Source organism: Enoplosus armatus, chromosome 1, assembly GCF_043641665.1.
Source record: "Enoplosus armatus isolate fEnoArm2 chromosome 1, fEnoArm2.hap1, whole genome shotgun sequence".
Classification (NCBI taxonomy): Eukaryota; Metazoa; Chordata; class Actinopteri; order Centrarchiformes; family Enoplosidae; genus Enoplosus; species Enoplosus armatus.
This window is the reverse complement of record NC_092180.1, coordinates 31,041,869-31,185,128: the sequence shown is the minus strand read 5'-3', so window position 1 is coordinate 31,185,128 and position 143,260 is coordinate 31,041,869. Positions and strand designations below refer to the sequence as shown.

The window sequence follows — 143,260 nt, the reverse complement described above, 5'->3', positions numbered from 1 at the left end:
AACACTCCAACGCTGCCATCAGGAAGATGGTAAGAGTTTTACACAGTGAATACCCAGAGCTGTCAGCCATACTCACCATGGTCATCATTGTCTGCCAAAGTTCAAACCACATCAAACTCGGTCAGTTTGTCTTTAACCATCACATCATTTTTAAGATGATAGTAATAATAGGTTAGGGTTTGGGTCCCCTCATCTTCAGGGACAGTCCTACAGTGTTTAGGTTTCAAGAAACCCAGAACGCTGCCAGCTAAGGCTGGATGGACAGTAGGTAACACTGAGAATAAGCTAATAGACAGCCACTCATCTTCAAAATCTGAAGCACAGAGCTTCTCCGTCCAAACTCCATGCTTAGATCTCCCTCCTTTTTTGGTGTTTTTGGGAGAGTGGAGGTATTTACATAAATATGTGTCACATCTGGTCTATTTCCATACACCAACATTTTCACCTCAGCCAAACATGAAAATCTTTTAGGCAGTATTTTAATTTATGTCTGGTGGTAATTACAAGCTAATTGAAAATACTTGTAAAAAGTGGCAGACAGAAACATGTAGTGATGAAGTCAGCTCATGTTTTCAGGAGGGAATGAAACAGTAGCTGATGAGCTTCTCCTGTCTCTCTGTGTCTCCTTGTCTCTCTGTCAGGAACGAATGAGGAAGTTGGTGAAGGTGTACGAGTTGTTGGGAGGAGAATAAGACATTGTTAACCTGACAAACAAGCTCATTAAAGAAGTACACACCCGCAATGTGTCCAACAAAAACGGGACCACGCAGGACAGATACCTCACACTGGTACTGCACTCTTCTACTCTGCTGTCTCACGGCAGTAAGGAGTGACATCTGTCTCTCTCTGCAGTTTAATGACAGGTTGTTGTACTGTGTACCAGTGATTACTGACTGGAGGTCCTCCATCCAATCCTGTCTCTGTCTGTCCAGCTAAAGGAGACCAGCAGTGTTGCAGTTCGCAGGACATTCCTGGTTTCTGGGTAACAGATCCCTGGAGCTGCAGGCCAGGTGCAGACAGAGACACACAGAGACAAAACTACGTCTGTTATATCTCATGCAGTGGCGAGCCGTGCATTTCACACCTAGGCCTTCAGTGATGTCCTACACTGAATGAATCCACCTCTTAATACCATCATTATGACGCCATGGCTCTCGAAACCATACATTTATACAGAAACAAACATAGTCGAGTACAACTACTTTATTTCCGGAGCATTTAAAATCAATACACCCGTATTAACAATTAAGAGTAGTAAAGTAAAAGTTATATGTTCGCTTGGATACTGTCACAACTTAAAAATAAAAGGCAATCAGTCTACAAAGTTTTAAGTCCACTAAACAGCACATTGTCGCACCTGCAAAGCAGTTTTCTTCTCCTCCTTCAGCCATTGTGGGTTGAAAAAAAACAGCGAAATTAACGCAAATTAAGTAGTTTTAGCTCGTTCGAGTCGCTAACGGGACACCAGCTTCCATTTGGTTAACTGCACTCTAATAGCGCTGCCTCTCACTAGTGCGTATCCAGTCAGAGAACGTGAACGTGTCACGTTCAACGTGATACCTGCTAGCTGGCCCTGATGTCGCCAACTCGAAATCTGATTGGTTATCACAATCTGTCTGTTTCAGTTCATTTAAGTGTCCAGGCGCCCCCACTGTTAATTCTGAAGGCCTTGGGAAGATTTCTTGGAGCCTGGCAACACATGACAGCTGAAATATGATTGGATGAAAGCTCTAACATAAATATACAATGCTGGAAGCAGCGCAACCAAGAGGAAAGCTATGAAATGAAGAGAAAAGACTATGAGGAATAATTTAATACATATTTATGAAAAAAAATATTAAAATGAAATTTATGTTCTGATGATGTTTAGGCCAGCAGAGAAGGCCTTGCTGGCCCTGACGGCTCACCACTGATCTCATGTATACAACAACGAATGAACGTCTCTAAATTGTTTCTGACTGACTGTCTGTGTGATTGTGTCTCTGTAGGACGGAGGACGAGAAGAGAGACTGGATGCTGGTAAATCCAGATAACACACAGTCTCTTCCTATCAAAGTGTAGCTGAACCCTTCCCAGAAAATCTCCTTGTCCACTCTCACCTTGCTGCAGTGATGTCACAGTGTACTCCAGGACCCTGTGACATCACTGTGGTTTCATATGTTTCGGACCCTCATCAGTGATTCTGGCTAGTTTCGCTTCAAGCTGATATCTATTCAGAAAGTTTCAACGATATGTCAAATACAGCAGTAACACAAAGTGTGTAATCTCTTCTCTTTCCAGGCAGGTTTTTAATGTGAAACATCTGCAGGAAGTCTCGAGTTTCTTTGACGTTAAAAAGAGGTTTAACCAGTTAGTTTTCAGTTTTATGGCTGTGTGTGTTTGTCACGACTGGGCCAGGCAATAAATGAACCCACACGCACGACTCAAAGTACAAAATAAAGAGTATTTATTTATCACAAAATATGATGCTTGACAAGGCAAGATATATCTACAAAGTAACAAATCAAAATAACTCCTAAGGAACGGAGGGAAAACACTACTATGAAAATGCCAGAAAACAAAGGAACTAAACTAACAAAGTTAACAACAGAAAATCACTCCTGAAAAGTGGGGGAACAAAACTGGGAAAACCAAGACAGCAAAGTGAACAAAATAACAATAACACTGAAACAACTCACACAGGGACTAACAGGAAATCTTGACATGGAATTATCGCTGGTTATCATGACACTTAGGACAAGACAAACTGGCACAAGACAAAGGGAGACACAGACTATTTAAACATGAGGTGAGTGAACACAGGTAGAAACAATCAGGGCGAGGCTGACAATCACAAAGGCGGGAAACACGAGGGCAGGAAGTCAAGTGGTCTGAAACGAGAGGGACCACAGTTACTACAAAATAAAATAGGAAATGACAAGACAACATGACTAAATGAGACAAAAACGGTAACTTAACGTAAATGACGAGACATGACAGTGTTTGCGTCAGGCCATCCAGGCCACCGTCCAGAGACACGAGCAGATGGTGGAGAGCTTCAGACAGCTGAACTATTCCTTGCGAGACGACAAGTCCACACCACCTCACTCCCCGGTAACATGCACACTGTGATTCATGAAACTCACAGGAACCATCTGTGAGGTTTAATGTGAGTTTCAGGGTCTGCCTGCAGCAGATCAGTCAGAATTTATTAATTTGAATTTATTAAACTGGCTTTCACCCCAGAACATGAATTTCAAAGCTGTACAGACAGTCAAATGTATGAAGTTATTTTCAAGTGCATCGGCACCACAGACAGCTTGAAGAAGATTTGCAAAGCGAGAACCCTCTTCACTTCTGAGATCTGTCGTTATCAGTGTAGCAGACTCAGACCTGCAGTTAGTTTGTCCTAGTGGCTAACTGCGCTACTGCAACACAAAATCTCCTGCAGCCCTAAAACATGCCTCCTAATGAACACCAAAATAAAAGATAGTTCAGTGAAACTGTAGACGGGAAACTAAAAAGGTCACTTATAACTCCTTATCTTCATTTTTTGTCTCTCTGGCAGAGCTGTGTGGAGCTGGGAAAGAGAGCTCCAAATCCAATCAGAGAGAAGGAAGTCACTCTTTGTATAAAGTGTCAGGAGCCGTTCAACTCCATCACCAAGAGACGGCATCACGGTAAAGCCTGCAGACACGTATGTTCATCAGCATCTACCTCATTTGCTTCATGAACAGTGTTGAATGAAAAACTCCTGGTGACATGACAGCGATGATGAATCACATCCCATTGGAAATCAGTACACACACACACACAATTCAATTCAATTCAATTTTATTTATATAGCTCTAAATCACAACAAAAGTCATCTCATGACACTTTACAAAATAGAGCAGGTCTAGACCGACTCTTTATAATGTTATTACAGAGACCCAACAGTTCCCACCATGAGCAAGCACTTTGGCGACAGTGGCAACGAAAAACTTCCTTTTAAGAGGCAGAAACCTCGAGCAGAACCAGACTCTAGGTGGGGGGTCATCTGCTTTGACCGGTTGGGTTTGAAAGAGAGATAGAGGGAGAGAGAGAGAAAGAGAGAGGGGGAGAGAGAGACAGACAGACAGACAGACAGAAAGAGACAGAAAGAGAGAGATAGACATAGAGACACAGATAGATAGACAGACAGACAGACAGGCAGAGATGTATGGCAGCACTAGCAGTAGAAATAGCAGCTATAATTATAATAATACTGGAAATATGACTGATAATAGTAGTTACAGCTGTAATAGTAGCTGAGATTAATAATAGCAGCTTTAATAAAAACAGAACTACGACTAAACATAATAACTGTAGTGATGAGAGTCAGGCAGGCCCATGGCAGCAGCACCCAGGCGTACCAGGACCACGATCCACAGCAACCTGCGAGACACACACACACACACACACAATGAACTCTGTTTCCTGTAATGTAATCAAGCAGGAAGCACAACTGCTCAATAGCTGCAGCTATAAACGGTCTCACTGCAAGTTCCTCAGAAAGTAGTGTGGACTGATGTATTTTTGTGATTAACTCACTTTGTAGCACTAATTTCTGGGAGTTAATGTGAGCTTGTTGTGTTAAATACTTTTTGAACTGTATGAGCGCACGGAGCAGTCAACACCAAGAAGGTTCAGTAATACAGAAGCTAGTGGAACCCAAACAAAAACAAAGACCTGCCGCAGCAGAACGGGACCTGGTCACAGTTAAGACTTTCAATTCAGTTTCTTCTCAGTGTTGCCTTTACAGTAGTATCCTTCCTGGTGGTTGCCATTGTTATCTACCTGTTGTACAAGTTGTTCGACTGAAAGTTCATTAAAGTTAAGTCTGTGTTTATTTCAGGAATTCCAGTATTGTCAATACTCTGCTCTTTCAATGTATTATGTGTTGTCAAATTTTAAGGTAAGGTAAGCTGTCCTTGGTCTGATGCTGTTGTCCTCCCTGACCCTCACTGCAGAGCAGACCACAGTGGTACTGAGTGAGGTGATCCAGGAATCCTCTGTACCAGAAATCAAAGACATGGATAACACACTCAGTGCCAGAACCTCCCATCAGCCTCCTCCAGCTCCCCCTATGTTGATATTAGAGGTCATTATTTCTAGGGCAGTTTTCATCTCAAACCCAGACATTACTTTACATTTTATATCTTCCGAGTAAGGCAACCAGCTTCACCTTTTATCAGTGTGAGATCTGCATCCACTTCATCCAACTGTGGGTGCCTGTCCAGCTCTTCTTTTGGGTGTGGCTGTAGGGTGAAGAAGACCTACAACATCAAGGGACACACAGGACACATACAGATCAAAATAAATAAATAATGACATAAATCCAGGACAAAACACAAGGAAAGTTGATTTAGAAATAAATACTTGAAATGTAACTATTTACAAAGTATATATAGAACTATACAATGCAAAAATAAATATATAAAACGGAACTATTTACAAAGCCTTGTGATGAACAAAACATTTAGGACACAAGGTGAATGATATATAGAAATCACAAACATTAATTACAGGTAGAGTGGAAACACTGGTGCAAGACAGACTACAGTCTACATCTGTCATGAACTTGTTGGTGCAGCTGAGGGACCACCAGCCACATCTTCTTTTCAACTGCTGTGGCCCTTAGGACAGCGCCCACAGGAGGCTCCTTGCTTCAAATCACTTCCACCAAGCCTGTCTTGTCCAGCCGCCACAGTCGGGGACAGTGGGCGATGGGGTCCATCTCTAGTGGACATCTCTGAGGATCAGTCAGCTCAAACAGTTTCTCATCAAACCACCCAGTCAAAGCGTGATCATTCAGCATCACCAAATTGGTCATTGGTCTGTCAGTCCTTGTTTCCTGTACAGACAAGTTTATTAAATTTAGACTTGTAAGAAGTCATTGTACAACAACACACTGCACACACACACACTCATTTTGTTCACATGTGGACCTTCAGCTTGTTGTGAATAAAGCTCTGTAAAAGCACAACATGTACTGACGTCCAAACTATGCTTTTTAACTCTGAGACACTGAGGACCAAGATCTTGGCGTACAAACAAACATGCTAAGTTAAACAGGCTAATCTGTAAAATGAACAGTTAAACAACATCATCATTGGCCACACTTTCAGCCACGGACTGTACAGATGAACTTGTGTCACGGACAGCTGGAATAAATTGATCCTTGAGCTTCATTTTCAAAATCCTTTCTGTGTTGTGTTTATGCTCTATGTAATGACATCGGTCACACAGACCAGTCAGCTTGATTGTCGTCACTCACACTGTCATTTATTCCTTATAATTAAAACTTGATGCATGTTTTTAACTAAACTACAAATAAAAGCAAACAACCTACTATTTTAATGATGTATCAATAAAGGGCAAACACATGATAAATTAAACCACATTTTGAAGTGGTGTGTATTGCATCTGCTTTTTGCATTTAAATGTGTAAAAATACAGAGGCAAGGGTTAAGCATGCTGCATGCAAGAGCCCTCTAGTGACTAAAAGCTGGTATTGCCAACATGAACGGTCATATGGAAAGCGCCACGAGTAAAATAATGCAATACATGACATTCCTAACATTCAAATAAACTATTCACAGCACGGGAAAAGGCAATTTTTAAGGACTATGCCAAATAAAATACTGTGCTTCCATTTGTTAAGGCAGCTGTACATTTTACTATACAAATGGCTACTCACCTTCATTGATGAACTCCAAATCGGTGAAACTTGGCTATAATTTAATGTACTTCTTGGTACTACTTGGTACCTGGTATTTCACCTTTAGTGACATGATGACATCTTACAGAAACTGCGCACACAGTGGAGAAAACTCGTTATTTAACTTTCACAAGTAAAAAAAGTTAGAAACTAAATGTAAATATCCATACGAATAAAGACACAATATTCATAACTTCGGTCATATCTATAACTGAAACATTAACGGAATGATACTAGTTAGACTTCTACTTTGGAGAAAGGCGTTTTAAACCGCTTTACAACAACACTGAGGATTCATTCAAATTCGATCCCGACCGAACCTGTCGGCGTGTCTGGACATTTAAATACCCGAATCCCAACAGAGCAGCAGGAGGGGGGGTGAAGTCAGGTGATGTTGTGGGCAACGCTGACAGTCACTCTACGTCCGCCACGGACCTGCAGCGTGCTCCGGCTCTTCTCAACATCGCTACAGGTAAAAGAGTTTAATGAAATGAATATATTCTCCTGTTTCACCCACCTGCGACCCGTCTTCAGAATGTATTTCTCATGACCCGACTAGCGGCGTTGAACTGCTTTGTTGGCGTTATGCAACTTCCACCGTGGAATATGCTAAGGAGCTCCATTAGTGAACCACAGTAACGCCGCTTGATTGTTCTGGACTTGTTTGAGTACGAACATAATTCAATTAAACTTTGCTCTTTCTGCTCCATACAGAATGTCGCTCACAAACCGCTTTACAGCTACGATACCAAATGTGGGTTATACTTCTCTGTATTCCAAAGTGATGACGCAAGTTCCTATATTATTCCAGATAGCGTTGATAGTTTCCAAATTAGTCCCAAACAAATGATCTCTCCCTCATATGTTAACGCAGCAGTTCTTTTTTGTATTTTAGGTTGGATGGACACCACAGATACACACTCACCAGTGACTTCACATGACGTAATGCGCGTACACATACTCACACACACTCTGCTTTGACAATACCTCTGTTTAATGTGACAGCATTTTTCTCCTTTTCAGAATCACAGAAAGGCTAAGGCATCACCTGCAATAATAATAATAATAATAATGCAAATTTGTATTGTGCCTTTCAAGGGACCCAATAATGCTTTACAAAAATGGAGACACATAAAAAAAAAATACAAAGCAGAAAATGAGACGAGGAATGTTGCTGTGGATTTTAGTTAGACATTAGACCACAGGCCTTGGTGAATGTTTTCACTTGTCTTAAAAATGTCCAGAGATGTGGCATTGCAATTCTGTTGAGGGTTGATGTGACAAATTTCATCAACAATGACATTGCTAACATTACAACTTGTTGCTGTACTCTTTCCCCACACGCCCCAGAAGACAACTGTCTCCCTACTGTGCCATGTGCCATAACCGCACCGTCCAGGAGAAGAACCACAAAGTCACTGCAGGAAGACAAAGCAAAGGCAAGATGCCTGGAGGAGTCCTCAGAGGAGGAGGCATGGATACAGACACAACAGGCAGACACTGACAAACAGCGACAACAGATGGATGCGAGCAGAGGAAAGAGAGCAGCAGTGCAGAAGTACAGTAACAGGAGAAGCAGATGATGAACAACGACAACAGAAGGACAAGAGCAGAGGAGAGAGGACAGTAAACGGTCAGGGCAGTAAACGTAGAAGGAGCAAGGGCAAAAAGAAGGAAATAAAGAGGAGGAGGCAGCAAGAGGGCTCAAGTTCAGAAAGCGAAGAGGAAATACCTAGAAAAAGAACCCCCAAATCACCACAGGAACACAGCGCAAAAGCAGGAAGAAAACGTGCCAAGGTCAGAAAGACAAAAACTGTAACAAAACACAAGGAAGGTGACAAAAACATAACGGCGACAAGAAACAAGCCATACAACAATGATGACACAGATGAGATGGACAGCATGTCAGCAGCCCCGTGCCCACTGGCCCCGGACGCTGCCCCGCAGATACAGCCAAATCCCTTTTTGGTCTGCACCCCAGTGACGACGCAGAATAAAATCTGGTTCCATCAAAGAGTCCCTTGGCTAGAAAGCAGTGCAGTGAAAAGAGCAGTACTAAGCCCAGGATGGCTCGGAAATTATTTAGCCCTAGAAAGCTGAGAGTCAGAAAGGGGGAGGTGCAGGCGAAAGGCTTTGGCAGCACTTGAGATGGAGAGGGAAAGGCTTAACAGGAAACACAGGTTGCAGGATGTGGGACTGTTCCAATGAGTAAATTTTTTTTCTTTTAGAATGTATGCCACAAATTTTAAGTGAAATTGTTAATTTTATTTGGAAGGTTTCTGTCAGTTATATTCATTTGCTTTACATTTTTGAAAAAACTTTAATTTTGCCAATAGTATCTAAAGGAGGGGGGGGGGGGGCACACTTTTTTTGAAAAAAAATTACATAACAAGAAACTGGCCTTGTGGCTGTAAAAAAGAAGTCATAAAAATTTGTACAAATGTATATCTCTATAATGTATGTAAAACCAAACATTTTTATTAAAGTGTTTTACTTGGGATTTTATTTGTCAGAGTATTTTTTTTTACAGAATACAATATGTCTACAATATGTATGTGTACGAAAAAGAGTGCAGAATTGAATTTGTGTTAAGTCATATATATTATATAATATTTTTCTCCTCTATTATTGTAAGTAATGTAAGACTTCATTTTACAGATGTACTTTGTATTCCAAAAAAGGTATCTTTAATACTCTCATATTTCCTTAAACACAATATGACAAGCTCACTTGTGATTGGTTGCCAATCAGCCAATGACCGAAGACCTTGGCTGGGCTATATATAAAGCTGCCCTGAGGTTTCCTCAGTATTAATGGCAAGCTGGTGGAGAGCACATATAAGTTTGAATTCCAATGACGATGCTTTGCACTGTGAGTGATTAATCCTTCCAGTCTTTGCATTGTAGTTACAAATATTAAATATAAATCACTAATGCTTCCAAGTTTAGCATCCAAAGAACTTAATATTCCAAATATTGAATACAAACTGATATAGATTCCAAGAAACGTATCTATTGCCTGTGTGTGGCCTTTTCCATATTTCAAGGTGGTGTCTTTTGGATGGATTACATGGATTTCCCAGGAGCATCACAATCCACAAAGAAGGTTGTATCAACAACTGAGGAGAGTGTAAGTAGAAATATTTTTGTGGTTTCTCACTGTGAAATGAATTTTATGGTCAAGTGTGTGCAATATGAAGTGCTTGCTTAGTGTGTTGTTGATGCTTGCTTAGTCTTACAGTCTTAGTCTAGCATGTTTCAATTTGTGTATAGTTGCACATGTATACAATAGCACAAATGTATGTCAAGGTTTCTTCAGAGACAGAAGTGAAACAAGCCGAGTGTAACAAGGCCAAATCTGAGAAAATTGTTCCCAAAATGTAATTGTTCTTAATGATCCAGACATTGAATCTTATATTCCACACAAGTCTATCCAGCTCTCTAATCGCTGTCACCTAGGGAATAAATGTTGTGGGTAAGACACTTTGGAACATGTTGTGGGACTAGGAAGAGAATATTATATCCCACCTTTTTTCTGGGTCTAATGCCACATAAACGGCTGGCAGAGGATGCATATTTTGCATCTATTTCATCAATTGTCAGATATATAACATTGGATGTTGAAACACAAAACATTTAGAAGTTGGAAACACTGACACACCAGATTTGGAAAGCTCTTGTTTTCTTTTTCTCTTTGCCTTTATGCAGACACTAACTAAACTGTAAAAAGCCACCAATGCCGAGATCCGCACAGCCAGACAACATCTCCTGGCTGTTCCTCATGTAAGACCAATTTTAATTTGATAATTTTTTTGTTTAAGTGTGCTGTATTTATTAGACTCATTGTGTAACTTGAAAACTAAAACTAATTTCTTTCCTTCTCAAGCCCCTTGATGATATGGCCCCACCTCCTCAAGCAGTTGAAGAAGGAAGAGCAACCAGAAGCAGCTGTTGTTATACTGTTCAACAATATAGTCTGTCATTATGAGTGGCCATAATAACTGATTTGTTTTTTAGTGCTGTGGAAGATTTCGGAAGAATTTGGACCTTCTTCTCAGCGTTGCTTTTACAGTATTGTCCATCCTGATGTATGCCGTTGTCGTCTATGGAGTTGATGAAAAGTTGCTGAAATGAATAAACGAAAGCCTCTATTGTTATATATGAGTATGAGTATATAAGTTCATTAAAGTTATTGTTCAAGCATTCTTTGTGTGTGTGCAGGCACTTGACTAAAAATGTGTCATAACTGTCATGTAAGAAATATGCCACATTCCAAACGAATGATCTTTTACACTATCCCAAATTCCAAACAAAAAATGCAATCTGCAATTGAGTATTGTTAATTGCAATAATTCATGAAAAATTCCAAATGAGCGATCTTTTCCACTTTTTGAAATTCCAAGAAAACAATCTGCCAATGAATATTAATTGTTAAAAACAATTCATGACACATTCCAAAGGAGTGATCTTTTACATGATCCCAAATTCCAGGAATACAATCTGCAATAGGGTTAGGGTGAGTTACAATGATTCGTGAAAAATTCCAAGTGTGTAATCTTTTACACTATTCCAAATTTCAGGATTACAATCTGAAGACGACTTAATTTTTAATGACAACGATTCATGCAACATTCCAAAGCAGTGATCTTTTCCACTTTTCAAAATTCCAGAAATACAATCTGCAATTGAGAATTTATAATTTCGTGCTGCTAAAGCCTGAAGAATTTATATCTTCTCAGCAATGCTTTTACACTAGTGTCCTGGAATCCAATCTGCAATTGACTACTGTTTATTGCAATAATTAATAAAAAATTACAAAGGAGTGATATTTTTCACATGCAATTGAGAATTTATTATTTCATCCTGCTAAAGACTTAAGAATTCAGACCTTCTCAGCAATGCTTTTACACTATCCATCCATCTTCAACCGCTTATCCTATGTAGGGGCGCGGGGGGCTGGAGCCTATCCCAGCTGCCATAGGGCAAGAGGCAGGGTGCACCCTGGACAAGTCGCCAGTTCATTGCAGGGCTAGATGGATGGACCCCCTTTTGCCTTCAGACCTGCCTTAATTCTTCGTGGCATAGATTCAACAAAGTGCTGGAAACATTCCTCAGAGATTTTGGTCCATATTGACATGATAGCATCACGCAATTGCTGCAGATTCGTCGGCTGCACACCCATGAAGCGAATCTCCCGTTTCACCACATCCCAAAGGTGCTCTATTGGATTGAGATCTGGTGACTGTGGAGGCCATTTAAGTCCAGTGAACTCATTGTCATGTTCAAGAAACCAGTTTGAGATGATTTGAGCTTTGTGACATGGTGCATTATCCTGCTGGAAGTAGCCATCAGAAGATGGGTACAGTGTGGTCCTAAAGGGATGGACATGGTCAGCAACAATACTCAGGCAGGCTGTGGCGTTTAAACGATGCTTATCATAGATTGGGGTCAGAATAAGTAGATTTTGACAAAATGTGAGGTAATACAAGATTAAGATTAGGATCATATCCTTGGAATTTGGGATTCAGTAAGTGGAATACATTAGGGTAGGCATTGTATTCTTGGAATTTGGGATTCAGTATTTGGTATCAGACTATGATTAGATTGGGGTCAGTATAAGTAGATTTTGACAAAGTGTGAGGTGGTAGAAGGATAAAATTAGGATCATGTTCTTGGAATTTGAATCCAGTATTTGGAATAAATTAGGGTTAGGATCATGTTCTTGGAATTTGGATCCAGTATTTGGAATTAATTAGGTTTTGGATCATGTTCTTGGAATTTGGGATTCAGTATGTGGAATGGGTTAGGGATAGGGTCCAGTTATACGAAAGCCGGAATATAGTCAATATTTATTCCAGAATTACCTCAATCACTTCATATGAACTTAAATGGTAACTTAAGAATATAGGTTTACGACCCATATTAAGTCAACCAAGATGCGTAGGCAGTGTCATTGACTTCAATGTATACGAAAAGTGGGTTCTTGAAATCGTAAATTGGCACGGGTTAGGGTCCAGTTTGTACATATTTTCCACTAGGGGCAGCAGAGAGTTTTGAATTATTCTGCATCCCAGTGTCTTGTGGGAGTCAGACAATCAGTGAATACACATTTACCTACGCATGTATTTGAATGAAGCAGCCCCTGCAGCAAGTTTAAGCGTAATGTATGAAATGGAAATTTGGTAGGTACATGTAACATGTCAAGATGAACAAACACGTCTCTTGGACAGGAAGTCAGCCATTTTGACTTTATTGTGAAATGTTTCAGTATTTTCGCTCATTTCCAGGTGTCATACATTAACAAACTTGTTCTAGGGGATTCATCCGATCCATCTCAAACTCGGTCAGTCTGTAGAGGAGAAGTTGGTGATTAAAATTTGTTAAAAACTTCCTCAAAAGTCTTACGGTTTGGCCGTGGTGGTGTGGCGAATTTTGATGTTTTTTCAATTCTTCGCCATTAAACAAAATGGAGCCATAACTTCACTGTACAATGTCCAATCTGCCTGAAACTTCACATGTGTGATAAGGGTCATGCCCCCTGACACATCTACATGTCATCATGCTGTTAGAAACACACCGCCACCTACTGGCAACAGGAAGTGAGCCTCGTGTGACAGTCTGCTTTCGATTCACTTGAATTTTTCAGTGGAGTCTGCTACCAGGACACGACGCGAGAGTGCAGTTGCTCAATAGCACCGCATAGTGGACATGGGAAGCAACACACATTCAAAGTGGCGTCGGTGCTTGTGGTCTGGCCGGGGGGCCGCAGCCCGAGCACTGACCCTATTGGATTTGCTCAAGTTCTTATTTTTCACAATCGCAATTATGACGGCCTGAATGTGCCCGAAAAGTCATGAAAATTTGCACAAATTTCAGCCTTAGGATAATTCAGGTATTTAACGGTCTCGCTCATGGGGGCCTGGGAATGGCTGGGCCCCGGGTCCCCGAATCAGTCAAGGCTCCACGTATGTCCCATATGTACAAAATTCGGTACACATGTCTATCACATCCAGACGAACAAAAAAGCTCCTTGGGACCATCCCCAAAAACCAACAGGAACCCAGGCCATTTTGAATTTTGTGAAATTTTGGGCGATTTGCACATGTTGTAGCAGACTCCTTCCACAGATTTCACCAAAACAACTTCAAATTTGGTCTGTGTCATGTGAACACCTTGATGATGAAACGTGGTTAAAAGCTTGATGTTTTTTTAAAGGGCGTGGCCAATGCGGCGCAGTGAATCTTAACCATAAATCTGAACAGGAAGTAGTTTAGGGTAAACGTGTGCCGAGTTTCGTGAGATTAGGTCCTAAATGTGTCATGTGATGTGGTCGTGTGTGGGTGTGGTATGGGGGCTTAATGGTGCCCCCTACAAAAAGTGTCATTTTTGGACATTTTTGGACAGTGTACATTAACAAACTCCTCCTAGAGATTTAAAGCCATCAACTTCACATATGAACTGTGCAATCTAAAGACATGGACAACAAGAAGTTGTTAAAATCCTGAGTCTTTGACACACGGCCTGGCCATGGCGGCGCAGTGAATTTAGATATTTTTCCGACCCTTCGCCATGAGACAAAAAATTGTCATAACTTCACTGTACGTGATCTGATCTGCCCCAAACTTGACATGTTTAATAAGAGTCCCGCCCTGAACACATCTATATGCAAATATTCAATTCTAGTGACAGCGCCCCCTTGTGGCAACAAGAAATGACATGTTTCTATATTTAGCTTTATAGCTCCTAATAGGTTGGTCAGATCCACCTCAAATTCACTCAGGAGAACCTTAAGATCTTGGTAAAGCTGTATTATTAAGATTGGGCATTTTCACTGTTACCGTGGTGACACTGTATTCACCACAAAACATGAAGTAGTTTTACACAGGCAAGGGATGCTCGAAAATTCACGAAACTTGGCACACACATCAAGATTGGTCCACCCTGATATCTGGTCCAGTCATCAGCATCGACGTCCCAAAATGGCTCTATAGCACCATTAATTTCAATGAAGCAGCCCCAGCAGCATGTTTAAGCTATATGTATGAATGACATGAGGTACATGTAACATGCAAAGATGAACAAAAATGTCTCTTGGATCCATGACCTAAAGTCAACAGGAAGTCAGCCATTTTTAATCTATTGTCAAAAATGTCAGTATTTTCGCTCATTTCCAGGCGTCATATTTTAACGAACTCGTTCTAGGGGATTCATCCGATCCATCTCAAACTAGGTCAGTCTGTAGAGGAGAAGTTGGTGATTAAAAGTTGTTAAAAGCTTCTGCAAAAGTCTTACAGTTTGGCTGTGGCGGTGTGGCGAATTTTGATGTTTTTCGATTCTTCGCCATTAAACAAAATGGAGCCATAACTTCACTGTAAAATGTCCAATCTGCCCCAAACTCCAACAGACTAAACAAACTGATCCGCAAGGCCAGTGACGTTGTGGGGGTGGAGCTGGACTCTCTGACGGTGGTGTCAGAGAGAAGGATGCTGTCTAAGCTGCGGGGCATCTTAGACAATGTTTCACATCCTCTCCATGACGTACTGGTCGGACACAAGAGCATCTTCAGAGGGAGACTCATTCCTCCCAAATGTACAATAGAGTGCCACAGGAAGTCATTCCTGCCTGTGGCCATCAGACTGTTCAACTCCTCCCTCTGAGCGTCAGACACTCAGGAAGAGACTGGAAATCTGGATCTACTTCACCTGCCATATACTACCTCACTATTTATTCTTTAAAATGTTTCAGTGCAATACATATATAGCCATACACAACAGTGCAATACATACATACATACATACATATATATATATATATATATATATATATATATATATATATATATATACACACACATACATGTACATTGTTATTGTATATATTTTTTTTAACTTATTTTTCACTTAAAGACTGTAAATGTGTACATCTTTTATTTTCTATTTCTTATTTTTATGTTTTGTACATACTTTTAGCTCTAAATTATGCTACTTTCTACTCTTGAATGGGAGCACCTTTACTGCATACTTTCCCCCCGGAGATCAATAAAGTATTTCTGAAGAAAACAATGTTTTTGTTTACAGTTTTGTGATAAATGCTCACACCCACTATCTCAAGTTTTTCAGACATTTTAAACATGTGGACTTATATTTTCAAATATTGTATGACCTCAAGAACACTCTGTTCATCCTCAACGATGTGGCAGTCAGACTTCCTCGACCTGCTTGGTGACACAGTCTTTGCTCTTTGAAAATAAAACTCCACATATTTAAAATGTCTCAAGTTTATGCAGGCATTTCACACAGAACTGTAAAGAAAAACATTGTTTTTTCCATCAAATACAGTATGACCATGTAAGGCAGTTACCTATTTGAGTCACAAGGTGGCACTGTTGCGCTGTCTAAGCCACAGCATTTTCGGCAATTCACGCTGTTTGTCCCTTGCGGGATACTGTAGCTTTGAAATTTACTCTGTGTAGGACCCTGTTACCCCACTAGAGAACTGCGCTCCCAGAATGCAGGGTTGCTTGTGGTTCCTAGAGTCTCCAAAAGCCGAACAGGAGCCAGAGCCTTTAGCTATCAAGCTCCTCTCCTGTGGAATCAGCTCCCAGTTTGGGTCCAGGAGGCAGACACACACTCTACTTTTAAGAGTAGGCTTAAAACTTTGCTTTTTGATAATGCTTATAGTTAGGGCTGGCTCAGGCCTGCCTGGACCAGCCCCTAGTTATGCTGCTATAGGCCTAGAGTGCTGGGGGACTTCCCATGATGCACTGAGCTTTCCTCCTCTCCTTCTCCATCTTTACACATTCATGTCCCTCCAATGCATGTTACTAACTTTATATCTTCCCCAGAGTTTCTTTGTACTTTGTCGTCTCACAGGTTCCCGTGGATCGTGGTCCTGGTACGCCTGGGTGCTGCTGCCATGGGCCCGCCTGACTCTCATCACTACAGTTATTATGTTTAGTTGTAGTTCTGTTACTATTAAAGCTGTTTAATTGCTATTATTAATCTCGGCTATTATTACAGCTGTAACTACTATTATCAGTGATATTTCCATTATTATTATAATTATAGCTGCTATGGCTACTGCTAGTGCTGCCATACATCTCTGCCTGTCTGCTTGTCCACCTGTCTGTCTGTGTGTCTCTACATCTATCTCTCTCTCTGTCTCTTTCTGTCTGTCTATCTGTCTCTCCCCCTTTCTCCTTATCCCTCCCTCTCTATGTCTCTCTCTCTCTCTCCCTCTCTCTCTCTCTCAAACCCAACTGGTCAAAGCAGATGACCCCCCCACCTAGAGTCTGGTTCTGCTGGAGGTTTCTGCCTCTTAAAAGGAAGTTTTTCCTTGCCACTGTCGCCAAAGTGCTTGCTCATGGTGGGAACTGTTGAGTCTCTGTAATAACATTACAAAGAGTCGGTCGAGACCTGCTCTATTTGTAAAGTGTCATGAGATGACTTTTGATGTGTTTTGTTACCATTGGACGATCTTGTGAGGTGTGGTTATGAGTGTGGCTAGCATGCTGCAAACGAGTAGACAGTGTATGTACCGGGCGGGACAGAGCATTAGCTTTTCTGTTAACTGCTAACTATTTTAGAATGTATGTTTTATGTTGGTAATTTATTCCTTTCAGAGGTGCTGTATTTAATTTAACTTGATAGTAATATTCGTTTTCATTATATGTTATTTTCTTAATGTTAATTATTGTTTGAGTAAGAGATTTGGGCATTTCACACAGAACTGTAAACAAAAACATTGTTTTCTCCATCAAATATAGTCTGGCCTCAAGAACACTGTTCGTCCTCAACGATGTGGCAGTTAGATGTCCTTGTCCTCCTTTGTGACTCAGTCTTTACTCTTTGAAAATAAAAGTCCACATATTTAAAATGTCTCAAGTTTATGTGGGCATTTCACACAGAACTGTAAACAAAAACATTGTTTTCTCCATCAAATATGGTCTGGCCTCAAGAACACTGTTCGTCCTCAACGATGTGGCAGTTAGATGTCCTTGTCCTCCTTTGTGACTCAGTCTTTAATCTTTTTTGGCTGTAACACAAAAGTGAAACACTAAAAAAATATGTAGGGCATTTGACCATTCTCATATATAACACAAACATGCTCACATGTAAATCAACGGGTCCTAAAAGTGTCTCTGAAAGTAGGGAGGATCTGCTAAACATAGTTCAGTGAACTTTATCAAGATCCACAAATCTCCTGTATGATTTTAGCTTTCATGACCTAATTTGGTGTGAGTTAAACCATAAATAATAAATGTACATGACATTATAGCAACGTTTCTCCTACTTACCTTTGGTGGACCCCAGGCTTTCACACCATGTTCTGTGGATCCAATCTCTGACTTTTCTTTCTTAGGAAGAACCAGAAGTCTGAAGAGTTTACAGTTGTTTACAGTTGTGTTTCCTTAACAGCATCAGATAAATCATGAGACAGAGACATGCACTCAGTGTATTTTACATACATATTTGACAGTTACTCACTTAGTACTTCTCCTCAGCGACCTCATACTCAGTCTCTTTGTCCTTACTCTTGAGCCCTCCCTTCATGTCCTCATCCAGAGGTGTCTTTTGGAGTAATACATAGCATGATTATATCATTGTAACTTCTTAAACATACCATGTGAAGTGCAATGAGATGACTTAAATTGTGAATTGATGCAAAATAAAAAAATGAATTTAATCGTGAGGTATTGAATTTGTGGCACAAATTACCAACGTACTCTTACATGTAAAATTTTCTTTTGTTAAACTTTTCCTCACACGTGCAATGCCCTGGGCCCTTTCAAAAGGCCGAGACACTATTGTTGAAGGCTTTCTATAAGGAGGGAGTTCATCCTCCAATTCATTGCTATATTCCTCTTCCTTCTTTTTTCTGCAGCAGTAGCAAATGACTGCAATGATAGCAATGATGACCACAACCACAGTGACAACAGCTGCTGCTGTAGCTTTCTGTCCATAGCGCATGGTCTGTGGTGACGTGAAATTGAGTGTAACCACACAGTCCTCCATACCCACAAGGCTTTCGACTGTACAGAGGTAGGTTCCACAGTCATTCTTTGTGGTCTTATGTAAATACAAGTCACCTTGTGTCGTGTCAACAAAGGCGTTATGAGGTAACATCTGGTTTCCACTTGTCTTTGACCATCTGTACTCCAGAGGGGAAGTACCTTGTGAGGATCTGCATTTCAGGACGACACCTTTATCCTCCACAGCTTCACCTTCCATGTAACATACTGGCTTACTTGGCCTCTCCATTACATTCAGGATAATGTTCATGATGTCAAGTTCATTTAATTTTCTCACCTTGCATTGGTAAGTTCCTGTGTCTGTGATCTTCAGGTCAGTGATAGTTAATGAAGCATCGCCATTTTGGGGATCGGGAGATGTGAAGTGGACCCTACCCTTTAAAGGATGATATAAATTGCTATATATCATGGCTCCATTCAACCAGATAATGATGTGGTCATCTTCTTCTCTATTGTGAGCCAAAAGGCTCCACTCGACGTCCATATGTTGCAAGTTCTCAGTAACATGGTCAAACTTACAATCAAGGGTCACACCTGAGTCTCTAGCAGTATAAAAGTGCTTCACATCTGAGACTATCTTTAGAGCACAGGCTGGTCCTGTGGTGAAGGGGCAAATTATTCCCACGATGAGAAAAAGCCCAAACTTTGTGGTGAAATATCTCGTTGGCGGGAGATGGCAGTGTGGTTGCACAAACATAATGACATACTTGAATTGTTGGGAATGGGCTGCAGCTTCTGGCTCACTGTCTGGGTTGCACTGTAAAATAAAAGGGTTAGGAGGATCTTTTGTCAGAGTTATACTGAGATATTGTCCTCGAACATTGTCTTATGTTTAAAAAATGAACTGTTTAACCACTATACATTAAGTTGGGTACATATTTGTCATGGCACCATTATACCACAGTTGTGTTATACAAAATAGCACAATAAATTCCATTTGAGTTTTTACAGTAGATGATCTTTTACAGTAAAACTAGATGTCCACTTATCATTATTCATAAAAACAGCTTCACCTACACAACTTTCAACTCCACCTCCACTGACACACAAAAATGTCATACTAAATAACACTTTAGCAAAAAAAAGAAAAGAGTGGGCAGCAATTTCACACTAGAACAGCACTTTAGCTAAAAAAACGAAAAGAGTGGGTAACAATTTCACACTAGAACAGCACTTTAGCAGAAAAGAAACAGGAAAAAAAGAGGGATACAACCCTGAATTTAACTCTTACCTGGAAATAAGCTGCCAGTCCTGAGAACTTTGACGAAAGGAGAAGAAGGAAGCAGGAAAATCCCTGTAACGTACTTGCACAGGAACCACATGACACAAAAACGGCGAAATGAGCCCCTGACTGACCAATAAACAGCAGCCAATCAGAACAGACTCATGATAGACAGGAGAGGGGGGAGGGGAGTGGAGGAGAGTTTAGTGTGACGATGGAAGAAGAAAGTGAAGGCACCAGCTCTCAAGACACCTAACCCTTTTATGATTACATGAATTAATATCTGTGCAGACGCACGCACCCTAACCCTGTCGTAATTAACACATTAACGCCTATTAACAGTTAATTAGTGCGTTGTAATACCCCCGCTTGTTGATGGGGGGAATTGTTGAGTCTCTGTAAATAATATTAATAAGAGTATGGTCTAGACCTGCTCTAAGTGTCTTGATTTAACTTGACTTGAAACAGTCTGATCATCTTATTGTTTCCCATGTGCATTAGAACATTCTTCACACATTGGAACCTTTGAATTAGTATCAAAGGTAGCCTATTAGAACAGAAATAATTACTTTTGCAGATTTTACTTCCAGGTGTGCAAATAATTCATTTTTAAAGTGTTTTTTAATGCTTTTTTTTGGTCATAGAAAGACAAAAAAATAACAAGTGTCTAATTTTGATTCAATATTTCAAAATATGTCTACTGTTGTGCTTCTGTTTACATGTACAGGTGGTGTTTGAGACTAGTGAGGAGCCACAGAGAGCAGAAACTGCTGTCTCCAAGTCTCGAAGGCAGCACAATGACAAAAGTGTCCTATTTGTGGCGAAATATATGCTGATGTAGCACAGCACCTGAGAGTCACTGAACAGAACCGAGTTGGCTATTTTGAGCAAATTTGCTCATCGACAGTAAGTGTCTTGTTTAACTCTTAAGGACGCATAATTTATATTTATATTTACCGACCCTACACATTTTTCAAATGACTGTATTTCATTTAATTGCTACACATCTTATACTCCAAAATTAAATTTCTTCTAGCTAATCAACATTTTTTGACTGTTTTTACTTCTACAGCTTTACCACAAATCTAGACTGCCCAGTCCGCCTCTGCCAGTCTAAATATATTAATCGACTTGACAAGCACCTGCAAAAGATCCACCAACTTCAGGTATGGATTTGAAGTTGTGTGGTCCCTGTGTGATTTTTGTGTGTTGATGACGCAGCTCTAGATCTAAAGCACAACACCATTACAGATTCATACATACAGCTCTGGAATAAGATTTGGCCCTGCAAATCTTTACATTAAAAGGGACTTACATGTAGAATCTGGGATCGGATAGTAATGTGAGTGAATTCAGAGCTAAAGCACACCACCACTGCATGTTCATACATACACCTCTGGGTTAAGGTAGAGCCCTGCATATTTTTACAGTAAAGGGAATTACATGTAGAAACTGGTATTTTAGTTTTGTTGGTCGAATGACTTGGGTGTCTTCCAATTTCTATTGAAGAATACTGTTGTGCTTTGTGGTTCTCTCCTGGTCTATGATGCATGTGAGGTCCTTATTTGGTCCTTGTGTAGTCATTGTGTGTGTATCAGAAATGCTGTATTTATTTAGTGCTGCTCATCCTCCAGACAGTAATTGAAGAGGGCATCAGGAGGGCGAAGGAGGTGAGGTCACAAGCTGCCACTGTGTCACAACTTTCAACTTCCGTGTGTAGTCCTCCCACTGCCAGCGAGGCTTCCTGTGATCACGCCACCACAAATATGCAGCCTCCTTCTCCCACTGACCGCAAGGTTCCCTGTGACACAACAGTGGCGTCCCCTGATGTGCCAAATCCAGTCAGAACACTTTACCACTCGCCCACGAAAAGGGCGCCCTTTCCTGAGGAAACCTGCACCTTGGTGCAAGAACTGCCAGGTTCTGTTTGCTGAACTAAAGGTGGTGAAGCAGCTGCTCGCGTGTGAAATTGAAAGGAATAATGAGCTAAAGCAGCTAAATTCCTCAACAAAGCGTACAAATGTAAGTATTGTGTTATTCCATTGATTGAGTACGTCGCAAAATTATGTCAGTTACTTTTGATAAACAAATCTGCTTCATAGACTTTTTTTTTCAGGCAGTTAAATATAGCCGACGTAAACCTTTTTCACCCAGCAAAGTCCCTCATTATGGTAAATATAACATTCCTATCAAAGTTACTTGTATTGAATGTCTTAAATGGAGAGAATCTTGTGTTATGCATCCCTGTCCATCCTGGGAGAGGGATCCCTACTCTGTTGCTTTCCATGAGGAATTTTTGCTCATCCAATGTGAGGGTCTAAGGATAGGGGATGTTGTGTCAATGTGCAGATTGTAAAGCCCTGTGAGGCAAAGGATTTAAGAATGTAGGCTATGCAAACATATTTGATTTGATTTGTGTTCTTGTCTTTTCAGTAAAACTGGTCGAAGAGTTTAGGGGCCATACAGAAGGCGTGAACCCAGGCAGGAAAACACGTGAGCCACTCATGTTATCCAGTTTCTGGAATTCATGACCTTCTTTTCCTGATGAACCATGGCAGAGTCTGTGAGTAGGTACTACATTTTAAGGATTATCAATGTCTATAAATGTAGAAGACATGATCTAATTTGTATTTTTGATTGTTGTTGGTTTAAACCCTTTGGTTTGGAGGTGCACTACAAAACTTGTCAGAGAAGTAATTTGATGGACGCTGTGGCTTTCATGAAGTATGTTTCGAACATGTCGCCACCACCTGTCAGACTTGGAAATACAAGGATCAAGGACCTTTTGGTTGAACTGAGGGCACGTTTCAGAGATATTGGCCGGGACGTAGTTGTACACCAGCTTGGCGTGCGCCAGTCTAAGTGTGGTAATTTTAAGATGTAAACCTCCACCTCCATTTATTAACATTATTAAAGGTTGGAAAAGTGTATAATAAATTGTATTTAAAATTGTTTTCAGATAGACTAGTCAAAGCAGAAAAACATGCTTTGTTTATCGAAAAGTCTCCTCAGAAGATTGCTGCCGCGCTGGGTATGGATCACTGCTCACTGCAATTATTTGATCTGTAAATAAAATTTATATTTTTATTTAGGGATTATACAGATTCGAGCTCTGGATTAAGAAACAGCCCTGCAGATTTTTCCATTACAGGGATTTACAGAAGAAGAATACTGTGGTGCTTGGTGAAGTAAAGTCGGTGAATCCAACCATTGCAGGTTTACATGGACAGCTCTGGGGTTAAGATGGAGCCATACAGATTTTTCCATTACAGGGACTTACATGTAGAAACTGGGTTTTTACGTATGTGTTGGTCTAATGAATAAGATGTCTTCCAATTTCTGGAGAATACTGTGGTTTTTTGTGGCTCTTGTGTGGTCCTTGTGTGGTCTGTCATGGTGCATGTGTGGTCCTTAGCTAAAGAACATGACCATTGCATGGTTAATGCATACAGTGTTTTTCTTTTACAGGTGACATTGAGAAACGACCAGAGAACCGAGCAAAACTAACATTGTTCTTTGGACTGCTGGGTGGATATATTATTGCAATAACTGGCCACCGAAAGGGTGTCGTCATCAACATGACTACTGAAGAGATTCATACGGCCGAAAAAACTAAGAAAGGTGCCCGCATCATCCGTGTAAGTATAAACATGATAATAAAAATCAAAGCGACACAAAAGACATATGCATTGTTTAATCAGTTGGTCGGACAGAAAAGCCATGTCTCTTGATTTAATAGGTTGAACAGCACAAGACTCTAAGGTACTTTGGGTCAGCAGCTGTACCCCTCTATGAGGAAAAGTATGCCTGGTTGCAGGGTTACAACCGACTTTGCAAAAAGATGGAAGGAGGCTCAGAGGCATCTACCTTTTTCCACAATACCGACAGAGGTGTCTTGATAAACTGGCTGAATTTTTCAAGAAGGCCTGGGAAGGGATGAATTTGGGGATTGCTCCCACATTCAACATGCTGCGTTCTTCCTGTTCCACTTCTGTGAGACAACTCTTTATGTCTTTTTTTATACAATGAAGGACACTGAAAAGTTGCATGCATTTTAGTCTTGTGTTGGTGTTGGTGGCAATTTCGACATGCGCAGCAAAGAAAAGGAAAAAGACAGAGAAGGTCTCCTCTGCGGAGGGTGAAAGTGAGGACAGAGAACCCATGCAGGATGAAGACAATCAAGGATTTGAAGAGGAGGAGCAGGAGTCATCGGGACCAGAGGAGCGTGTGAGAAAAAGGCTTTACCAGCAGTGCAGGAACAAAGTATCTGTGCCCTCAGACCCCAGGGCCCCTGATAGGTAGGGCTGAGCTACCATGTTACTACAAATAGTGACTAAATGTCTTATCTACAGCTGATGTAACAGCCACCTCACTCATAGTTACAATTATAAACCGGCACAAAAATGATGATTGTATCATGACGGAGAAGAGGACAAAGTTTTAAAAGGGGACCATAAAAGTTTGTTTACCTGTTAAGATTATTTTGTTCTATGGAGCATGGTGGAATACAAAAATGGACACCACTAAACTACAGCAGGCTGAGCAGGGACAACAAACGGGGAGTGAAACATTCATAATTAGTATATTTATTCACTTAAATTTGGGTTATGAAAAAGTCAGTCAGAATCTTTAACTGATTAATCAGTTGTTTAACTCTGTGTTTACCGCATCTCGGGCACTGTGTCGCTCCCTGTGGTGTTGTAGACATACTTAAATAAGTATTTAAATGGGCCTCGCATTGTTGTAGATCGCCGTGTATATTTTATGTTTATGTTATTGTGTGTAAGAAAGACCTGGTACTGAGACAGGTCATCTGGCCTGGTGATGTCAATCAGCTGTCACTGTCTGCCTGTCAGCACTAGGCGCTGTCCGCAGTGCTGAAACATTTAAATGCGTCTGCCATCCTGTTTTCTTCTTGTCTTGTCTGGCTTGGAGTATGATTTTATACATAGGCTTGCTTGATCAATAAGTGGCCATTTTTCTTTTGTTTTCTATATTTTCCAGTTCAGTTTAACCCACACTAAATTCCTCTATCAGCCTACATGAGCATGTTTTACCACTAAGACTCACGTTTTAATGTCTTTCTTCGTTATCTGTGATGTGAAAGCATTCGATTTTCACACAGTCAAAGAAAGTCAAAGTGTGCGTTCCTCGTATAGTTTGGTTGTAAAATCAGTGGATGTGCAGAGTTTATCTCCCCAGGCTGCTGCACCTGCGCTGTACACTGCACACTCCTTTACGATGTGAATTAAGGATTTATTTCAACCATACCAGAGTTAGTGATTGTTGGAACAGTGAAAAGACGAACTGAAACGTTTTGGTGAGTTTTATGTTGTTTCTGTCGAGTTTTAATGAAGCTGATGATGATGCAGAAGGAGTTTGGTGAGTTTGGCGAGAGCAATTAAACAGCTGTTTCTGGGTTACAAAACCCAGTATCTTACTCTCTAAAAAAGTCGGTCTCACACTGACTCTTTCTGATTCTTTCCATAATGTTGTCAGACACTTAGAATAGCGATCTGAGCCTGTCAGTGACACTTCATCACTCTCTCCCTCACCCTATCACTCTTCACTGCTTCCATCACAGTTAGTTGTTGTTGTTAGTTTGAGGGGATTTAGAGACTCAATTGTTAAGTTTACAGTCTGTCATGCTGTTACATTGCTCTGTGTAAAATGACACTGCTAAAAACAAAAGCCGAAACTTATTTACCAACCACTTGTTTCACCTTGTTTTCTCTGTGCATTTTTGTAGCTTCTTTCTGTTTTATCCTGTTACTATAATGCACACTGACTGGCAAAGGAAAAAAAAAGACTGCTAAACTCTGTTGACTGGTCTCCGACTGTTGATTCGAACATTTGACTTTCAGGGGGCAGCCCTTTAGGTTATATCAGCTGTTATATATCAGTTTTGAATTTGAAAATTACTCTTATCGGAAGGGCCCCTTGAGAATGCTCTGCCCACTCTGAGAGGGGAAGCTGAGAGTCTAGCTCCGCCCCCACCACAGGTAAGTCTTGTGATTCAATCGAAAATGGACAAAATTTGCCTAATTTTTTTCTTTAAACAGATGGTGAGCTCACCTGAAGAGGAGGGCGTAGGTGATACAGAAGAGGATTCAGAAGAGGAGGATGAGCATGTGGCACAAAGGACTTACCAGCTGCGCAAGAAAAAGGAATTTCTACCCTTGAATCGACAGACACCAGTGAGAGTTGTTTGGATCATTTTCTGGGCTTTCAATTGTGACAAATCTTTTAATCTTTCACTTATTTAAAAACAGATGGAGAGCTCATCTGAAGAGGACGGTACACACAATCGGGGGGTTGAGTCCTGCAAAGACGGATGAGAGTTGTCATCTTCCACACATACCAGAATCTTTCATCCAAAATTAGCAAAATATAACTTTATCTTTTCTAGAAACAGATGGAGAGCTCATCTGAAGAGGATGGGACATACAATTGGAAGCCCACAGAGGATGAATCAGAAGACGATTCAGAAGAGGAGGAGGAACAAGTGAGACAAAGGGTTCCAAAAGTGGCCAAGAACAAGAGAGTTGAGTGCCCCATCCTGCAAAGATGGGTGAGAGTTGTCGTCAGTTTCAGTGCTTCCACACATACCAGAATCCCAGTCCTCAGCACTGGAAATGTTCTAAAATTGCTAATAAATCACCACAGCCAATAATAAATTAAAAAACACTTATAATTTTTAACACCTTAGTAAAAGAAAACATGCAAATTGGGGGTTGAAGTCCATTCCTGTTAGTTCTATGTATTTGTAAACAATAAATGTCAATACAAAGCTGGTTCATATATAATTTTTTTATTCTTACATTTATGTTTTTACATTTACAGGATAAGCAAGCATTGACGAGCCCATCCCAAGTCCTATAACTGAGTAAAGCTATTGTTACACTGGATCTTGTGACTCTCAAGACACCTGTAGTAAGTATAATTGACGACATATGTATACAAATAAGTAAAACTGTAATTCATATGTGGTTAAACAATTTCTTTTACAGTAAAGGGACTTATGTTTAAAAATCTGAATCAGAAACTGTTTATTGGCAAGTACAAGGAATTTGCCGTGGTCTGATGGCGCTGACAACAAACATGTAAGAATGTAAAAATATAAAGGTCAAAGATAAGATAAATAACAAACAGTGCAGTGACCAAATAAAGTGTCCAGTAGGGGGTGGGTGTGTTAATGTAACGCAGGGGGGACAGGGGCGGTGTACGTTAATATAAAGTATAACTTGTGTTTGTGTTGGGGTCAGTGCAAGTCTTTGGCCATGTTCCTCAGGTTGACTGCAGAGGGGAAGAAATTGTTTTTGTGGCGGGAGGTTTTGGTCCTGATGGACCGCAGCCTCCTGCCAGAGGGGAGGGGGTCAAACAGATAGTGTCCGGGTTGGGAGGAGCCGGCAGCGATCTTCCCTGCTCTCCTCAGGGTCCTGGAGGAGTACAGGCCCTGAAGGGATGGGAGGTTGCAGCCAATCACCCTGTCTGCAGAGCGGATGATACGCTGCAGTCTGCATCTGTCCTTGGTGGAGGCAGCAGCGTACCAGACGGTGATGGAGGAGGTGAGGATGGACTCTATGATGGCGGTGTAGAAGTGAACCAGCATTGTTTGTGGCAGGTTAAACTTCCTCAGCTGCCTCAGGAAATACATCCTCTGTTGGGCTTTCTTGATGAGGGAGCTGATGTCCAGCTCCCACCGGAGGTCCTGGCTGATGATGGAGCCCAGGAAACGGAAGGACTCCACAGTGTCCACTGGGGAGTCACACAGGGTGATGGGGGCGGGTGGGGCTACGCTCTTCCTAAAGTCTACAACCATCTCCACTGTCTTTGAAGCGTTAAGCTCCAGGTTGTTGCTGTTACACCAGGTCACCAGATGGTCAATCTCCCACCTGTAGGCAGACTCATCCTCTCCAGAGATGAGTCCGACGAGGGTGGTGTCGTCCGCGAACTTCAGGAGCTTGACGGACTGGTGACTGGAGGTGCAACTGTTGGTGTACAGGGAGAAGAGTAGGGGAGAAAGAACGCAGCCTTGAGGGGAGCCGGTGCTGATCGTCCGTGAATCTGAGACGTGTTTCCCCAGCTTCACGTGCTGCTTCCTGTCAGACAGGAAATCTGTGATACACCTGCAGGTGGGGTCAGGCACGTTCAGCTGGGAGAGCTTGTGTTGAAGGCAGAGCTAAAGTCCACCAACAGGATCCTGGCGTAGGATCCTGTGGAGTCCAGGTGCTGGAGGATGAAGTGTAGGGCCAAGTTGCTGACGTCGTCTACAGACCTGTTGGCTCTGTAGGTGAACTGCAGGGGGTCCAGCAGAGGGTCAGTGATGGATTTGAGGTGGGAAATCAGGCGTTCAAATGATTTCATGACCACAGAGGTCATCGCGACGGGTCTGTAGTCATTTAATCCTGTGGGCCCTGGTTTTTTGGGGACAGGGATGATGGTGGAGGCCTTGAAGCAGGCTGGCATGTGGCATGTCTCCAGTGAGGTGTTGAAGATGTCTGTGAACACCGGAGACAGCTGATCGGCGCAGCGCTTCAGGCAGGATGGGGAGATGGAGTCTGGTCCACCAGCTTTCCGGGGGTTTTGTCTCTTGAAGAGCCTGTTCACATGTCTTTCAAGGACAGACAGAGGTGTCGATGTTGGAGGAGGGGGGGCACTGTGAGGGGCAGCTGTGGTGGTAGTTGGGGCTGTTAGGCTGGAGCTGGTGGGTGATGGTGTCAGGACTGTCCCATTCTCTTTCAAAGCGACAGTGGAAGTTGTTGAGGTTGTAGGCGAGGCGTCAGTCGTTAGCAGAGTTGGGGGCTCTTGGCTTGTAGTTGGTGATCTGCCTGAGCCCCCTCCACACAGAAGCAGAGTCATTGGAGGAGAACTGGTTTTGAAGTCTCTCTGAGTACACCGCCTTGCTAAACCTGTACTTGGCTTGCTTAAACTCAGCTCTGTTGCCACTCTTAAACGCCTCTTCCTTTTCCAACCTCAACTGTCGCAGTCTTGCTGTGAACCAGGGTTTGTCATTGTTATAATTTCTGCCTGTATGACGTACTAGTCAGACACAAGAGCACCTTCAGTGGGAGACTCATTCCTCCCAAATGTACAATGGAGCACCACAGGAAATCATTCCTGCCTGTGGCCATCAAACTGTTCAACTCCTCCCTCTGAGTGTCAGACACTCAGAAGAAATAGACTCTAAATATTAACCCCCCCCCCCCCGGGGATCAATAAAGTATTCCTGATTTGGATTCTGATGATTGACAAAATCATCATATGGTGAAGAAGCATATTTTTCATCAGTCAAGTCTCTTTGAAGTCAACATACCAATATCTGGTAATTAGAAACAAACAGTTATGACAAAATAAAGTAATAAAGACTTGCCAATATTTTATTTTTAAATATATGATTTTAGGTTATAACAACCATAAACAGGTTGGATCCCTGTCTGCACAGATGATCGTACAATGATGATTGTACAATTTCCCCCTGGGGATCAATAAAGTATTTCTGATTCTGATTCTGATTCTGATCACCTCAGGTAAATATTATTCACAATATTAATACTGAGCAATTTGTCACTTGTAACCAATCATTATTTTCTTAAAATAAAGGACCCATGGGGGAAGCAGTGTGCCAGGAGTGGCTGTCAGACAAGGGGTGTTTGGAGAAGACGAGGAGTGAAGGTGAAGAAGGACAATCGAGAGAAGCAAAGATACAGGAGGAGCCCTCAAAGAAAAGGAAAGGCAAACAAAGAGAAATGGGAGAAGCAAAGATCCAGGAAGGGCCTTCAAAGAAAAGGAGAAGTGGAAGAAAGGAGAAGGCAGTAGAGGTCCTTGGAGAATAAGAAGTACGGACTGAGAAAGACTGCGCACAGAATGCAATAGTTAATTGAAATGTTTATTTGGTAGGTACCAGAAAGAATTAATTCTGGGTCTGGGGTTTGAGGAGGAAGAGGAAGTTTGGCTCACCAGAACCCCTAGAGTTACTGGTGAGTTTTTTCTTTTGGCCAACGGGGACAAGTGGAGAGCAAGTGCCCTTTATTACCTCAGTAAACACACTCTTCAGCTTGCATGCTCCGGAGTCGCTCTGAAGCCGAGAGGCGGGCCTGGCCCAGCCGCATGGGCTCTTCCTCTGGGAAAGAGAGAGTTTGTGGGGCTGAATTGACACAGGGAGCAGGGAAAGGGGTGGAGCTAGGACTAGCGGGAGACTGAGAGGAGGGAGGAGGGGAGTGGAGCAGGTGTGAAAAACTGACGACTGGCTCTCTCCCCACGTTTTTCACGAAGGCGATAGTCCAATTGAATGGCTAGGGAAATTACAGCATCGAGGTTAGCTGGGTAATCTTTAGCTGCTAGATCATCCTTGATCTGTTCACTTAGCCCCTTTAAAAATACCACCTGCAGTGCCTCTTTATATAGCCTGACTCAGCTGTCACAGTTCTAAACTCAGCTGAAAACTCAGCTAATGCTACGGAGACCCTGTCGGAGTGAGAGGAGACATTTAACTGCATCCTTTCCCTGAACAGAATGGTCAAAAGCTTTCTCCATATCTGAAATAAATTAACTGCATGATTCATACAATCACCACTGAAGCTCAGTTTAAAGCACTCCCTTTAAGCAACTCCACAATAAACACTATCTTAGCTCTATCAGAACTGTAAGTGTGAGGCTGCTGTTCAAACACTAAAGAACACTGGAGAAGGAAGGCCTTACAGCTATTCACCTGAATAGCTCCCTGGTGAGGGAATGCAGGGTTCACTGAGCTGTCTTATTAATTTATTTAACCTTTGTTTATACAGGTAATCTGAGTGACACACAGGGTCTCATTCTCAAGAGAGACCTGGTCAAGACAACTGCAGCAATACCAGACAAAGTTACAGACAGACAGGACATTCAATACAGAGACAAAGACACAAATCATAAAAATGATGAAGTTATTCCAATCAGGAGAGACTTCGTTGAAGTGAACAATATTTTTATTGTGTACAATAGATTGGTATAATAGACTTGGAGGTGACTTGGGTAGAGGAGGGTCGTCTATTTTCGTACTGCAATGACAGCTGACAGTAGCAGAGAGGAGAGCGGTTTTGAATTTGGCAGCAGCGAGATGATTGGTTCAGGGAGATTGTGTCAGAATTTGCTTGGTTAAAGAGGATGCCATTTCCTGGCATCAAAGGAAAAACTGGATTTGTTCCTAAGAAAAGAAAAAAGAGGCGGCTGAGAGGGAGGGGGAGCAGTGGCCAGGGGGTTTGGCAGCATCGTGGGCTGTGGAGTGGAGGTGAGCTCCACCTGGGCTCTGATCCGCTGACCACTGGTTGAAAGGGTTAGTGTCCAAAACTCCCGGAGAATCCGATCATGCTGCCCCTCGAGGATACCGCGGCTGGTGAGCGTGTGGCAGAGCTCATGGTAAGCAGAGCTGAAAACCAGGAGATTGAGGGAGGAAGACCGTACCGACGCCAGCACAGACAACACAGAACACAAGAAAGAGACAAACAGGATTATGTAAAAAACATGGAGGGGGAAAACACTAGGAAGCACTAGGGAAAAATACAAGAGTACGGAATGGCCGAAAAAAGGTCTCAAAATATCAGAATTTCAAATGTACGTATTCAGGAACTCATATGACTTCTCGTATCAATTTGTCATATTATTAATTTTTGTAAAGCATGATGACTTCACATGAACATTTTTGAGAATTTGTATATTAACTAAACAACAGCACTTATTCTGCTACTGATGTGCTGCTTTCATGACATAAACTGTACTGAAAAGACATGATCTCAAAATATCAGAATTTCACATATATGCAGTTAGGACTTTTAGTACGAGTTTGAAACATTCTAAATCTTATCCAACATAATGTCATGACTTCATATGAACATATTCAGGAATTTACAACAGCACTTATTCTGCTACTTATGTGCTGCGTTCATGGCACAGCCAGCACTGAAAAGACTTGATCTCAAAATATCAGAATTTCATGTGTACATAATCAGGAACTTGGTGTGTTGTGTGCCTCTACCGGCACCGACTTTGGACCCCGTTACTCCAACATTGACCCACTGGGCAGTAACCTACATGGACTATACTGGTGAGTGATAAGAGACTTTTCTTCATCTTCCGTTTTTTGCTTTGCTGAAACTTGGCGATGTGGATCAATACCGAACTCTGCGCTGCAATTGGCAGGCTTCCAGCTACAGAAACTGAACCTTTCTACTCCCCCATGAGTCTGCATCACTCATTACGATGTGTTCACATTTCACCACAGGCCAACATGCAGAAGGCACAGCGCACGCTCACTGACTAAATACTGGGTGTGCAGCAGAAAAACTCCGACTTCTTTGTCATTGTTCTCTGCGACTTTAAAAAAGGAAATCACAACCAAATAAAGACAACTTATTAAATGCCCAACCAGAGAGTAGAACACTTAGGATCACTGTTACATCACAGTAAACAGTGCTTATCACACTTATGGTGCTGCACTGGGACACTGATCACATCATGGTCTACCTGATTCCTGCACACTGGCAGAAATTAAAGCTCATTAAACCTGTTGTGAGGATTTAAAAAAGTGGTCCAGTGAAGCTGTGGAGGATCTTCGTGCATATTTGGACCTAACTGACTGGGATGTTTTCAGAACTTCTACCAACAGTCTGGATGAATACACAGAGGCTGTGATATCATACATCTGCTTCTGTGAGGACTGCTGTGTACCATCACACACCAGGGTGAGTTATAACAATGACAAACCCGGGTCCACAGTCAAGCTCAAGGTTGGAAAAGGTGGAAGTGTTCAGAAGTGGGGAAAAGGACCAGTTTACAGAATGTAAATACAGGTTTAGCAAGGCATTGAGAGATGCTTAACAACTGTATTCTGAGAATCTCCAACAGCAGATCTCATCGAGCAACTCTGCCTCTGTTCAACTGTCAAAGAGACAGTCATGACACTATCCCCCGTGACTCCATCCTCCAGATCCTCCTCCCCCAACTCAGCAGGAGCCTGGGTCTTTCCACAACTGCCTACCTGAGAGGACCCCTCCTCCCCTAGCACACCGACAATTCTCCATCCTGGAGTGGGACAGAACCCTGCAAAGCAGCCGGACCTGACGCTGTCTTTCCATCCACCCTGAAGCACTGTGCTGTTGTCAACTGTTCAGACATCTTCAACACCTCAATGAAGACATGCTGTCGTCGGAATTTTAGGAAAAACAGAAGACTGGCAACAAGGGAGTAGTTCTTGTGGTTTTAGTCACGTCTGCACACGGACGGCCCCGACAGCAACTCAATTGCTCCTGCCCGGCTGACCATACTGCATCTTAGAGTGGTCTGCTTTATACCGCATGTACAGCAAAGAATGTGAATACTAGTAAGACATTTGTCACTCTTTGACAGTCATCACCTTGTAGGGAACAAGGCCACGATTAAAAAAAAAGAAAAAAGAAAGTGATTATAGACAGCAGAAAATACACAACTGAGAACATGTGGATAAGGCTATGGTCCTTTGCCTTTGCTAGGGTCCAAGGGCACCGCAGCAAATACCTGTGACCTAAAATAAACTCTTCCGGGTGAGGAAGGGATGGGTTGTATTTTCCCACTACACATGCCACATACCTGTAACAGGTCGGTATGGGACCCAATTGCAGCGCAGATACAGGCAGGTATGGTTGGTAATGACTTTTATTTTTAGTATGTGCAGGAAATAGTGCAGACAGGTAAAACTGGTAAAACAATGCAGGTCTTGCTTCTGGTTGTTAGCCCACAGAGGCTCCTCATCACGCCATGAGCTTGGCTCAGTGGAGCTGAACCGGGGTGGAGGTGAGTACAGGGCAGGTAGACAGTTCTGGTACTCAAAGTTCTGAGGGGAGCGGAGGAGCCAACAGGCAAGTATGCGCACACGGTGGCGTGTGTGGCGATACTGTGAGAGTCTCTGATCCACTGAAAGCCATCAGGGAGAAGATGACTGAACTCACGCTGTGCAGAGGATCACCAAACAGCCCAGGGGAGAGGCAGACAGAAACCAGGAACGGAGAGGCGAAGCTCGTGGTCGGGGACGGAAGGCTTAAATGATGTCCGGGGCAGCGACAAGGCAGGATGGTCAGAGGCACGCAGGGTCGAAACCGGGAGATCAGTCCGAGAAACGCTGGAAAGTGTTGCATGAGGAACAAAGAACAATCGGGCAACAGGTGAGGGGAGAGGGGCAGTCTAAATACCTGGCTGGTTGCCTGATGACAAGCAGCTGCAGGAGCAGGTAGCTGAGAGGTGGGTGTGGCTGGCAATCAGGTGAAGCAGAGGAGAGGTGAGTGGAAAATGATTGAGGTGACAGAGGTGAGGAGGCAGAATGTGACAGTACCGCCCTGCTTCAAGACCTCTAACATCATCCCTATCCCCCAAAAAGTCAAGGACCATAGGACTTAATGACCACAGACCCTCACTGACCCACTTCTGGACCACCTGCAGCTCGCCGACAGAGCCAACAGGTCTTTAGAAGATGCAGTAAACATGGTTCATTTTGTTATAATTTACCATTGCTATTAGACGGTTGCATCACTTTCTATCCCAGGTTTGTTTGTGTTTGTGTATTATTTTCACATCAAAGCATATGAGTAGGTTAAAGCAAACACACAGTTAGACAGAGTTAGTTGTAATTACATTTATTATGTTGCAGGTTGAACATTGTTTAATTGTTTGTTTCTTTGTTCAAACCCACCATGCAGGACTATGGCCAAGCCATTTTTGGTTTGGCCATCACTGGGCCAAACCAAGTGGAGGGTTTTCTTCTTCGTAGAAATATTTCTTTTGTTGATTTGATGCATTCTAAAGTAATGTGCTAGAATTACTTACCGTTTATAGAGTCATTTTGTGATGTAGATGAGCTTGTAAAGGAGTCCAACAGTTGTCATTGTTCTTTGATTTCCTTGTATTAAGGTTAGTGTGTAGGTCAACCTTGTGGTACTGGCTGAGGCAGTCTAGGTGGGAATTGAACACTGTATACAGTCAGTTGAATTCTTGCTCCTAAGAAGGAGAGGTGAGGCTGTGCTGCCATAAACACATGCCTTTTGTTTTAGTTACTATGGGTTAATTTTCTGAATTATTCTCCTTGTCTGTTTTGTTTTTTTTTGCCTAAGTTACACATGTAATGGAGAGCGCTGTCAATAAACATTCACCTCTGGTAACTCAGGGTGTCTGTTGAGTTTGCCTACCTACCACCTTCCTTGACACTGGAGCCAGGCTACTCTACACTGGGTCCTTTCCTCTCTGCTCTTCTCCCTGTACACACACAGATGCAACTCCAATCTGCCATCCCTCCATGACCTCGAGGACCTGTAAGCTTCCAGGACCCCCTGTATTTTATATTATGTTGCAGTAACTGCTTTCTATTATTTTATTTTCTCTTACTGTGTTTATTGGTATGCTCAAAACACCTAGACAAATATGTGAAAGCCTGTTTCTAATTTCTGATAATCATGTGAAATTAGAGGTTGAATGCACACAATTACGATTCATACATCTTTTCATTATATGTATCTTTTTGCATTTTTGCCTTTATTTGAAAGTGACAGGGTACAGGTAAGTTAACAGTCACTTGCCTGACATTGTGTAGTTGTGACAATTGGAACGATGACAGCGAAGATTCCAATATTATGTTGCATCTGTCATCGTCGTGGTAACAGCTCTAAACTCCATGGCGACAGCAGCTAGTCTACTACTACTCCTGTTTGTCTCCACCATAACTCTCCTGCTGATGAGACAGACGCGTCAAAATTATGTCACAGACACACATACAAGGAGGGAGGAAGTGGGAGAGTTTTTATTGGTAAGGGAGATTAGGCTTACGGACCTAAAGTGCTTTGTAAACTATACAAGCCTGCTGTCCTGCATCCCTTCCAACATCCGCAGTAAACAAACACACAGATGTTCAGCATCTAAACATCCTTTTAGTAAGTAAAGAAGTTTCACCTGCCTTACAAATCACAATGCCATTAATCATGATTTCATATTTCTAAGACCAGAGGATTGTGAAAGTGCATACTAAAGGAGAACACAGCATGTATTCAGGAATGTGACTACTATTATTTTCATTTTAAATAGTATGACTACCATATTTCTAATCAAAATATTGTATCATGTTTGCATTGAAAATTCCTATATGGAATAACATGATTTCAGCTCCATAATCAGGATTTCATATACTTGTGTCCACGTTTGCATATGCTTGCACTAATGAAGTTGTAAACAATAATGTAGGTTTTGTACATTTGGTGGATGTCACAAACTGTGTGACTGTGTGTCATCTTTTGATATTGTTATAAAGACAAAAAAGACAACAGAATATCTTGAACTTTGACTTTAATTTTGGTCAGACTCATACAACAGTATAGCATGTTGAACAGAATAACTGAAAAGGTTTTAAAACAGGCTGTGAACAGTTGAGAGCAGCACAAACATCAACATTCATGTCTCTCATCTTCTTCTGGAACTGTAACAAGCATGACCCATCAGTCCTTCTATTGCTCCATCTTCTTTTCCTGATCTCCTACATCTGTCGCCACTGTCTGGCCTTCCCCAACTGTCTTCTTGTCATCTGGAACATGCTACCAGAAGAAAAAAAGGCAATATAGTGTCACAGTAACACACCAAGAAATATATTAAAGCAATATATGCTAAATACTAAACACCTTTGCAGTTTGCTTTGAAGAATCTTTCCCACCAGTTCCTCCTGTAAGCCCTCCGTCTTCTGACATCTATGCAGGAACAGCATTATTTTAAGATAATATATTTCTTAAATTGTTTGTCATTGTAAAAAGTGAAATTGTTGTTTTTCTTACCATTATATTTGGACATGAGCCAATTCTTTTCTGGTAAATAATCAAAAAACAATATGCATGAACATTCTCTTTGAAGCCAACACAATGTGAATTAGAGATGTAATTAATTGTAACTGTATATGAGTTTGAGCTACCGCGTTTGCAGACATTTCAAGGGTTGTGTCCTGTAAATTAAAGGCTAATCATTAGTAAAACCACTCACTTCATTAAGCAATCCAAATTTGAATTCAATATGAATTCAGGTATAAACCACCAGAACACAAAATCCAGATTTCATATTAAATAAATTCAGGAATTCATAACTTGAGTGCAACTCACCAGTCCAGATTGATGTGCACTAGCTGAGCATCATTCCCTACTAAAATATGTTGTATGCATTCAGGAATTTGCATGCCTTTAAAATGATGATGGAATTATAATTTTATATTCCTGTAACCACTGGATTTGGTAGAAAAACAATGAAGAGATGGCATTTAGCAACAAGACCTATTGTTCATATAGTAATTCAGCTACATAACTCAGGCTGCAAATACATGTGCCCATGTTTTTATATATTCTGAAAATGTAAGCATTCATTTTGTGGGCTTTTACACAGTACGTATTTGAGATTTTCAACAGTTTTCCTCGTAATAAATAATGTTCTATCTTATTTTGTGTAAACCAAAACATGACTTATCGATTTTTAAACTACATTGGGACTTATTTTGTGTTTCACTCATACTGAAATATGATCTTAATATCATTAACGATTTTCTTACGTCTGATTTCTTCTACAGGATGTTGCAATCTAAACAGTCATTGGACACCTACAGGAATTTGAACAATTTTAAACCTTGTCAACAGGTAAGTATTCTTGATTTACATTTGTATCAGCACAGTATTTGACATGCTTCCATTTTTTAGGTAATAAATATATCATAATGTATATTAATGTGAAAATTCAGGAATGTGTTTACCATGTGTTATTTCTGGTGTTGACTACTACTATATGATTTTATATTACTCACGCTGGTGTTGTTTCATGTGCTATTACTTGTTTGAAATTGTATACAATCTAATACATGTTGTTTGTTTATCTTTCTCAAAGAATTTAATAAGCACATAAAGCAAGAACTCAACATCACGACACCGCAGATGATCTACAGTTCAAACTTTATTTATTCGGAGGAACAGTTATAGTTACAGTTAACAGGGCTGGGAAACAATCACTTTTCAACATATCTAAAGATATGGATGGACATATAGACAACCAGTATAACCAATGGAAGTGTAGATGGTCGACCCACTGCATGCATTGAAGACCAGTTTCTGCGCCAAAGGTCTCCCATGCCTCGCACACTGCACACCTACACACACCCTGTGAAAAGTAATTGCATGCAGATATCAATATCTAGGAAACCTGAGGAAACCCATTTAAATATAAATAAGTGGAGGCCTCGATTACATCCTTACATCCTGTTGACTAAACTCAACTCCTGTAGGACCACTGAAGCTCTTCTTAGCTACAAGTGTGGGAGAAATGTATGAAAATCACTGTATTTTTAATAGTCCACCTGATTTAATTTCTAAAAAAGATTAATTTGAGGAAAGTAATCACACATTTAAAAAACTGAATGTTCTTGCATTGAATAATGTCACACTTACGGCTTGTGAATGTTCAGACTGGGTTGGAGGTGCTCTTCCTGCTTATTTAACTGAAATGCATCAACATTTACACAATATGAATTAGAGATGTAATTAATTGTAACTGTATAAGTTTCAGCTACCTCGTTTGCGGACATTTTCAGGGTAGTGTTCCGTAAATTAAAGGATAATCATCAGTAAAAACACTCACTTCACTCAGCAATCCGAATTTAAATTCAATATGAATTCAGGAATAAACCACCAGAATACAAAATCTGCTGGTAATTTACCTGAAGTTTAAAGACAAAAATAACGAAATGTACATGGTTTTATGGCACAGAGAGGACAAGACAAAGTGATACTTACTTGAAACCTCTTGTTTCTCATCTCTAATACATACAAACACGCACTTGGTTTTATTAGTTTAGAGATTCATCATTAAAAAGGGATAGACTCAGGCTGACTAAAAATATTGAAGAGAATGAGAAGTATTGAGCACAGCATATAAGAGTGTGTTCATAGTAACACCTACCTCAGGAGTTTTTTTTGTTCAGAGACCTAGACAAAAGTTAAAATAATCATTAATAATAATAATCATATAAAACTGTAATATTTTTTTTAACTTTACATGGTACGTGGTTATATAACTGTATCTTTACAAAGTCTGAACACATACCTTTGAATTCTTTCCACCAGACTTTTAAAATTATAAATTGTCATTTGCTGTTGTTTGCATCGAAGAAGCAATCCTTGGTTGTCTTCCAGGACCTTATTCATCTACAACAAGGAAATATGACCTTGTAACTTTAAACACAAAGTTTCAGTCTTGTTGATAGAGTACTTTAGGCAAATACTTACCAGTGCCACTGATATGGTTTCCTTCCAATAACCTCCAAAAGCATCAGTTATTTCCTGCTTGAGGTCGTCAGTGTAAACCATTATTCTTCGCTTCTGAAAATGATATAGTACGTCGAACTGTTACTATCATATATATGCCACTTTTAATACCCACCAGTCTACATAGTATATTTTCTATCTATATTTTATTTTGTATACATTATATTCAATTTCTGTATTTTATTCTCTGCACTATTTCAGTCTCAGATTCTCCTTTTTACGTTTCATATATTTTGTATGAACATTGTTGGAGGAGCCTGAGAACAAGAATTGCATTGCCAACAACTGCTTCTATAATTGTTGTGCATGACAAATGAAGAACTTGAACTTCATTCTTATATGTTATTAACATAATGTTTCAATTGTTGACAGAAAATATTACTTCTGTTGCCATGAACACACCTTTGAACAAACACCATGTTTTCTGGGAACAGTCCGAGGAAGGGGACTTGGAGCCTCCTGTAAAGAGAAACCTGAATTATACTTGACTCAATTAATGACAATAAACAATACACCAATTTTGAAATAAACAATGTGATGTACTGTAACCACTTCCAGTCCTTCCAGTGCATCATCATCTACATGTTGTTCTTCTGTTGTTTTTCCTCCTCACTCAGCATTGTCGCCTTCTACAACCTTTCTCCTTCCTTTAGTACTCATACTTTAGTGCTTTATACCTTAACAAGTTACCCAGTAGACTATTTGTCATGTACTTACGCTTTCTCCAGCAGAATTAACAGCCGGTGCATGGGTCGGAAGTGGGCTTATAAGCTGTAATGAAAAGTTAAAGACAACAAGAATTCTAAATGTTTGACTAACATGAAATGTATGACTTTAACTTTGATTATCTAGTGATTTGTAAAAAGCTCAATAAACTCTGCCCTACCACCATAAGCTTTTCCATTATATTATTTGGGCTGTCATCTTCGCTGATATCCCTCTCACTGTCCTCGATGTATTCAGTATGTTCTGCAGGCCTGGCCTTTTCCATATTACTTGTTGTGTCTAAATCTTTTCTCAGCTCTTCAGATAACTCTTTTCTCTCCTGTCTGTCTCCTTCTCCAACTTCTTTTACAGCTGTTTCACCTTCCATCCCCCTCTCCTCTGAGTCTTGTCTCAGCTCTTCAGATAACTCTTTTCTCTCCTGTCTGTCTCTATCTCTACCTCCCTCTCCAGCTGTTTCACTTTTCATCCCCCTCTCTTTTGAGTGTCTTTGTGGCTCTTCATTCCTTCTCTTCTTTCCACTGTTCCCTTTTGCCTTTCGCCCCTGCCTGTCTCCATTTGGAACTCTCTCTCCACCTATTTCACTTTTCTGAGTCTCTTCTTGGCTGTGATAATAGTTCATTTCCCTTTCTTCTGCCTCCAGGTCTTCTCTCTCTTTCTTGGTCACACTGTGTTGCATTCTTGCCAAACTTTCTTTTAAGCCCTTGAGAAGATCTCCATCTCCAAACTCTTCCTCTGCTGTTTCACTTTCAACACCACTCTTTTTAGTGAGCAGTCTTGGCTGTTCAGATTTCTTCTTTCCTTTTAAAAATAGATAAAAATAGCATGATTTACACACCAAAAATATTATTTACATTTCAAATAGTTTGGGTCCCAAAAGAAGGATAGCCTAATTAAGTGAATAAAACAAAATACTGTTGTAACCTTTGATTTTGAATTGTTCTTCCAGTTCAGCATAAGTGACCCGAGATCATTGTTGAACGGTAACAGTGATATTGGGTTCTAAATTCTTTGGGAACCCATTTTTCTTTGGGCCTTCTACAGTCTATTCAGTGGTTCGATTGAACAGGTTGTGATTTGTCAGTTTTTGTCATTTTCTCCTATTCTTATTTAATTGTTGCTCAGAGGGATCTTTGTCTCTTTCTGCTCTTTCAGTTTTCAATTTTGATGTTAAAGTCTCTACAATGTCTCAGAGGAAATTGATCAATGGTAGGGATAATTTCATCGAAAAAAATCAATCCTGTGGGTTATCGTCTTCATCTGACTCAATCACATATCTCCTCTTCCTCTGTGTTTGACTGTCTTCAGAATGACTCCTGAATTTTCTTTTTAGACTCATTTGGGACGTCACGTCTTCGACCCTGTTCTGTAGGAATCCTACAGTTTCTTGAAGAGTCTGGAGATCTGTCTTTTCCTCTTTCTACTTCTTTTTTTCTTCATGAATTATCTTCAAATCCCTTCTTATCACGTTTAATTTGGCAGTATCAATCAGGTTGGCATATTCTTCAGGCTAAAAAAACAAACAACACATTTTAGTACTCTGGATGACAACAAACGTAAGGAACACTTTTTTGTTGTTTCAAGGATGTGTTAGGAAACACCTGTCCTGGATGAAGATTTTGTAAATGTTTGTCCAGCCTGGTCAATCCCCTGGCACTGCAGAAAGCAACCGGGCAGTCCAGTTTTCCACTATATCTGAATAAAAAACAATTACAAAAACAATTTAGACAGGCTATTTTATCCAAAGTTTCTTACAATAAGTGCATTCAACCAAGTGGCTACAACCCAAAAATAGCAAGAATCAAGCAAGTGCATCAGTGTCATCAAAATGAAGTTTAACTAGATGTAAAAGGTTTCCATCTTTAAGAAGAGAAAATGTACCTACCTATGGGACTCTAAACCATTCAACAGCTTACGCTCCTTCTGGTTTGTGATTCCATGGACCCCTGTCAAATGGACGCTCACGTTCCAATATTTTGGCCTGCAAAGTGGGCATCTCTGGTAGACATTTGGCTGTAGGAGATCACAAAAGTATTCATGAACATTTCCAAAGTGCAGTCAAGATTGAAGGCAATATTTGTATTAGACATATTAAATTACTTACCATGGTGATTGATTTTTCTGCGGTTAAGCATATATATCTATAAAAAAAAGCACATAACTGGTGGAATTACTTTCTTGCAAGATTAATATGAGGTTACTACAGATTTCGTACGTTAGAAATTTACTTATATATACTCATATAACATCTGTTTAAATGAACAAGGAACAAGACAATATATCTTCCCTTTCTGTAGTCAATTTATAATACATGTACTATTGTGACAGTTCTTTTCACTTACTCTAACTGTTTAGGTCTTGAATATGAATTCAAGATTTCGTACGCTATAAATTACATTCATGTAACATCAGTTTAAATTAACATGAATCAAGACAATATATCTTCCCTTTTCATAATTAATTAATAACGATTGTACTGCTGTGAGAGATCTTTTGTCTCAGTCTATGTTTAAGTCTAAAATATGGATTCCATATTTCATACATTAGAAAACTGGCGGAGCACAAATCCCATGTGGCTTTCAGACATGTACATACCTGAGTCAGGTTCTCAGTGCAGACTGATGAGTTTGGTAATTGGTTTCTAATTTGGCTGACCTCACATAGATGTCATGAATACATTTTGGTCCCTAAATATGAATTCCAGATTTCATACATTAGAAAATACCTTCATATAACATCTGCTTAAATGAACATGAATCAAGACAATATATCTTTCCTTTTCATAATTAATTAATAACACTTGTACTGCTGTGAGAGTTCTTTTCTCTTAGTCTATGTTTAAGTCTAAAATATGAATTCCATATTTCATACATTAGAAAACTGGCAGAGCACAAATCCCATATGGCTTTCAGACATGTACATACCTGAGTCAGGTTCTCAATGCAGACTGATGAGTGTAGTAATTGCTTTCTAATTTAGCTGACCTCACATTAGATGATGTCATGAATACATTTTGGCCACTAAATATGAATTCCAGATTTCGTACATAATAAATTATCTTCATACAACATCTGTTTAAATTAACATGAATCAAGGCAATATATCTTCCCTTTCCGTAGTCAATTAATAATACATGTACTACTGTGACAGTTCTTTTCACTTACTCTAACTGTGTTGAACATGAATTCCATATTTCATACATTGTGTAGTGGGCATGCGCCGACCGTGCATGCAGCCTGTTACAGTCGCTCCTGTTTGTTTTCTTCTTTTTCTTACTTTTTCTCCTTTATTTCTTTATTTAACTCAGAACTTTTTTAAGTACTGACTTTGAAGTTGTGCCCTCTTCAAACATGCTGGTGGAGAGAGTTCTGGTTCTTTTTTTCCAGAGATCAGCTGATCGCTCTGAAGCCGGCCGGCTTGGAGAACAGATCATCGGAGATCCCCGCTGAAATCTGGAGAAAAACACGCAGAGGATGCAGAGGGGGAACGAAGCGACGAGGGAAGAGAGTTAGGTCGAGACAGCAGAGGCTTATGGAAAAAGGGAGATATAAGCCGTGTCTCCCCTCTCTCGTCATGGGCAACGTGAGATCGCTGGCAAACAAGATGGATGAGCTGACGGCGCTGGCCAGGAGTCAGAGGGAGTACCGGGAGTGTAGTTTAATGTGCTTTACGGAGACATGGCTGCACCAGGACATTCCCGAAGACATCTCCATCGACGGCTTTCAGACTGTCCGGGCCGAAAGGGATTGCACTGGGAGCGGTAAGCGTAAAGGAGGGGGGCTTGCCGTTCTCGTTAACAACCGGTGCTGCAATCCTTCCCACATCACCATCAAGGATCGTGTCTGTTGCCCGGACATTGAACTGTTGGCTGTTGGACTCAGGCCGTATTATTTGCCCAGGGAATTCTCACATGCCATGGTTGGGACTGTTTACATCCCCCCCTCTGCCAACCCGAAGTCGGCGTGTGACGTCATTCAATCCGCCATAGCCCATTTACAGATTCAACACCCGAATGCACTCATTACTACTTCGGGTGACTTCAACCACATCACCATGGCTAGGACACTTTCCACCTTCACACAGTATGTGAGCTGTCCCACTAGAGAGAGAGAGTGCTGTCCCACTAGAGAGAGAGAGTGCTGTATGCTAACGTTAAGGATGCATACAGCTCCTCTCCCCTCCCCCCTCTGGGTAGGTCAGACCACAACCTAGTGCACCTCAACCCCTGTTAGGTGCCTCTAGTCAAAAGCCAGCCTGCAACCACGAGGACAGTGAGGAGATGGTCGGAGGAGGCTTATGAGACACTTCAGGGATGTTTTGAGGTGACTGACTGGCAGGCACTCTGTGAGCCGCATGGAGAGGACATTGATGGGCTCACAGAGTGCACCATGGATTACATCAACTTCTGTGTGGACTCCACTGTGCCAGCAAGGACTGTCCATTGTTATTCTAACAACAAGCCATGGGTGACAAAGGACATCAAGGCCATCCTAAACAAAAAGAAGAGGGCCTTCAGAGCTGGCAACAGAGACAAGGTGAGAACGATCCAGGGGGAACTGAAGGTAAAGATCAGGGAGGCCAAGGAGAAGTACAGGAGGAAGAACAACACCAGAGAGGTCTGGAGTGGAATGAGGACTATCAGAATCAGAATCAGAAACTGTTTATTGCCAAGTAACATACATTACAAGGAATTTGCTGTGGTCTGGAGGTGCTATTGATTCGATAACAAATAAGTAGAATATAAAAAGTAAAATAGAATAAAAATAAAAAATAAAAACAAGATAAATAACAAACAGTGCAGTTTTGACCAGAATAAAGTAAAGTGTCCAGATAAAGTGTCCAGTAGGGGGTGGGTGCGTTAATGTAACGCAGGGGGGACAGGGGTGATGTACGTTAATATAACGTATAGCTTGTGTTTGTGTTCTGGGGGGGGGTCAGTGTGAGTTTGTCAGGTTGACTGCAGAGGGGAAGAAACTGTTTTTGTGGCGGGAGGTTTTGGTCCTGATGGACCGCAGCCTCCTGCCAGAGGGGAGGGGGTCGAACAGATGGTGTCCGGGGTGGGAGGGGTCGGCAGCGATCTTCCCTGCTCTCCTCAGGGTCCTGGAGGAGTACAGGCCCTGAAGAGATGGAAGGTTGCAGCCGATCACCCTCTCTGCAGAGCGGATGATATGCTGCAGTCTGCGTCTGTCCTTGGTGGAGGCAGCAGCGTACCAGACGGTGATGGAGGAGGTGAGGATGGACTCTATGATGGCAGTGTAGAAGTGAACCAGCATTTTTTGTGGCAGGTTAAACTTCCTCAGCTGCCTCAGGAAGTACATCCTCTGCTGGGCTTTCTTGATGAGGGAGCTGATGTTCAGCTCCCACCGGAGGTCCTGGCTGATGATGGAGCCCAGGAAACGGAAGGACTCCACAATGTCCACTGGACAGTCACGCAGGGTGATGGGGGCGGGTGGGGCTGCGCTCTTCCTGAAGTCAACAACCATCTCCACCGTCTTTGAAGCGTTAAGCTCCAGGTTGTTGCTGTTGCACCAGGTCACCAGGTGGTCAATCTCCCACCTGTAGGCAGACTCATCCTCTCCAGAGATGAGTCCGATGAGGGTGGTGTCGTCCGCGAACTTCAGGAGCTTGACAGACTGGTGACTGGAGGTGCAGCTGTATCACGGGTTACAGGCCGACCAACAACAGAGGAGCTGAAGGCAGTGTGGACCGGGCCAACGAACTGAATCTGTTTTTCAAAAGATTTGACTCTGTGGGCCCTGCTCAACCCCCCCATGACTCTTCTGCTGTCTGCCTCCAACCTTCACCTATTCCACTCCCCCCTCCCCCTCCTGCTCCTCACAGCCCCCCACCCACCTGTGAGAGCTTTCCTCACACCTCGTTCACCAGTCCCCAGGCTGACGGCACTCTTCAACCTGACGACACCACCCCTCCCCCATCGGTCATCTCTACACTGTTCTTCACTGCCGACCATGTTAGGAGACAGCTGATGAGACTCCAGTCCAGCAAGGCTGCAGGCCCTGATGGTGTCAGCCCCAGGGTGCTTAAAGCCTGTGCCCCCCAGCTATGTGGAGTACTTCACCATGTCTTCAACATGAGCCTGAGTCTTCAGAGGGTCCCCGTGCTGTGGAAGACGTCCTGCCTCGTTCCTGTGCCGAAGACGCCGCGTCCCAGTGGCTCCAAGGACTACAGTCCCGTGGCACTGACCTCCCACATCATGAAGACCCTGGAGAGACTCGTCCTAGAGCAGCTCTGGCCCCTCGGTCAAGCCACACTTGGACCCCCTTCAGTTCGCCCACCAGCCCCGACTTGGAGTGGAGGATGCCATCATCTACCTGCTCAACCGCGTCTATGCCCACCTGGACAAGCCGGCGAGCACTGCGAGAGTCATGTTTTTTGACTTCTCCAGTGCGTTCAACACCATCCGTCCGGCTCTACTGGGTGAGAAGCTGACGGAGATGCAGGTGGATGCCCCCCTCGTGTCCTGGATTGTCAACTACCTGACTGGCAGACCACAGTATGTGCGCTTACAACACTGTGTGTCAGACAGAGTGGTCAGCAACACCGGGGCCCCGCAGAGGACTGTCCTCTCTCCCTTCCTCTTCACCGTCTACACCACGGACTTCAGCTACTGCACAGAGACCTGCCATCTTCAGAAGGTTTCTGACGACTCAGCAATAGTTGGATGTATCAGTGAGGGTGATGAGGAGGAGTACAGGGCTGCTGTGGAGAACTTTGTCACATGGTGCGAGCAGAACCACCTGCAGCTCAACGTGACAAAGACAAAGGAACTGACTGTGGATCTGAGGAGAACCAAGGCGCCGATGACCCCTGTTTCCATCCAGGGGGCCAGTGTGGACACTGTAGAGGATTACAAGTACCTGGGAGTCCACATAGACAATAAACTGGACTGGGTAAAGAACACCAATGCCCTCTACAAGAAGGGCCAGAGCCGTCTCTATTTTCTGAGGCGGCTGAGGTCCTTCAACATCTGCCGGACTATGCTGAGGATGTTTTATGAGTCTGTGGTGGCCAGTGCTATCCTCTATGCTATTGCATGCTGGGGCAGCAGGCTGAGGGTGGCAGACTCCAACAGACTAAACAAACTGATCTGCAAGGCCAGTGACGTTGTGGGGGTGGAGCTGGACTCTCTGACGGTGGTGTCAGAGAGGAGGATGCTGTCTAAGCTGCGGGGCATCTTGGACAATGTCTCACATCCTCTCCATGACGTACTGGTCGGACACAAGAGCACCTTCAGTGGGAGACTCATTCCTCTCAAATGTACAACTGAGCGCCACAGGAAATCATTCCTGCCTGTGGCCATCAGACTGTTCAACTCCTCCCTCTGAGTGACAGACACTCAGGAAGAGACTGGAAATCTGTATCTACTTCACTTGTTCATATACTACCTCACTATTTATTCTTAAATGTTTCAGTGCAATACATGTATAGTCATACACTTCAGTGCAACTCATACATACATATACATTGTTATTGTATATATTTTTTTTCCCTCATTGTTCACTTAAATACTGTAAATGTGTATATTTTTTATTTTCTATGTCTTATTTCTATATTTTGTACATACTTTTAGTTCTAAATTATGCTACTTTCTACTCTTGAATGGGAGCACCAGTACTGTAAAAATTTCCCCCCGGGGATCAATAAAGTATTTCTGATTCTGATTCTGATTCTGATTATAAAACTGGCACAGCACAAATCCCTTGTGGCTTTCAGACATGTACATACCTCACTCAGTTTCTCAGTGCAGACTGATGAGTGTGGTAATTGGTTTCTAATTTAGCTGACCTCAAATTAGACGATGTCATGAATACATTTTGGTCCCTAAATATGACTTCCAGATTTCGTACATTAGAAATTACCTTCATATAACATCTGTTTAAATGAACATGAATCAAGACAATATATATTCCTTTTGACATTGACATTTAATAATACATGTACCTTTGTGACAATTATTTTCACTAACTCAAACTGTGTTTGAGTCTTGAATATAAATTCCAGATTTTAGAAAAACTGGCAGAGCACAAATCCCTCCAGATTTCATACATTGGAAATGACCTTCATATCACCTCTTTTTAGACTAAAGCAAATCAAACCAATACAGCTTTCTATTTAGTAGACAATCAACAATATTACTTTATTTTTATTCATTTAATTTTTTTGTACATGTATGTTACAGAAGGATTACATTTCCAATGTACGAAATATGGAATTCATGTTTAGTGACCAAAATGTATTCATGACATCATCTAATTTGAGGTCAGGTAAATTAGAGGCCAATTACCACACTCATCAGTCTGCACTGAGAACCAGACTGAGGTATGTACATGTCTCAAAGCCACGAAAGATTTGTATTCTGCCCTTTGTCCTAAGGTGAGAAATAGGGAATTCACATTCAAGAACTGTCACAATAGTATAATTGTCTAAGAAAAATAAAGTTACATTGGTTTGATCCACTTTAATCTAAACATAGGTGATTTGACGGTAATTTATGACGTACGAAATCTGGAATTCATGTTCAAAACTTGAACACAATTAGAGTAAGTGAAAAGAACCCTCACAACAGTACGTTTATTATTAATTAACTAGTAAAGGGAAGATATATTGTCTTGATTCATGTTCATTTGAACAGATGTTGTATGAAGGTAATTTCTAATGCACAAAATCTGGAATTCATATTTAGTGACCAAAATGTATTCATGACATCTAATGTGAGGTCAGGTAAATTAGAGGCCAATTACCAAACTCATCAGTCTGCACCGAGAACCTGACTGAGGTATGCCCACTTTGCAGGGCAAAATATTGGAACGTGAGCGTCCATTTGACAGGGGTCCATGGAATCACAAACCAGAAGGAGCGTAAGCTGTTGAATGGTTTAGAGTCCCATCGGTAGGTACATTTTCTATTCTTAAAGATGGAAACCTTTTACATCTATTTAAACTTCATTTTGATGACACTGATGCACTTGCTTGATTCTTGCTATTTTTGGGTTGTAGCCACTTGGTTGAATGCACTTATTGTAAGAAACTTTGGATAGAATGTAATTTTTTTTATTCAGATATAGTGGAAAACTGGACTGCCCGGTTGCTTTCTGCAGTGCCAGGGGATTGACCAGGCTGGACAAACATTTACAAAATCTTCATCCAGGACAGGTGTTTCCTAACACATCCCTGAAACAACAAAAAAGTGTTCCTTACATTTGTTATCATCCAGAGTACTAAAATGCATTGTTTATTTTTTTAGCCTGAAGAATATGCCAACATGATTGATACTGCCATATTAAACGCGATCAGAAGGGATTTAAGAATAATTCAAGAAGAAAAAAAGAAGAAGACAGAGGAACAGACAGCTCTCCAGACTCTTCAAGAAAATATGAGATTCCTAGAGGATAGGGTCGAAGAGCTGATGTCCCAAATGAGTCTAAAAAGAAAATTCAGGAGTCATTCTGAAGACAGTCAAACACAGAGGAAGAGGAGATATGTGATTGAGTCAGATGAAGATGATAAACCACAGGAGAGGTCAAGCCCAAACCGTAAAAAGGCAGATGGCAACAAACACAGACAGACAGAGGGACGTGAACGTGGGAGAATGCCCCAAAACCGTCTCAAAACCCACCACCAAAGAAATCAGGGCAACAAAATAGGTAAGTAGGTTTTGATTTTTGATTTTTTTTTTGATGAAATTATCCCTACCAAAGATCAATTTCCTGTGAGACAATGAATTGTAGAGACTTTAACATCAAAATTGAAAACCGAAAGAGACAAAGATCCCTCTGAGCAACAGTTAAATAAGAATAGAAGAAATCACCAGTCATTGGTAAAAGAAACTGGAAGCTTAGCATCAAAATCTGTGCTGATTTAAAACAGAACAAGTTCCTGTTTCAGTGTCAAGTGCGCAACAATGCCTATAACAAGCTGGAATTAACAGCGTGTTGCTTGAGCAAAGCTATTCTTAAAACTTCAGAATACAAATAGAAGGTTAGTTTAGGGTCAGCTTTACTGAAATTAGATCACTGAATATCAGCTGAACATACTATGGACTGACAAATCACAGTTTAAACCTGTTAAATCGAACCAGTCATTAAAGTCATTAAATTATTTTTCTTTTGGGGCCCAAACTATTTCAAATGTAAACAATACATTTGGTGTCTGAATTATACTGCTCGTATCATCATGTTAAAATAGCCATTAATGAAGGAAAGAAGAAAAACATCAATGCAACTGTATGGTAATTCCAAACTTTTAAACAGTGGTGTATTAAAACTACACCTCTACATGCTTACTCAAATGTATATATAAGAATATCTACCATATTCAATAAATTCAGATTAGTATAACAAGCCTGTTTTTTGTGAGGCAATTTGTTGTCAAAATCAAATCTAGCACATATCGTTAATATATTTAACCATTTACTTATGGTTATTGTTGGATAGAGCTGGTTGATAATCACAAACTACTGCACCAAAGATGTGTGTTAATGAAATTTAAAGTGGTCATGGTCTGTCTCATTATAGGTATACGTAACCCCTCAAGCACTCAAAAATCATCATAGATTTATAAAAGTGCATAAAAGGCACCTGTTTTACCTCAGAAGTTTAAAACCCTATGCTACTGCTCGCAGATATTTCATTTAATATTTTATATGAAATATTTTATATTTACATTATATCTGTTTTTATTGTTTTTTACAATTATAAGTTATAATTTTTGTTTTAGAGAGACTGTTACAGTCCTTTCAAAGCAGCAACCTTGGGTCTAAAGAAACCAGAAAGAAAATTGAAAACATGGGCCAGACAGCACGTCATGCAGGTGACCTGATCCGCCATATGTGGGGAGGAAAAAAAGGGGATCCAGCGGTTCACCTCAAATACATGGACAACAGGGAGAATAGGGTCTGAGCAAGAAACGACTTCGCTCCATACAGAGATCAGTAGAAATCGAGATAAGAAACCTAAGCAAAGACATAAGAACTCATCGGCAGGAGGTCCGTTCTATAAAAACACGTGAGTATGGAATTCTCAGTATGCAATATACACAATATAACCTGTAATTTGGATTTGTCTAATTATCAGATACTTTATACTTATACTTTACACTTTACAGAACGACTAATCACTAAGGAAGAGCTACAAACCTTCCGGCAACAACTCAAGCTCAGGATACCTGTTGCTCTAGGTATGATAACACTAATACACAACACAGATACAAGTATGTGTCCAATTGAATGTCTAATTCTCACCCTAATTTATTCATAATCTTTTGACTTTTGACTGATGTCATTCAATAGTTTTTCAGTCCATGAATCCCTATGATGTACTATCCTAAATAATTAAAGATTCATTTACCTGTAATCAGCTGTCATCAACATTGTATCAATTGATTTAATCTATCACAAATCAATAACAAGAGAAAATTACTACCAATTCAAATCTGTATGATGCAGTTATTATTATTTTTTTATAATTTCACATTGTCTGAATTTTTGAAACATATTAATAGATAACATGTCAGATCATGTATCAGTTTGTTAGTGTAAACATTTTACAATCCAAATATATGGACAGCTCATACATTCACTTTGATTATGAGAGACATTTACACATTTCTGTCTATGTTGCACCTAATTGTGTTCATACCCCCAACACAAACACTACTTATACGTTATATTCAAAGTTCAAGATATTCTGTTGTCTTTTTTGTCTTTATAACAATATCAAAAGATGACAAACACACAGTTTGTGACATCTACCAAATGTACAAAACCTACAAAATAGTTTACAACATCATAAGTGCAAGCATATGCAAACGTGGACACTAGTATATGAAATCCTGATTATGGAGCTGAAATCATGTTATTCCATGTAGGAATTTTATATGCAAGTATTACACAATATTTTAGTTAGAAATATGGCACTCATGCTATTTAAAATTAAAATAGTAGTAGTCACATTCCCGAAAATGTAACAGGGTTGTTATAGATTGTTGAAGTTTTGTATTCACTCAGTATTTGTATTTTGCAAGGAATTTTGTTATTATTTTGTTATATATTTTTTATTTCCCTTGGGAAAGAGTTTAATATCCTATTTTCTCTATGCAAGGCTCCCTTTATTTGTGTTACTGGAGCGCCCTCGTGTGGCGGGTGGTGGTATATATAGTGACCGGAGATCATCTGCTCGTCCCCTTTGCCTGCAGATGATCTCGACTACGTTACGTACTGAAACAGCTCCGTGATGCACTATAAATACTAAGTTATAAAATCAACTTTACCCTAATCAAAGTGGATATTAAGTGACATGAGTAGTCTCGTCACGTTTTGTGACTGTCAGTATGTTGTGATTTTGTATGGTTTGGTAGAGTGAAGTTACCTTGCTTGAGGGTGATCGGCTGCAACCTCCCATCTCTTCAGGACCTGTACTCCTCCAGGACCCTGAGGAGAGCCAGGAAGATCGCTGCCGACCCCTCCCACCCCGGACACAAACTCTACTTATACGTTATATTAACGTACATCACCCCTGTCCCCACTGCGTTACATTAACGCACCCACTCCCTACTGGACACTTTACTTTATTCTGGTCACTGCACTGTTGTTATTTATCTTATCTTATTTTTATTTTTATTCTTATTCTTATTTTAGCTTTTATATTCTACTTATTTGTTATCAGAACAATAGCACCTTCAGACCACAGCAAATTCCTTGTAATGTATGTTACTTGGCAATAAACAGTTTCTGATTCTGATTCTGATTCAAAACGTCAGACAATAAGCAGCAACACCACTGTCTTCTGACTTGGAGTCAAATATTGCTAATTTATTATGGGGGTACTTCACCTCTTTATACTCACATTTCCTACAACTACTGGTTGATTCATTATTAGAAGCGTTCCTGTTTTTCCGAGGGTCCGTGTGTGAGACGAAGACTGCTAATAGCTTTACATCTGGTCACATTTGTTACAGCTCAAGAGGGTGTTTTGGTGAGTTACACCAAATGTAACCATAAACTTTTGTTTACTTACCAGAAAACTGTCATGACACAGTTCATAGAACAACTGCTCACCTGCCAGACAAAGGAATGTGCATCCTCCATCGCATTACGTGGATATAAATGTAAATATCTGATTTGTTCTCATTTTCGAGGTGCCACGTGTTGCACTTGCTAAACAAGCAAGCCTTGAATGTTTTTTGAAAGGACGACAGGTCAAATAATACAAATCAATATTTCTTTTTTTATTAAAGAAAGACACTATTCCAAAATACAGAACATGCAACGAGAAATTGAAATCGAATAAGTTGAAAATTCCTACACTGACTCTACGTTTCCCTGCCCAGTTCGACCAGCTGAGTGTAAACAGGATCTAAACACGTTGAAATAAAAAATCTTTGTTAATAACACCGAAGCTCCGTCTCCCCAACGTTGTTGTCTTTCAGACTAATATGGGTTCAACTGACCGTTGGGGGGTCAGTTGTCCTCTCGCCCTGAGCTCTTCCTGTAGTTCTTACGCTTGGTCTTCCTGAAGGAGGTAAAGCTGGGGTTGGCCTCCTCTATCTTCTCCTCCTCCTCTTCACCTTTTTCTTTCTCCTCAGCCCCCTCTACACTCTGGTCTGTTCTCTTTCCTCCAGGCTTCTCCCTGCCCTCCTCATCCTCGTTCTCCTCCTCCAGATGACTGAGGTGTGTCTCTTTCTCTTTGCCTCGGGCAGCTGACGACAGATCAGCAGGCTGTTCCTTCATCGCCGCGCCGGGTCTGGAGAAGATCATCTTCTGCTGGACGTTACAGGTGGAATCACTCGGGCTGTCCCGCTGTTCTGTCCTCTGCTGCAGACTGGACAGGAAGTGGTGAGCCGCCCGGCTGTTGCCCTGATCGCTGGTCTCGGTCACATCCTCGAGGCTGTAGTGGGTCCAGCGCTCAGGGTGCACCAGGTAGTCAGGGGCTCCCCTCTTCTTTGCTGGTGTGGGGCAGCTGGGCGGAGGCTGGCTTGTCTTTCTGCCGGGACGTGGAGGCAGCGGCCGAGCAAACACTCCATCTGCAACGTCATCCCGCTTCATAGAGGAGGAGGAGGCGGCCAGCCGAGCAACACTGTCCAGGCAGTCAAAGATGCTCTGGCTGCGGTTTGAGAAAGCTGAGCCCCCTCCCCTCAGACTGAATGAACTCTGAGCTCTGTGCCCAGCAGCTGGAGCAGAGATCTCAACCTCCCCGTCGTCGTCGTCGTCATCGTCGTCGTCGTCCAGCTCTGGGTCAAAGGGAGCACTGCTGGGTCGTTCTTCAGTCTCAGATTCGTCACTGGCTGACAGCTCATCCACATCATTGCCGTGCTTGTCGCCATTTTTCTGATCACACATCTTAACACCAGGACTCTGCAGGGGGGCTAAATCAAGAACCTGGTGAGGGTGAGAGAGGAAGATGTCAAAACTCCAGCAACACTATACTCATACAACACACGGGTGAGAGGACCAGTCAAGTCAAATCAACAAATGACAATAAAGGTCCTATATGTAACAATATGTGACAATTTACATGTATTACTTGCTTTTTATTGCCAATGTGTCACTTAAAAAATGAGACCCTCCCCAACTTTCTCGGTTGCCTATAACATCCTGTGGACTAATGTCCATGTGAAGGACTCGGGACAAGAAACCAACGCCAGATCCATGCAAAGCTAAGTTACAGCTCGCTAACGTTTTGGCTAGCAAAAATACTACCCGAGTGGATCTGTTTGTCGGCTAGCTAGCCACATTACTCCACCAGCTAACGTGATCCACGATACTAACCGATGTATTTTATGAGTTTATTTATTGGACTGAAAAAAGCTAAGAGAGCTTGTGGAGCGTAGTGCATTCACATCTGTGGCCGGCTGAAAAAACGTAACATATTGCCCAACTGTATAACTAACGTTTGTTTTCTACTAGCCAAGAGCGATGCAAGGCAGGGGTGGACAACGAGCTAACTCTAACCTAAGCTATGGTAACGTTAAGGTTAGCCAGCTAGCTGTAACTTAGCTATACGACATGGATCTGGCGTTGGTTGCTTCATGATGCTAGCTGATGAAGTAACTTGCAAACTAATAAATGAAATATAGGAACGTTACAGATAGTAACGTTATTCTAAATATGATTGTAAATCAGTCCTCGCGTCTACAGACTGCGGGCACGAGCAACAGGATGCTGACTGCCGTTCACTTAATGGCCACCGGTGTCATTAATAACAGTGACTTTCTGAAAACTCCATAAAGAACCTTTAAATGGTGATTATGATCCAGCTTTAACTGAATATCCACACACACACAAAGTCAGTTCATCCCATCTGTGCAACCAGAATGGTTCCAGTATACATTTTATTCTGTATTTGTTTACATTTAGTCAAACTGTCTCCATTAAAAGTATGCTGAATCAGCTGTTAGCAGCTGGACCCATGGGTCTACTGACACCTGGACACTCAAAAACTAGTTCTGTATAAAAGACCCGTATGCACACAAACCACAGGCCATTCCCACACATAAACCGGTATTAATGAAAGCATGAGTGTGCGGCCTTTACTTCCCCTTTAATTATCCTTTAATAATTCGATCCTGAATTGTGAAGCATGAGCTCTATTAATGAGTCATCGGCCGTCTTTCCGGTGCTTAATAATGATGATTGAATTGTTCATGAAGAACTGTGGCTCGAAGTTCCACAACAACAGAGTCTTTTTGTGTACACATTTCTAGTCATTAATCTATATAGAGTTTTATACATCTGGTCCCTGAACACGGCGTTAACACAGTCAGTGTATATTGGATACTGGAAGTGACTGACGTACACAAAATGTAAAAACCAAGGGCGCATGACAGTCTATCTATTAAGAATATGACTTATTGGGCAGTATTTGGATATATGATAAGATAATATTACTGTAAACCCTGGAATTCTGAAAATATCAGTCAAACTTTTTCAGTCCCATTATAATGAACGTGGGTCAGTTCTGAGGCTAGTAACGTTTCACAGGGGCAGTGGAAACACAGGCCTGTATGTTTTATTTCACTTAATTGATTTATAAAACCTTTTGTTCCTAATACTGAGCAGCTGAGCATGTTATTATTCATTTGTCAAAAGACAAATACTCATAAACAAGAATATATACGTTGCGTAAATATAGGATATGTAAACAGTAAAAGGTCCTATTTGTTGGGATAAACATAAACCTTGTATTTACAATGGTATCTGCTGTAGATTTATGAAAAGTCATGCAAAGGTCTTGATTACCATTACTAACTGAAATGTTGCAGGGCAGCTATTTGCCTTTACAGGCTGTATTTACCCTAGTTCACAAGCAGCTGTTTACTTGTTTTTTGGTCCTCTTGCTGTAAACACAACGTGCGTCTGTGACACACCACTATTCTGACCTCCTGTGTTGTGTACACAGGCATGACGCTTCATGTACATTCACCTGCAGCTAAAACGCCAGTCCTCCCATTCATTTTGAATGAGGGTAGTGCGTTTAGGTTGCGGTTAAAACTAAATGGTAAATGATCTCGCCTTTCAACCTTCACGGTTCCCAAAGCGCTTTACAGCTAAGTCTCATTCACCCATTCACTCACACATCAATGGCGACTGAGCTGCCATGCAAGGTGCTGGTCTCCATCGGGAGCAACTTAGGGTTCAGTGTCTTGCTCAAGGACACTTCGACATGACGGGGGCAGCCGGGGATCGAACCCCCAACCCGCTCTAACCAGCTTTACCTCCCGTGCGACAGTGCTAACCACTGCGCCACCATGCCGTCAGGAAACCCAGCCCCCCCCCCCCCCCCTTGCGTTTCTCTAAAAATTTAATCCGTTTCAACTTTTCACCGCAGGGTTGTGCGGCGGTGTGGGAGTGACACTACGTGGACCATTTGCATGATGATGTGTCGTGAACTTTAACCCCTCCCAATCCAGAAGGTGGCGGTAATGTGCTTAAAAGCAGTTTGCCAACTGCCTCTAAACAATCAAAAGAGAAGAAGAAGAAGAACTTTAACCCCCCCTGACCCGGGCTGCTGGTATGCCAGCTCGTATAAATGATCGTCTGTCCACATCTACGGACACACGTTTACTTTAACCAGGACACGAGGCTTAAACTGGTGTACAAGGCCAAAAGACTACACGTGAAACATAACGTTACACTTTCATTAATGCTGCTAGCATTTGCTAGCCATGCTGCTAGTACGCCGGAAAAAGGTAAACAAGGTTCTTCTTTGCGTGTGTGTCTTCCGGTCTGATCGGTGGCCTACATGATTGGCCACCTCAGTGTGACGTCGGGTTGCGTTTTAACCGCTGCAGCCTAAACTTATGAATTGGAGGACTGGCGCTTCCCCTGCAACGATTTGGTCTGAATGCCACCAGGTTTTTTTTTCCACGAAGCTGGCTCACTCTTACCAAGCAGATCACAACCTGACCTACGCTGTAGGACTAACCTTCTCCGGACCAGATTCGCCTCAGAGGATCAACAGCCCGACCACTGACCAATCAGATCACTCCAGTTGCAGTGCCCATGTTGTGTTCGTTGGCCGGGCAGACTCACTGGCTCTCGACGAAAGTGAGGAAGCCACTCTGTTGTTGATCAATCTGAGATTTAAAAATAAGTACATGAAATTGTTTAAACAAACCACGTGCTGTCAGTGTCCCAGCATTCCATGTCGATGTTATGTAGAGAATATACATGTTGAATCATTTGAGTTGTGGTGGTGTCTTGTGGACAGTTGTGGAAAAAGGTCAGTGACGTGCATCCACTGTGTTGTGGCAGGGGTTGTGGCAAGCCCAGTGGCCTAAACTACAGTTACAGTGGGACGACTCTGTTGGAAACATAAATATAATGCTCGGAAAGCTGCCAAGCGACGTCTGTTGGTTAAAACGTGAACGCGCTGTACGACAACTGCAGGTCTGAGATCAGTGCCTTAACATTCGCGGCTCCACAGAGTCAACAGCGTTAGCCCAGCCTCGGGTCGACGAGCACCTCAGTAACACTGCTACAACAAGACCAGCCAAATACCGATAATGTAAACATTACTTCTTGGTTGATCTAGCACAGTAGCCAAACATCCCTGCCTCCCTGTTTGAGGGTAGTTTCTAACATCTGCTTTGCTTGAGTCCCGCATACTCTCAGTTCACCTCTCCTCCTCCAACAAAACTCCAGAAACATTCAATGCTGCACAGTCTGTCCCAGGCTGATATCTGACAGTATCATGTCTGCGCTAAGCATTGCCGAGGATACACTGACACACTGCCGGGGGGGGGGTTAGAGTTTACCAGGCGTACATTAGCCAAACTAATTAGTTAGTTTTTACTTTACTTTCACGTGAGAGCAGACGTTACAGCCGCTTCCCTGAGCTTTTCTGTAGGAACGAACCGGTGTTTCGGTTTAAGGAGTGACCCTGTTAACTGCTCCCTTCCGGTTTTCAACAAATCCCGTAACAACAAGCAACGTTCAAAAATGCGTGTTATGAGTGTTAGCATGAGACACGTCAAACAGGACTCGGTGTCTTTTGATGAAAAACTCTCTTGCCGTTTCCAACAGCTGGCGCAACTACGACAACAACTGACGCATTCGGCTGAGAGCCGCCAGTTAACAGGGTCACCCGTTAACCGAAACACAGGGACTGTCTCACGGGGCCACCCTTTCTGTAACCCTGTACACACACACACACACGCGCGCGCGCGCGTCATTTCAGAATATCACTCATGGACATTATGGACCAGTATCCCACGCGACAACAACTAAATGTGAACAATGAAGCTGTGAAACGCACATGACGTCCCGTGGGGCGGCGCGTTGCAGCCGCATTAGCTGCTCGCCGGACAACGTTTGGTTAGCATGCTAATGCTAGGTCATGTGGTGATGCGTCGGTTCCGTTAAACCGCACATTGTGGCGGACGCGCTACACTGTCGTTCCACAGAAGTAACCTTTATATCAAACCGTGTGTTACTTTGGGGTTAATTCGCCACGATTTACCTTAAGCCTGGCGCCACGACCAAGACAGGTAGTGTTTCGCCAGTCAAAACACTTTCTTCTTCTAATGTTGCTGCTTCGGGATCCGCCCAGACTACTGCTGCCTCCCAGCGGTTGCAGGCTGTGGGTGCAACACGAAGTCGACAGAACGCAGCGCACTTTCACATTGTTCCTGTGTTAAAATATGCACAAGTGTACGATTACAGTGAAGTATTTGGACAGTTATACACAGTGTATTAGTGAGACCAGAGGACAGGACGAAGTACAAATTGTACAACAATGTATGGCAAGGGACACATCATCAGTAGTTGGCTCTTTAGAAAACGGAGCACCCAATGTAAACAGAACTACAACCTAATAAAGGACAAAAAAAGTAGGTAAATAAGATTGAATAAAGTAACTAGCGGGTCTCTTCTAATAGTTCTAAGGCATCGATAATGTTCAGTAGTTTTTTGTTTTGTTTTATTTTTGCTGTTTTCTTATTCATATACTTCAATGATTTGTAGTACAGTGCCAGTTCTTATAAGGATTATGTCTTAATACATTTACATTTATGGATAAAGAATGTACCCCACTTTTGGAGGTCATTTTAAGGAGTTAATATGTAATTTCTTTGAGGTGGGTTGACGAAAAGGAGTTCCTGCTGAACTGCATTGGATAAACATTTGCAAAGTGACTACGGATCACTTTGTTTGGCAGACTTTTACTTGAGAACTCATGTCCATCAGTTATCAGGGGATGACGGGGAGGCAACCATGTGAGGTAGTGCGTTTTTAGCCATCAAATTAAAAGAAGCTGGCAACCTCCTTATATTGTTTACGGTTGCACTGGAAATTAGATTTCTTACAGAATACCTCAAAAGGTAAGAAGTTGCCTGTTTTTATCTTTTATCTAACTGAGTGATAGACCAAATGTGTTTCTCCATCCAGTCACTGACAAATAAAGTTTTCTAAAAAGAATGAATCTGCAATTCCTGATGGGAACACTGTGTGGTGAGAAATTGTGTTTGTACAATAGTTTCCAATATAACAGTACTTGTGAGTGCCATAAACAGCTTTAACCTCCTGACTGTAGACCTCAGAATGTAACAGGCTGGCATTACACTTTCAATAACCCTTATTTCACTTGTGAGCATTAGTAGGTTTCAGAGTTAAACTAATAGGCAATGGTCGGATAAGGGAGTGGCAAATATAGAACTAAAACTATTTTATACAGTCAGAGATTAACCAGAAATCAATGCTTGAACCGTCCGGCTTAAACTAAGAAAATTATTTCAAATCAGGATGGATAATGATCAGTCAGACTGTGACATTATAAACCATATTTAAATTCAAAGGTGATGCAGTTAACGGACAGCACGCTCCTGTCCAGTTGGTGGCGGTAATGCGCCTTTAAGCTGGTTTGCCAATCGCCAATTAACTCCAAAGAACAAGAAGGACTAGCTTATTGTACGGTGCTGCGAAAGCGTCCTGCGCATGCTCAACAGTCCTACCCCTTTTTTTCCCCCATTGGCTCACAGGAGTCCGTGTATTGGGGGGGCGGGACATCCTGCAGTTGTACGGTTCTCGGTTGGCTGCGGCCCTGCAGACCGGGAATATTTTGAAAGTAACTGGGCGTGTGCTGTTAAGGTTGTGTGTTTGTTTGTCAGACTTGTCTGACAGACCTTTGTCGCGCCGCTGGGTTTTTGCCCATTACAATTTAGTTACGACGACAGTATTCAGTCGTTTTCTTTTTTTCTTTTTTTCCATTCTTCATGGAGCAAGAATCTCGGGAACAGCCGCCTGCTGGAACGAGGAGACCTGGGAGCGAGATGTCAGACGTCGTGGTTGTTGATTTGGAGTCTTACGTTAACGTTGAACTCGACATGGAAAAGAACAACGGGATGGCTCACATGGGACATAATGTGTCCGGTATAACTCAAGGTCTGTAGCTAATGTCAGCGTGTGTTATTTAACTTGGTTAGCTTTAATGTTACTAGCGTTACGCTGGAACGTCAATGTTAGCATAACGTCGAGCTGTTCTGTATTTCCTTATGTAACGTTAACTTTAACTCCTAACTTAGCTAGTTTTGGGGGCCAATGTGCGTTGAACACTTTGTTTTCTGTATGAACGTGGCCTTCACGTTATTGTTATTGTAACGTTATACCGGCAACTTCGACGGAAACACAGACGCATGCCCTGGTGGACAGGTCGCTGCTTTCTCTGATACTGGTGGCGCTGGTTTTACCTGTTCGCAGAATACCAATGGAAATCGGCGGACGTGTTGGCCTGTAGCTGCTCCACAGTCTGCCCAAATCTGCCCATCGTCATTGCGATGCTACTTGTACAATTTCATTTGGGCTTCACCCAAACACACCAGGTGTGTTCACGCACAAGTCAGCGTTGAGCACAAAACAAGCGTGTTGGATTAAATGAGAGAACTCGATGGAGAAGGCCTGGCTCAGTTTTAACACACCAGAGGAGGGCAGCGGCGGTCTAAAGGTTAGAGGAGCAGGTCCAGTGGCCAGCAGATCAGATGGTAGTTTAACATTGCTCTCACCAGGGCGGGGTTGTTGCGTGAGCTCGTCACAAATCCTTCACCAAGTCTGAACACAAAGTCCTTCCTGTGCTCTCAGTAACTACTAGCTGGTTTCAGACTAATGATTGATGCCCAGAGACCCACCAAAGGTAGGGAAACGAGAACCAAAATTCCTCTGCAGCTCTGTCATCGTACGTGTGTTTTTGTCCCCCCAAAAGCTCTCTTTCAGAATGGAGGGGAGGATGAAGATGAGAGTGATGATGACTACGACGAAGATGATGACAGTGGCACAGACCACTTCAACACTGAAAAGTCGGGGACTCAGCTGCAGCGACGCGAGCGTCACGGAGGAGTGAATTCGAGTCTTCCCGACACCTTCCAGACCAGCCACCTGCTGTTCTATGAGAGGTTCAAGGCGTTCCAGGACTACATGCTCGGTACCTACAGACACACGCCCTTACATATTAGGACTCAAATACAATGTAATAATGATCATTCGTCATCCATTACATTCCTGATCTCAGTCCTTGCATGTGTATTTGTATGTGTTTGGGTGTAGGAGACTGCAAACCCTCCGAGGTGAAGGCCTTCACCGCGGACTACCTGGAGAAGGTGGTGGAGCCGTGTGATTGGTTGGCTCTGTGGTCCACTGATGTCTTTGATGTTCTGGTGGAGGTGAGACCACCTTTCAGACATGTGTCCGTTTATATTGTAAATGTACCTTTTTTTTATATTCAGTCCTGTTGGCGCTGAAGAGCTGCTCCTGATTTTTCAGGTGCGTGATGTGGACTTGAAGGATCTGAAGGCGTGCGTGGGGCTGGTGCTGCCTCTGCAGTGTGACACCAGAGGCTGTGAGCTCACTGAGGAGGCCATGACGGCTCTGCTGGAGGCCACTCGGCACAAAATCCCTCTGCAGGAGCTCCAGGTGGTCTACGATCAGTCTGGGGACTTTGATCAGACCGCCCTTGCCCTCGAGCACCTCAGGTGCGGCTCTGTCCAATCCATCCCATGCCCGGAGTTCACTTGTGGTTGTATCTCCATATTTTTAAAACTGTAAAGTTTACTGCCCACTTGTGCCAACCGGTCCTCTTCCTCTCTTGCCCCTTCTATCTGCAGGTTTTTCTATAAGCACATCTGGAGGCAGTGGGATGAGGAAGATGAAGATGATGACTTTGACTACTTTGTCCGTTGTGTGGAGCCCCGTCTCAGGCTGTGAGTACACCTTGTGATGATGTTGTGTTTGTGAGTGTTGGTTCATCCCCACAAATTCTAATTGGAAATGTGTCTCATCTCAGCTACTACGACATCTTGGAGGACAGGGTCCCAGGAGGCCTGGTGGCGGAGTACCAGTCCTTGCTGGAAAACTGTTCCCAGTGCTTCCAGCAGTTCTCCGTGCTACGCAGCGGCCTAAGCACCGACTCTGACTCCGAGCTGGACAATGTGTCCATGGTGGAGGGCCTGAAGCTCTACGACCAGCTGGAGACGTTCAAGCGCAAGCTGCACATCATCGAGAACCCCCTGTTGAGGTAGGAGATCTGTTGGGACACCCCATCGCCACTACTTCATCCTATCCCACCTTTCCTCAACATCTCCGTCACCTCTTCTCCAGATATGTGCTGGGCTACAAAGGTAATGCCAGGCAGCAGTGTGTGCAGAGCCGCGGGCTCAGAGCGTCGGGTATGAAGGTGGTCCACGTGGTCACGGCCTCCTGCAGCACCATCCAGCTCCAGTCCCTCCTCAGTGACAGACTGCTGCCTCTGTGCTCCTCGGAGGACACTGAGATTCAGGTCAGTATCACACACACACTTACAATATGACCAGGGTCTAGCTGCAGTAGACGGGTCCATTTTGGTTTCTGGTCGGCAAAATACCCGGATTCATTATCTAACTAACTAACAAACTCGCAAAGAACAATCGCTGTGTGTGTGTGTGTGTGTGTTAGTTCCATAGAGACCCAGTATCAGCGGTGGATTCGTGCCATGAGGGCGACGTGGTCGTTGTTCTTCCAGGGATCTACAGCGTCAGCAGCTCCATCGTCCTACCAGACTCCATCACTATAGAAGGTACCTGGTTCCACCAAGACCATCAGATGGATGATCGGTAGTTCTAAAGCATTCGTACCTCCCCAGGCTTGCTGCAGGGTTGTGTCCTTTCTCCAACATGTTTGATCCTGTATGCTGGACCCAAACATGGCGCCTATTCCAGTCCAGATCGCTTTTCTCAGCTTTTGTGTTTTGCGTTTTACTGGACCTGGATGTGTTTAATTAAAGCCCTGAGGGCTGAGGGGGGGGGGGGGGGGGGTCACAGGGGGGTCACATTAAGACATCCCTCCGGGTTACAGAGCTACTGTACGCTGACGGTGTTCTTGTGTTGTCCTCGTGCCAGGCTTCGGGCTTCCTGATGAGGTGGTGATTGAGAAGAAGAACAAGGGCGACTCATTCGTGGAGTCCACGGGAGCCGAAGTCCGACTGTCCAACATCAAGTTCATCCAACACGATGCCATCGAGGGCATTCTGTGTGAGTATACATGTCTCCAGGTTTGTAGGCAGATGAAGACCGATGGCTCCGCCACTGTGGCGGCACCTCACTGTCGACCTCTCCACAACACTGAAGTCTCAAATCAAAAGTAATTCAAATAAAGGTTAGAATGTACAAGACAGACAGTTTAGACGTCTTTTTATAACTTCCACATTCGCACAAGCACATTTGTGTCCATGTTCAGGGTCGTTGGTCATTATTCTAATTATTCCCTCGTGCCGCTAACGGGCCTGCCTCCCCGTCTGCTTTCTGCCAGCTGTGCGCCAGGGGACTCTGAACATGGAGAACTGCGTGCTGCAGTGCGAGACCACCGGAGTTATCGTCCGGACGTCGGCCCGTCTCACCATGAACATGTGTGACCTGTACGGCTCCAAGGTAGGAACCCTGCCGTCTGTTGGATCTTTTTACGTCGTCTTCAGAGCCTTCCCCTCTCTGTACGAGCAGCCAGTGCAGCAGGAAAGCCACCTGTTAATATGTTGACGGGTCATTTTGGTGCCTAGCTCTTCAATGTGGCTGTTAAAGACTCCAGGGACGCGCCGAGTGCGTAAAGCCATTGCTGGAGACCTCAAACATATCTGAACTGAACTATCATGCTGATGATACATGTGCTCAGTCTTGTTGCTGTGCGTTGCATGCAGGGGGCCGGCGTGGAGATCTACCCCGGCAGCGTTTGCAGTCTGGTCGGTAACGGCATCCATCACTGTAAGGACGGGATCCTCATCAAGGTGAGGCGAGACGTTCAAGTGCTGTCTTCAGTGTCTGTACCAAGAACAAGGCTTTCGTGTTGTGAAACGGTATTCTTTAGATAATGAATCGACACACTCAACCCCCCCCCCCCCTCCTCAAAGCAAAGATCATAAACCGACAACCTCACCACCTCTTCAGGGCTGAAATGACCTCCGATCATAGTCGCACAGAGATCGTAGTGTGGGGCACATGAGGTGTCGGACGCCCTGTGGTGACAGAATCCCGAGGCCTGTACTACGAAGCGGGTTCAACATACCCAGGAAGTCACCTCGCGAACCTCCAATCCTGCTTCATAGTACAGAAGTTGAAATGCACGAATCAACTACTTCATCACTAAATGTGAAAATGTTTGTTTGGTGTGTGTGTGCAGGACTTTGCCGATGAGCTGGATGTGATGCCGTCCATCACCATGGAGAACAATGTGATCCACAACAATGAAGGCTACGGGGTGATTCTGGTGAAACCCAACGACGGGGAACAACACGGAGTCCCTCTGGACTCAAGTGAAGGTAGGTGGAGTCAGAATGGAGCGTTAAACAAGGCGGAGGTTTGTGTGAAAGGAAAAAAAAATTAAATAAGTAATCAATACTTTTGTTCCCAGAAGACCCGGCTGGACGGCCACCTGAAGACAAACTGCAGGGAGGAGTTCCAGATCCCCTCCTCATCTCCACAACCAACCCGACCACCGGCAGCTCGTCTGCCGACGCCGGGCCCGAGCCGGCGGAGAACGGCAACAGCACGGACGGCGGCGGAGCCTCCGCCTCGGGCAGGAGGTGGCAGTTTGGTCGTCAGCTGAGCAGAAACAAGGAGACTTCCTGCAGCCGAGCCGTCGGGGATCTGATAGACCACCAGATCTTCGTCTCCATTCAGGGAAACCAGTTCAGACGCAACGGCATGGGCGACTTCGGCACCTTTTTCTACTGACGAACAACGTCGGCACGGTGACGGGCTCCGTATGTGAGCTGGTTTCTTTAGTTAGTCGTGAAATAAATGTCCCCCGAGTCACTTCCACCAAGTGAGATGACAACACAGGAAGTGCGCTGTGATCAGCTGCCAGAACTGCTCCCCACGTTTGAACTTGCACAAACGCTTTTATCTTATTTATTCCTTTGGGCTAAATGTTTTTACTTCTTTTTAATGCGTTATTAGTTTGAAGTCCACTCGTCACTTTGAATGCACTTTTGGTGGTTCCACTGCAGAGCTAACAAACGTTGTTGCCTTTGAGGTGGGGGGGCTCACTGAAGGCAGTGCACTGTTGATGAGTTCACACAAATGGTTTCTCTCGTTGTCACGATGTTCTCACGGTGCTGCGGGGTGTTTTTTTTTAAAGCTTTGATGATGTATTTTATGGTTGAGGAGAGTCTTTACAGAAGCACGGTGAAAATGAACAGCGACTCATTTGAACCGGCATCAGTCGAAATTGTATGTCTCATTCACCGAGTCACACTCACTTGAGGATCATCGGCGACTCGTGGCTTCACCTGGACTTTTGACTTCGGGTCCTCCACAAGCCCACGTATTCAAAATGAGGTGCAAAAGGAGGCAGTGAATCCACTCTTGGGGTGCTGCTGTTGATCCATCAAAGAAAATCCCAGTGATGGAGCAGCAGGGACGGCAGGCGAAGACCTCAGATCACTTTCCTTTGAAAAGTCACTGAAAAAATAAATAAATAAAATGGCATTCACGTGGTGAAAGTTTAAGACTGGGTCTCGACTGGTGTAGCAGCCGGTTCACCGCTGGGATCCATCAGCCTCCAGACCTGTGGCTGAAAACGAAACAAATCAGATGCCACCGGCCCATTTCCAGTGCTTCACTGCAAACAGTTTATTTAACCACCAAGTGGGAATAATGAAGTGTTTGATTTGGATGGAATCGTAGTAACCAACAGCCTCACTAGTTGACCCTCCAACTGGATGTGCTGCAGATTCTTTATGTCACCCTATTATTAGAGGCATCTTTTTCTAATGTTTGCTGGACTGAACCCACAACTACATGGTCATTAATAAAGACGATTGACACTCAAGTATTAATAGTCGTGTTTTCTCTCGGGGGGGGGGGGGGGTGTTTGGTTTTACTGACCTCAGCAGGAATAATGACGCATTTTGCTTGATGAATGTTACCATAATTTAATGTCTCAATTGAGTATTCGTTAGTGTAAATAGTGCTCTGGTTAGTGAAATAAAACATGTATAAATGTGTTTCTCTGCGATCGATGTTGACGGATCGTAGCTGATCTTCCTGCTTATTTGTTTAACTCCCAATTTGCTGGCATTCATATGCGCTAGTGTACACTTCCATGTTCATGTTTTGGGATTGCAAATAAAGTTGATTTAAAAAAAATAAAAAAAATTGGAAATCCCAGAAATACAAAGCTGACAAAAAAAAGCCTCTCTAAACAGTCAAACGAGCTGAAACAGTTGTCGACAGATTCAAGAGGTTACACTGCACTGAGAGAAGGGACGGGAACATGCATTATTCACTGGTTGAACATGACATTGGCAGATTTCAACATTCGGCTGGTTTTCTCAAAACACGGAGAGAAAATGTCTCACAGCGTGGAGAACGTGGACATCATCTCCTATTTAAAATAAAAATAAAAAAGGCACAGCACATCGTTATTTATAATTCAACTAAAATGTTCAGGAGCAGAGAAAGACCAAATATGATCAAGTGATCGGTCCCAGCTTCACGCGACAAAACATCCAGCGACACCTCAACCCATAAATGGGCGTCGCGTTTCGGAGGCTGAAGCTTCGGTGGGTCAAGAGACGGAGGCGCTGCCCCCCCACCCCCCCGCAGAGCCACGCTTCCAAACACTGCCGTGCTCGAGCGGAAATAACAACTGCACCACACGTGAGCTTCAAAAGAATTAAGTGTATTCCAAAACAAATGGAACAAAATGGAACTTAATTTCATTGGATTACACAAACACTTTCAGATATACGTCTCTCCACAACCAGTGTGTCCCATCTTTCTGTTAACAGGAAACCAGTTCACTGCTGGCTGTGTTAACCACAATATATATACTACACATAGAAATGAACACTTGAGGCAAACAGTTCAGGCAGTTTATGAGTGCAACAATTATCAAATTCATTCCACATAAGGCAAGGTGTCGTATGTTTTTAAAGCGAAGCGGCCGAGTAGTATTTATGTGCGGCTCATTATCAAAATATTGCTTCATCTGTCAAATAAAAATATTCTCTCTTCCACTCGCTGATTGGCTGTTGAGCTCCTTAGAAAACGTCCCGTGAAATGATGCGTTCAGGAGAGGGGTGAGAGAAACTGTTGGAAATGTTCGGAGGAGGCGGCCTGCGGGCAAACGTCGTCGGCTCACTGGTCGTCGTCAGAGTCCCGGGTGCTGCTCAGGTGACTCTCCTGCACCTCCAGCTCCTCAGCGCTCACCATGGCCGGACTGATGGCAGCGTACCTCGTCCCGTGGAACTGACGAAGGTGAATCTGCACATAAACAACAACAAACAAAAAAAAAAGGTAATTTGTGCTACAGCTGCTCACTGCAGTTTGTTTTAATCAAACAAACAGGAGGAAATATTGCATTTGTTGGGGACTATTTTCAGCAGTGGATAAATCCATATGCAGGATGGTGTGTGTGGGATTGGGGGGAAATAAAACCTGATTTACATAAAAATCAGGATTGTTGAATGAATGACACGTTTGCAGGTTGTTAATGCAGGAAGAGTTTCTTCCAGTCTGTTTACATGGAGTCCCCCCCATCTGGAGACGATGGGGGGGCGGGGGTCGAACCCCCAACAAATGCTATTCACCCTATATATGCTTCCTTTCGGCAGTATTAGAAATTACTATTAGAAAACACTCCATAAACTTTCATTGTTATGCAGATGATACCCAATTATATCTATCGATCAGGCCAGATGAAACCAATCAGTTAACTAAAATCCTGGATGACCTGCAATTATCTGAAGTTAAAGTCAGACAAGACTGAAATTATTGTACTTTGTACCCCGAACACCTCAGAAACACATTATCTAAAGATATAGTTACTCTAGGTGGCATTGCCTTGGCCTCCAGCGTGAATCGAGTTATCTTTGATCAGGACATGTCCTTTAACTCCCATGTAAAACAAACTTCAAGGACTGCCTTCTTTCACCTCCGTAATATTGCATTAAAGAGCTCATAGTACCCCATTACCCCACTAGAGCGCTGTGCTCCCAGAATGCAGAGTCGCTTGTGGTTCCTAGAGTCTCCAAAAGTAGAACGGGGCTCAGGCCTGCCTGGACCAGCCCCTAGTTATAGGCCTTGACTGCTGGGGGACTTCCCATGATGCACTGAGCTTTCCTCCTCTCCCTCTCCATCTTTACACATTCATGTCCCTCCAATGCATGTTGCTAACTTTGTATCTTCCCCTGGAGTTTGGTGGGAACTGTTGGGTCTCTGTAATAATATTATAAAGAGTCGGTCTAGACCTGCTCTATATGTAAAGTGTCATGAGATGACTTTTGTTGTGAATTCTCTTGGAATGAAATACCCGACCCACGACAGACCAAGTCTATCTCTGATCAGTCACAGTCGACCATCAGCTGGAGGGTCGAGCCGCCTCAGGCGATGAACGCCGTACCTGTATGTAGAGGTTGACCTCAGCGCTCCGGCACAGGTACGGGAAGTTCCCTCCCGTTTTCAGATGAGCTCGCCTCGCGTTAGGATACAGTTTATACATCTCCTCCTTGGCCTCCAGCGACAGAGCGCTCTGATCAAACACCTCCACGCCGGTCACAGAGAAAACGTGGGGTTCAGGTTATTGTAGCAGACACATACAGTACATGGTACATGATGGTTTGTCACTTACATCTATAATGGTCACAGCGACATCTTTTATTTTGTGCGGCTCCACGTAAGAGTTCTGACAGTTGAGTGTTAGCCGCGATGCTAGCTCACTTTGGTTCAGGCTCTCCAACTGCAGCACAGACACACACACACACACACACACACACACACACACACACACACACACACACAACAGGGCAGGTATTAACATATTCATAGAAAGAAACAAGAAGAAACACAAGAATTGTTTTTTGGGAAATACACAAATTTTCTTTTTTTTTCCAGGAGTGAGATGAGAGGAACGGTATCGCTCTCATGTCAGCTGTTTTAGGGAGCTTCTCGTTTGTCTCAGGTGTCTCTCCAGGTCTCCTCACTTGAGTCTTTTCCTCACACCTTCATCGCCGAACGTGAGAGGAGTGATGACGGAAAAGATGTGACGAGAGGAAGACCAAGAGTTTTCACCTGGAGTGACGTTGGCGTCTGATGACAACAGCCGGGTTACTATGGTTACTTTGTATTTACATTGTGAACGGATACGTCAAACCACAGATTGTACAGTTAATAGGCACTGAAGGCACAGCACATAATGATTCATTCGAAAGGAACCTAGCTGCAGACAAAATGGTGGACCTCCGCAAAGGGAACCTCCGCAGTTGACAGGAAATCACGTGACCTCAGCAGCAGACGTTTTTTGCGTTAAACGCTTGGAGCCATGTAACATTTTCAAATGCATTTTCTCCGTTTCAGCACACCTACACTCGCTGAACTCGTTGGTATATTAACGTTCCATAAACAACACTGAATAAAGCCCTAGAAAAGCCAACAGACTTCTTTAAAAGATTCTTAATAGACTCCTCCTGCCTTTTCTGCCACAAGAACGGAGTGGACTTTTTAAAGACTCATTGCAAACTTCTCAATTTCAAATACCGGATAAAGCCTTTAGGAGAGTCCATTGACTTTTAAAATATATTCCCAATGTATAAACCTTATATATTTGTTTAAATCTGTGTGCTAAAAAAACACACGCGTCCACTTACCCTGTCGACCATGAAGTCGATTGCGTCTGCCATCTTAGAGTCCACGGGTCCTTTGGCAAAGTTCCCCAGAACAATCTTCTTCAACATGAAAGCTGGCATCAACCAGAAACTGAGGGGCAACGCGGAGACCAAACATTAATAAATAATAACAAACATTCAGAAGCAAATCTGTGCTGGAATTAAAAAAAGCACCTGTTTGCTGTCCACGTCTGGTTAAAGATGGAGGTATCACTGAATGAATTACACAGTATCAGTGAGTGCACCCTGGGGGACTTGTGTGTGCACTCTGCAAACTTCTGAGCCAAGAATCCACCCAGGGACGCCCCGAAGAGATGGACCTGAAAGTTCCAAGTGACAAGAGGATCGTAATCAGACACCAGAGGGGAGGGGTGATCTGGAAACATGCCCACGTTCATGACAGCCCCTGTGTCTTCACTCTCCGTGGCCTCCTTTCCGTCACATCCAGAGAGCGCAGCTGGACCCGTCTCACAAAGAGGTGAGTCAGCTCTGAAGCAAGAGGAAAACACACACTCACACTCACTCACTTTATCCAACTGCAGGTGATCCAGAAGCTTCCTGAAGCCGTCACAGAACTCCATGAGGTCCCAGTACACCGGGTACTGCAGCTGGAAACCACACCAGAACACAAGCACGACAGTCAGTGTTCATCAGTTACAACAAGTCTGCCTTTTACGAGCCGATTCAACATTTTCACATTCTCACAGTGGATGACAAAGCTGAGCCAGCACCAGGCCTCATCAGTGACGAACTGTCCCACAATACGAGCTGCCATATTGGCCTGAATGCTGCGTTTGCAGGCTCAAAGTGCAAATCAGTGAATGAGCTGAAACGATTAGTTGATTGATCAATTGATAGATAATGAATCTGCAACTTTTTTGAGTAGGAATTATGAAAAACAGATGTGACGAGCTCACCGAAATGACTCTGTAGCCCCAGCCCGTCAGAGCCAGCACCTGCTGGAAGAACACCTCAGCTGTCCCGCTGACCGGGGGGAGGAGGATGATGGGACACCGGATGCTCTTCGGGCCGGCATCGTACAGCGACCACACCTTACTGTCATCGTCATCAACGATGATCTGGTGGAGACAGAGACGCGACATGGCCCTGAAGTCTCTCTTTTCAAAACAGGCAGCGGGAGACAAATATGTAGCTACTTGACTTGAAGACTAACAGACGGACGCTACAGACTGTACACAAAGGCTGTATTCCAAACCGCCTACTGCATACTACCAACAAAGACAGTTCATACTGTGCACTGCTTTTCATAGTAGTAGGTAGTATGAAACTGTCAAATTGATTTATTTTGCAGCAGCAGCCGGTTTCCGGTTTGGAAAGCAGAAGTAATAATCACGCAGGTGTCCTTATGAAAGTCGGAACAAACGTTTAAATGAGGCCTTGTAGATATAATATGAGTGAAGAATCAGTGACTGGGTTGCTTATTTCTCACCTCAAATTTCGCCTTCCACGTACACAGGCACACAGAGGATCTGCAGGCTTTAAACCAGCAACCGTCCCATCAGCTTGTCATCACATAAAAGTGGTGACTTTTCACCGTTTACATTACATTCATCTATCCAAAGCGACTGACAATGACACATTTCAACCATGTGGACACAACCAATGTATCAGGCACTACATTTAGAAATAGTAAGAGAGCGAAAGAGTTCCTTTTTTTGTCTTTTAAGGGCCGAGGTGCAGTCTGAATAGGTGAATTTTTTTTAGTGTGAACAGGTGGTTTTCAGTCTGCGACAAAAAATGTGTAGAGTTTCGAGAGAGCTTATAGAGAGGAGCTCGTTCCACCATTGTGGAGCCAGGACAGGAAACAGGAAACTTGACAGTGCTCTGGATGTAGGAGGGGGTCTGAGCCATTTGTAGCACGGTAGGCAAAGCGCAAGTGTCTTGAATCGGATTTCAAGCAGCCACCTGTAGCTGGTGTGAGATGACATGAGCCTTCACCGGGGAAAAAAAAACAAAAAACTGCACCGCCGGGACAGACTTGTCCTCCTGATGCTGTGGAGGATGACTCTGCAGGAGCAGGACGTAGCGGCGATGCTGGCAGCGAAGGGCAGCTGGTTGTGCAGCGTCAAACCCAGGTCCCCCGTAATCCGAACCGAAGGGATGGCGGTTCTGCGTAGTTCGACTCTTTATTTTACTGATGAACGCGTGATGCTAAGATGGGCTTTGCTTCTCGTTCTCTTACTCTCTCTTTAAGTGTGTTTCCTTCCACCAGAGACTCCACAGAGAACACTACACGGTGGAGAAAGTCACACCGAGAGGAAGGTCCAGGATTTCAATGTCAGTAAACTCTGGAGATGTTAGTCTGGTCTAAAGTCTGGCACAGTATTTTCCTACTATTTAAAAGGATGCTTTAATGAGCTAGTAAGACGCACCTTCATAGGCGGGTTCACAACACGCATACAGTCACTTAAATTGGGATTTGTTATATGGGGGGGGGGGCAAAGGGAAAAGCAGGATATAGTCTATATATACCCTCACTGGGTATATTCTGTATTGGTTTGTGGACAATAAAGCTACACACATTTGTCAGGGGATAACTGACTTCTAGTTACTAGTTAGTAGTGAGACAGCATTCTGGATCAAACCCAAAGGCAAAGCTCTGTGTGCGACGAACAAAGCCAGGTGTGAACGTGAGCTCTTACCGATCAGTGTGAATGCAGTCTGAGCAGTAAAAGTACACAAACAGGAGTACAGTGCTCACCCAGTGATTTACATGCCATCTATTCTGTCTCCTTCTCTCATTTCCTGTTTGGACTCGAGCAGACCAGCTGTGGATCATTTTGGGGAAGTTTCATTTAATACTTATGAGAAAGCTTTCAGTTAATGAAAACATGGGCATCACTTTTTTTTTTTTTTTTTACAAATTGGTTGGCAGGAGAGATTCATATTATTATCATGTATTACAATGTGGTCAGGAAGCCGGTAGGGTCGAGATCCTGCTATTTCCCAGGAAATACCTGCAGGATCGTAGTATCGTATCGTGGGTGTGCCTACATACGTACCGAAACAAACTCTCACAAATACACTTCCGCCTGAAAGAGGACATGAAACGTGCATGTCTAAATATATTAGAAAAACCCCTCATTCCCCTGGTGAGTGATGGAGTTCAACCAGTTATTCTTTTGTGACTATCAAAAGTATCAGTGTACATGCACAATCATGCGCCTTACCACATTAGCAATATCCACCTAATTTACAGTGTATTATAGCCTATTAACATCATTAAACAGTGTATACTCAGCAAATAGTATACTATAGTTATGTCTCCATTCTCCATTTGACTTTTATTTATTGTATTTATGTTTTTATATTCGAGTTAGTTTAGTTATTGCATGTATTGTAGTTTAGCCTTTGATTGTATTGGTTTCTTTTACCTCCCTCATTGTTTTTGTGTTTGATTCATGAGAAGTGGCTGCTGTAACGCTTTAATTTCATTTTGGGATTAATTAAGTACTCTATCTATCCAGTATCTTTTTTTTTTATTAATGTCTAGTTTCTATTCTAGAAAAGATAGGCTTCTGGCTTTACTAGGTGCTGTAATAGTTACTAGTACAGTAGAGACTGATGATCAACTGATAGTATCTAAAATATATGTTTCAAATATATATTCGTATTCATATATGTTCACTGTTCCAGTTCTGTTTCTAAACTCGAATTCATGGTGAGAAGTCCCGGGAATTCTGGGAAAAGAGGGATCTGAACACTTGGGACGTGATCGTCCCCAGTTTAACCCTGGCAAGCACATTGGCCCCTTCACTGTTGGCTCAGGGTATTCTAGGGAAAAAAAAAGCCTCTTTAGTTCTTTTACTTGAGTAGTTTTCAAGATGAGTCATATTTGTTATGTTAAATGCATGTATGCACCAGTAGTTCCACTCACGCAGGACTTTGGAGCTTTACAGGAAGTGGTGTGGTGCTAAAACCGTCAAAAACGCTTGTTTGACAAACATTCAATCCCGCGGCAGGCTACCCATAGCATCCAGCTGGGCTACGTTTTGATTTGATCGGGAGGGTTCAAATAGTTTTGGAAGGAAAAGTTGAGAGAGCCAGCAGTGAATCAGTCGCTTCTTCCTCTCCAGTGATAACGGCTGGGACTGGCAGAGCACTGAGTTCAGTACGCACAGTGAATTATAACTGATGACCCACAAAACCAGTTGAGTTCATCCGCCTATGACCACACGGACACTTCTCCTCTGTTCGGATTATTAATGGGTTCCACAGTTATAGCTCTGTGGCCTCTCTTCCTATGTTTAATATGTTATGCAAGTTATGCAAGACTTGACGGAGATTTTTATTATACTTTTAATTACTGTAACCGTGGTTTTGAATTTGCATAATTAAAACGTATAACACAGGAGAGTACATTTAAGAAGATCGCCATCTCGCCATCTCACCCACTACAGACTTTTAAAAACTCAAGTGCCTCAGTATATCAACGTAAGACAAAAAGGAAGCACAGAGAAGAAAGCAGAACTACAAATCCTGGAGGGCAATCCCAGAAGCACGTGGCAAGGTCTAGGAACTGCGACAGACTACAAGCCCCCACCCCCCCTCAACTCTTTTTGATCCACAAATTGAAGGGACAGACGGGATTACATTTCACTGTGATTGTACCTTATATGATTACATGTGACAAATAAACTTAATCGATTGAGATATATATATATACACACACACACACACACATATTAAATGGACAAAAACCTTGGGCTACTCTGTGTCACAGGGAACTCGAACCTCCTGGAGTAAACACACTGACAGACTGTTTCGTTATCAGGCAGATATGCAAATCTAATCATGCTGCAAGACAGTGATCAACGGCAATCTCACGTACTTGATTAAGAACACAGCTTTAATATCACAGAGGGGACCACTGAAAGAAATACATGAGGAAATGGGCCAAAACAATAACACGGATCTTTATGCATTGTCACGTCTACCTACTTGGGAACAGTGTTCCCTGTAAAGCCTGTTTATTTCCCATATTTCTACACACACTTGTCACATCACTGTTCACACATGTGTTATGTGCACTTATTGTAATACCCATGGGCCCAGTGATTATAGACCTCCATCACAGATTTGAAATCATGAGGTACTTACTCTCTTCAGGGGCACCGTGCTCCTGAACCAGTTATAGTCTGGGGACACTTTGATCTCCTCCATCTGAGGACACATTCAGAGACAGACATCAGGAAACATCACGCAGTTAGTTCACCAATTCAGCCCCCGTGCGAGCAGTTAAACAAACACCTGACTCTTCCTACTAGCTTAACGGCTAACTGTTCAACATGAGTGAGGGGCCGCTAACAGTCGTTACGGTGAAGCTCAGACACCAAATTCTGTTTCCCGGGTCTAAAGAGGATTTCTGGGAACTGTTACCGTGCTCGTTGTGGATGTTAGTCACCGTGTCCGAGGAATTTTATCCATATCTAGGTAGCATTTTCTCCGGCTGCCTGCCTGGTCATATGACTCCGCTTTCACACACTTCCGCAAAGCTTTCTGCCACCGCCCACCGATAACCACGGCGTCTGTCTGTCTGTCTGCCTGTCTGTCTGTCTGTCTCACAAACAGGCTAACGTTAGCCCACTACACCATCATGTAGCTACGGCGTATTAGCTACAGTGTATAATGCAGTGAGTTAGCTGTAGCACTTTGCTCGGCTTGGCCATGGACTGTATGGGCTTCGGCTACGCATGCGCACACAAACCACAGTGCTTTATTTCACCTCACGCTCTCAGAAATGTAGATGTCTTTGTGAGGACAGCTGACAATTTGGTGTCCTTGGCGAGACATCCAATGACACATCTGGGGGGACTGATCTTAGCTAAATAATGTAATAATATTTTAGTATAAAGCTAAATAATGTATTAATGTTTTAGTATACATCTAAATGATGTACCAATATTTTTGTATAAAACTAAATAATGTAATCAAATTTTAGTATAAAGCTAAATAATGTATTAATGTTTTAGTATACATCTAAATGATGTACCAATATTTTTGTATAAAACTAAATAATGTAATCAAATTTTAGTATAAAGATAAATAATGTAATGTTTTAATATACATCTAAATGATGTACTAATATTTTTGTTTAAAACTAAATTTTAGCATAAAGACAAATAATGTAATGAAATTTGAGTAGAATTCAACTTCACTCACCTTCTGTTCTGTATCACATGATACATGGGCATCAGCATCATCCGGACATTTACATGAACACTAATCTCTGCTCTGATGTGATATGAACATAACTGCTCCTCTATATAACCTGGTTATTCATATCTCTGCGTGATTCTAACATTATCAGGTTACATTAAACCAGTCGGTGTTACATTTCTCTACTGAGCTGCAGGTGTTATAAGTGTCAGACTTTTACTGCTGGATGTGCTGAACACATCATCCCTGCAACACTCTATTATGTCTCTTCCGTTGATGCACACTTATGCCCAGTATCCCTGTATAGATTCACTATTAATGCTCATCTATATAATTCCAGTGAAGCACCTTTCTATATGAATATAATACAATATACAACATTTACTAGACTTGCTCTAACCGCGTGCCTCTCTCTCTCTCTTTCTCTCTCTCTCTCTCTCTGGAAGCATTGATACTGAATAAATTATCCTGGTGACATAAATTGTAAATTTAAATGATTTAACTAACTAAAGCCGCAATTCTGCACTGGATGTGGTTTTGTTTTCCAGCAAAACATTAAAAAAAACACAGATATGGTCCTTTATTAATCACGTTGAGTCGTGTGCTGCAGTACCAACTTCAGCCACTGCATGTTGTTGGCGATGTAACCTAGTAAAAGGCTAAAAGCTGCCGCAAATAGGAACGTGAAGAAGAAACAAGCACGGCAACAAAACATGGCGCCTGTTGGAGACTTGAAAGAAAGAATTGGTGTTACTATGTAGTGTCGTGCAGAAACCTTGTCACAGGTTCGGTGTTTTTATCGTACACGACATGGACAACACGTACCACCGCGCTCCGTCAGATACACAGCAGCCTCCTGTCTATAATGGCGGCTATCTGGAGGCACCGTACGCCGGCGCGGCTCATGAACCGACACAGCCGGACCACACTGCTACACAGTGGATACCGTCACGGGGATATGACGGCCACCCGTATGGATTCAGGGGCGATTTCCCCGCACCTACTCCAGGACCAGGGGGTTTCGGAGGGCCCTGCTTGGCCCTTCCGTATGGATTTGACCCCTCCGTCCCCCCGCCTCCGTTCGGCTGTCCACCACCTGGACACTTCTCGAACGCGGCGCCCACTCCTCCTCCAGTAAACGCATACAGCAGCGGGGGAGCGTTTCAAACATTTACCCAGCAGTTCAGAGCCGGGCCTCAGACCGGTCAGTATGCCCTGGACTCCAGACAGAAACACCAGCGCGAATATGAGGATTTCTCTGAGAGTCCGCTGTTTCCTCCGCGGGGTAAGGACCACGACAGGAGTCCGGGACCAGCAACACGAGCCGAGGACGCCACGGCCCTTCAGAGGACACATGATCAGCAGTGGCTCAAACGTTTCTTACAAAGCAGGGACAAAACCTCCAAGATCCCTAAGACCCAGACCCAGACACAGCAGCAGCACAGCGGTGTTCCCGACCGGAGACAGGCGTTGTACAGGGCAGCCCAGCTCGTCGCACAGCTGGCAGAGTCCTGTGAAACTCTGAGGAACAACGTGGACAACGAGTGCGTCTGGGCGGACTCCTATTCGGCGGCTTTATGCGCGAAGAGGGAGCTGCAGGACAAACTCCAAGTCCTCGGTGACGGTTCGGACAGCTGGGCGGCTAAATGGTCCCGTGTAGCCAAGAGGAGGAGCCGGAGACTGAGAGCCAGGAAAGTGCGGCAGATGGAGGAAACCCAGAGGGAGGAGCGCATCTCTGAGAAGGAGGCTGCCATAGACAAATGGAGGATGCTGCAGATACACCGGGTGGAGGAGAAGAAGAAGGTAAGCGCATCCGTCAGAGGGGGCTCAAAGGTGTATCGTTTGTTTTGTCCACTTGGGGGCAGAAGAAGCATACAGCAAACTTGTGCTTAATGGCTGTGGAGCGACCTAAAACTCCAGTGCCATGCTCGCTTGAATGGTGGACAGTTCCACCAGTGAGAAATGACGCGACTTGTTGGAAACCAGTAAAAAATGACTTGTGTCTTTCTGACCCACCACCCCGAACACTCTGAGCTGGTTCGCGATTCAGCCAAGCAATATCCTGCTAATGGTTTGTTGTGGTTTTATTGGCCCAGGTTTTAAGACTGTGAAATTTCTGCAGAGCAATGGAGCGAATGGAAGTTAGTTTGTGGTGTGTGTGTGTGTGTGTGTGTGGCAGAAATGGCCCCATTATAACTGTTGACAACTATTGTTGTTATTATTCAAATATTATGGTGGAAGCATTAAACAAAGCCAATTTTCTCCTATGTCATTTTTGTCTTTTGCTCTTCTCAAAGTCCCTTTTTAATTGAAAAACAAAATGTGTATTTTCAGATCGCCTCATGCTGTGATATGTCACCGTTCATTTATTTATTTTGTCCCAAAGACAGAGGATGATGATGATGATGATGATGATGAATCTGTTTCCTGCACCAGGAGCAGGAGCTGAAGCTGGCTGCAGACGCCGTTCTCTGCGAGGTGAGGAAGAAGCAGGCAGACGTGAAGAGGATGCAGGACATCCTGAGGTCTCTGGAGAAACTGCGCAGGCTGAGGAAAGAGGCGGCTTCGAGGAAAGGTGACACTTGTTGCTTGCTGTGTTCCGCCGTCCACCTTATTCCCAGGCCGCGTGGTACCTTGTGTGAAGTATGGGTGCGGAGTGGCCTGTGGCGGTCTGCAGTCTGCAGCATGAGGCACCGCGGTGGTAGGAGTGCGATTACTGACAGGGGCAGGCGAGCAGCACTCACTTTTGGACTGCTCCCAGTCTTTATGCTAAGCTAAGTTAGCTGGCTGCAGATAGATAGTCTACTTTTTTTTTTTTTTTTTCCTTTCTTTCTTTAAACTGGATCATGTGATCACAGCTCTGCCTTCTACGACTGAGGGGATGGGAGGGTGAACGGAGGGAGTGACCTCAGATAGCGGTAACACGCAAAGTCAGCTTAGCGTTGGCTAAGCTGACTTTGAGGCTCTGACTTGGCTCTGCGTGTGCTTTGAGATAAACACGGTAGTGACTTGATAAAATAAGCTGGACTTTATTGCTGTGGAAGTCTTTTCAGGTTGCTCGTCACTTCACCGTCACGTAGCAACAGACACAATAAAGCAGCTAAATATGTAATCCCCCAAACACATGTAGCATACCGCTAACTCTCACAGATGCTGGTTCAGTGGAAGGAATAACCGGAAGTCGCACCCGTAATTCACTGGGATTAGGTAGGGGTAAGCTGCACATAAAGTGGGCTTCCTGTTTTCAGCCTCATGGGTGATGGTGTGTCGACAAGACACGAGTTTCATCTGATAATTCTGAGGAGGTCCTTTTTTATTTGATTTAATAATGGATTCAGTGTTTTTAGTGAAACGTTACAGGTAGTGGATGAGGATGTTGGGGCTGTGTACCCTCCAGTGTGTAACTGTTTGTGTGTGTGTGTGTGTGTGTGGCAGGTATCGTCACGGAGCCAGAATGTGACGAGGCCTTCAGCAGCCGACTGGAGCAGCTGAGGGGTGTGATGAAGAAGAGGACGGCGGTGTACTCGGCAGAAGAGAAAGCTCTGATGGTGATGCTGGAAGGGGAGCAGGAGGAGGAGAGGAGGCGAGAGCGGGAGAAGCGGGTGAAGAAGGAGAGGGAGAGGCAGCTGCAGAGGAGACGGAGGGTGGCCGCCGCGTTGTTCGGAGGTGAGGCCGTGGTAAAGCCTCCGTCCGTGCTCGAACACATTGAGTCCCACTGTTGGTAATTGGCTTCCCCCTGTTTGTGTCACAGATGAGCATCCTGCCAATCCGGTTCTGCAGCCCTTCAGAGAATACTACACTCAGGCCGAGCGCTCGCTGCACGCTTTACTACAAATCAGGTTCACCTTCGTCTTCACTTCAGTCCGTGTCACATATATAGTCAGAAGTGATCACTGATGTCGACCTGTCTTAAGGCTCATGCGTGCCCCTGCTACCATACTGCTATTGAAATGAACTCGAGGATGATGTATTAACTTGTTGGGAACTGCGATTTGTTTTTTTCTCTCAGGAGAGAGTGGGACGTGTTTGCGGTTGCGGCGGATCATCTCGACGGCTCTCCGGTTCCCCAGAGCTGGATCCTGCCCGACGCCCCGTCGGACCAGGCCTGGGCCTCGGCTCTGCACACCGCTGAGTATGAGTGAGGCAGCTTCGCCGTCATGTCAACCAGCGTCTTGACGTCCAAGCCTCCACTGCAGGTCTGGTAAACGTTTTGAACCCTCTTTTGTTTTCTTGAGATGAGACGTCATCTTGTTAACTCTGACACCGTTTTTCCCATGTGACCGCAGCGCCTTGGAGCCGCCAGACTGTCGGATGACAAAGACGATGAGAGACGTTCTGCCTTATCTCCTTTTGAAAAGTGCACTTTATGTTGTCGTTTTTTTAAGTGAAATACCTGCTCTGCTGTTAATGCATTTCCTCTGTTTTGTACTTTGTAATTTGTTTTGTGGGGAGGATTTTATTTCTGCTATTTATAGTTTCTGAATGAGCAGAAAATAGGACGCAAAAACAAAATAAACTAATACATTTTAATCAGAATCAGAAACTGTTTATTGCCAAGTAACATACATTACAAGGAATTTGCTGTGGTCTGAAGGTGCTATTGTTTTGATAACAAATAAGTAGAATATAAAAGCTAAAATAAGAATAATAGAAATAGAAATAAAAAAAAAAATAAAAATAAAAATAAAAAAAAATAAAAAAAAATAAGATAAGATAAATAACAACAGTGCAGTGACCAGAATAAAGTAAAGTGTCCAGATAAAGTGTCCAGTAGGGGGTGGGTGCGTTAATGTAACGCAGTGGGGACAGGGGTGATGTACGTTAATATAACGTATAGCTTGTGTTTGTGTTCTGGGGGGGGGTCAGTGAGAGTTTGTCAGAGTTTGTCAATACCCACCAATTAACTGTTACTTCTGGAGTTTTTACTGTATATGTTTACACTGCTGCAGAGTGACGTGATCACATCACCCACAGTCTTTCGGTCCGAAACGCATCGATGTATTGAAGCTTGAAGTTCAGTAAAAGTGGATATTTTGGTTCATCCTGTGAGAATTCTGAACACAGGAAGCAATGCAGCCATTGGGTTAAGCCTTTCAGTCCCAGGCCTAAATAAGTGAAGGTTTTTTTTGTTTTTGTTTTTTGTCAAGGTGGGCATATGAGTACACTGTGGCACTCCATTGTGCAATAACACCCCAAGTGGGTTTAGGAGTCTGGCATCTGCCACACAACAATCAATAATCAAGGAAAGTGTCTGACCGCAGCTCCTAACAGGATCACGCAGGATCAGCTGCCATACTGTCTGGTCTGAGGTCAGGCGTTTACGTTTACTCTTTGTCGACGGACTGTGTGTGGACAGTAAATCAGCTGATGGGGGGGGGTTACTGTGAGGCAGTAGATTAGTGTTCCAGGTGGCTCTTCAGTCTCAGTCAGAGCTTCACACACACCTGAGAGTCCTGACCGCAGCTCATACTCGACACGACACAGCACAGGTAGGCTGGCGTTTGTTTCATTATAACATTGAGTTGAAATAGTTCTCCTAAAGATAGGCTGTGCAGTGCATTTTATGGGTTTTTTTTAAATAACAAATACAAGATGCTACCCACTACTCCCCCCCCCCCCCCACTTTTTTTAAACCTAGTGCCAGTGAAATGCTGTTTATTGATTAAAGCTGCCGACGAAGCGTCTGAACGTTGTCTGTCTGATTCACATCTAATCACACTTACACTGTCTATTGGAACATTAGCAATAATGATCATCATAATAATAATAATGAATGAATGTTACCAAGGGCTTTGCAAAGGGAAAAACTACGTTAAAACAAGTCACTATTAAAGTTCACAACACAAAGCTACATGTTGTCTTTTTTCTTTTTCATTCAGGAAACCCCAAAGATATGTGTTGGTGTGGTTGTTATATTTGTTGTGTATTTCTTTATATACCAGTATTGGGCTCACACGCAGTTCATGTTGTCTGTCCAGAATAGCACGAGTTTGTGTCTTGCACGTCAGAGACGACGCAAGGAGCTTACAGAGCATGTGTCCTCTCTGTGCTGTCGTAAGTCCTGGACCATCTGGCTCCCTTGGGTGTTTTGGTGTTACTGGAGCAAAGATGTGATCAGCTTTCGCGGGACAGCAGGGGCCGCGGACACACCGAGCAGATTCACCTCGTCACACATCTGCATGTGCCTTATGGTTTACTCACAGTCAAACGTGTGTGTGTGTGTGTGTGGCAGATGCCATTTGATGCCGTAGTCGACTGAGCTCCTCTTCGGCGGTGTGTGGAGGCTGTTTGTGGCTGAGGGCGACAAGGAGCACGCTGATTGGTTGTTCCAGTCAGCTGCCGTACAGTGGAAACGTTGGTGACTCACTCATCTCCCACTCACTTCCACTGAGGACCTGTAGTTCAGTTCAACTTTGACCGAGTGGTCAGTCGGCCAATAGAAACAGAGGTTTCTCTCAGTATTTTCATCACCATATTTAGACTACAAACCGTGGCGTCTCTTTTCTGGGCCTAGAGAGGAGAAAGGTCCTTGGACAGGAATGTAATCTGACCTTTTAAAGTGGGATTCTGCTTCTCCAGACTGCACAGAGAAGGGTGTTGTGGGTAACTGTAGGCCGCGCCTCCCGAGTCTCAACAACACGTCGACCTGCACGTCGAGCGAGCTGACCGGCTGACTCGAGTCCTGTCGGGAGGTTGGGTTCGAGACGACCGAATACAAACAAACAAACAAACAAACAGCCGCGCAAACGTGTCAGAGCGACCACTGTATCACTCCACCGGACACCGGGGGCACAAGTGGCAATTACAGCATAAAGGCACTTTGAATTTGACCTCATCCCCCCCCCCCCCCCCCCCCGAGATCCTCATGCTCAGCAGTAGAGGACCAGAAGCACAAGGAGAGCGAAGTCATGAAGTTCACAAAGTGAGCCCTTAATGTCACTTAGACGACATCTACCTATTAAGTTTGCCAACGTTAGCCACTATGAGCTACAGGTCGTGGCTTGACCAGCTGAGACTGTCCATCACACGATCACTTCCTCCACACCCCACCAACACTCCGCATGTAGCGATGAGGCGGCACACTACAACCACATCCCATCAGCTGGGCTCTGGAGCCAAGGCAAATGAAGTCCTCCCCTACGTGTCCAGACCCTTAATCGCTGGATGTGGGTCTGCTGGGTCTTCCTGTGGAAGGGTTGTTTGTGTATATATGCACTCTGCTACGTGGGGACATCGTGGCCATCTTCAACGCAAATATTAAACCAGAAAAGACCGGGGATCAACCCAGAACCTATTCAAACATTACTTCCATCCTTTAACATGTTGTTTAAAGCCATAATCATAAAGCATTAGCTTCCGTCTGCTGCGGCTTCCTCGCTTGGCCTTAAACACAGAACAGTGTGGCATGAATGAAGGGGCTCGCAATGTAGTTTAAATATGTCCAAATGATGCAAGCGAGTGTTTCCCAGAGAGGAAAATAATCAACATCAACAGTGAAGCGTTGTCAAGTAATGAATGCGACATCGGTGGCAGACATTGTTGAAAACGTTGTCGTGTTTGATGATGAATAAACGTCGGATTTCAGTCATGACTGACGCTGGATTTTGATATTGAAACCATGTTAACTAATTGACTACCAGAAACAGCTTGTTCAACATGTAAATATAATGTAAATATGCATTAAACTGCCATATCTTTTACAGTCGCTGTTCAGGTGTTCTGCTTGTAAGAGTACGCATGATGTCCATCTTCGCCAGCGAATTGGAGAGCAGATCAAATATAAATCATCTTACAATTTAATCGTAATGGCAACTATCCATAATATAATATTGTGAAATATTTACTGTCACTTAAAATCAACCTGCCATTATTAACACAGTCAGGTTATGTATGAAGCTCCCAAAGGAGGCGAACTGTAGATACTGTTGAGATGTACCCTCAGAAAGTTTCCCTTTAACTGAAAGCTAAACTAACCTGAAATCTTTCTTCTTCTTTTGATAGACAATCCTTAGCACATAAGAATAAACATTCACACATATCGTTTTACTAGTTTGACACACTGAGCAAAAGGTGGCATCATTCTGCCAGAAGCTGTAAATGAACACATTTATTGTTTTTAAATGGGGTCTAGATTGGGAAGTGCAGCACTGCGCGCTTGGAGTGTGTGTAGCAGTAGCAGTTGGTGCGTATCTCAGCACGTGGGGGTTCATGTGCCCACACTGGAGTGTTGGTGAAATGTATCGAATAGATACATAGATCATAGATCAAATCAAAAAAGTTTGAACTCTCTCTGTGTGTGTGTGTGCGCATGTCTTTCGTCTCCCAGTGAGCTGAGCAACATGGACGGCGTCCCCCTGAAGATGCCACAGGGGGCCTCACAGGAAGTCAAAGACGACGTCAAAGTTGTCGTCCCCGATTATCTCACCATACTGCGGGAGACAGAGGTGAGTGAGCGTACTACTACTACTACTACTGCTACAAAAAGGAAAAAAAAGTGGCAATAGGTTTAACTGTCACAGCTGGTGGGGCGGGGCAGCAAGGAACACGAGGACTGGGACCCAAATGCAGACACTGAGGCAGCGTGGATACAGTGCAGGGGCGTTTATTAACAAATCCAGGGGCACAAGGGTCAAAACCGGGAAGCGGTCCAAAACAGGCAAACAGAACAGACAAGGAGCATGCATCAGAATCCAAGAAACTGTCCCACAGTTTATTGGATGACGAAAGGCGAAAAGTCAAGAGATCATCAAAGTGAACTTCCGTGGTAATCCATTCAACAGGTGTTGAGATATGAGCCACCATGCTAACATAGCAAAAAATGTTGAAATAATGATATAAGTCTAGAGAAAAGAGGAAGCTGCAGAGTAGTAGCTAACATGTTGTTTGTCCATGTGACAGTATGAGTTCAGTCTGGAGAACTGGGTGCTAGCTGGTCTGCAGAATGGCTTCACCAGCCAGCATCGGCCTCAGCTCTCCTCCTCCTCATCGGGACTGCTGCCATCTTGCCCGCCGTACTGGATGACGTTCAGCAGCCCGCAGGAGAGCCGCCTGGCTAGCCGCCACTGCTCCGACTTCTGGGAGCCCAATCCTCGACAGCGCTCCCACAGCCTCAACCCCGCCACCCTGCGCACCAAGTTTGCCATCTCAGACTCTGAGGACGAAGGAGAGAGCGCCGCAGAGAAAGCCAAGATGTGTTTGTCAGTGAAAGCCTCCTCGGGTGGAGAGCGTCCTGCTGCTTCCTGCGAGCGTGGTCAGAGGAGAGCACAGAGAGCCTTCGTCCCAGACCTCCTGAACCCTCCGGCCTGCCTCAGCAGCCTGCCACACCAGCGCAGGAAGAACCTCCGGCAATGCTCCCTGGAGACGTCCAAACAACATGGTCCCAGCGACAGCCAGTCCAAGACCCTATCCTCACACGGGACCCCAGACGCCAGAGTCCCCAACACCAGGACACCCAACATCAGAGCCAATGCAGTCGACAGGCTGCCCAGCATCAACAACCACAACAACACAACATATATGGTAAGAGATAAACATTTGAATCAGCTTGACGTTGTAGTGTAACCAGCGGACCTCCAGTTTGATTCAGTAATAATTCTAAACAGCAGTCTGATATTTTGAAGAAGCCAGTACCGGTGCTGGACTGAGGTAGCCTGGGAACCAGATGAATCTGTGAGCTCATGTTTTATTTTCCCTGGCATATGCGACTGGTCCCCCTCCCATTCAGACCGATTCCCAGCCGACCAATCCCAGGTCGGGCCAATCACAACCATTTATCTAACATGGGGTGGGTTTGATACAATGACTGTATAGAGGAGAGCCGTTGAGGCATTTTCTAAACAACGAGACGGCAGTAGTGTTCAAGGAAAGTTTTACAAATATAAAACCAGTGTCAACAGTTTAATAGACGTCTCCTTCACGTGAAATACGTTTTGGGCCGCAGGGGAATTTTATGCTGCGCTACCGCGAGTGGCCATTGGGCAAAATTGGAAGCAAGGCTGAGCGGCATCCAGGTCTCATTATACATCCATGTAAGAAAGATGGGTTCACCGAAACTTCCGACAGGACGCTCAGCGCTACGTCGCATGTTTCGTTGCCCTGGTTGGTTATAGGTCTATCCAACGTGGACGTATTATTTAAAGGTGATGCGTTGAACTTGTTGGCAAACAGTTTCTTATTTCCGCATCCAGCAGTCACAGAGCAACGTGATCCTCCATGTTGAGCGGTGCTTGTGTCTCCTGTTGAATGTCGGTCCAGTATTCTCTCTCTGTTAGCTCTGTGTTTTGGTCTCCAGCAACTCCTGAGGGAAATACCTGGCTCTTTAGCCGCTAAATGTTCACCAGCTAGTCTCTAAACTGCATCTGTCTGCTGCTGGAAACGATGCCATGAGGCGCGGCGAGAGTGAACCGAAACAGTGAAGTTGCGGGCCGCAAAACCAAAAACAATGAGCTGAAAGAGGTTAAAACGCTGTAGAGCTGAGGTTGGAGCTGCAGAGTCGGACGACAGTTCTCTCGGTGGGTTCGTCACTGTGAGCAACACCGCTCACATTGCACTTCATCATTCATATCCATTGTTAATGTAAAGATGTTAAAAGGGCGGCAATATACAATAAAAAAAAAGAAAAAAAATATGTGATGACGTAACATTTCAATGGCAAGCCTCGTTAACCTGTGTTTCTGATTGCTCTCATTCACAGCATGCTTTAACCGTGAAAGCCTTACGTCATGTTGTCCACGTAGCCTCATGAGCGAGAGTTTCCAGCGCGGCTGCGGGGAAGCTAATAATGCTCTGCAGTATAGATAGCCCTCACTGTTGTTTGCAGGAGCAGACTATTAATACAGCCTAGAGCACAGGGCATTACCTTTTCCTGAGCCAGACTATAAATCTCCACACATAAGCCACGAACAGACAGCGCCCACCATAGTATCACACACACACACACACACACACCCTCACCGCCCAACACAGCAGAATTAGTGTGACTCTATATTCAAGTTGGCAATAAATCAGTCTTTAAATGCCCTTCAGTTCTGTGTATGAATATCAACACTGTGTTAGCTGTGTCAATCAATCCTAACCATCTCTGGCTGTTTGTTTTTTTTGTTTTTTTTTCAGTTCACATTTCCAAAATGTTTTCAGGGATCAGCACCCTAAAAATAGACTGTGTAAAGTCTGCCCACCCCCCCCCCCCCCCGGATCCAGCCAGGTTATAAGAGGTTCATCTGGATTAGCAAGTGGAAGTCCTCTGAACATGTGTTTCTCAGGTCAAACCCGCTGTCAGCGTTACAGAAAGGACCTTAAAATCCGATTCAGTCAGACTGACTGAGTAGTGCTGCTCTCTGTCTGTGTAAACACACACACACACACACACACACTCATTACAGTCTGTTGTTCCCTAGAAGTCTCTCAGCCCGGACTCCTGTAGAAACCCCCCTGCGACCTCACCCCGCCTGGGTCTCCCATCTCTTGGTTTGGACTCGTCAGCAGAGCTCCTGTCAGCCCTCAGCTCAGAGGAGAGAGAGCTGCTGGGGGCCATCACTGCCCGGGGCTACCCCCTCCGTACTGCCATCATCGCCCTGCAGAAGACGGGCCGGCAGACCCCAGATCAGGTAAGTCGGTGTCAGACACAACACATACAGACTTCTGACTTTTCTTTGCTGCCAGCCCTTCACACTGACCCTGGATCAGCTCATGAGCATTTACAGGTCTGACAGCAGATGTTGGCTGACTCTGATCGTGTAGCTGTACACTGCGGAACGCACTGAAACTGGACATGGGAATGAAACCAGAATACAGTATACTACGCCACTTTAAGCCAGTGCAAAAATAGACCTCAGAGTTCCCACAGCCTGCTCTGTGTTCTGTGTTTTCCCACAACATGGCCTGCCTCAGAACAAGCCACAGGACAGGGTTGATGGGAAAGGGGACATGTGGAGGAAGTGGCATCTTTTACATGAGGAAGACGGGAGAAAGGGGACCGTCGGGGACCTGGATGGACCGACTCATTTTGACGCATTTGAACCTCTTGATGGATTTCCTCTTAAGGAGCTCTACAGCTCCTACACACACACAGTAAATGACAATGTAACACACACACACACACACACACACACACACAGGTCTCCCCTCCCTGTCAGTCAACAAGAGCTGATCTGGCAGCTGCTAAATGACTTTAACCCTTTATCAGGCACTCATTGAAATACTTACAACACAAAATTTCAACCCTAGAGTGTCAAAATGCAAAATTTCAACCCTAGAGTGTCAAAATGCAAAATTTCAACCCTAGAGTGTCATTGCAGGACACAACAAGACTTTTTTACTTTTGTGACTTTTTTACTTTTGTGACATTTTTAAAAATATTCAAGTTTTATGTTGAAAATGAAGATCAATGAAGTTACCATATATGGTTCCTTGCCGGATAAAGTTAATAAACGTTCATCAGCAGGAAAGAACTGATGTCTCGGACCTCTGTCTCGCGCTGCTCAGGTCACTCTGCTCTCACACAGATTGTATTTCACTGCACTGAGGTCAGCCCCTGAACCCATCACATGGATTGGAATGGAACTAAGTGCCGTACTTCAGTCTTTTCATTCCATTCTGCTTTTCTGCTTCTGCTCCGCTGCATCTCATACTTTTGACTACACCACATTTATCTGACGGCTTTACAAAATTAAGACATTTGCATGAAAACACATCAGGAGCTTATGAAGTATGATGTGATATATATATAATTAGAGCTGAAACTATCAGTGGATTCATGGATCAAATAATTGCTAGAAGCTATTTTGATCATCAATTAAGTCTTTTTTTACGCGTGCAGCTTCTCGAATGTGAGGATTTCCTGCTTTCCCTTCAAATTCTTTTTTAGTCATTTTAAGGTTTGCGCTATTGGCTGGACTAAACAAACAATCTAAAGGTGGCTCTGGGGCATTGTGATGATGATATTAGTACTTTTGCTAAAGTAAGGGGTTACTATAGTTATTATTACAGATTAGAACGCTCTTTTCCTTTTGGTTTTCGACCCTCTGCGTCCTTGCAGTGAATATCTGTGTGTGTGTGTGTGTGTGTTGGCAGATCTTGAGCTACCTGCTGGCATGTGACCATCTGTGTCAGCTGGGTTATGATATGGCCCAGGTAGAAGAGGCTCTGGAGATGTTCCAAAACTGCGAGACCAAGGTAAGAGCTGCGGAGAGCTACAGCATTGCTCGAGTCTTTACAACTTTGCTTTGACAGTTTTATTTCTCAAACGGTATAAAAAAAAAACACGGAACAATGTCTTTCCCCCGTTGAGGCGGAGGAGTTCCTTCACCTGCTGAGCCAGTTCAATGAGATGGGCTTCCAGCAGAGCGCCATCAAGGAAGTGCTGCTGGTCCATGAAAACCACAGAGAGCGGGCGCTGGAGGAGCTGATGACACGTGTGGCGTGACGGCAGATCAACACACACACACACACACACACACACACACACTAAAATCTGTTATTTACTGCAGGAAAATATGAAATTCATGTTGATGAAGGCACAGAGAGAGCGACTGCACACATTATTCTAGCTGAAGATGGACGGTGGCCTTCAAAAGTATACTGTACAATAGATTGCAATCATATGGATGATGACGACGACGATGATGACCAACGTGTTATTCATGACTTGTGTTTATTACGTTCATACTTGGTTTGCATTTGAAAACTACTGACCTTGTGTTATCTGAGTTTGTAGTGAGCAAGTAGTTGTGACAGATTCATTAAAGATGTGTAAATTACACCAAGGCACCGTTTTTTTCTATTTTTTTATTCCACTCTTCTTTCCCCTTATTTAACCTCGAGTCCTCGCATGAAGCCGCCTGGAAAAGAAACGTTATCCAAGCCTCGCTTTCTGTGAAAACAGGAGCAGTGTCCATCGGGGACTGGTTCACACTAACAGAAAGCTTTGATAAACATCCACGCGACAGACTCTCATGAATTCACTCCAACATCCCCGCTGATTACTGAGGGATAATTCCCGTTTAGCACCACTTATTTTCAAAGTTGACGCAGGAGGTGGGTCAGTAGCCTGTTGGCGGATGTTCATGGTCTGACCTGGAGGTTTGTTTTAAACCTCTCTGTGCTTCTTATGAACCCCGTCCAAAATAATGAATGTAAGATCTCTACGGGTCACCAGAGCACTGTGGGGAGAATTTGGGACAATCAGTAAGGTCTCTGAGGTTTTGATTCTGAGTCCGACCCGGAGAGTTTCCCGTGAGGGAGGCGGTGGCTTTAGGCAGCCTCATGAGAAATGTGTATATGGATCCAATCCTGCCAAAACCTTTCATCTCACGCTTCCGCCTCCATGTGTAATCCTCTACGGTGTACTCTGTGGTCACCTGGCGGCTGAGGGTGAACACAGAGTCTCCTCTGACCACGGCAGTGAACAGAGAGCCCTTACTGTTCCCGTACTGACCCGACATGGCCGTCCACTGGCCTGAGCTCAGGTTGTAGCAGTCCATCACACACAGTAAGAAGTCATCACAGGGTCCATTGCGCATCACATACAGATTGTCCTTATGGGCCACCATATAAAGGCCGTAACTGTGTTGGCGGACGAGCGTGGTGACCAGAAGCCACTTGTCCTGTTCAGGTATGTACTCGTGTATATCTGTGGCCCCCTTACCTCTCCAGAGACAGATGAAGATCCTGTTAGTGGCTACAGCAGACACCACCGAGGCTGCGGGGCAGGGGAGGGGGGAGACCAAACTCCAGCTTCCATTAGACACCCTGTATCTCTCCACAGATGGCAGGGCCTTCATGTTGTACTCCCCTCCTACGGCGTAGAGGCAGCCCTCATGACCTATCAGAGTGAAGTTGTAGCGTAGCTGCCGGGGGCCACGGATGGTGGACCATGTGTTAGCTGCGGGGTTGTAACAGAAACCAGTCTCTACTACCTTCTTGCTTACGTCATGCACTCCTCCGATGATGTAAAGTTTGTTGTCCAGGACGGCCACGCCGGCCATGGTGGTGCTCGTGCTCACAGGTAGATGTGTCAGGACCCTCCACTCTCCGTTGTCTTCGTCCAGGTAGCAGACGGTCCTCTGGAGGTCCTGCAGCAGCTCAGTGGAGGGCGAGTGGCTGCACACTGCCATGTAGCTACTCGGTAGAAGAGACTCGATGTACTCTACAAGCTTGTTGGGTAAGGTGTGAACATCCTCCCTCAGGTCAGAGTACATATCTCTGATGAACAAGGCTGAACTGTGGGAGAGCTCCCACACACCGAAGGTGGCGGCTGTGTGGTACATGAGTAGGCAGTTTTCAGAATTGATGATGTTGATCAAGTGCTTGGTGAGAGCCGGCACCTGCAAGAAAGCCGCACACTGGATGGCTTCCACAATCTGGTCGCTGTTCAGCACGGGTCGCTCCCTGTCCAGGACCCGCAGCATGACCACGAACCCCAGAACCCCCACGCATCGCAGGTGGATCTCGTCCTGTTGGCACTCCCTCATTCCCGACTGGAACAGTGCTCTGAAGTACTCGCAGCTCTCAGCCAGGAGGGTCTTATCCACAAGGAAAGAGCTGTGGTGAATGCGGACCCTCAGGCTGTCCGGTGCCTTGTAGTGTCCTGGCTGCTGGCTGAAGCGTGGACAGCTGCTGGACTCCATCACCTCCCCTCATGATATCCCAGCGGAGCTGCACGCTCACGACAAGAGAACTGCTTGATCCGGATCGAAATACTGCACATCGGCTGTGTTTTTACCTCATAACGGCCAGTGAGACTGAATGCTGAAGCTGTCCCGCTGCTCTCCATTAGTTTTCACGGCTCTGAGAACAGACTCTATACATAGCAGGCGGACGTGTGACACAGTTCAAGTACATTATGATGACATTGCAGCCAGAGGAGAAACAGGAGCCGGATAACAGCAGGGTAGCTGTGCATGTGCTGATGATTCATATTGCTCTTTGTTTGTGGCTGACGGCTGTGGAGCAGCTGAGGATTTGCCCTTGAGCAGCAGGATCAGTCAGACTGTAACAATAGGCTGTTTCCCCTGGGTCACATATTGTGCATGCCACTATTGCAGCAGCCATTGAAAAGCCGAGCGCAGGACATGCAGAACTCTTACTTGTAATCGAATGCGTTTCCACTGTTGGCACTGCTGCTTTTACTGGAGTCAAAGAGTTAGGAAACATTTTCCACTAGTGCCTGGAACACAAAGTGTTAGTGATAGTGCCTACACACCTGACCCTTCCACCCACTCTCCTTTCATTCACTCAGGTAATTCGTAACCCCACTTATGACTTATGTCTGTGGCCAACAGGGGCCTGAAATCATCCCACAGAAGAATAAGAAATAAGAATAAAGAAAATAAAAGTGAAATCTATGATCCAGCTTTATTTATACAGCGCCTTTAAAAAAAATAATCTTGCAAAGTGATTTACGTGGTGAATCAAGATGAGAACATTTCAGGGCCACAAATGTAACAATGAGACAGAAACAAAGAAACGTTTTTTTTTTTTTACATATCCACTGTTACTAAGTCAGCTCATGTGATTGGCTGGCTGGCGAAGTCAAACATCAATAAAAACCCAGAGTTCAACGAAGCGGGTTTGTGTGTGTCCTCTGAGCGCACACCAATCAAATCAATGACGGGATTAGATTTCTGTTGGCTGTTCACGTCCTGTCACAATGCCTTTTTTTTTTCCCTCTTTCAGTATCAAACACATGGGCAACATGTCAAGTCCGGGACCTCAAACAGGATGAGGTCACCAAGGGGGGCTGTTTTTGAATATAAGAGCGATTCTCTGTCCAAATCAGCAGGGGGGGAGCAAGTAGATGAAACTGACGTCTCTCTCTCTCTCTGTCATTCCCCTTCTGTCTGTTGATTGCTACCATGGGGGGAAAATGGGATTAGGAAAGTTCTATTTACAAAGTGGGGGAGGAGGGCAACCCCCTACTTGAAACATATAGGCTATGGTGTATCATAGGAAACAAGAATCCCTTGAAGTTGCTTCATAGGAACTTTGACTGACTGCCAGTGAGTCTGTTCAGCCTGGGCGGGGGGGGGGACTTGATTTGAGCCACATCAGTGACTGTGACACACGTCGTGAATCGTCATGTTTTGAAGTTTTCCTCAGTGTCACAGTAACCCAGTGAGAGTTGTCTTGTACATCCAGGAGCTGCTAACAGCTGATTCAGGATACTTTTCAAAAACATCAACAAATACAGACGAAAGGGACGGGGCTCAGCTCATGCCTTGTGTGGAGTAGCGGGCGTTTCAGTACAGTTGAGGTTTTTACAAGCTTGGCTTGAAGTCTTTTTCCTAAAATGGAGATTTCAGTGCATCAGTTGCACACATGACTGTTTTTTTTTTTTTTTTTCCCCTCTCATGGGAGCAGAAGAATCACACAGCGATCGCAGCGCAGCATCTGGAACACCGTGTTGTCATCAGTCCACTTGGATCCGGGGAGGGAATGATCTTTTTCTTCATCTGAAGAACAACAAACATGTGCATTTGACTGCATGGAAATGTGTTTTCACCTGCTTCAGCGCCATCAAAAGAGGACATAGATGGGCTGTGTCAGAAATAAGCTTGCCGGAAGACAACCATGTCGATGATGTTTGGGAAAGTGAAGACGTGTAACTCTGCAGCAGCAGCAGCAGCTCCTGACAGAAGTCCAGCCGACTGTAACCTGGTGCTGCTCGGCGTGACGGGCTCCGGGAAATCAGGTCCCACTTTCACTTGGATGTTTACCTTTAAATCTTTGCAAGAAACTTGAGAAAATGACATAAAACGTCCTTATTCTTACCTTCAAACTTTGGGTTGGTTGTTATTTAATCTAGTCCACTAGTTCGTAGAACTAGTTAACTAACATTAACCAGCTATTAATGATGTAGTTTAACAAGAAGTAGCTAAATTACATACAGTGTGTGACCGCTTCCTGTTTTATTTGAATGTTTCACATGACAAACAGCGACGAGACTTGTGCTTCATGAGTTTCATGCTGCTGTTAAATGGGAATGTTTATGTAGCACTGGTTTTCTCAGGGCCCTCACTGACCCCTAAGGAGGGGAAGGGGAGTGGGGGGGGGGGTTCCACAGTCACACAGTGTTTCTCTGTTTTGCAGCACTGACTGTCAAGTTCCTCACAAAGCGCTTCATCAGTGAATATGACCCCCATCTAGGTGAGCGCTCTCTTCTTTCAATTTCACAGCAATAACACTGAGAAATTCAGTGGCGGAAAGTTGCATTTTTGAGGTGCTTGTACTTTATTTGAGTATTTCCATTTTATGCTCCACTTTATATCTCCACTCCCCTGTTTTTTGAAGGAAATATTGTATGTTTTTTGTTTTTTTTACTTCACTACATTTATCTGATAGCTTTACAGGATAAGATTTTACATAAAGACACGAATGACACGTTTATGAAAAGCAACACATGGTTGCAGATGAAGTGGTCTCCACCCCGTACAAAGAAGCAGAGACTAGTTGGGGCCCTCGTCATGTTTCAGGCGTCCCTCTGAACCTCTCACATGGTTTCTAAAGTCCCTCAAAGAGGGAAAATGATACAGTAGTTCACAAAAAAAAAAGAAGCAAAGATTCTGCTGGACACAAGACGTCTCCTGCTTCACTGAAAAGTCCACTGTCCAGTGTTTGTGAGGGGTCTGAAAATGTCCTTCTGTGTCCTGGGCTGCTGCCGCGTAGAGGACATCTATTCCTCAGAAGAGACTGTGGACCGGCAGCCAGTCACGGTGAGAGTGATGGACACCTGTGACCAGGTAGGAACACACTTGTTGCGTTGACCGCTGACCACGTCTATCCGTGTTACCGTTTTATATTATTATCACAGAAGAAAAGGCATAAATGGAATGACAGTTGGCAGTTGGCAGATTTAGGTTGATACAAATAGTAACCTAGCAACAATGATAACAATCATTATTATTATTATCATCATTTAGAAGAACAAGTCATATTTTCACATAAAATATACTTTACCATCCAAAAACTATTAGTACTACTACTACTACTAATAATAATATAATAATAAAACATTTGTGTGCTATTAATGCTCCACCCATGGTCCCTATTTATATATATATATATATATATATATATATATACCCCCCAACACTATATATATATATATAAATATATATATATATATATACCTTCAAAAGATAACCTGGACCACTTTTTACACATTTATATGGTGGTTGCTTTTTGCTTTTGCCGAACATTGTCCTCACAAAAACTGAAAGAAGGGCAACCCCTTCACATCCTGTTAAAAACCCTGGCCTCCGCTGCGTGTTGAGGCCCGTAACTCATGATTATTTATTATCATTCATGATTGAATAATCCGCACGAACGGTCGTGCAGATTGACCGAAAAGTCTGCACTGCAGCAACACAGCCTGTCACAGGAAATGTGTCCCTTTTTTTGTACATCAGAGTGAAAGGAGAATTAAAAACCCAAACCTCAGACCCATTTCTGAGTGAGGCCTGACACCTGCTGGTGAAACACAGGAACTGTCCAATCCATGCAAAGACACACATTCAAACTATTCACAAATTAAATAATAATGCTACTCGTCTGTCTTTGAGAACATGATTATGCAGTGTGTGTGTGTGTGTGTGTGTGTGTGTGTGTGTGAAGGAGGGTCCAGTGAACAGCGAGCGCTATCTGTCGTGGGCCAGCGCCTTCCTCGTGGTCTACAGCATCGACAACATGGAGAGCTTTAAAGGCTGCCAGCTGTACCTGCAGACACTCGCCCTGCACAGCAAAACCTTCAGGCCGCAAACTCCCATCATCCTGCTGGGGAACAAGCTGGACATGGACAGATACAGGCCGGTATCTGTGTGTGTGTGTGTGTGTGTGTGTGTGTGATAACTAGAAAGAGCGTTTGGACGTCGTCCAGTCTGTCAGTACGTGTGCTGGGCTACAGGATACAGACTGAAAGTGTCTTTTGTAGGTCAGCAGGCTGAAGAAAGGCTCGGCCCGACATCTATCCTAATAATGAGTCCTAATGAGCAGACCCCAGTTCAGTCCTGAGAAGAAAAGTTGAGCTTCTTCTCATGTAATGCTCTCTTATCAAATAAGAAACGCAGATGCCTCGTAGAAAGAGATTTTACTGCGTGTGCCCTCTGGGGGCTTTCTGCTTCATTTCATCATTTCAACACGCAGCTATGTTTTGAAGCACCTTTAAAAGGGCTAGAAGCAGCAACATTTCTTTGTGGTAGGCAGTGAACAATGTGGAGAATCGAAAACCTTAACAAGGTCGGACCGAGGCATGGCGATGCTTTGAGCGGCATCAGGGATGGTTCTGATAGCCGGTTCTAAGTCGGTAAAACCCTCGTTTTTTTGGCTCCAGGGCCAACGAACCCTTTGTCAAATCTTTCATTCGGGATCCCTCGTCGATCTTCTCTCCAGCCTCAGGATGAATGAATGAAGTTCACGAACGCCACAGAGCAGCGACAGAGCGGCCTGACGCCCGTTCAGCTCGGTGCACTGCCTGCGGTTTAGGTATGTCTTCATTCCCGCAAACAAACTACCTCGAAGGATCTGAGAAGGGAATTTGAAAGGGTTCAGATTTGACAAAACGTTATAAAATCCCACGTGTGATCAGCATGCTAACATGCTCACAGTGACAAAGCAGCGCAGTAGGATGTACCTCCATGTCGGACACCTCGCCACATACGTCCAGTGCCAATACAGGAAGTATTCATGTTCATGCCTTGTCTTATGTAGCGAAGGAAAGGAAGGAAAGTCACACCGCAATTCGCCTTTTTATCAACCCCAACCGGTCTGTCCCAAACCTTAACCAGTCGTTGTTTTAACGGCCCATTGTCACAATCCCAATCTCTCCGTAACCCTAACCACCCGGCGGGTGCCGTGCACAGATACAGCAGAAAGGGAGAATTTGAAAAATGTTGGCAATCGGCCGTGAAAACAACTTTGTCGCGGAAAGCAGAAACCGTCGTGACGTTGACTGGCTGAGACGATGCTAACGTGCTAGCGTTTAGCAGGCGGCTTAGCCATGTTCACCATCTTTAGTTCATTCGCTGCGTAAATGTGAATGAGGTCTAATTCAATGTGAATGAGGTCTAATTCAAAGTGTGCATATAAACAGGTTTTTCTACTCGCTGTGCTGCGTTGGGTGTAGGGGCCGTGGCAGAAGCAATGAGTGATCTGTGTGTCCTTCCTCTCAGGCAGGTGAGTCAGTGCGACGCCGAGGCTCTGGCGTCTCGTTTTGGCTGTTTGTTCTTCGAGGTGTCGGCCTGCCTGGACTTCCGCTCTGTGCAGCACGTCTTCTACGAGGCGGTGAGGAGGGCGAGGCGCGGGGGAGAGCGTGGCCGCCTGGTGCCGGCCGTCTACATCAGCGAGGACAAAGCCCTGCTCGGCGTCCCCTCCTTCACCACCCCCTGCTACAAGGAGCTGCCGGCCCCCGCCACCGCCAAGCTGGTCACCGTGAAGACGTCCAGAGCTCAGAGCAAACGGAGGGCCGCCACGCTCACCCTGCTCAAGGGCTTCAAGATCTTCTGACAACCCCCCCCCCCGACTTACAGTCAGTACTGTACTCTGGGCTAGATAGGGGGTGGACACAATAACATGAACAGCTACATAGTATACAGACAGGTGGCCATTTAAAGGAAACCAACCTGAAGAAATAAGCAGAGAAACGAATACAGATGCTTCTCTGAACGATCGAAAGTGTAAACATTTGAAACTTTCAGTGTTGGGGGGTGGGGGGTGACTTGATGTTCGCTTAATGTATACGTAGTGCAGCTTCATGAAAGCCTGTATAAAAATGTGCGCTGTTATGCCCATGTGTACGATTCATCACGTCAATACTGCGAAGACACAAGCTGTGTTTCCATCCAACTGTAGAGCAAGTGTTAACCGAATTTCAAGAAAATGGGCAAAAGAAAATGTGACTTTATTTTGGTCCCAGCCTTCATCCCCTCACGGAGAATGTCAGGTAGTCTCTGGGGCGCACTGGCTGGGCGTGGAACCCTTATTGTTTCATCTCGTGAAGTGAGTTGGGTTTGTGTTACTAGATGAAACCAGCGAGGCATAGACTACATCCTGATTCGCCCTTATCCCACTAACGATAGCCTTAGAGGGTGAAGCCTATACCATACAGAGCGTTAGTTACTACTGTAACTCCAGGTTCTAGGAGTATCGGCGCAGCCCCAAAGTTCTTCATAGATATAGCCTCTTCATTTTGCACCAGATTGATGCATTTCACTTTAAAATGTACAAAATCTTCTTTAGGGGAAGCGTGGACCCCGGACCCCCCTGGAGTTTCTGAGGTCCACCCACCACAGTCTCACAAAATGCTGTGGGAAACACTGCACAGACCCCCATTTTTGGTGTTTCCACTCATGTTGTTTTGTTCCAAAATTCAAAATGCGCATAAAAACAGGTGGATGGAGAAACATCTACAGAGTCAAGACACTGGAGAGGCAGCTGAATGCAAAATTTGGACCAGTAGAAATCAGAAATATCAGAATCAGAATCAGAAATACTTTATTGATCTCTCTTTAGACAGCAGCAGCACATAGACCATAAAGACAGAGAGGTCGCAAAAACATGGACCACAAACTGACATTAAAGCAGATAAAGTGTGACGAGAACGAGCGCGTGTCAAACAGATGTGATCAGACAGAAGATTTGAAGTTTTAACAATGTTTCGAGGAATCAGGAGAATCAGATGTGTGATAGATTCAAAGTCTAGAAGAATAAAAACACAACATAGATAATAACACCGTGAAAAAACACATCGCTGATGATGACAATCAGTAACATTTTGACAAAATAAATGATTCGTTTGATAAGCAACGAGAAGAGACGTTCCTGAGGTTTAAGGTCTGACTTGAAGCTTGTTCCAATCTGGGGGAGCAGCATACGTCCAAGGTTCTTTCTTCCTACTGGTACCTACGGAAGCATCTGAAGCACGCTGGAGCCTTTACAGTAACAGTAAATCAGTTGATCTGCTGGCCGTGGAGCTGAAATGATATTGAATTGAGCAGGTGGAGCCATCATTCAAAGCAGAGTCATCGCCACATCAAACATACAGAACAGGCGGCGTCACCAACCCGAAGAGTTACATTAAGTGACTTTATGAGTTAATGACCAGGAACCACACAAATAAGCAAACTGCTGAAGATCATATTTTCATTTGAGGCTAATTAGTTTCCCCCTGCTTCCAGTATTTACGCTAAGCTAAACTAATCGCCTACTGGCTCCAGTTGCTTAAATGCATAGTTAGATACGAGGACGTGCACTGTCAGTTCTATGTGTTACATATGAAGCTTCAGTCAGGTGACAGTTCGCTTAGCTTGGCACAACGACTGGAAACAGAGGGGGAAACAGCTAGCCTGGCTCTGTATAAAAGGTTTTAAAAAAATCGGCACCTTGAAAGCTCACCGATTGACACATTGTGTTTATTTTTTTCTGACCTTTGGACAGAGCCAGGCAAGCAGTTTTAGCAGTGTTTATGCTAAGCTCAGTGTCGCCTGGCTGCAGCTTCAAATTTCCCACACATCAGACATCAGAGCAATGTCAATTTTCTAATTTCCTTAGACAGAATGTCCCAAAATGTAGAACTTGAACTTTCTTTGAGAAACATAAACTCTGGTCTCTTATGATGTGAACAAACACATATGTGTATCATGTGTAGCAAGAACCTCTGTCATTAAATGCAATTTCGCATTTTTTTAAAAACACATTTCAAGTTTCATGAAAATACCCGGGTTTATCATGCAGAAGAGTACTTTACCTTCAGCCAAAGGAATAAACTACCCTTCCTCGCGTCACAAAGCACTGCTACACATACGGCATATCCCTTTAACATTCAAACGAATGGATTGCTTTTGATCTTTAGACCTCTGCAGTGACATTACTGTGGTGGACTTTTCAATGATTGATTGATCTGTTGGATTGTCAGGCTGCTGTGAATGTTAGGGAGACAGCATGTTCAAGATTTAATGCTTTGTAACTTTGCAGAACTGCCAGTCCATCAAAGTTGTACATGCCGTTAGCATCCGTCGGGTGGAACAGTGGGTGGTGAGGGGTTAATGTGTATGTGATGGAGGCTGCTAGCAAGTCTTCAAAAAAACAAAACAACTCTAGAGCATCTGTGTCACGGGCTGGGATCATTCACACCTATCATCTTGTAATCTGCAATCTGAACTCTTCACTCCATCGTCTTCACTGCCTCGTCAGCCTCCAGCTCAGCGGCTGACACCTCCTGTTTCTCCTCCTCTGCTGCGGGATCTGGGTACAGGGTGGAGGTGTTGCCGTCTTTCCACGAGAGCACGACGTTTCCCGCTTTGAGGTCGCTCACCTCCCCGTTGGCTGAGGAGGGATTGTTTCCCTGCAGCTGCCGCTCAAGTGACGGTGACGGTTTGCTGCTGCTGTCGTCTTGGAGAGGTGAAATGACCAGCAGCTCCTCACCTTCGCTCTTCAGAGCTGCAGCAGCCGCTGCCTTGTACGTTGCAATCTTTTTTCTGTTCCTGATGGAAACAGACAGGAAACTCTCTCACTCAGCAGCCCTTTAAATTATAAAATTTATACATTTTCCTACGAGTGTCACTATGAAATTGTCATTGCATAACTTCAGGTCATACTTGTTGGCCATGGCTCCCATTCCCAGCAGCAGAAAACCAACAAGTAGGCAGACAAAGGCCAGTCCCAGCAGCACAAACTTCCATGTGGTCGCTGCAACAGGAAGAAGACATCACTCTGGTCGACATACAGCTCATATGATAATATCAATATAGTGCTTTACAGTCAATACAACAACAGCAAGAGGCTGCAGGGGGCAGGTAGTACACGAGTATCCTGCTCATGATCAAGGTTTTGAGATGATCCTGTTTAAGATTATGTGTTTTGGAGGATCCTGCTTATGATCAGGGTTTTGCAGGATCCTGCTTATGATCAAGGGTTTTGGAGGATCTTGCTTATGATCAAGGGTTTTGGAGGATCCTGCTTATGATCAAGTGTTTCGGAGGATCCTGCTAATGATCAGGGTTTTGGAGGATCCTGCTAATGATCAGGGTTTTGGAGGATCCTGCTTATGATTATGTGTTTTGGAGGATCCTGCTAATGATATGGGTTTTGCAGGATCCTGCTTATGATCAAGTGTTTTGGAGGATCCTGCTTATGATCAAGTGTATTGGAGGATCCTGCTTATGATCAGGGTTTTGCAGGATCCTGCTTATGATCAAGGGTTTTGGAGGATCCTGCTTATGATCAAGTGTTTTGGAGGATCCTGCTTATGATCAAGTGTATTGGAGGATCCTGCTTATGATCAGGGTTTTGGAGGATCCTGCTTAAGATCAGGCTTTTGGAGGATCCTGCTTATGATCAAGGGTTTTGGAGGATCTTGCTTATGATCAAGGGTTTTGGAGGATCCTGCTTATGATCAAGTGTTTCGGAGGATCCTGCTAATGATCAGGGTTTTGGAGGATCCTGCTCATGATTAGGGTTTTGGGGGATCCTGCTAATGATCAGGGTTTCGGAGGATCCTGCTAATGATCAGGCTTTTGGAGGATCCTGCTTATGATCAAGGGTTTTAGAGGATCCTACTAATGATCAGGGTTTTGCAGGATCCTGCTTATGATCAAGGGTTTTGGAGGATCTTGCTTATGATCAAGGGTTTTGGAGGATCCTGCTTATGATCAAGTGTTTCGGAGGATCCTGCTAATGATCAGGGTTTTGGAGGATCCTGCTCATGATCAAGTGTATTGGAGGATCCTGCTTATGGTCAGGGTTTTGCAGGATCCTGCTTATGATCAAGTGTTTTGGAGGATCCTGCTTATGATCAAGTGTATTGGAGGATCCTGCTTATGATCAGGGTTTTGCAGGATCCTGCTTATGATCAAGGGTTTTGGAGGATCCTGCTTATGATCAAGGGTTTTGGAGGATCCTGCTTAAGATCAGGCTTTTGGAGGATCTTGCTTATGATCAAGGGTTTTGGAGGATCCTGCTTATGATCAAGGGTTTTGGAGGATCCTTCTAATGATCAGGGTTTTGCAGGATCCTGCTTATGATCAAGGGTTTTGGAGGATCTTGCTTATGATCAAGGGTTTTGGAGGATCCTGCTTATGATCAAGTGTTTCGGAGGATCCTGCTAATGATCAGGGTTTTGGAGGATCCTGCTTATCATCAGGGTTTTGGGGGATCCTGCTAATGACCAGGGTTTTGGAGGATCCTGCTAATGATCAGGGTTTTGGAGGATCCTGCTTATGATCAGGGTTGTGGGGGATCCTGCTAATGATCAGGGTTTTGGAGGATCCTGCTTATGATTATGTGTTTTGGAGGATCCTGCTAATGATATGGGTTTTGGAGGATCCTGCTTATGATCAAGTGTTTTGGAGGATCCTGCTTATGGTCAAGTTTTGAGAGGATCCTACTTATGATCAGGTGGTTAAGTGTTGCGCATGTAAACATCTTATCCTGGTCTCAGAAACCTGGAGGTGCTACCTGAAATACTCTGCTATAAACCAGGATACTGTGGCCGGTAAAAACCTGATCAGGTTTCTGACCATTCTCTACTACAGAACATAGTGGCCGAGATGGTGAGAAACCAAGACACACTTGAACACAAGCGTAAATCAGAAACAGGGAGATCAATAACCAGGTTCCTCGTGTTCCATGTAAACATCAGATCCTGAATATGATCAGAACCGAGATGAGACTCAAAAGCTGATACCAGTGCACGTTCTAAAAGATACCAGTCAGCAGAATGAGAATTTGTTTGTTTTCATATTCCTTTACTGAAGAAGGAATGTGTGATGTGGAAACTTCAGGTTACTAACACTGAGAATTAGTAACCAGTCTTACTCATATCATTTACATACAGTTTATGAAACGGACAAATCTCCATAAAAAAAGTGAGAGATTAAAATTTCTTGTGTAGCCTATTTCAACATGTACAGATGTTTCACTCTTTATAGTAAAAATGAAATGGTGACGATCTAGCGCTGTTTGGTTCTGTCTCATCCACTGTGTGTTAGACAGTCCCAGATGGTCCCATATTAAGCTCAGGGAGGTGGCTGTGATCCGCTCTTCATCAGAGGTGGGATGGTTAACCAGACGTACATTATCCAAACCAACCAGTTAGCCCTCATCCTTAAAGTCTTTTCTATTGTAAACTGAAAAATATGAATGAAAACACTTCTGATAAATCACAACTCTCAAGTTGCAAACAACTTGGGTTAGGGTTAGTTGAGTCCTTGATGTAGGCTGGCAGGGTCTGGACAAAGGGCTTTATGAAAAAGTCCACAAACCACAGGGTGCTTGCAATATAGAAAATTAAAATCTGTTTTTTTGCTCCAACTTATAAATGACTCACCTTTGTGTCAAAGTTTTCGAGCGTGGAATCGGCTCATTGTTGCTCTTTGTAGCTGTTGGAGGGAGGAAAAAAACCACCTGTCAAGTACCAGTCGTGTGTGATTTCTGCCCTCCAGCTTTAGGGGGCAGTGATGAGCCCAATAAGTCTTGACACACCACAATGAGGTGAAGAAGATGCCACACTAGAAAACTGAGTTGGACAAGTGACACAAAGGTGAGATTTATGATTTTTTTTAGTTTGTTTCCAACCTATATATTTTTTCAGTTTCACAAGAGAAAAGACTTGTTGTCTGACACCAGCTCCTGAACTTCAAAGAGCTGAAGCATCCAGACGTATAACCCTTACTCGTGTATTAAGAACAGGATCCATTGACTTCTCAGTAGCCTCTCTGAGGATCCGAGACTGCGCTCAGCCTCCCAGGAAACTAAATCTTGAGGCTGAACCCAACGAGTGATCAGCGAAACCTTAAAATCCTTCCTATATGACAGGTGGCTAACTGGCATTAGATGGCCTCTTTTATTAGCGCCAGCTGAGATCCTACAGGAGCTGCATTTGGAACAGCAGGCTGCACTTACGGTCCTCTGTGCGATAGAACCAGCGGAGGTACTCTTTCTGTTCCTCGGTCATGGCCGCCAGCTCGCCCGCCTGCTCCCCTGCAGCCTCAAACTCTTCTGGATCATCGGACGCCCTTCTGGATCCTGGAGGGAGAACGAGCACACAGTAATAAATGGAATGTAGAAATCAAATTTAAATTCAGGGCCTGCCGGCACAAGTCACCCAGATAGTGAAGAAAACAACCTTTCTGTTCCTAGTCCTCATTGACTTACTGAGTTTTTCCTGGCAGATGTCCCCCTCATCCAGAGATCTCCACTTTGAGTGTTTGCTGTCATGCGCGAGAATCAGACGCCGACCATCTATTGACAGCAGCATCGACGTGTTCCTGCTGATCAGTCTGTCCCTGTCACAGTCCCACATTAACCCCACCGCATCCACTTCCGGCCCCTGGCAGGACCGGGTCCGGACAGGCTCTCCCTGAATGGCCGACAAACATCTGGACGATGCAACACAAATCAGCATGCCCTGATCGATCCAGGTCCACTGCTGAGACTCCGAGTCCAGGTTGCACTTCTTCAGCAGGACTTCACCCGTGGCTGCCGAGTCCCCTAGACACAGGCTGCGCTGGGTGTTGTGGATCATGAACGCCCTCGCCCCTGCAGGTGTTGTGAGAGCGACGGGTTTGGATGAATTGACGCTGATATACAAGTCAGTTCTAAATGTGTCCGAATGAAGCATTAGCTTACCTGACAGGAGGGGAAACAGTAGGATCCAGGCATCAAGCATATCTACAGAGGATGGAGCAACACAACCTTTTCATTAAACCGCTCTTGAGTGACATGATGGTAGCCGCATAATACCAGCTACTTCAAACACATCATTGTCTCTGAAATATATCTACTTTCTTGTCAAAGGTTCAACAAAAAACACCTTGAGTGAATCTTATGTGAATGCTATTCCCTGCATTTATATATTTGTATCAATCTAGGAAATAACGTATTATAATAGACTTGGTCGGGCTTTTCAAAAGAATTGTGCTCGTCTCTGTCCTCTACTGCTGACTATAAATAATGAGAGCCATTCAAATCATTTTTTTCGCCGGGAACTGGAGTTTGCTGTAGTTTTCAGGGATGTTCGCAGCCCTGAGTATTGTCTACAGGCCCCCCTAGCCTCTATGTAGCCTGAGAGGCGAAACCCAGGGCATATACGAATGCGTGATTCAGTCGTTGCTGCTTATAAAGGGTGTGACTGAGAACAGTAACACAAGTGACCCACAGCCCATGAATACGTTAACAAGTGAGAAAGATTCTGTGACGAAACAAATCAAACTGAAATCGTCAAAGTTGGGGGGGGGGGGGGGGGGGGGTCTCTTCTGCTTTGATTTGCATCTGTCTTGTCATGCGCACTAGTATCCTTTCTGAAGAAAATTGCACTTTATTATTATGTTGAATTATTATCCAGCAAACTTTGATATAAGAACAGGGACACTTAAAGAGCAGTTTATTATTTACGGCTTAACTGCTTAAACTTAGTTACTCAACTTTAGTCACTTTCAGGTATTTTCTAATAAGTTCACGTGTGAATTGTTGTGGCCTGAGATCTGCAAATTTATGTGCTGATCTGTCGGCCAGGGTTTTTGTTTTGGGAGGGGGGACGCAATCACCTCTCAAGTCCTCAGCTGTGGTACTGTAGTCTGCATTACTTGCTCTGGAACCGTTAGTGGCACACTTAAACTACATGTGACCTTATCCAGTGGTGATGAGGACAGAAAGGATAAGCATAATAATATTAATAATAATAATAATAAATGTGTTTCCTCTCGATTAACCAGTCTGGTTCTATATTCACTGTAACACATTGCACTACACCATGCCAGCAGAATGCTGTGATGGAGGCAACTTCACCCTCCATAACTTAACATAAGCACACACACACACACACACACACGATACGTGAGTCAGCTAAAGTGGATATTATTAACAACCACAGACTTGACCAAAGTCATCACATCATTTTCGTCTCTTGTGTTCTTGCACGTATCAACGGGGGTTACTCACTTTCTGCGATGTTCTGTCTCTGGCTGAGATGAATGAGAAGGAGGGAAAGTCTGCGAGTTCAGCAGGACAGGCACGACAGAAAGCAAATCCCAAACGCCTTCCAAAGTTCACGGGGAGGAGCCCGCAGATCGTTTTCATTACTCCGCTCCTCTTCTCGACACTGAACTGCCATCATGAGCACAGAGGCCCCACTGCATAAGACATTATGCGCTCACTGTGGAGGAGAGTCTCTTTTATTGCTCTCATTTCTGTCCTCTGCGAGTTGATCAGACATTCCATGTAATTTGCACAATCGGGAAACTTGGTTTTGAAGGCTCCGCAGCTCCTTTGCGAAAGTTAATATCACGTGTGGGCATTACATTACATTTTCGGGCCTTTGACCTTGTGTCTTGGTTACTGTTTAGACAGCCTCGCAGTAACCTTGTGTCTTCTGTTTGTGAGAGTCCGTGACTCATGGGTCAAAAACCTACACATACACACACACACACACACACACACACACACACACACAGGGTTTTATTTTTATAGTAGGGGAGTGGAGAGGTGAATAACCTCTGTGTCGCTGAAGAAAGGACCAGGACTGCAACAGTATCTGTTTTCATCTGATGTTTGCAGAGCCAGTGAATGCTGCGACGAACAAGTAAAGCCGGTGTGTAACACAGATCACACAATAAATGCAAATGTTTGCCAGCATGGTGGTCAGTGTTCCAGCTCCCTCTGCTGGATACTTTGACTCACTGCACACTGGGGGAAGTGCTGCTACACTATTCCCTGCATTTGTTACCTGCAAAAGATGCGATTTAAAATGCTGAAAATATTTACAGGGAATCATTCGAACACAACGGCCTCCGTTTGTCTTGTGAAAGGATTTCATTGACAAAGCGAAAATCAATCAATGGCACCTCCTTCAGTTGAAATAGACGTTTTCCCCTTTTCCATTCAAAAATCATTTTGCTGTATTTGTTTGGGTTTATTGACTACATTTTTATATAGTTCGTGGTCAGAAGCTTTATAAAGATGGAGACAGGATTTCAAACATTAGAAACTAGCAACTAAAAAAAAACAAACAAGAAAATTAAATCACACGAACGACAAGAAGTTGTTTCCTTCCGTACTGCACAGAGAAAGTTTAGAGAAAGTAGTGTGCGCACAGGAAAATGAAGTATAGTGAAAACAGGCCTGTGTTTATCTCTGCTTCTCTAGGTGTTAGCTGGATGTGTAACCTGTGTGCACGTGTAGTAGTAACACAGAACAGCTGATCCTGAACACACTTAATGTTTGAGCCTGCGTCTGGGAACTGTTGGGTCTCTGTAGTAACATTATAAAGAGTCGGTCTAGACCTGCTCTATTTTGTAAAGTGTCATGAGATGACTTTGTTGTGATTTGGCGCTATATAAATAAAATTGAATTGAATTGAATTGAATTGGAGGACAATATTGCCCCGCAATGCAATGTAGAAAGTTTTCAACCTTTTGTCAGGTCTGATTGGCAGTTTCTTTCCATCTGACGGCACATGTATTATTTCCCGTTAGTATAAACTATATTGATTTCTTGTATACTTTGTGTGAAACAGTGTAGGGGAGAACCAGCTACCAAAGGAACACTAAAAGTTATAGCGTGTTCTACCAATGCCAGGAGTTTTTGTACAAATGTGGAACGACTTTGGTATAATTTGAATTACTGTTTTTGTTCAAAAATGTCGGACAATTTTCACTCTCAATTAAATTTTATTCATATAGCGCCAAATCACAACAAAAGTCATCTCATGAAACTTAACATATAGAGCAGGTCTAGATCGACTCTTTACAATGTTATTACAGAGACCCAACAGGTCCCAACAATGACTCCTGACAGTTACACCTGACTTGCTTATATACTGAAAAAACTGTAGATAACAGAACAAAAATAATATTGCTTGAGGGAACTTACTTGCTTAAAACTCTGCAAAAGTATGACGTATCCGCGCATTTTTTCGCGGTTGTGGTAAGTGTTGCATGCTGTACGTGCTGACGCAGTTAAGCATATCATTACTTTCGTCTTGTGTTACTTTCGTACCATTTCTCCCCTAAGATAGTGCCCTCTACAGACAGATAGCAGTAACTACCGAAGCAGTGAAGTAAAAACAAAAAAAAATAATTGTGCAGCATAGATATTCACAACAGAAAATCATAGTATATACTGTACATAGTATGTAGATTGTAAAACGTAAGTGAGGGTGATGCATCCAGGAGGACACTACGCAGGCTCTGAGTCTGTTGAGAGCTGCTTGCGAGGGGACCCAAGTGCAGAACACGGACCATGGAGGCAGATAAAGGGTGTTGCAGGTTTTATTGCAGGAGGAGTTACTGAAGATCAGGGCGAGTGTGAGGAAGCAGGGGCAAGCTGACGGGATTCTTCCTGGAGCACAGGGAGCAATGGGGAGCCATGATAACAAGCAAACTAGGAGAGAGGGAGAGAAGGGGAGAGGCTGAATCTCCTGGGGGACGAAGAGAGGGGTCCCAGGACGGCTGATGGTCCAGCACAGATACATACATAACTCATTTTGACCAGGAGAAGTGCCTCACTGAGATTGCAGGTGTGTCCTTGTCCATTTTAACTACATTGTTTAAGAGCAATTTTTTTGATTTATTCATGTTGAAATCAATATAACACATTCATTTGCTATTCAATACTTTTAAGTATGTGATTTCAAGGTAGCTTAACCACCAAAATCACGTTCACTCTAGTGAAAAGCTGAGATGGCGGCTGCTGAGAGCTTCAGCAGGTTTATTTCTCCATCATGATCTCATGTGCGATGGGAAATCAGACTTCCAGCTCGGCATTTACTGATGGAACCTGCAACTGAAGCCATGTTGGATCACTTCCACTTCTCCAAGTGAGATATGGAGGTAGCCTATTTGAGGAAAACGGTCATCTATTTAGAACACCCTGATAAATAAAACAGGAGCAAGTGATGCTCTCTTTGAAGGCCATCCTACATTCTGCTGTGATTCCGAGAGCCACATTAATGTAAACGTAGTAAACTAGCTATGCATCATAGTCTCTATCTCTTGTGTTTTTTCTGAGCCAGATGATGGGTTTTCTTAATTCTCCTTTTTCTGTTTTCGTGAATGATTTTACAGCGAAAGTTATTTGAACCGTTCAAAAACAAAACTACCAATAATACAATTATTACGGGCTGTGGCTACATTCAGATTAAGTGAATAAACCAGGCGATGGACTCTCAGGTCCCTTTTTTGAAAAATGTCAACTTTTCTCATTCAGTTTTTCCACTCAAAACTCCGCAAAACCACCAGTAAATCTAGATTTCATCCCATCAGTTGTCCACGTGGGGTCAGCCCCGATCATGTGGTACCCCCCCCCCCCCACCCAACTTTAACTTTCTGGATGGAGTTAGAGCCGTTGTTATACGTCCCACCCTTTGGCAGCCCACCAGGACCAACAAATATTCCACCACTGACCCAATTAACGGGATTTATTACTTAAAGACAAACAACCAAAACACTAAATAAAGACGACCAAAAAGGCACAAAGTCAAAACATAAGCAACACAACAAAAACAAGAATCCCAGGCTGAGAAGCAGCACAAGCAGCACAAGCAGCACTCCCAGCACTCCCAGCACTCCCAGCCCAGAAGCCTCTCTCGCGATGCTGGTAAGGCTCCTTTTATACACATGCCCAGGCCAGGTGCACCTCACATACAGCCGTAACACCGTTATATTCAAAGATGTGTTCTTGTGCAGTCATTTGGTACATACAAGTCCTTTTGAATATCTCTCTGTTACACTAAATGACAGTGCTAAAACTATTCTGAAATATGCCGAAATATTACATTACATTACATTACATTTTTTGATGACTTTTCAGAATTGTTTTCCATCATTGTAGCTGATTTTGACCGTGTGATTATTACTGGGGAGTTTAACATTCATGTTGATAACTCAAATGATAAGAATGCTTAAGAACTTTCCTTGACTCTCTCAGCATGTAAAAGAGCCCACTCACAACAAAGGCCATACACTGGACCCGGTTATCTCCGATGTCATGGTCCCTGATGCTGCACTATCTGATCATTGCTGTGTTTTGTTTGACATGACTGTGGACACTCGCACTAGGTCTGAAACAGTAAAAAACCCCGATATATATATATATGAGTGAATACAATCTCCATCATGCCCTCCTCTCTGTCTCTGTCAACGTCTGTCGATGATCCTCCGGACAATTTTAATTCTAAAATGTCAAGTGTCATTGATGAAACTGCCCCAGTTAGAGCCAAAGTCACTTCTGGCGAGCATACGGCACCTTGGAGGGACGCCCCACAGGTCAAACTTCAGGAAAGAAACTGTCGGAAAAGCAGGGGTGTAAATGGCGGAAAACTACACTCCAGATTCTCAATGATCTCTACAGAAGAGTCTCCACCAATACCGTTTAGAGCTGAAAAAACCAGGGACAATCATTCCTGTCTGAGATCATTAGTTCAGGGGATAATAATGCACGAATAGTTTGCCACTGTGGATAAACTCACCAACCCACGAGTACATTGTGAATGCAGTGAACATGAGGAAAGAAAGTACAAAAGACAATGACTGCTTGCATTTGAGAATTGTTTATAGGTCGAGAAGACTTTGAGAAGCCACGTGTCTGCCTGCCTCATTCGTTTTCCTGTTTTCTCAGGCTCTTTCAAACTGAGACCTGTAACACATTTATTAGTAAAATTATTGAGAAAGTTGTCTTTAGACAACTCAGCAACTGTGTCACTGCAGACTCAGAGACAGAATTCTCTGTCCTTGTGTTATTGGACCTTACTGCGGCTTTTCGATACCGACAAATTAAACACTGGTTTGATCTCTCTCAATGAATTGGTTCAAGTCCTACCTTCAAGACAGAGACCATTTTGTATCAATTGGCAGCTACACATCAGAGCGTCTCCCAACAACGTGTGGAGTTCCGCAAGGGTCAATTCTCGGACCTCTTGTTATTCAATCTTGAATTCAGAGTTCATTGCAGGGCAAACCTTTTGTTGTGAAAGAAATGCAGGCACTCAGCAGACAGACTGGAGCAGGTTTCTCTCAGAAGGTTCCTCTCTTTTGAAGTTGGCTGGATGCTGGCCTTTGGCCCCTTCTTTGTGGTTCGTAGATAGTCTGCTGTCAAGGGGGAGTGTCCGATGTCAATGGCACAACACTTTACAAGTTAAACTAAATCTCTCCTGTTTTAATTTCCCACATATGTTACGATAGATCCGTTGACCACATGATATCACCCTGATTGTATTTGATAGACTGTGTCACTGCAGACTCAGAGACCACAATTGTCACACAACATCTGTCATTATGGCTTGTGAGGTCGCACATAAAATGACCACATGCTTCTATGAATCAACAGTGGGGTCCAAAAGTCTGAGACCACATTGAAGATCTCAGATATTTTCACACAAACCTGGAAAGTTTGAGGATTCAGAAACATTTAAAAACCCAAAAAGTTATGACATGTAAAATAAAAAAAGAAATATTTTGAGTCTTCACTATTTTTAGGTCAGCAATTAATTTCAAGCAAATTTGGGGCATTGACCAACTTGACTCCTTTGTACAAAAGGTCAGATTTCGTTGAGTTGTATCCCTTCCATCAAAGCATGCATTCAGACGACAATCAAATGGATTTGATCTACTCATTGGAGGCTTGTTCAAGTAACGCTAACAGCCGGTGTTCACCTGTTATAAATATGGCTGTGCCTCAAGTTTCCAGCAGATCTTTGCTTACTAAGTAGCATTGTGATAGTGGAGGGTTAGAGGCCAAACGCTTGGGGTGGGCTAAGAAATACCAGCATTTTACTGATGAATCGAAGTTTGAGATTTATGGCAGTAACAGAAGGGTGTATGTAAGGAGACGAACAGGGGAGAGAATGATACCGCAGTGAAACATGATGGTGGAAATATTCAAGTCTGGGGGAGTTTTGCCTACTCTGGAGTTGGACACCTGCACCGAATCAACTACACCCTGACCAAGGAGAAGTACCACTCCATTCTTCAGAGACATGCTATACCCTCTGACTTGCATCTTTGTGGAGAGGGATTCATACTGCAGCAGGATAATGACCCCAAACACACCTCAAAGCTTTGCAAGAACTACTTGAAGACCAAAGAAGACCCTAACCCGAGTCCTGACTGTCATGGACTTTCCTCCACAGTCATCTGACCTCAACCCCATAGAACTATTTATGGGGACACTTGAAGATGTCTCGAGAAGCTCTTTGGAACATTGTCAAATCATGCTGGGATAACATGGGTCATCAGGTTTTGCACAAACTTGTAGAGTCCATGCCAGCTCGAGTGCATGCCGTCATTAAAGCAAAAGGGGGGCATCATATCAAATACTAAGATTTTCTGAAATTCCTGAACATTTTTCAAAGATTCAACTTTTCACTCAAATTGTTAATCTGATATTACCATTTGTAATGAAAAAAAAAATAGTATTACATACGTGTCCCCCAGTATTGTGGTACTCTACCAAAGGAATGTGCATTTCTCCTCTCCCTGAGGGAGTGTTTAAGGTAGGGTGGGGGGGGGGCGGTCCTCACGCACTCTCTGCGGGTAATTGTGTTGGGCAGAATTTACATTTCAACTTGCATTTTGTCCAATTATAACCTATGACCAATTTACTGGTTATATAAATGTGTATAAACCCATTGCCTGTACCTCTTACAGATAGCAGATATCTGTTCCTATTCAGTTTCTCTTGTTTCTGTATCAAAATCGGATGGATAAATGGATGCATTTATACAATGTAAAATTGGAGTCATCACGACTACATTTTCTTATCTTATTTAATATGTGCTGGGTAAAAGTATTTTGTGGTCGCCTGTATGTACAAAGTATTGTGCATACACTGTAATTTGCGAGCTGTAATTTAAAGCATAGCAGGGAAAATCTTGCATGGACGCAATCAAAAAAGGTGAAAGAAAATACGAGATAAAAACTGATGTCTCAGCACATTTATTAGACTAGAATCTCTAAAATTCAAATGACCTAATTTATTGATCTATCCCTGAATTCCGTCCAACAATATTGATGAAATAAAATGGAAATACTGACACTATTGTTTTTAATTATTAATGAACACACACACACACACACAACAAGGGCCCTCCTGGGGAAATCAGATGCCTGTCTAAGAAGTTCCCTTCACCACCACTCATTTGTCTTTTTGTACACACACATGGACGTATGAGCCTACTTTCATGGTCTATTTCTGGGGACGAATGATCAGTTCCCAGTTAAACATACAGATATTAATCATGTCCTGCGTGTCTGCGGACCTCCAGTAATGCAGCTGAAAGCTTTTCATCGCTCTGTTCTGTCACCTGCCTGAACGCTTCTTTATGTAGCATATATCGTTCACACGCAGAAACACATATTTCTGTTTACTAGTAATCTGCTTGCTACTTATTTGTTTAATATTTCATCCAGTATAACGCCATCAAAACAATACCTTTCGGCCTGTCGTCTTACTCACTACACATTTCCATATTTTCAATTTTCGCCTCAGTTTTCGTTTGTTAAAGTGCGTATATGTGTGTGTGTGTGTGTGTGTTTGAACAGTGGGATTGTGACTGCAGTCATTCTAATCTATCACCTCAGTGTGAGCTGCAGAGAGGTGAGACATTTCTTAGGTCAGGGTGTTGGGGGAGGAGAACAGGGAATTAGTCTGGGGACAGAGCGTGAAGGAATTGTTTTAACGCACATGCACATCTGGAACTGTATCTATCTGTGAGTGTATTTTGTGTGATGAGATGTTTGCCTTTGTGACCTACTGTTCCACCAGAAAAGAGATTTTTTTTCTGCCAGCAGCACGCCCTCGATGTAGTGTTGAATACCTGTAGTCAACACATCATCCATCCATCTACTACTACCAGAACAGTCTGTTTATAACAATATCTTCTCCTTGTCTCATGTGCACCACATGTGTGCCTGATGTGAGATTCGGGGAAACGAGGACTAAAATATAGACAATAATAAGGCATTTATTGGATAGTGACAGCTGAAGAGAGACAGGAAAGGAGGGAGAGATGTGCGGCAAAGGGATCGAACTCTGCCTTGGTGAATGGTACGCACACTACCGGGTGAGCTGCCGGCGCGCCCCACGTAAACCGGATTTTTACAGGAATCACTTCAAACACTTCAGAAAGTAGCACCCACTGAACAGCCATGCTGGCTAAATGAGGGATCTGCCCAGCTTTACATAGTCTTCACCCACACAAATACTTCAAACTTTTAGCTTTAAACTCTCTAGCGCACAAAATCAGTTCTTAGTTCTCAGACGTAATGAGTGTGTTGATTTTGTGTGGCTAAATTAAAAAAACCAAAACATTAATATTTGCTTCACGTACTGAATCAGAAAAGGCACAGAACATCACGCCTGCTGGAACAGTAAACACGAGTGATGCATGATCGACTTATGCTGAAATGTGGGTGTGGGAGGGGGTGGAATAGGTGAAGGTTGGAGGCAGACAGCAGAAGAGTCATGGGGGGGTTGAGCAGGGCCCACAGAGTCAAATCTGTTGAAAAACAGATTCAGTTTGTTGGCCCAGTCCACACTGCCTTCAGCTCCTCTGTTGTTGGTCGGCCTGAAACCAGTGATGGTCCTCAGTCCACTCCAGACCTCTCTGGTGTTGTTCTTCCTCCTGTACTTCTCCTTGGCCTCCCTGATCTTTACCTTCAGTTCCCCCTGGATCATTCTCACCTCGTCTCTGTTGCCAGCTCTGAAGGCCCTCTTCTTTTTGTTCAGTATGGCCTTGATGTCCTTTGTCACCCATGGCTTGTTGTTAGAATAACAATGGACAGTCCTTGCTGGGACAGTGGAGTCCACACAGAAGTTGATGTAGTCTGTGATGCACTCTGTGAGCCCATCAGTGTCCTCTCCATGCGGCTCACAGAGCGCCTGCCAGTCAGTCACCTCAAAACATCCCTGAAGTGTCTCATAAGCCTCCTCTGACCATCTCCTCACTGTCCTCGTGGTTGCAGGCTGGCTCTTCACCAGAGGCACATAACAGGGGTTGAGGGGCACTATCACCTGCAGGGATAGGCATTGGGGTCAGGTGCATTGTAAACAAGGGGTGCTGACGCCTGGCATTGCAGATTGGTTCAAAGGGCATGGAACATCACATCTCTGGCAGGGAAGGAACCAGAGCTGGTGCGGGAGGTGGAGCGGTTGGGCTCACCTACGCACAGCATTGGATCTGGAACCAAACTCCTGGAGAGGGACTACAGTCTCTCTTTTTCTGGAGTTTCTCAGAGTGAGTAGCACCAGACAGATGTGGGGATACTCACAAGCCCCTGGTTGAGTGCCGCTGCCGCCCCTGGTTGAGTTCCCTAGATGGTGCCCTGTCCGAGAGGTCTCCAACTCCCATCTCTGGAAGAATTTCTCCGGATGCATTCCGGGCAGGGTCGGTGGTGGCAATGGGCAGAGGTGTGCTCAGCCCACCTAAAACTGCGTCCTGCCCAAAAGTTAAGGTAAAACAATTACCAGTACCATTTCTGATTTTGTGGGCAGTCTACAGCCCGCCTCCAAAGTCGCCCACTGCCCGCCCACTCTTCTCGTCATGTTCAGGCACCCACACGGCTCTGAAGCAGACCTGTCCACATGCACATGAGTGTCGCTCAGAGCATGCTGAGGGTGCTACAACAACTATGAACTCTGATGTCTCAGATTGCACGCACACAGGGCAAGGCTACGCAAGTAAAAGTCCCACGCATAACCAGCTCTAACTCGTGTATGGATTGGAACAAATTAGCGTTCTAAATGTTAGTTTAACTTTGATTGAAGGTTGAAAGTCATTTAAGCGATCGGAACATCCTTGACGATGGCGGACTTCGATCACGGGCCGGAGTCTTGACTCTTGAAATGTCCCTTTTACAGCCCTAACATACTGTGCTGCGGCTGCGTGATTCAGTGTTTGGTGGAGCTGGTAAACAAGGAGACAACTGTAGCCACTTTGCGTGTTTGTATGCACATACAGCATTTTCATTTTCCTCATTGTTGTTTGCATGTTGAAATTGGCTCAGACACAGTTCAGGCACAGATGTGGTTTTTAGATGAGGTGCCATATAACATTACCATATGGATTCATATCCATTTATATGCATTTGATTGTATTGTAAATATTTGCCCTGAATGGACTGGATGCGGCATGTTCATCTCCTTTATGTAATCAAAAGACATCAGGGGAACTGGAGGCCTGTGTCATTAATTTTCCTTTTCAGCGCATTTATTCCACATATATATATTCTGCACACGCGCTTTGAGTCTCTCGCTCCGCCAGAATGCATGAGTCGGTTTCTCAGAGCCAACCACGAGCTATATTTGTTATGCTAATTTCAAACAAGTGGAAGCAATTAATTGATTGGGTGCATGGAGGCCTTTCGGGCAGAACTTTTCTCTGCTCTCCAGCTGTCTCTGAGCCTCTCCTGGGATCCAAGTGTTATTCCTAAAGCAGCAAATTGGGCTGTTGTGCTGATTTTGAACATGGCACACACACACACACACACACACACACACACACACTCTTTAACTGAAGCACGACTGTCAGATCTTTCTGTTGGTGTCCTCGGCTGACTCTGGCAGTAAACACTGCTGTGAACAATTGTCTGAAACATACCTGAGGTTTGGTCTCTCGCTCCAAGGTCAAAGACAAGAATCTGGTATCGTTTCTGAGCACAATGAGCTCACCGCGTAATTTGAATGTAGGAGCCTCCGGTGGCAGATGAAAAATATCATCCCCGAAAATATGGCTATGGGGCCAAAAGGAAATGGGCTAAAGGTGTAAACAACCTTTTATCATGTGCAATTAACAAGCAGCTATAATAAATCACAGCTGCTCTGTGCGTCACATATATTAATGGCTCTCTCTCTTATTGGAGAAATTAATTATTTACAATGCCCAGGCAGAGAATCAAGTCCCACTGGAAGAAGTCTGTTTCGGTGTAACAGAGCTGCAGAGGGAGTCGGATGGAAAACTCACAACACACTATTGTCTCTGTCCCTGGGCGGGGGATGCATTCAAATGCAGCGTGCGATGATAATTCTCTGACACGTTTTCTATTTCATGTACTCATAAAGCACCATTAACAATGTGGCATAGCCAGTGCGCTGCCTGGGCTTGAACTGGTCTCACTAACAAAGAATCACCTTTCTGGGTTACGAATGTGCTGCGCAAACGTTTTATGCAGTATTTCTGACGAATGGCGTTCAAATACGTCATTTCTTGAAGTGCAGGTTATAAAGTGGATTAGGGCTATGTCTCATGGGAAGCTGCAGTAATAAAAGCACACGAAAACAATGCTGTCTGACTTTAAAGCTTTGCTTATTCATATTTTTTATCTTCATACCATGAGAATGAATTTAAATCCTTTGTTGACCTCCAAAAGTATGACGAGTGACTCTTCCCTTATATATATATATGTTCACAACCTTCATGAACTCTCCAATAAATGATCATTTTAATCTCTTACCAGTTAGAGAAGATGAGTTATAAAACTACTATCTATTCATCAATCTATTCATGAGTACATTGTGAAATCGTACATTTTCAATCTCTCATTGGAAAAGGGAGTTGTTCCTCTTGAACTTGAAATAGCCAAGACTATTCCTATGTATAAAGAGAATGACCCAGCTGTTTTCAACTATGTTAGACCCATCTCCATTTTACCTGCCATATCAAAAGGACTTGGAAAGCTCGTCTATCAAAGACCAATCGAACATACAACATTATATATGCACATGAATATGGGTTTAGAAAGAAACATTAAACACATACCGTGCTTACACATTTCAGCACTCATTATCCACCGTGTACTTACATTACAATCTAACGTGAATTTATGCAATGTTTTTATTTAATGTCACTCCACTCACTTCAGGTTGCTGCTTGACTGGACAAACAGAGGATCTCTCTGTGCAGATACAGACACAGCTATAGTCTCTGCCTGTCGTATCTGATTGTCATTTTCATGTATTTACTGGAATATTTGGCATTGACGATAACAATTCATATCATATAATTGAATGTAATTATCAATAGAAAATACAAAAGGTTTGATCTATTTCTTTATCTGTGACTATCTGATTATATCGAGTCAAGCCTTTCCTTGCCCAGTTTTTTTAAAGTTGGTTTAAATTCCCTAGCTATTGCAATCTCTCAAACGGGAATATTAGATCCCTATAAATACCCTTTGGTTTTGTGACTTTTAATATATATGTTTCCAAATTTTCTGATGTCATTATTAGTCATTTTAGCAGATTTGTTAAATTTCTTTCCACTTTGCTACTGAACAGTTGCATAACCAAACGGTGATTGGTTTAATTATAGCAGCATAGTAATAATTAATTAAACTTGGACGAGCCAGTCCCCCACGTAGATGATTTGATCGTCTTAAGTTTTTTTTTCTTCTTAAGGTTTTCTTTCTCCCCAAATAAATGTATGGTGTGTGCGTGATGCATGCGTGAATCATGTCTGTGCAAGTGTTGCGAATGCAAACCAAATCCTGAAGGGGAAAACTAAAAAAACACCATAACCAAAACCAGGACGTGTGTTCCCTGCGGAGGGGAAGCAGAGAGAGTGATTACAAATCAGCCAGCTCTTTAGTAACCTGGGAACACTGGGGCCCACGGGCGCTCCTGATCACACCAAGCAGCCACTCACACAACCAATAGAAATAGACCACTTAGAGCCGCCTTCAAGATGACCTCAGGGGTCATCACAATACATATATATATATATATATATTTATACTATATTGAATAATATGTGTTTTTAAAGTCTTGACAGATAGTCACCATTAAATATTTATTTTGAACCCACAGGTTATATTTACATTTGATAGTTAATGATATTGGCTGACCAACTACCACCTCTTCTGATTTACCCATGTTTAGTTTGTAGTCTAGAGACTCTGCTATATTGTTTTATTTCGTCCATAACTGCCTCTGGCAATTATGATATGTTAGCTGGGTAGAGAATCAAGTCATCCGCAGACATTGCTAATTTGTGCTCCTCTGATCCTAATACCAATCCCTATATTTTAGATTTGTGTCTTATTTTCTCTGCAAATGGTCCCATTGCCAAGATAAAAATTAATGCAGCTGAATTCATCATATAGCTCTTCACATTAACATAATATTTTTCTGTTTCTGTTGTCAGGCAACTGAACAAGGATGAAAAAGTCATTTAATAAATATGTGATCCAGCAGTCATTAACAATGACATGATGATAAAATTCTCATTTTATAGTCATTATGTTGTCCGACAAAATCAACATTCATTCGTTCATGTCAGCAGCTCTGCTATGTATTCAAATATACTGACATTTAAACTGCTTGATCACAGATAATGTTTCAGGCGATTAAAGGTTGTCCTCTACAGCTTTGAAAGCTTCAGTATTTGCATGAAGCACTGGAGCCAATATGTTAGTAGGGAACATGCATAATTTTGGTATCTGTGTTGCTTTAGGTTTTAGCATAAAGAAAGTTTAACAATGAAAATTGATGGGGCTTAATGGTTAAGGTTTAATGATGAAGGTTAATTTAGGATGAGGATTTTGATGAAGGATTTAAAGTATAATTAGGAAGGTTCATGTTATCACAAGGTTTCCAATGAGACGTGTACTGGTTAGGGTTGGGGTTGAGTGTTTGATTAATCCCAGTTTATTCAGCAGCAATGGTATTTGGTTTGCTGTATTTGGAGGTCTTCTTCTCTTTGTCATCAATTTCGTCTTCTCATGTTTGCTTTTTCTTTCACTTTCATCGCCTCCACTCCCATCACATCCACCTTTCCTCCCCCCTCCCTCCCCCATATCTCTCGCCCTCGATTTCCTGTGCAACAATATGTGTCATGGGATGTGGCCTGCCCACTCACAAACACAGCATCCTCCTCAATGATATGCAAGACTCAGATCCTAAATCCTCGCAGCGCACTGCTCAGCAGAGATTCTCTCCCCTTAACGTGATTCTGCCAGCTCTCACCATCTCTGCTTTCTGCCACATTTCTATTTAATGTGTTTTTCTTCTCTTGCTGTTTCCACTCCACACATCTCTATAAAGCACAGCTCATGAATAAATTGTGAGGTGTCAAGGTCTCAGCTCGGTTTGCCATGAGTTTAGATTTTGTGGCATTTCAGGCGGTTCCAGGCATCAGAAGTCATGGTGAAAGGCACTTGCTGTTTAATACAGAGAGAAAATGCCCAGGGGCAACCAAGCTGATGGTTGGAAGATGACATTAAGGGCCAGTGACATATGGACCAAAAAATATTGGGGGGATTATAGGGTGTATTAGGGGTGGCCCGGAGGATGAGTACAGGAGCCTGGTGGAGGACTTTGTGACATGGTGCAGGTCAAACCATCTTCAGCTGAACACTTCCCAGACCAAAGAAATGGTTATGGATTTCCAGAGGACCAGGCCCCATCTGCAACCGGTCTCCCTTTTGGGGGTTGATGTGGACCTACAAGTACCTGGGGCTGCTGCTGGACAGGGCTGCAGCTATACTGGACCGATCAGCAAATACCGACATTCTTAACAGGAAGGGGCAGAGCCTGCTTAATTTCCTGAGGAGGCTTGGGTTCTTCAACATCCGGAGGAAACTACTGCTGATTTTTTTACCAGCTGCTTGTCACCAGCATTCTCTTCTATGCTGTGGTGTGGGGAGGCAGCATTAAGAAGAGTTTTGGTACTGGGAAGCAGCTCGATGGCACAGTCGTAGGGGCGATGTGGAGGCAGGGAAGTAGCCCGGCTTTGTTGAAAACCTCTTTAAGGTCCAGGTAACAGGAGGGAACACCAGAGAGGTCAGGAAAGTCAGAGTCTGGAGAGCCGCTTCCCCCCTCCTGAGAGGCCTGAACCGACCCAGCACCAGATGGATTCAACGGAGTAGAGGGACACTGAAGAACCGCCTTGGACAGAGGACAAACAGGTGAGTGAACATCCCTTTCCCCACCCCAAAATCTCACCTCTTGAGAATTTTCCTATCATACACTCTGCTACAAACCACCCTAGTGAAACCCGACACTCTCTGCACCTCGGCTGTGTCATGGCGTGGCAGTCACCAACTGAATTGGTGATACGAACAATGCCCTTTTGACTTCCTGCCAAGAACACAAACACAGCTCTTAGTCTGGTGACACAGGGACCAAAGAAATTGGGCAAAGGTAACTTTGAGTGGAGGCGGGGGAACTGGATATGTGTGCAACCCAGAGTGGATCTATGATAAAAATCTACTTTACACAACAACTTCTTCGACAAACATCCAAAATAGTTCAAAACAGCCAAGTGTCTTCAGTTTCAGGAGTTAGTCAGTGTCACTTCCATAATTAAAGCTACTGTATGTGTTGATCAACATGAAGTTCTGGTAGCTCTGAGTAACTGGAGTTGCTTCCACCTGACGGCTCTTTATTTTCTACATTATTTCCATGCAGATGCGTCTCTTGCTCTCCTACGGAGCACCATTAAGTGTTGATCCCGTTTATTAGTTTATTAAAACCACAGAATCAACTCAGGAAGATAGCTGTGATATTATGAAGTGCTGAGGGGAGCATGTTGTTATTACTTTGATTTAGCAGGAATCTGGGTGTGTGTGTGCATGTGTGTGTGCGTGTGTGTGTGTGTGTAATCATCTCCATTGTATTCCCGGCAAAAATGGGCTAATCAGTTTGAACTGTGCTTTGTATAAAGGTTTCTGGAAGGAGCAGTCGGGCATTCAGCACACAGTGCTGCAGATGTGTTGCAGTCAACAGCTTCCATTCCAGCACTGAAGAACCTGCTTTGCTGTATTGTGCAGAATTCGGCACGGTAAGGCATGAAATGCACTTTACGTCCATGTTTGTCATGTCACGTCAGGAATACCCTTGACTATGAACATTCTTAAGAGAAAGATTAAAGTAATTTAAATTAAAATCACAAGTACCTTTTTTATTGGCCATGTGGTTGGTAGTTAAATCTGCAGTAATGTTTTTCTATTGTACGTACGTTTTACTATCATCTTTTTTAAAATTCAAGGTTTTCAGGATGTTTTTGCTTAAGAAGCTTCTCGGCTGGTCCTGACTTACTGAGGACTGTGTATTCATGTGTACACAGGAGATGTTTCAGCAATATATTCAGAAGGTTCTCTGTCAAGTGGACCCCAAAAAAAGTCTCGTCTGCCATGACGATTTACAGACGAATGTGGATCTCCTGACACTGGTCATGAAGAGGAAGAGCACATTTCTACTGTCCACTGAATATGAGGTTTTGCCTTTCACACTTGGGGATTTTTTCCCAGCATTTTCTTCGTTCTCTGAGTTCACAGGTATGTACAACAGATGCACACAAAACATGTATAAGAAAAATCTACACCTGTCAATCACAGTGCTGGACTTACAGTATCTACCACGCTTCCCAGAAACAACCATCGTCAAGGATTACCAGCACAGTGGGCAGAGCCTTGTGAGGGCTGAAATACAAGGAGGTGTTGACCAGGCTTCAGCTGGAGTCAAGGGAGGAGCATGCAGTCACCAAGAAGCATCATCTGTCACCATTAAAGCAAAGACAGTAGACTTGCGCAAGCTGAAGGAGAAATATTTCAGCCAGTATGCCTCTCTCTCTCTCTCTCTGGGCTCTGTTTTCATGAACCAGGCACACCCTATTCCAGTGCATCCTGCTTAGTGCATCGTGGGTATGAAATACACTTTTGATATTTCGTAGACATGATTGCCTGGTGGACTTGTGGTGCAATTGGATATATTATAGGTGGGTGTGTTAGAGGCTGTGCTAATCATGGCAAATCACATTCACTACTTCCACGTGACACGCACTCATGCTTGGCACCAAGACTGCAGCGCGCCACTGGATTGGCAACGGCACACCCTCTACAGCACCACTCCTCGCACTGTGGTGCACAGCGAGTCACCAAGATGCCAAACTGGAAAGTAACCTCAGTGCATCCCTCAGTGATGTGATACTGCGTCCTGTGCTGACATGAAAATAGAGCCCTGTGTCTCTGTTAGCATGCGAACATGCTGATAGTCACAATGTAATCATGTTAATGTTTAGCAGCTATAAAGTTGACCATGTTCACCATCTTGATTTAGCATGTTAGCATGTTGCATGATAAAATTGGATAATTGGCACTAAACATATAGTACAGCGGCTGGCGAGAATGTGAGTTCTGCAGGTATTTTGTCATAAAACCATAGTATATAAACCAAAGTATTGACCAATTCAAATGTTGACCTGATGATGACGTCTTTGTTAACCCTCTTGATAAGTTATACTAAAGATGAAGTCAAAGTCCAAGACATTTTATTCAAGAAGTGCTGGTGGAAATATCAATGTCAATGTCGAAATATGCTTTTGTCTTTTTTTCTCAAAAAACAAATGACATGGAAGCCCAACCATCTCTTTCCCTTCATCTGCTTCCTGTCTCACCTGTAGGGAGATAAAAACTGGCTTCATGCCCAAACTGAAGAAGGGAATGGAAATGGCTTTTGTTGATAAGATCATCTTCAACGCAGCTGATGTCACCTTGAGTGGAAAAACTGGAGTGGACGGCTCCTGTGAAGCACGTTGGAATGTATTCATGAATGTCTTGCTGGCGGTGAGTATGATGGTGATAGACAGTTTTAAACATTCACACACGTCTGCCAATGTATTTTCCTCTGTCTGTCATCTCTGCATTAAAGGGTAACTACACCCTCATATTCAAACCTTTTTTGCATACAGCCGAACTAATCATAATAAATTGCATAAAGCAGTGTGACAGTGACAGCCAGCCTTGAAACACAACAAGATCCAATTGGATCTGTCCTGTGTGTCTAAAGTCCCTTTGAATGGTTAGGCAGTTATTGAATAGTATTGCTACAATATTTGCCCCATACTTCTCCCTCAGGAAGGGGGATCCTTGAGAGTTGAGAACCACTGTTTCAGACAGTGTAAAAGCCTTCCTCTTCAGCGGCATAAATCCCAGGCAGGCAGGCATCTCAAGGCAGTAGGACAGATATGTATGCAGTTACTTTTGTACATTTATAGAGAAAACACAAAGAAATGTCACATTTCAAATCAGTACAAAAAGAAACAGCAAAATAACATGATTATCAATACGGTAAAAAGCTAAAGTGTGATTCAAGAATGACAGTTTCATCTAAAAATGAATGTTTCAGGGTGTTTGTGTTGCTTGCCTTTTGCTCTGTGTTTCTGAGTTTTGGTGTGTGGTTTGGTCTTCATGTTTATTGGCAAAATGTTTCAGGTTAAATTGGTTGGACCGTATTGACAACAGAATGTCGTGGTACATCTGTGTGTTTACCTGTGGTATTTATTGTTTAATCAGGGCAAGAAGATGTGGGATACTTCCTTTATTGTCCCAGCAGAAAGGGCTTATGCCTACAGCCTCAACGAGATCAAAATAAAGGATGAGAAGATCGGTAAGAAACAAAGTGTTGTGTGTTTACACGCCTGCACCATTTGTCATTTTAAGATATCAATCAGATCCCAATTTCTTAATTCCTTGATTTATCTCTCATTCATTCTTTCAGAAACGACAAGGAGTCTCATTGAGCACATTGGTGGTAAGGGGGAGGAAGTGCAACCCATTGACCCCCGTCCAATAGAAACATGTAAAATGTTTTTCACTGTTTTTTTGTTCTAACAATCAAATGTCTCAATAACTTACTGTTTCTCTGAAGTGCTTTCATTGCCTACACTTTGCTGACTCCTCAACTGCTTTCACTTTGACATTTAAAACAGATTTTTATTCTTCAACTGATTATTCTTCAATTAAAATTTAAAATACCAACTGATATTTCAACAGTTTACGTAACGCTTCCACTTCAACTTGATAACATTTACCGCGCACAGTACACGTCAACTGACATTTCAACTACATTCATCTCTTACTCCTTAAATGATATTTCAGCTGCTATCATCCCTCTCTCTTCTCCTTTCAACTGCTGAAATATTTAACTTTGAAAATAACAATAAAACTCCTTTCAGTGCTTAAATCTTTCAGTTTATACACTTGAACTGGCAATAATTCCTTTCAAAAGACCCTTCCAGCTTAATCTCTCACTTACACTTAAACTCCTTACACTTTCAACTCTTTTCAGAGCTTGAACTTCAACTGAATCTTCAACTCCTTCCAGCACTTTCACCTCCACTGACACTTAAATTGCAACATAAACATCTTTCAGCGATTACATTTTTACTGACATTTAATGTTCTTTCAGTAATTGTATTTCAACCGCCACTTCCAGTTTTTCAGAATTTTAACTATTTCAAAGGTTTCAACTTCAAGTTTTCATCAGAAAATGTAACCATATGTAATCTGTGTGTGTGTGTTTATATTAGCAGCCAAACCAGTCCTGGCACCAGAAACATTTGAACCTGACGACTGTACTGAGAAGACCTTTGAGACCCTGCAACAAGTGCAAGAAGGTATTATTACTAATCCCCTCCAGACAGGTCCCTGCAAATTCAGTTTGGTGGCAATGATCACCAAAAAAGTATAAAATGCATGTGGGACTGACATTTTAACGGTGTTGCAGTTGCTAATAAAAGCACTGTTACTGCTTCTGTAGAGTTACTGAGGACAGAAGCTGTTCTCCAGCCACTGGCCCATCTTTCTCGGGAGACTCGTTCCGCTCTGTCCAAGAGCTTTATTCTGCTCTCAGAGGACAGAGATGCCCTGACTCTTCTAAAACAAAAGGTATTTTTTGTTTTCTATAGAAGTATTGATTTTGAAATAGCCAAGAAAGTCACAGTGAAACAACAGTTGGATTTCTCAGCTTCAGTAATGTGACATTTTTCTGAGTGGAACTGCTTATGTGGATGGGTTTTAGTTACGAGAGCAATTTAACTCAAATTCTTCAGATCTAATTGCGCTCAGGACAGGAAGCCCTATCTGTGACAACATTCTGAATATGGAGATAAACCGGTGAGTCAGTCACATGGAGAGGACTGTATTGCGAGCTGTATGTTAGCGGCTGGCATTTGTGAGCTTTGATTGTATGGATGAATTCCGTCTCTCTTAAAGACAGAAAATCGATCCCAAAACAGTTTAAAATTGTCAATGAAACCCACACCGTGAACATTACAAGTGGACTGAAGCCAGGTCAGCTCCGAATAATTCTTTAAATGGAGGTTGGGATGGAAGACAACAGATCCTGGAGCTTTTCCAGGATGACAGGAGCCGTGGCACCAGGGAGACAGTGTGTGGTTGCGTTAAAGAAACAGTACACTCCTGGTTATGGAATCGCCGATTATCAGTGTAGTAGGGGAGAAGAGTGGATGAAGGGAAGGAGACTAAGTGCTGACAGGACAAAACAGCACATGTTCAGTGACCACACGGGGTGACCTCACCAGCTGTGGATGGGCGGTCTGGATAGGGAAGTGTTGTGGTGAGGAGAAGGGGTCCATCTCAGGAGAATGGTCCTCAGCTGGCTCCAGGCGAGGGAGATCTCTAGACTGTCTGATCACAGCCTCCTTCAGCATCCTGCGATGGGAGGAGGGGAATCTACCCTGTTGATTGATTGGCTGTCCCGTGATGGACTGACAAGCCGCAGTGCCAGCGTCAGGTGAAACAGCGGCACCGGCCGTAGCTAGAAAGGAGTCCACGTCAGATGGTAACAGGAGCGCGGGGGCATCAGCCGGGTGGGCCGGAGGCTCATCAGACAGAATCGCGTAGCGGTTTGAGAGAACTAGGCGAGGTTGTGGTCCAGCCCCCACCGAGTCTCTCTTACCGCCACAAACCACCTCAGTCCAGGACGGCTGAGACCAGTAGAAGGTCCTATTTGGTGTGGAACTCAGAACAGCAAGTTTTGGCCTGGCAGTGCCTGGCTGGACTGGGACGGCCAGCAGAGGTAAGGTTCCATCCAGGGCCACGGTTTCAGCAGTGGCATCGGTTCCAGCAAGATCGAGGCTTTTAGCATGTGAGATGAGGGCGATCTGGCCACAGAGACACCAAGAGTAGAACACTGCATATATGAGATATGCTTCACCTGGGCAGAAGCGACTGATAAGAAACCTTTGATCATTCTGTCCTTTTCCCGGATTTATGTCTCCAGATCATGGATACTGTCCTTCATTTCTGCGTATGCAAGTTCACAGTCCTTACACACAGCCATGATTGTTGTACCGACCTTTTGCAGTTTTAAAAGTTTAGCCTTAGTTGTGATGGTAGCAGGCTCAGGTAAACAATCCACACGTCCGTTGACTAAAACCTTTTTACCCAGTTAAAACATGTACGTAAAACAACAAGGCTCTAAAAAGTGTGTCATAAAATTATGGCTAAAAACTTGAGCTGGCATGGACTCCACAAGTTTGTCCAAAACCTGGTGACCCATTTTACCTGAGCATGATTTGACAATGTTCCAAAGGGCTTTTTGTGATGTCACAGAATGCTTGGCCCCCATAAACGTTCGATGGGGTTGAGGTCAGGTGACTGTGGAGGAATTTCCATAACTGTCACGACTCCTTGGTCTTCTTTGGTCTTCAAAGTTCTTACAAAGAGGTGTGTTTGGGCTCATTATCCTGCTGTAGTTTGAATCCTTCTCCACAGAGAGGGTATAGCATGTCTCTGAAGAATGGAGTGGTACTTCTCCTTGGTCAGGGTGTAGTTGATTCGGTGCAGATGTCCAACTCCAGAGTAGGCAAAACACCCTCAGACTTGAATATTTCCACCACCATGTTTCACTGTTGGTTTGATACACTGCGGTATCATTCTCTCTCCTGTTCGTCTCCTGACATACACCCTTCTGTTACTGCCATAAATCTCAAACTTGGATTCATCAGTAAATAGGACTTGTTTTTCTTCAGTCATCCACAGTAAAATGAGATCACTTCCTCTGATCCTCTGAGACAACTTCAAGACAGCCTTCTTTTGACAGTACGTTTACTGATTGGAGTCTTACATTCTTTATTTAGCAAGTTCTGTATCTGTGATGAAGTTGCTTTTTTTTTTATCTATCAGGGAACTAAGCTTGATGTGTTGATCTTCTGATGGTGTGGTCCCTTTTGGTCTGCCTGATCATGCTTTGGATACTGAACTGATCCCGTTTCTGCAAAGCGTCTTAGAGTTTAGTCTAGCCATGATTTGACACTGTGAAAGCCCCTCTTTGCTGACAATAACGATTTGACTTCTGGAACTTTCACTTAGTTTCACAATGCTACTTAGTAGGCAAGGATCTGCTGGACACTTGAGGCACAGCCATATTTATAACAGGTGAACACTGGCTGCCAGAGTTAATTGAACAAGCCTCCGATGAGTAGATCAAATCCACCTTAGTGTCAATGCTACAATGGGGATGCAACTCAAAGAAATCTCACCTTTTGTACGAAGAAGTTAAGTTGGTCAATGTTAGCATGCTGAGGTTAGCATGTAGCTCAAAGCACCGCTGTGTGCAGTACAGCCTCACAGAGCTGCTAGCATGGCTGTGAAGTCTTGTTATATCAATACTTTTTATTATGAAATCGAAAACAGTCTTTCAGTCAAATCAGTTCTTTGTTAAATCGTATGTGAAAGTGCCATCATGTAAAAAGGTTAAAAAGTCATTTTGTCTCCTCTCAGCTGGATCAGTGGCGTGAAGATGACTTTTACGAGCAGCCACAGTCCTGGTCTGACTGTTCAGTGCTGCGTCTGCTCACTGAGACCGGATGGACCAGAACCACTAACACAAACCTGGAAGCTGTTACCCTGCTGGTCAGCGCGATGGACAGTGAGTCAGCTGTACAGCACTGTGTCTGACTGCTTTGCTGTTTGGATGTTGTCTTCCATGTGGGTGTGGAAGGTGGATTGTATTCTCTATACAAAACCAAAGTTTGTGTGCTCTCAAGGGTAAATGCAGGACTGCACTGTGATTGGTTGTGGTGTGCACATTGTCTGTTTATTTCCTCAGTCCAGCTCAGTTAACCTCGAGTTGAGCTGCTTTGTATTAAATAAGCGACAGCAGTCTGACATTTTGTCTGGTTCAGCCCACATGTACCGACAGTTTCTGTGTTTCCCACAGAACTGCCAGAGAGTCTGTCATCGCTGATAGCCAAGTGCCGTCCTGACACCCTGAGGGGCCTCAACAAACTGGTAAGTCCACTGGATTACTACGATCAGCATGCCCTGCGCACATACAGGGTAGTGAACCTTTCCTTTGGCTTATATAGCAGATCTCAGTGCTGAAGTTCTTGGCTGCAGTCAAACCTGTAAGCCACTTTTTACGTGTTCTTTCTGAAATGGACACTACAGTCATCATTGAGCACATATAGAGCAGGGTCAGATCTTGATGGGCTTCATTTTGAGGCATCTTATCGCCTCAGTTTTCTTTCTAACAATGCCAAAAAAATATTTTTTTTCCCTTATTCTTATACTTCAATTGTGGCTTATTTGGACTGGAAGTAGTCTCAGTCCACCTCGTTCAGGTGGACAGTTCAGTGAAAGTGTCCATGTGACAAAGCATTTCCACTGTGGTCCTTTGACTTGTTGTCTTGTTGTTGTGGTGCAGGTGAGCAGCCTGAAGGAGCGTGGTCAGGCTCACGTGTCTGAGTCTCTGCCTGCTAGTCTGCAGGACGGAGGGGAGCTCCACTGGCTCACTGTGTTCCTCTGTTCCTCCGATGATTCCCTGAGAGAGATGTTTGAGCTGGGGATAATGGCAGGAGGAGTGCTGCTGTTGGCCCTGTGTGTCACTGTGCAGGGACTCTCCGTGATGCAGGAGTAACCTGAAGAATTCTGGGTATTTCCCTGGGTTTTTAGGGTTAGGCAAAGTAAAGCTCTCATTAAACTCTCTTTGTATTCAACTGTTTTGTATTTTGATCCTGGGTGTTATCTCTTTCTGTACTTTTTTTCTGATTTTCTGTTGTTGGAGAGAACATTTCTTATCCTATATTCTGTAGCTGATTAAAAATGTCTTAATCTGGGCACTGCATTTCTCTAGATAGATTTCTTGAAGTTGTCATTGACTTGTCAGATACAGTAGCAGTGCCTTATCAGTCTTTGCATTCAAATCCATTGACTTTTTTTTTGACAGTCATTGACTATTTCTGATACTTTTGATGATGTGTACACTTTTAAATTTGACTGCATATTGTGCTATGTTTAAATCTTTGTTAATGATGCAGTGGCTGTCACTGTTTTACCAGTCCAGTGACCGGTCTATATGAGGAGGAGCTAACCTTTTTGTCTTGAGGAGCAGAGGAAGATCCTGGTTGGCTATGAAATGACCCACAGCTCGTTGTTTTCTATTTTCATTTAGTGCAGTGACTCTCAATAAAGTTTTCCAATGACTGCAGTGTTTGTGTCCATTATTGTTGATGTCAGTTACACTGTGACATCAAATCCATCATTTGGACTGAATGGCATGCTGTGCAACAACAATGTCAATCCACATAAACCTCAATCTCTCTAAACAGATATCTGCATATGATTGCACAATCTGTAGGCAAGGGACAAGATTTTGGTATTGGACACGTTCTGGTTTCCCTTTGTAGTCCGAGTGGTATTGACTAATCATGTTTGAGCGGGCTTTGGTTGCATGCAGGTAAACAGTCTGTGTGGAGAGCAAAGGAGGCCGAAATGCAATCTCAGAACCCATCGGCTATCCTCTGACTACGATTTAGCTTTTTAATCAATGTAGTTATAATTACCACTTTAATATGAAATTTTAGCTCTTGTCATCAATTTGGGGCACCACTCTCGGTCACAGCCGAGAGAAAATTAATAAATCGAATTCATCAAATTAATGAATTTATTGCATCTATTAAATCAATCTCATAACCAAAATAGTAACTCCTTTATACATTGGTCTTCATTCTCTGTTTAGAGGAAATATTCACGGACAACGACTTTGTGATATATGAAACATTTATTTATAGCTGAATGTTTGTCAACAAGTGAATAGTGAAGAAATGAGATATTAATAGTGATATCACATGACATTAGAACACAATAAATGCAAGTAATGGATTATTTAAATGGCGTATTAAAGATTACTACACTATTTGGCAATAGCGAAAGGAGTATGTGGTTTCAGAGATATAATGGATGGTCGCTAAATTGGAGTAGTAATTCAACTTCTCTAGAATCTAAAGTTAAGAGCCCTATCCGACATCAACTCTTTACCACAGCAGCAGGTTGGACCTTTTTGTGTCACAGCTGTGATGGCAGGGTGCAGAACAGGGAAATAAGACCCAAATGCAGACACGGGCTGAACTAGATGCAGGAAACCTCAGGCGGACGGTCTGGGGGCTGTACAGATGAGTGGAGCAGGTCTGGAGGACTGGCAAGTGGATGACCAGACAGGCGGAGCCGCTCTGGAGGATGGCGGCGTAGGCGGAGCCACTCTGGAGGCTAGAGAGCAGGGGCGGAGACGGGCGGCTGGAGAGCAGGAGTGGAAGCTGGCGACAGGGAGGCCGAGCCGGAGGCTGGCGTCGGGGCAACAGGAAAGCTGAGCCAGAGGCTGGCGTCGGGGCAATAGGAAAGTTGAGCCAGAGGCCGGTGTCGGGGCAGCAGGACTGGAGGCTGGTGTTGGGCCAGCAGGACTGGAGGCTGGTGAAACCAGGGAAGCAGGAGACTGCTGCAACTCTGAAACAGCTGATTTTTGTAGCATTGGAGCTGGAGACTGCTGCAGCACAGGAGCTGGAGACTGCTGCAGCACAGGAGCTGGAGACTGCTGCAGCTCAGGATCTGAAGTAATAATTATAAAAGACTCTCCGCTCTGTCCTCGACAGCAGAGGTGTAGTGCTATTTATACTACTGGTATTGCAGTATAAACTGGAGTACTGGAGCCACCTATGACGTTAAGTTGTGGCTGTTTTTGTGGCTATGTCACAACTCTTCCAACAGTAGTCATGGTTTTCAGGATTTTATTGATTTAGAAGCTTCTAGGCTGGTACTGACTTACTGAGGACTGTGTATTCATGTGTACACAGGAGATGTTACACCAATATAAGTGGACCCCAAAAAAAGCCTCGTCTGCCCTGGCGATTTACAGACGAATGTGGATCTGCTGACACTGGTCATAAAGAGGAAAAGCAAATTTCTACTGTCCACTGGCACATGGTGATTTTTTCCCAGCATTTTCTTCGTTCTCTGAGTTTACAGGTATGTACAACAAATCACACAGGAGAAATATGATCTCTTTTCCTGGTTCCTGTCAGTACACGTGCTGCAGCATTCTGGATCAGCTGGAGAGTCCTCAGGGACTTATTGGGACAGCCTGATAATAAGGAATTGCAATAATCCAGCCTAGACGTGACAAATGCATGCACTAATGTTTCTGCATCTGTTTGAGACAGGGTCTTCCTGATTTTTGCAATGTTACGGAGGTGAAAGAAGGGCAGTCCTTGAAGTTTGTTTTACGTGGGAGTTAAAGGACATGTCCTGATCAAAGACAACTCCGAGATTCCTCATGGTGGCGCTGGAGGCCAGGGCAATGCCATCTAGGGTAACAATATCCTTAGATACTGTGTTTCTGAGGTGTTCAGGGCCGAGAACAATAACTTCTGTCTTGTCTGAGTTCAACATCAGATAATTACAGGTCATCCAGGTCTTTATGTCCTTAAGGCATGCTTGGAGGTTGGCTAACTGATGAGGTTCTTCTGGCTTGATCGATAAATATAGCGGGGTATCGTCCGCAAAGCAATGAAAATGTATGGAGTGTGTTTTCTAATGATATCTCCTAAAGGAAGCATATATAAGGTGAATAGTATTGGTCCAAGCACAGAACCTTGTGGAACTCCATGACTGACTTTGGCGTACATGGAGGATTCATCATTAACATGTACAAACTGAGATTGATAAATACGACTTAAACCAGCTTAGTGCGGTTCCTTTGATGCCAATTAAATGTTTCAGTCTCTGTAATAGGATATGATGGTCAATGGTGTCGAATGCAGCACCAAGATCTAACAAAACAAGTATAGAGACAAGTCCTTTGTCTGATGCAGTTAGAAGGTCATCTGTAACCTTCACCAATTCAATTCAATTCAATTCAATTCAATTTTATTTATATAGCGCCAAATCACAACAAAGTCATCTCATGACACTTTACAAAATAGAGCAGGTCTAGACCGACTCTTTATAATGTTATTACAGAGACCCAACAGTTCCCACCAGTGCTGTCTCTGTGCTATGATGAGCTCTGAAACCTGACTGAAAGTCCTCAAGCAACTTATTGTCATGGAGAAAGTCACACAGCTGGTTGGCGACTGCTTTCTCAAGAATCTTGGAGAGAAAGGGAAGGTTAGATATAGGCCTATAGTTGGCTAAAACCTCTGGATCAAGAGTGGGCTTTTTAAGAAGAGGTTTAATTACAGCTACTTTAAAGGACTGTGGTACGTAGCCTGTTAATAAAGACAGATTGATCATGTCTAGTAAAGAAGTGCTGACTAAAGGTAAAACCTCTTTGAGCAGCCAGGTTGGGATGGGGTCTAAGAGACAAGTTGATGGCTTAGATGAAGAGATGGTTTTAGTAATTTGGTGAAGGTCAATGGGAGAAAAGCAATCTAAATATACATCAGGTTTTACAGCTGTTTCTGAGATTCTTGTGTTTGAAGGTAAGGTACCACCTGAAGACAGGAGGTGATCAGTTCTGTCTCTAATAGTTAGAATTTTATCATTAAAGAAGCTCATGAAGTCATTACTGCTGAGGCTTATAGGAATACATGGCTCCATAGAGCTGTGACTCTCTGTCAGCCTGGCTACAGTGCTGAAGAGAAACCTGGGGTTTTTCTTGTTCTCTTCTATTAATGTTGAGTAATAGGCTGCTCTGGCTTTACAGAGGGCCTTCCTATAAGTTCTAAGACCATCTTGCCAAATTAAACGTGATTCCTCCAGTTTGGTGGAGCGCCATTTCCTTTCAAGTTTCTGCACTGTTTGCTTTAATTTGCGAATTGGGTGTTATACCATGGAGCTGACTTTCTTTGTTTTATTATCTTCTTTTTAAGAGGGGCAATAGAGTCAAGTGTCAATCGCATTGAGCCTGCAGCACTGTCAACAAGATTGTCCATTTGAGAGGGACGAAGGTTAGCATAGGAGTATTGAGACATGGCATTGAATTTAATGCCGATGGAATCACTTCCTTAAATTTAGCTACAGCACTATCAGATAGATATCTGGTGTAGACTTTTTTGCCCGATGGCGTGTAGTTCAGTAATAGGAATTCAAAAGTTATTAAATAATGGTCCGATAATAAAGGATTCTGTGGAAAGACAATTAGATGTTCAATTTCAAGTCCATATGTCAGAACCAGGTTGAGGGTGTGATTACAGTGAGTGGGTTTCTGTACCCTCTGACAGAAGCCGATCGAATCCATTAAAGAGATAAATGCAGTTCCAAGGCTATCCTTATCAATGTCCACATGAATATTAAAATCCCCTACGATAATGACTTTGTCTGTTTTAAGGACTAAACGTGATAAAAACTCTGAGAATTCAGATGAGAATTCAGAGTGTGGACCTGGAGCGCGATAGACTATAACGAATAAAACTGGCTTCAGTGTTTTCCAGGTTGGGAGTGAGAGACTCAGAACAAGGCTTTCAAATGAGTTATAATCCAGTTTAGGTCTAGAGTTCATCAACAGGCTTGAGTCAAAAATGGCTGCAACTCCACCTCCTCGGCCGGTGCCTCGAGGGATGTGAGTATCAGTATGACTGGGCGGAGTGGATTCTTTCAGGCTGACATACTCTTCATGACACAGCCAGGTTTCTGTCAGACACAGTAGATCAATGTGATTATCTGATATTAGCTCGTTTACTAATACAGCTTTAGATGACAGAGATCTGATGTTTAACAGTCCACACTTAATTTTCCTATTGTTTTGGCCTATAGCAGTGGTGGTCTTAATTTTTATTAAGTTTTTATTAACGACTCCTCTCCCGTTTAACTTTGATTTAATTAATTTAAGAGGTCGGGGGCAGACACAGTCATCATGGGGTTTTGGGTGGGTAACTGCTCTAATGGAAGCGCAGAGAAGCGTGTAGGACTGCGACTCTACCTCCTGGTCTGGACTTTGGGTTGTCACAGTTTTGGTTCACGAATAAAGTCGGTCAGATTTCTAGATATGAGAGCCGCTCCATCCAAAGTGGGATGAATGCCGTCAGTCCTCATCAGACCAGGTCTCCTCCAGAAAGTCCACCAATTATCTACGAAGCCCACATCGTTTGCTGGACACCACCTCGACAGCCAGCGGTTGAATGATGACATGCGGCTAAACATATCATCACTGGTCAGATTGGGGCCCAGAGAAAACTACGGAGTCCGACATACTTTTTGCAAATGTACACACCGACTCCACGTTCATTTTTGTGACCTCAGATTGGCGTAACCGGGAGTCGTTACCGCCAACGTGAATAACAATCTTACTGTATTTACGCTTATCCTTAGCCAGCAGTTTTAAATTTGATTCAATGTCGCCCGCTCTGGCCCCAGGAATGCATTTCACCATTGAATAGTATTGCTACAATATTTGCCCCACACTTCTCCCTCAGGAAGGGGGATCCTTGAGACTTGAGAACCACTGTTTCAGACTGTGTATATGCCTCTTCAGCTTCATAAATCCCAGGCAGGCAGGCATCTCAAGGCAGTAGGACAGATATGTATGCAGTTAATTTTGTACATTTAAAGAGCAAACACAAAGAAATGTCACATCAGTACAAAAACAAACAGCAAAACAACATGATTATCAATACGGTAAAAAGCTAAATTGTGATATAAGAATGACAGTTTCATCTAAAAATGAATGTTTCAGGGTGTTTGTGTTGCTTGCCTTTTGCTCTGTGTTTCTGAGTTTTGGTGTGTGGTTTGGTCTTCATGTTTATTGGCAAAATGTTAAATTGGTTGGACCGTATTGACAACAGGATGTCGTGGTACATCTGTGTGTTTACCTGTGGTATTTATTGTTTAATCAGGGCAAGAAGATGTGGGATACTTCCTTTACTGTCCCAGCAGGAAGGGCTTATGCCTACAGCCTCAACAAGATCAAAATAAAGGATGAGAAGATCGGTAAGAAACAAAGTGTTGTGTGTTTACACGCCTGCATCATTTGTCATTTTAAGATATCAATCAGATCCCAATTTCTTAATTTCTTGATTTATCTCTCATTCATTCTTTCAGAAACGACAAGCAGTTGCATGTCTGGAATTGAACTCATGGCCGCCTGTCAAGAAACATGTAGAATACTTTTCACTGTTTCTTTGTTCTGTTCCAGCTTGTATTTCACAACATGAGTCAATCAAATGTCTCAATAACTTACTGTTTCTCTGACACTTCAAGTGATTACACAGACACCTCAATTGTTCTCAGTGTTTACACTTCAACTGACAGTTTAAGTCCTTTCAAGTCTCAAATTTTCACCTTTGAACAAAAGCAATATCCTTTACTTCTTCTAACTCAAACAACTTCCATTGTTCATGCACAATTTACTTCAACTGTTTTCAGTGTTTACACTTAAGTCGACACTTCAACTAACATCATCTTTCAGTTTATACACTTGAACTGGCAATCTTTTCTTTCAAAAGACCCTTCCAGCTCAATCTCTCACTTACACTTAAACTCCATACACTTTCAACTCTTCAGTGCTTGAACTTCAACTGAATCTTCAACTCCTTTCAGCACTTTCACCTCCACTGACTGAATTGCAACATAAACATCTTTCAGCGCTTACATTTTTACTGCCATTTAATGTTCTTTCAGTAATTGTATTTCAACTGCCACTTCCATTTTTTTCAGAATTGTAATTGTTTCAAAGGTTCATCAGAAAATGTAACCATATGTAATCTGTGTGTGTGTGTGTGTTTAAACTAGCCGCCAAACCAGTCCTGACACCAGAAACATTTGAACCTGACGACTGTACTGAGAAGACCTTTGAGACCCTGCAACAAGTGCAAGAAGGTATTATTACTAATCCCCTCCAGACAGGTCCCTGCAAATTCAGTTTGGTGGCAATGATCACCAAAAAAGTATAAAATGCATGTGGGACTGACATTTTAACGGTGTTGCAGTTGCTAATAAAAGCACTGTTACTGCTTCTGTAGAGTTACTGAGGACAGAAGCTGTTCTCCGGCCACTGGCAGATCTTTCTCGGGAGACTCGTTCCGCTCTGTCCAAGAGCTTCAGTCTGCTCTCAGAGGACAGAGACGCCCTGACTCTTCTAAAACGAAAGGTACTTTTCTTCTTTTACGATTTAAGTATTGATTTTGAAATAGCCAAGAAAGTCACTGTGAAACATCAGTTACATTTCTCAGCTTCAGCAATGGGATGTTTTTCTGAGTGGAACTGCTTATGTGGATGGGTTTTAGTTACAAGAGCGATTTAAATCAAATTCTTCAGATCTGATTGGATCACTTAAAGTGGGCGTGGCTTTGAGAATGCAGTTCATTACAGGGCTGTAGAGCAGTGTTTTTCAACCACTGAGATATAGTCAGGTGTGCCATGGGAAATTATCCAATTTCACATTTTTTTTCTAAAAAACATTTTTTGGAAACAAATTAATTATTATCTGCCAATAATGTGCCGTTGTCGGCTGTGAGAGCAGTGTGTTGCAGAGTAATCATGTAATAAATACTCTTCGCCAATAGGCGGCAGCACAGTAATTTGAGACAAGATGTTAGGGGGTGGCGGTGATTCGCGAGACTGACAGACATCAGTCTCGCTAATCACCGCCACCTGCGGCTGCTACCATCTTGTCTCAAAGTACTGTGTCAGTGACAGTGATGGAGAAGTTTTTTAAAAGGAAGAATGCTAACTCCGAACTGGACCCTGAACAAAATTCTGAGCCAGATGAAGGCCCTAGTATGAGTGGAGGTAAAAAAAAAGCAAAGACGGCGAGCTCGAGCAAAGCCTCTGGCGCGAGGCAATACGACGAAAGCTATCTTTCATTTGGATTTACTTTCACCGGGGATGCAACTACACCGTTACCGTTGTGCCTGGTGTGTGGTGAAAAGTTATCCAACAGCTGTATGGTCCCAAGTAAACTTAAACGCCATCTCCAAACAAAACACCCTTCGCTTCAAAACAAGAATGTGGACCATTTTGGCTACTGCCAAGGAGTACCCCATTCTGGCAAACAAAGCAATTTTGACATTGCTCCCATTTTCCACGACATATCTGTGTGAGGTTAGCTTTTCAAGCCTGACTGCTATAAAAACTAAAAGCAGAGAGAGACTGAGAGCTGTTGAGGAAGAGCTTCGTGTTTGTCTGTCTTCTATTCCTGCCAGGATATCAGCTCTGTGTTCATCCAAACAGGCCCAGGTTTCACACTGAGTGAGTAAAAATAAAAAATGAGATTGTGAAATACTTTTTTCTGTTTATTTGATTCCTGTTGATAAAACTTTGATGAGAATGACTTTATATTGTTAATATAGGCTACAGAGTTTCAAATTTTAACATTTTCGGCTGGTGGTGTGCCTCGAGATTTTTCCAAAGAAAAAAGTGTGCCTTGGCTCAAAAAAGGTTGAAAAACACTGCTGTAGAGGACTATTGCCCTCCACACACATCTTCATCACCTTTGTTGTTAAATTAACCACAGCCTTTGGAAATGTAAACAAAATTTATTTGTTTACATTTTGTCAAATTAGCTTCATTAATTAGCTATTAGCAGTTCCTTTTTGCAGTGTACCAATGGATGTACAGACAGCTATCACTGGATTACTTTGATACTGAAGAAATGTAGTGGATTTATGTACTTCTAAGTGGATTTATGGGCATTTATCCAGGATGGATATCCTCAGGAATGATTCAATATGTAGTTCATGTCTTTGTATTCAGATGTGACTGAGTTATGACTCTGAGAATGAGTGCATGCAGTATCCTTGCCCCACCTTCAGCTCTCTGGCGCCTGTCATGAAAGTCCCCATGGTTTGCACACAGTCCGTCTTCTTTTTCATGCAAAACAGAGCATAGCTGTAGCCTATATTAGAATCTAGGTCAATTCCCATTTTCAACTAACTACACATCTAACAAAAACAGATTCTGACATTCACGTTCCCCACAGGATTAATTGTAATAACTTTGGTGATCCTCTGACTCTGACATCTAGTGCCACCATCAGATCCACATTTTAATTTGTCCAATACTTTTATGACCTAATACCTGCAAAACAAATAATTTCCTCCGTTATACTTTGTGTTTACTGCTAGACAGCAAATGTTAGCATGCTAATTTTTAAACTAAGATGGTAAACATGCTAAAACAGGTTTAACATCAGCTTGTTAGTATTGTTAGCATGTAGCTCAGAGCACCGCTGTGTGCTGAGCACAGCCTCACAGAGCTGCGAGCCTGGCTGTGGACTGTCACTTCTTTTCTTCGTTAAATCGTATGTGTCGTCATGTAAGAAAGATTAAGAAGTCATTTTGTCTCCTCTCAGCTGGATCAGTGGCGTGAAGGTGACTTTTACGAGCAGCCACAGTCCTGGTCTGACTGTTCAGTGCTGCGTCTGCTCACTGAGACCGGATGGACCAGAACCACTAACACAAACCTGGAAGCTGTTACCCTGCTGGTCAGCGCGATGGACAGTGAGTCAGCTGTACAGCACTGCGTCTGACTGCTTTGCTGTTTGGATGTTGTCTTCCATGTGGGTGTGGAAGGTGGATTGTATTCTCTATACAAAACCAAAGTTTGTGTGCTCTCAAGGGCAAATGCAGGACTGCACTGTGATTGGTTGTGGTGTGCACATTGTCTGTTTACTTCCTCAGTCCAGCTCAGTTAACCTCGAGTTGAGCTGCTTTGTATTAAATAAGCGACAGCAGTCTGACATTTTGTCTGGTTCAGCCCACATGTACCAACAGTTTGTGTTTCCCACAGAACTGCCAGAGAGTCTGTCATCGCTGACAGCTAATTGCTGTCCTGACACCCTGAGGGGCCTCAACAAACTGGTAAATCCACTGGATTACTACGATCAGCATGCTCTCCACACATACAGATCCCTTTGGTTTATATTGCAGATATATTTTTTTTGTTTACTAATTTTTAACCCATGCTCCTGCCTCAATTTTACCCACCACCTTAATGATAATATGCTAATAATAATATGCAGATCTTGATGGACGACACCAATATATTTGCATGTTTCAGTCCATTTACTACAAACCACATACAATATGTCACATTTGACCAAAATGTACAAAATGCTAAGTCTTTATTTTCCAAGAGGCAGATTTGTTTTCACAGCCAGTACATATTCCACACAGAAACATCATACATAATACGTGAAATATACAATATACATATAAAATAATTGGAGAATAGATTGATATTTTTGTCTTCAGTCTATTCTTATAAAAAGTGGTTGCTGTGGCCCTGAAGTCCTCCCTTCCTAACATGACTACAGTGTAAGGTTGGGAGGACGAAATCCTTGTGCTTTGGTGATTTCTTTATACAGATTTCATGTCATATGGGATGGACAAAGCGAAAAATGAGCTGCCCTCGTGTGTGGCATCAAGTGGGGCTTCATTTTGAGGCATTTTATCTCTTCCATTTTCTTTCTAACAATGCCAAAATGGCTCTAATGATATGGTCACATGTGCACATAAACAAACAACAAGTTTTTTGTTTTTTATTTCCCCTTGGAGAAGTTCCTCATTCACTTCAATCGTGGCTTATTTGGACTGGAAGTAGTCTCAGTCCACCTCGTTCAGGTGGACAGTTCAGTGAAAGTGTCCATGTGACAAAGCATTTCCACTGTGGTCCTTTGACTTGTTGTCTTGTTGTTGTGGTGCAGGTGAGCAGCCTGAAGGAGCGTGGTCAGGCTCACGTGTCTGAGTCTCTGCCTGCTAGTCTGCAGGACGGAGGGGAGCTCCACTGGCTCACTGTGTTCCTCTGTTCCTCCGATGATTCCCTGAGAGAGATGTTTGAGCTGGGGATAATGGCAGGAGAAGCGCTGCTGTTGGCCCTGTGTGTCACTGTGCAGGGAGTCTCCGTGATGCAGGAGTAACCTGAAGAATTCTGGGTATTTCTTATGTTAGGCAAAGTAAAGCTCTCATTAAACTCTCTTTGTATTCACTCTCTTTGTATTCAATGAGAATCTTTGTATATGTTTTGTATTTTGATCCTGGGTGTTATCTCTTTCTGTACTTTTTTTCTGATCTTCTGTTGTTGGAGAGAACATTCCTTATCCTATATTCTGTAGTTGTTTAAAAATGTCTTAATCTGGGCACTGCATTTCTCTAGATAGAGTTCTTGAAGTTGTCATTGGCTTGTCAGATACAGTAGCAGTGCGTTATCAGTCTTTGTATTCAGATCTATTGACTTTTTAACAGTCATTGACTATTTCTGATACTTTTGATGATGTGTACACTTTTAAATTTGACTGCATATTGTGCTATGTTTAAATCTTTGTTAATGATGCAGTGGCTGTCACTGTTTTACCAGTCCAGTGACCGGTCTATATGAGGAGGAGCTAACCTTTTTGTCTTGAGGAGCAGAGGAAGATATGACCCACAGCTCGTTGTTTTCTATTTTCATTTAGTGCAGTGACTCTCAATAAGGTTTTCCAATGACTGCAGTGTTTGTGTCCATTATTGTTGATGTCAGTTACACTGTGACATCAAATCCATCATCTGGACTGTACTCCATGACAACAATGAATGGCATGCTGTGCAACAACAATGTCAATCCACATAAACCTCAATCTCTCTAAACAGATATCTGCATATGAATGCATCTGTAAGCAAGGGACAAGATTTTGGTATCGGTTTCCCTTTGTAGTCCCTTTGTAGTCTGAGTGGTATTGACTAATCATGTTTGAGCGGGCTTTGGTTGCACGCAGGTAAACAGTCCATGTGGAGAGCAAAGGAGGTTAAATTGCAATCTCGGAACCCATTGGCTATCGTCCGACGACGATTTATCTTTTTATCAATGTTGAAACCTTAGAGATTAGCTTTTTATTAGCTTTGTCCATCTGCATTCAAATTGCCGTCAGACAATAGCCGATGGGTTCCGACTTCGGATTGTAAACAATGGCCTGGAGCACGAAAGAGGACGTCTTCCCGATATCCACTTGCTTCACTAGAAACATCGTTTCCCCCAGAGGCTAAATCGTCATCAGAAGACAACTAATGGGTTCAGAGAATGAACATGAACCCCCTCAGGACCATGTTGTACCCCATAAGTAGGCCTACTTCTACTTCTACTACTACAACATATAGAGCAACATATCAGCTATGGGCCTTTAGTATATTCCTAACCCTTTTCCCCGGACCTCTGTTTGTTCCAAAGTGAAAACATAAATGTACTAAAACGTTATTTAGTTTAGTACCTCAAACCTAACTCAAGGAGTAAAAAAAAGTCGTCTTCACTTGTCCCACTGGGAGCTGTGGTCCTGAATCCACTCCTCTGCTGCTGCCACCTGCAGAATAGGTCTGGGTATTTCAACTTCTGAGCTTCATAGCCACACCTTCTCGTTATATAGCTTTGATATTCATGTCAAGGGAGTCAGGAACAATCCACTGCTGGCTGGATCAGTGTTAGCATGACGTTAAAGGATACTTCCACACAAATGAA

The 143,260-nt window shown here is 43.3% G+C and overlaps 9 protein-coding genes across 12 annotated transcripts; 5 read left to right on the top strand and 4 right to left on the bottom strand.

Annotated features, from left to right (window-relative positions):
- Nucleotides 1–53,259: 53,259 nt before the first annotated feature.
- Nucleotides 53,260–59,084, bottom strand: tssc4 (tumor suppressing subtransferable candidate 4). 2 transcript variants are annotated; one of them, XM_070908102.1, is made up of 3 exons: nt 59,007–59,084; nt 57,471–57,621; nt 53,260–54,424 (listed from the first exon to the last, which is right to left on the bottom strand). In XM_070908102.1, exon 3 carries the CDS (start codon nt 54,383–54,385, stop codon nt 53,507–53,509), a length of 879 nt encoding a protein of 292 aa, XP_070764203.1. In that variant the 5' UTR covers nt 54,386–54,424; nt 57,471–57,621; nt 59,007–59,084; the 3' UTR covers nt 53,260–53,506. The 2 variants fall into 2 exon arrangements, with proteins under 2 accessions (XP_070764203.1, XP_070764211.1); XM_070908110.1 differs by lacking the exon at nt 57,471–57,621 and having other exon boundaries at nt 59,007–59,052.
- Nucleotides 59,085–60,756: 1,672 nt separating this feature from the next.
- On the top strand, nt 60,757–65,730 carry shcbp1 (SHC SH2-domain binding protein 1). Its single transcript, XM_070909007.1, has 13 exons — nt 60,757–60,925; nt 61,740–61,958; nt 62,081–62,196; nt 62,297–62,505; nt 62,638–62,733; nt 62,817–63,047; nt 63,131–63,308; nt 63,464–63,584; nt 63,907–64,038; nt 64,316–64,434; nt 64,698–64,784; nt 65,177–65,315; nt 65,408–65,730. Exons 1-13 carry the CDS (start codon nt 60,757–60,759, stop codon nt 65,728–65,730), a joined length of 2,139 nt encoding a protein of 712 aa, XP_070765108.1.
- Nucleotides 65,731–67,665: 1,935 nt separating this feature from the next.
- spg21 (SPG21 abhydrolase domain containing, maspardin) lies at nt 67,666–76,202 on the bottom strand. Its single transcript, XM_070905606.1, has 9 exons — nt 76,065–76,202; nt 75,786–75,848; nt 71,582–71,743; nt 71,192–71,272; nt 70,839–70,984; nt 70,647–70,755; nt 69,632–69,739; nt 69,404–69,544; nt 67,666–68,265 (listed from the first exon to the last, which is right to left on the bottom strand). The coding sequence occupies exons 2-9, from the start codon at nt 75,846–75,848 to the stop codon at nt 68,140–68,142; spliced, it is 936 nt and encodes a 311-aa protein (XP_070761707.1). The 5' UTR covers nt 76,065–76,202; the 3' UTR covers nt 67,666–68,139.
- Nucleotides 76,203–77,558: 1,356 nt separating this feature from the next.
- pdcd7 (programmed cell death 7) lies at nt 77,559–81,432 on the top strand. Its single transcript, XM_070908697.1, has 6 exons — nt 77,559–78,647; nt 79,281–79,419; nt 80,280–80,510; nt 80,596–80,683; nt 80,854–81,040; nt 81,131–81,432. The coding sequence occupies exons 1-5, from the start codon at nt 77,655–77,657 to the stop codon at nt 80,984–80,986; spliced, it is 1,584 nt and encodes a 527-aa protein (XP_070764798.1). The 5' UTR covers nt 77,559–77,654; the 3' UTR covers nt 80,987–81,040; nt 81,131–81,432.
- A 3,736-nt stretch (nt 81,433–85,168) lies between these two features.
- Nucleotides 85,169–90,300, top strand: ubap1lb (ubiquitin associated protein 1-like b). Its single transcript, XM_070910260.1, has 5 exons — nt 85,169–85,288; nt 85,743–86,363; nt 88,244–88,450; nt 89,916–90,017; nt 90,133–90,300. Exons 1-5 carry the CDS (start codon nt 85,184–85,186, stop codon nt 90,265–90,267), a joined length of 1,170 nt encoding a protein of 389 aa, XP_070766361.1. The 5' UTR covers nt 85,169–85,183; the 3' UTR covers nt 90,268–90,300.
- Nucleotides 90,301–90,985: 685 nt separating this feature from the next.
- kbtbd13a (kelch repeat and BTB domain containing 13a) lies at nt 90,986–92,470 on the bottom strand. The gene has a single exon (XM_070903665.1). It carries the CDS (start codon nt 92,468–92,470, stop codon nt 90,986–90,988), a length of 1,485 nt encoding a protein of 494 aa, XP_070759766.1.
- Nucleotides 92,471–94,293: 1,823 nt separating this feature from the next.
- rasl12 (RAS-like, family 12) lies at nt 94,294–98,620 on the top strand. 3 transcript variants are annotated; one of them, XM_070907660.1, is made up of 5 exons: nt 94,294–94,533; nt 94,932–94,988; nt 95,508–95,581; nt 96,456–96,646; nt 98,009–98,620. In XM_070907660.1, exons 1-5 carry the CDS (start codon nt 94,413–94,415, stop codon nt 98,340–98,342), a joined length of 777 nt encoding a protein of 258 aa, XP_070763761.1. In that variant the 5' UTR covers nt 94,294–94,412; the 3' UTR covers nt 98,343–98,620. The 3 variants fall into 3 exon arrangements, with proteins under 3 accessions (XP_070763761.1, XP_070763752.1, XP_070763768.1); XM_070907651.1 differs by having other exon boundaries at nt 96,456–96,650; nt 98,013–98,620; XM_070907667.1 differs by lacking the exon at nt 94,932–94,988.
- Nucleotides 98,621–100,998: 2,378 nt separating this feature from the next.
- Nucleotides 100,999–105,501, bottom strand: LOC139283520 (uncharacterized). Its single transcript, XM_070903547.1, has 5 exons — nt 105,462–105,501; nt 104,988–105,371; nt 104,736–104,858; nt 101,432–101,522; nt 100,999–101,317 (listed from the first exon to the last, which is right to left on the bottom strand). Exons 1-5 carry the CDS (start codon nt 105,499–105,501, stop codon nt 100,999–101,001), a joined length of 957 nt encoding a protein of 318 aa, XP_070759648.1.
- Nucleotides 105,502–123,604: 18,103 nt separating this feature from the next.
- On the top strand, nt 123,605–130,484 carry LOC139283423 (uncharacterized). Its single transcript, XM_070903468.1, has 9 exons — nt 123,605–123,681; nt 124,222–124,384; nt 125,114–125,207; nt 125,319–125,399; nt 126,130–126,216; nt 126,360–126,487; nt 129,347–129,494; nt 129,786–129,856; nt 130,272–130,484. The coding sequence occupies exons 1-9, from the start codon at nt 123,605–123,607 to the stop codon at nt 130,482–130,484; spliced, it is 1,062 nt and encodes a 353-aa protein (XP_070759569.1).
- The last annotated feature ends 12,776 nt before the right edge of the window (nt 130,485–143,260 follow it).

Bases quoted from the DNA above. Each gene is read 5' to 3' on its own strand.
- tssc4 (XM_070908102.1), bottom strand. From the start codon at position 54,385: ATGTGTGATCAGAAAAATGGCGACAAGCACGGCAATGATGTGGATGAG.
- shcbp1 (XM_070909007.1), top strand. From the start codon at position 60,757: ATGGAGCAAGAATCTCGGGAACAGCCGCCTGCTGGAACGAGGAGACCT. The intron at 63,585-63,906 runs GTACCTGGTTCC...TCCTCGTGCCAG, and splicing joins AGACTCCATCACTATAGAAG to GCTTCGGGCTTCCTGATGAG. The intron at 64,435-64,697 runs GTAGGAACCCTG...CGTTGCATGCAG, and splicing joins GTGACCTGTACGGCTCCAAG to GGGGCCGGCGTGGAGATCTA.
- spg21 (XM_070905606.1), bottom strand. From the start codon at position 75,848: ATGGAGGAGATCAAAGTGTCCCCAGACTATAACTGGTTCAGGAGCACG. The intron at 70,756-70,838 runs GTGCTTTTTTTA...GTTGCCCCTCAG, and splicing joins CAGACGTGGACAGCAAACAG to TTTCTGGTTGATGCCAGCTT. The intron at 69,740-70,646 runs GTAAGTGGACGC...TCTGTGCTGCAG, and splicing joins TCGACTTCATGGTCGACAGG to TTGGAGAGCCTGAACCAAAG.
- pdcd7 (XM_070908697.1), top strand. From the start codon at position 77,655: ATGGACAACACGTACCACCGCGCTCCGTCAGATACACAGCAGCCTCCT. The intron at 79,420-80,279 runs GTGACACTTGTT...TGTGTGTGGCAG, and splicing joins AGAGGCGGCTTCGAGGAAAG to GTATCGTCACGGAGCCAGAA. The intron at 80,684-80,853 runs GTTCACCTTCGT...TTTTTCTCTCAG, and splicing joins CACGCTTTACTACAAATCAG to GAGAGAGTGGGACGTGTTTG.
- ubap1lb (XM_070910260.1), top strand. From the start codon at position 85,184: ATGGACGGCGTCCCCCTGAAGATGCCACAGGGGGCCTCACAGGAAGTC. The intron at 85,289-85,742 runs GTGAGTGAGCGT...TCCATGTGACAG, and splicing joins CCATACTGCGGGAGACAGAG to TATGAGTTCAGTCTGGAGAA. The intron at 90,018-90,132 runs GTAAGAGCTGCG...TCCCCCGTTGAG, and splicing joins TCCAAAACTGCGAGACCAAG to GCGGAGGAGTTCCTTCACCT.
- kbtbd13a (XM_070903665.1), bottom strand. From the start codon at position 92,470: ATGGAGTCCAGCAGCTGTCCACGCTTCAGCCAGCAGCCAGGACACTAC.
- rasl12 (XM_070907660.1), top strand. From the start codon at position 94,413: ATGTCGATGATGTTTGGGAAAGTGAAGACGTGTAACTCTGCAGCAGCA. The intron at 94,989-95,507 runs GTGAGCGCTCTC...GCTGCCGCGTAG, and splicing joins TGAATATGACCCCCATCTAG to AGGACATCTATTCCTCAGAA. The intron at 96,647-98,008 runs GCCGGTATCTGT...CCTTCCTCTCAG, and splicing joins CTGGACATGGACAGATACAG to GCAGGTGAGTCAGTGCGACG.
- LOC139283520 (XM_070903547.1), bottom strand. From the start codon at position 105,501: ATGCTTGATGCCTGGATCCTACTGTTTCCCCTCCTGTCAG. The intron at 104,859-104,987 runs GTAAGTCAATGA...TTCTCCCTCCAG, and splicing joins CATCTGCCAGGAAAAACTCA to GATCCAGAAGGGCGTCCGAT. The intron at 101,318-101,431 runs GTATGACCTGAA...TGTTTCCATCAG, and splicing joins ATGGGAGCCATGGCCAACAA to GAACAGAAAAAAGATTGCAA.
- LOC139283423 (XM_070903468.1), top strand. From the start codon at position 123,605: ATGCTTGGCACCAAGACTGCAGCGCGCCACTGGATTGGCAACGGCACA. The intron at 125,400-126,129 runs GTAAAATGTTTT...TGTTTATATTAG, and splicing joins CCCCCGTCCAATAGAAACAT to CAGCCAAACCAGTCCTGGCA. The intron at 126,488-129,346 runs GTATTTTTTGTT...GTCTCCTCTCAG, and splicing joins TGACTCTTCTAAAACAAAAG to CTGGATCAGTGGCGTGAAGA.